This window comes from Camelus ferus, chromosome 15 (assembly GCF_009834535.1).
Source record: "Camelus ferus isolate YT-003-E chromosome 15, BCGSAC_Cfer_1.0, whole genome shotgun sequence".
Lineage (NCBI taxonomy): Eukaryota > Metazoa > Chordata > Mammalia > Artiodactyla > Camelidae > Camelus > Camelus ferus.
In genome coordinates, this window is record NC_045710.1 from 32,031,121 (window position 1) to 32,173,229 (window position 142,109).

Sequence of the window (142,109 nt, forward strand, 5' to 3'; positions counted from 1 at the left end):
GTAAGGGTTGCCCAGTAAGGAAACAAAACACCTCTCTGCTTAGGAAATCTTATATCTCTGGTCCTCTCTACATAAGTGTGTAACTGCTGTCTGCCTCGGAGTGGAATCCACTAGTGGATGGGAACCATCCTGATATGAATCACAAAGTCTGGTGGCCAGAATTGATAGAGATTCTGTTTGTCTAACACCCACCCCCTGGGTATCTCAGTCTTGCATCTGACATTGATTGGTTGTGTGATCTTGAAACAAACTGTGGCACTTCCCTGAGATTCCCAAGTCTCAGGCCAGCTTATGTTGTGACTATAATTGAGCTGGAAATGTGCGTTGGCGAGAAGGTGTTATAAAATACAAGATGTTGATTGTCACCAAAGTCTGGCCTCCTTTAGGGGCCTGGGAGAAAGCCCCAGTAGTCTATGGGCAGCCTGCAGACATTCTTTCCTATCAGAGCCAACAGTCTGATCCAACAATTAAGGAAAATTTAAATCTGGGTGACCTTCACCTCTCTCTGAGTCTCTGAGTTGTTGTCACTGCTTTGCAGATTTGTTTGTTTTTTAGATTTTCATTGCATAACTGCTTGTTTTTATTTTTCCCTACAAAATAAAGGGTTTGATTAGAGGAATGATTCTTAACCTTGACTTTATTTAGAGTCCCCTGGAGAGGCATCAAAACACTGACGTCTGGGGCCCTCCAAGTCTGCTTGAATCAGACTCTCTGGGAGTGGGGTCCTGGCTCCAGCCTTCTGTGGAAGCTCCCTGAGGGGCCCTGAGACACAGTGAGGGCTTGAATCCTCAGCCTGGAAGGTGGCTGTGGTCCTTGCCAGCTCTCTGATTCTGTGACCCGTGCATCCATACAGCTGCAGCCTGTAGCCCCCTGGGATGCAGCCCAGATGAGCTGCTGAGTCACACCACAATCCTCTGAACACAGTCCTTGACCTTGCTCAATGCCCTGAGGGTCATTACCTCAGACTCATCCAATCTCTACAAAACTGCCTGCTGGTACCCTAAATGGGAACCAGAATCCTGGTTCCAGTACATGAAGGCCCAGGAAACCCAGACCTATACTCATAACAAAACAACTACAACACACCAGGCGGATAGAACTAATTGCTAATCCTCACAGCCACCTTTCAGTACAGGATGCATTCTTTCCATTTTAGAAGGGAAACAAGAGGCTCAGGAAGTGAAGAGACTTTCCTAAAGCATCTAAAGTGATAGCTGGTGAGTTGGTGGGGCTGGGGTTCAGGCTTGAATTCATTTGGATCCAAACCCCATGTTCCTACTGTTGCACCTACTTGGCAAAAGATGAGGCCATTCCCCAGGCCAGGAGAGGACGGGGTTACCTAAGGCAGAAGCGCTGGGATCCTCTGGGTCATTGGCTGTTAGTGGTCCCAGGAGGAGACCCTCCATCAGCTGGGAGCCGAGTCCCGTGGTCCCCTGCTCCAGGCTCCCCATGTGGGGAAATGGTGCCCTTGACTAACACACATCAGGCTGCCAGCCTCAGTTTGTATTTTTACAGTCCACTAATTAGGCCATTTTAACTAATTTGTTTGCATTTTGTATGAGCAAGTTGGGCTTTTGGATTGACTAATGTAATTGCAGCTGGTTTCTGCCAAATACAAATTACTCAGTCTAGTGTGGTCTAGAGAGAAAAGCAAATATTTAATAGACATCAATACCCTTGTAGCTTTTTAGTGGAGCCTTTTTTCCCCCAGTGGAAAGTTGAAATAATTTCTCTAGCATCTGATTGAACTTTCATGTTAGGAAATTACTTTTTAATCATTTTTTTGAAAAAATAATGAGGCAAATGCTTTAGTGGCTCTGTTGAGGTTTATCTCTGATCCATTTACCCCTAAGCTTAGGGAACTTATGGGACTTTTCCATTTCCAGGCTGACTTTGCACAATCCCTTTCTGCTTAGGCCACTCCAGCGACCACCAAACCATCCACATCACCGACTGTCACAGCTGGAAGGGGCCTGAGAGCTCATGTAGCCTGGTGGTTCTCAAAGTGCGGCCCCGGCCCACAGCATCAGCAACACCTGGGAACTTGTTAGAAAGATACATTCTCAAACCCAGAGGATCAGAGATTCTGGGGGTAAAGCCAAGCAAACCGTGTTTTAACAAGTCCTCTGGGTGATTGGAGTGCATGCTAAAATTTGAGAATCTAGTCCAACTGTCTCATTTTACAGATGAGAAAACTGAGGCCCAGGAAGAGCCTGTTCTGGTCTCAGCAAGGACTGGATCTGTTTCACTCATGGCACATTCCCCAAGTTGAGCCCAGTGCTTGGGGTGAGCACTCAGGGATTATCTGCTGAATAACCGAATGAACGAGCTGGAACTAGAAACAAAGTCTCTTCGTTGTACTTCACTCCATCTGTGCTTTCTCTTGCTCTGAGAAAGGAGGGAGAATGAGAGGAAGGACTACTTCTTGGCTCTTGCTTTGTGAGACAGGCAACAATTGGGACTTGAAAGGTATCCTGTGGCCTGGCCCTTAGAGGGACGGTGGCCCTACTCCCACAGACTTGCTCCCAAGTCATGGGACAATCTGGGTCGCCCATCCCTAGCCCAGGGGATGGAGCAGGCCCCAACCCCACCAGGAATTGTTTCTGTTGCTTTCAGAGACCCTAACATTGTGTGAGGCAGGGCCCGGCCCCCTGGCTGGGTGTTGATTTCTTGACCAATAACCTCAGTTAGTGCCTGGGGAGAATGAAGCCAAGATCTGATTCATGGAAAAGGGGTTTCTAAGGAGAGGATGTTAGGAAGGTGAGTCCTTCAGAGTAAGTTACTGGATCCTGTGAAGCCAGAGGAGTCCTGGTCCTCCAAGCTTCTGATTGCAGATCTGTGGAACCCTGACACCTAGATCTGAATGAAGTACCCTCTGTTCCTTTGATCCCCCAGGACTGGCCTGCTGACCTTCTAGGAAATGGGAAGAAAGGGAAGGCAAACAGTGCCCATAAGTCAAACAATCATGGAAATCTCCCAGGGCCATGAAGAACAGGATCCTAGAGAACATGCCTGGGTCCTCAATCCTCTTAAATTCTTCTGTGAACTCCGCGAGCAACTATAAGTACCCAGCCACGTGGATTCAGTCACTCAAGGAGCTTATGTGCTTCTAAACTCAAGTTCAAATGGCTCTCACGACATACACCTGCCCAAGTCCCTCACCTCTCCTCGTCTACGTGCCTCACGGAGCCCTCAGAAGAATAGTGCAGACCTTTCAACCCTCATAGCATCATCCTTACCCTCCCTTGGGCATCCCATGCCTTCACAGTTATTTCCAAACCTCCCTGAGACCTGTCCTCAGGAAAGAACTTGATAAACTCATTCATTTAACTCGTGGTAGCAACGTGTAAGAGCTGCCTCTTCTGCCCCATAGAAGATTAATCGAAGATTCCAGTGTGCTAGCTGTTAGTTCCTAATTTGTTGAAGACTGTTTAACCCATGACCTTCTCTCCTGAGAACAGGTCCCCATTCACATATGGGATCAGCCCTCTGGATCAACTTCTGACCCATTAGGTCAGGCATTTTGGAGTTGGCCGATAAAAAAGTGAGTATGGTCTGCTGATCTCCCGAAGTGAGGAGATGCAAGTCCTAGAGCTGAGGGGGCCTTGGTCCACCATGCACACAAAGAAGCAGAGATGTCAGTCAGCAGAGAGGCATGAACGAAGCGGAGGCAAGAGTGAGTGAGGGTGAGAGTGGCCACCTCCCTCCTGTGCCTCTTCACAGACTGGTCCAGACTGTCCTGAGGCAGCTACTCCTGCTGCTTGGCTGCCTGAGATACTCTTGTATCTTTAACCAAAAGTCCTGCATCATTTTAATGATGCTGGTTTGACCAGGATTCTCTTACTTCTAACCTGGGACATTCTTTGAGACCCTCGCAGAGCTGGGTACCACAGAGGTGTCCAATGATTTTTTGTGGAAACAAAGGAGTGACACTCATTTCCCTGGTTCCCAGACACCAGCCCTCTCACCACACCTGCTGACTACAAATGAATTGCCTGGGGTGCTGGTGCAGTGTACAGAGTCCAGACCCACCCATGGACATTCTAATTTCATCTGTGGTTGGGCCCTGTGGATTTGTAACTTTATGATGCTCCCTAGGGTGTCCTGGCAGAGGCCTGAAGGGGTTCTTAGTTATCCCTGTAGACAAATCTTACCTTATGTGTTCTCGAGTTAAAGAGTTCTATTGTAAACGCTAATTTTATTAACAAATAACTATTGGCACCTACTAGGAGCAAGTCAATGTTTTAGATGCTGAGGATATAGCAGTGAAGGAGACAGAGGAGGTCCCTGCTTCCATGGGCTTACATTCTAGACCGAGGAAATGGAAAATAAAGAAATCAACAATTAAATGAAGATCATTTCTTTAAAAATTTTGTTTAGGTGGGAGGTAATTAGGTTTATTTATTTACTTATTTATTTTAGTTGAGGTGCTGGGGACTGAACCCAGGACCTCATGCATGCTAAACACACACTCTGCCACTGAGCTATAGCCTTCCCCCACCCCCAGGAAGATCATTTCTGAGGGTGAGATGTGCCATGAAGACAGTAAAATGGGATGATGAGACTGAGTGACCACAGGAGCCAAGTTAAGTGTCCCTCAGGGGAAGTCTCTCAGAAGGAGCACTGGAACTGATTCAACAGGCACAGCCAACAATGAAAAGGTGAGGGGAACGCACTCCAGGCAGAGAGGAGGTGATACAAAGAAAGGTGTTAGGTGGGAGGATCGGGTGGGGGACTTGGCATGTTCAAAAACACTCAGAAGGCCTGCGTGGCTGCCACATGCATGTCCTTGAGAAAAGCTGTCTTAGTGGAGGGGTGGGAGCAGGAGGCTGACCTGACAACATCCTTAGCTCTTTGGGATTGTTTCATGTTGAAGAGAAGCAGGTAAATGGGGCGGTAATGAGGGGTCATTAGATTCGAGGGAGGAACCTGTGATGGTGGTGTCTGGTGGGGTGTCTTTACTGAAACATGTGGATGGGGATGATCAGCACTCCTGTGGGAGCGCCCTGTCCCCCCTCCTCCCTCTGCTACACCAGGGTCAGGCAATCATGGTGTTTACTGCTCTCGGTGCTGTGGCCCCCCAGCCCCCTCCCCCTGCATGTTGCCTAAGATGACAGAGCCTCAGGGAGACCCCCGCCACCCTCACACTGCACACCACCTTGAGCTGCAGTAGATACTGAGATAATCCGGAGCCCCAGTCCTTCCCACCCACCCTCCTCAGGGAGACTTTCATAACTGAATCCTGTTATGTCTACCCATCCTTGCCAATTTGGTCCTTCCCAGAAGTTCAAGTCTGCCAGTTCACCTCCCAGACCTCACTCGGTACGGCTCTGTCCACCCTAATCTGACCCAGGCTCCCTGCCTCCTATCCCCACCTCCGTCCCAAGTCCTTCCATCGAGGGCGCTCTGGAAACCCTGCACAGCTCCTATCTCTTCAGTAACTTTCCGGACTGTTTTTCTGTTTGGTGTTACTGCATCTCATCCTCCCTGGGGCCTTAATTGGCAGCCCTCTTAGGTAGAAGTTGTTTTCACCTCCCACATGCCGTACACCACTGAGTCAGAGGTGAGATGGAATCTGTCCTGTTCCCATTGCTACTTCCAGATCACTCCCCACTCTCCTTCCAAAGCCCCTGCCACTATGACAATGTGGCCATTACCCTTTATCTTCCGTTTCTCCCCCCTTATTGCTGTTCTCTTAGTCACCTCCCTGCCCCAACTCCACTGAAGATTCTGGCCCTCACTCACTCACTTCCTCTCCACATCATTGCCTGTCCCCAGTTCAGCTAAGTGTGGGTGGCCACTCAGTGTTCTGACCTCCCTGACTCCTTCACTTACCTCAGCCTCCCACTCCCATGGCCACGCTCTAGATGAAACGGCTCCACCTCTGGAATCTGCCCATCAAGCTCCCCATTCTTTGACCTCTTATCCTTCCAGCTCTCATATTCTCCAAAAATGCTTTAACCTCATCATGACCTCCAATCTATTGATTGACACCCCCCCCCCCGGCTATTCTACTGCCTTCACCTTTCTCACTCCTTACCCCCTCCTCGCCAATTTAGATTCCCGAACTGCCATTATCATCGGTTGTTCCCATTGCACTGAAGTCTATTGCCCCTTTCTATGTCCATTGCACTTGCCTGGCAAATCCCCAACCCTGATTAAAGCCAGCCACCCCTGCTTGCACTGGAGCCGACAAGCGCTGATGGAGAGTACCACACCGCTGTGCTCACTGCCTTCATTTAAACTTGGGGCCACAACACTGAGCAGGTATCCGAGTAAAATGTCCTCATAGGCTCATGTCCCCACTTTCTACAATTTCTCCTTTGTCCCTCAACCTCCATCACTGCCCACCCCTCAGACTTCCAGCTCAGGACCTCGCTTCACACTTCATTAAGACAGAGCTAATAGAAGCAATTGGTGGGAGCGCCCTCATCGTCCCACCTGCCTGCATCTGCATACTGCCTTCCTGCCTGTGCCAATGGATGACGTGTCTTCGTTCCTATCAAAACCCCATCCTTAACTTGGGCTCTGGAACCTGTTTCCTGTTTCCTTCTCAAGGATTTTGCCCCTAGGATCCCTCCACCCCTTTGCTCTAGTAGCCTCAGTTCCTCATCTTTACTGCAGCCTTCTCATCCACATACAAACACCCTCCAGAATCTAGAACAGGGATCAGCACACTCTTTCTGTAAAGGGCCAGGCAGTAAATATTTTAGGCTCTGGGGCCATGTGGTCTCTGTCACGACCCCTGAGCTTGGCTGTTGCGGCAGGAAAGCAGCCGAAGACAACGTGGAAACGAACAGGTAGGCTGGGACTCTGATAAGGCTTTATTTACAAAAACAGGTGTACACGGATCTGGCTGGTTGCTACAGTTTGCCTGATCAGGAGCAGTGCGTAGCCTCTTACGGGTAAGCAGCAGTCTGCTCTCTCTCAACAAACTGTGATGGGACTTCAGATACAAGGCAGGAGGCAGAAAAGAGAGTGTAAAGGATGAACCAAAGAGGATGATAGTCAGAGTAAAGAAGAGTCTAGAGGATGGAGCCATGGGAGAGAGACACAGCTGAAGAATGTGCAAGATGCTCTGTGACCTGAATCAGACATGGGACCAGGTTGCTGACCAGGAGCATGTGTCCCCTGGGTGGTGGCAGAAGAAGGGTGGTATGGGGGAAATGCAGGAAAACCACAGTTTTCCTGGAAAGCTCAGGAGAAAAGGACCTGGCCAGAAAGGGCCTGGGATTAGGACAAATAGATCCAGACTAAACTCACGTCTGTGTACTGAACACACCCGGGCTCTGCCTGCCCTCTCTGTCCCTGTCATTTCCAAACAAGCCCTCTGCACCTTTGCCTGTCCTTCTGCTCAGGAGGTGTGGCGGATTTGCTCAGTAAGTGCTGGTGAGCCTACTGCACGACCACAGCTACGATGTGGCCCGGGCCACAAGGAGCTTGCCACCTGGTGACACAGAAGTTGCAGAACATTGACTAAGTACTTGATAGAGGAGGTGCTGCAGGTGTGGGGATAAGGAAGGAATTCCTGCAGGAGTCAATGCCTGAGGGAGCTTAAAGGACAAGGGGCCAGAAGGGTGGGGTCAGAGGCAAAAGTATAGAAAGTCTCTGGCACAGAGAACAGCACAAGCGAAGGCCAGGAGGTGTGCAGATGTCCAGAGAAGGTATTTGACAGCCCACTCCACATGACAGTGCAACGGAGGACCGAGAGAGAGGTCCCGGATGGAGGATGCAGACCCCAGCCTTAGCCTAGGACATACCATGGGAGGTGACAAGAGGCAGGAAAGCAGCTCCATTCACAGTGGACATGGTTTCGCCTGCAGAGAACGTACCCAACCAAAGGGACTTCAGTGCAGCTCTTCCTAACCTGTGCTCTGAAATGGTTAAGTAAAAGGAAGAATATCTAGAATTTATGAGATTGTCTAGAAAAGCAACCTTGTGTTAATTATTACATGCAGACTGTAATTATGGATTGAAATGAAGGTTATTTTATTTGTCAGGCATCCTTACAGTTTCTTGCACTCTGAAAGGTGCCCCCCTCACCTCCACTCCCCAACCCTTCCAGAGCCCAGCTCCACACGTGTACGCACATACACACAGACACTTATCCCCAGGTACCCGGTAGTCACAGATATCCTCCAAGGTCCAACACCCAAGCCAGGTATTGTTTCAATCATCAAATGAGAGACAATGGAATCTCCACTGATTTTGGAAAGAACTATTCAAGCATTTCTTTTCTCTTTCTTTCTTTTTGGGGAAAATAATGGAACAATTGAATAGCCAATACCAACAATGAAAACAGGAGTGGCTATCTCCTATCTTTTGCCTTCTGGATCCAAAATAACTTACAGAAACGCACAAGACAGCCATACAAATAAAGATCTAACCACTGGGTTACCAAAGGGGAAAGGGCAGGGAGGGTGAAATTAGGGGTTGGGGATAAAGAGACACACGTTACTGTATATAAAATAGATAAACAACAAGGACCTACTATATAGCTCAGGGAACTATATTCAATTTCTTGTAATAACATATAATGGAAAAGAATCTGAAAAGAAAATATATGTATGTATGTATATATATAACTGAATCACTTTGCTGTACACCTGAAACTAATATTGTAAATCAAGTACACTTCAATAATTTTTTTTAAAGATATAACTATTGCCTTCAAAACCCCCAACCCTGTACTTGATTTTTTTAATGGGCTCCAAAACTGAGACACACTTTCCCTCTCCGATTTCTGGTTTGATTGTGAGCTCTGCTCAAATTACTTGGACAAATGACACATCTTCTCTTCTCCTGGGATATGTCTTGGCCTGCTAAGCATGAGCGGTCCAGTCGTACCAGGGCCTGACTCAGTCCGGTATCCATGCCAGCCCCAGGCAGTTGCCTGGGATCCTCTGCCCGCCCATCCCCGCCCCGCCTTCACCGGGCAGGCTTTTAGGTGTCTATACTCTTTCTGCCCTACCACGCCTGGCCGCTGGGGGCACAACTGATTTCTCTTCCTTATCCTAAGATGTGAGAAATGGGAAATTCTTAGCCCAGTTCTGGCATAACTCGATTTCAAAACGAACTGAAAATGGAGACACACTAAACACCAAAATGGAGACATGGAGGTGTTTACAGATTTTAGATGGTTAGACTAGTAGATGCTTGAAGCTGTATATGACCAAAGACCTGTACTTATTGGAGGGGTCCCTGAGGTCTAGGAGCCAGAAGGGATAGTTACTCACCCAAGAGACAGGAAGCCACGTCTAAGGGAGGTGAAAAGCTAAGAATGATGGTAGGGAAAGAACAGGAGCGCCCAGGAGGTGCCCAGACCAAGGGGTCTAAGAAGCAGATACCAAGATTAGAGCTTGGGTGGGAATTAAAGAGCCAGGAATAAAAGGGAAATCTTTAGCATCTGGCCAAAGATGAACTTGCTGGCACAGTTTTGAGCAGCACTGATTCTTCCCCTTAGCTTTAGGTCAGCTGCACTGACCTTCAAACATTGACTGTAAAATCAATATTAATTGATAATGGTTCTCTCGTTGGAACACATCTCAAACACAGGCACATCAGCAAAGTGTCCCCTGACTACGGTGGGCAAGGGCTGATTCCACGCTGGAGCACACTCCAGGGAAGAGAGACCACTTGAGAAGGTGGAACCCGAGTGAGCAAGCCATGTGCAGAGGTGAGTGAGTCCTGCAGGCTGCTCCCCTGAGCACAGCATGGTGGTGGTGGCGGACAGGCATGCAGACAGGGCGGGGAGAGGAAAAGAACAGGCCTTTGGGGTGGTGATGTGAAATTCTCAACTGTCTCGAAGGATGGCCTGAAGGAGATGCCTAGGGAGACAGGAGAAAGGACTTTTCTAGGCAGACATCTTAGATGCCTCTGAACTACTCCATTACGGCCAACATTTGATGGCCAGGACTTATGATTCAGAATCAGGGTTATTTGGGAGGGGAGAGGTCCTAGTGATTTGGAGTCTTGGATGAGAAGAGTGAAGCTATTACGGAGAGGGCTGAGTGCACAACTGGGTAACAGGCCTGCATGGGGTGGGGGTGGCTGGGGGCTGTCACCCACTTAATTAGAGTAACAGATTACTCATACCTGGCATATTCTCTGAGTAGGAAGGGAAGTAGCAAAAATGGAATGAGAATAACAATAAAAACGAATTCAGATATCAGATGTTTTCTCCTTGGTTTCTGCTTGCCCAGGTCTGACAGGTGTAGCTTATAATTAGTCTCTGCTTGCTGATGTGTGGTTCCAAAGACTTGTGGATTAAGGAGAAACTCTAGAATTTCTCAGTACCTGACAAGTTGTAACGTGAAGAGCTACACTTAGTCCATTAAAGATTTTTCACAGTGACATTTGAGTGCAGCTTGAGAAATATGCCACCTTGCCATTTATCATTTGCAGGGCACGGGTTTCGGAAAGGAGGTTGCTATGAAGAACAAAACAAAATGGACTGCATGTGTAGAGGTGAGCTGGCGAATACTGATAAATGTACTTCATTGAATGTCAGCAAATGTCACTTGAGAAGCCATTTGCAGCTACCATAACAGCCTCCCAACCCCAACAAAGAGTAGCAAAAACAGGCAAAATGAACTGGGCGTCTTGCTTCCGCATGAATAAGCAATCAGCCCTCTCAGAAGTTACACCAGAAAGTTGTTAAACTTGATAGAAAAAGCTTTTTCACCCATCCTGACGTATTCTATAGATTACCACAGAGGGTTGGAGATCTTCTGGGGACATAAGTGCTGTGACTCAAGGAAGGACTTAATAACCCCCTCTGTCCCAGGTGGGTGCCTTCCTTTTGTGGGTGGAGGGACTTGCTGTCTCCAAGGTGTGCTTTCTGGGTTCTTCCTGCCCCTTCCTCTAGCTGCTTTTGCTGATGCTGCAGACCCCTCTCCTGCTCTGAGTCTACCCTCCCTCACGGTGTGATAGGCAGTGGTTGAAGATGTGACCTGAGTACCAGGACTGGAGGGTGCAGCCCTCGCTTCCCATATCAAGAGAAGACCCAGTGGACCACCCTTAAGGCAGGATTTCCAGTCTCTCACTCAAGAAAAGGCTTTTCAAAAAAAGGCTTTTTTTCCTGGTGTCCTCTGGTTACTGGGAAAATTTGAGTCATGGATTCAGCTTCCATTTTATTCTTGGTGACCGGGTCAAGACTTTGCCTTCATGTATCATAGGTTTTCTGGAAGCCAGGGCCAAGTTTTCTTCAGAATTAATTCGGCTTGGGTCAGAATGGTCCAGTCTTCCTCCAGCTTGATGAGTCTCTTTGCTTTGCTGCAGACAAGTAAATGGGAAAGATCACATTCTCAGAAAAGCTCTCTGGGGAAATGTGAGACTAATTAAAATAAAATTCCAGCCCCTCTTCCTTTTCTAATCTCTGAGGGCTCCTGCTTCTCGACACATACGCACAAGGTCATCCAATACTGTTTTCCTCCTTGATACCAAGAGACTTTGAGAGTAATGTGAGTTCATCTGGCCTTGTAAATATAACACACACACACACACACACACATACACACAAGCATGTGGCCCACACAAACTGAGGTCAGTTCAGCTTTCATTGGCGAGATGCTGTGGTACAGGGCTCCCATACAAGAAGCCCTTTATTGTACATACATCCCCCAGTCTGCCCCTAAATGTGCTAATGGACAGACGTCCCTCTTCACACCATTCTACTATGTCTAGCCTGCGCACGGTGGAGCTGAACACATTTTATGACCAGGAAAGGTTGGGCTCTTGGGAAAGCAAGCTTCTCTTGGATGAACTCAGAGGGACCGTACATGGACGCCAGGGGGTCGGGGGCAGGGGAGGCTGGCTTCTCTTCAACTACCCTTATTGCCAAATCCTTCAGCATCCTTGGTGTTTCCTCCTTTTGAATGAGGTGCTTCCCGGGGAAGGACCTTTACTTGGGTTTCAGGAATGCAAAAGACATCTGTTTATTATTGAAATTGAATTGCCTTAAACTTGTTGACTTTCATGCTTAGTTTAGGAAGAAACAGTGGCTTGTTTAGGGGAAAAAAAAGAAGCAAAAGAAAGCCAGATTTCTGGAGCAGAGGTGGAGGGGAGGGCAGAGGAGAGGAGATCTGGCTGGGAGAATGGAGATGTGAGATCCGGAGCCGGACCCACAGTACAGCCTGGCACTGCTTTCCTTGGCTAAGGCACTTTCTTAAGAGCGAATCTCTGCTGTGTCCTGATGTGTGTTGCGTGTCCTGGGCACAAAGACCTACCAAAGCATAGAAACGCATTCGGAAGAAAAGACTATATGGGTGTAGATTTCTCAACTGGCCAAGATTGTTAATTTTTCTGGTTGTTATAATTTTAAAATTTGTATCTTAAAGCTCAAACTTATAAGTGTCTGTTTCCAGGAGAGAGAGAGAGAAAAAAAAAAAAAAACGGTTCATAATTGATTAATATCACCCAAATCCTGCAACTGCTGGAGGCCAGAGCTATGTAAAAACCTATCTTCCTATTGTTTCATCTTTAAAGAACCAAAACAAAGTCTTGCCTGGTAGACAAAGGTAGCCAATATTGGCTCTGTCTCTCAGGGAGAAAAAGTGAAGCTGGGTTGAGTGAACCACATTATTTGCCCACTAATTAGTGGCACCCACTAATTAGTTTCTTCATTTCTAATCCAGAGGCCATTTTCAGTGGACTCTGCTCTGTGTATAAAAATCTGAAAAGCCCCCTTTCACCATTTTGCATTCCAGAATGTTTCAAACAAAACATTAAATTGGTACCATAAGAGGAAGGTGTGTTTAAAAAAAAAAATCCTTAGAATTGCAAGAATCCCCTCATTCTTGCAAAAATGTAAACAGAACATCAATACAGGGAACCTGTGCCTGTGGAGAAGTCTCCTCTGAGTAAGAACCTTCACTCACTTCCTGGCGCTAACGGGCATCATTCTGTCAGCCCTAAACATCATCAGTAACCCCAAACTGAGCTCCCTCAGCCTGAAGGAAGGAAAAATACAACGTTAAGTGGGGAGAGAAGAGAGCTTCAGGTTAACGTAGCAGGCAGGCCACTCTAAGGAGAAATGTTTAGAGGAATTTATCACCAGGCTTCTAAATAATTTCATTCATTCATTTAAATAAGCACTTTAAAATGCCTACATATGTCAACCTCTCACTTTATCTTAACTGAATACCAGTTTTGCTTATATGTCATCCTCCTCACTATCTCAAATCGTACTCAAACTTCAAGGCTTAGCTCAAACCCCACCTCTTCCAGGAAGCCTTCTAAGATTTTTCCCATGCTTCCCTCCTGTGTGCTCCCAGCCAGGACACCCATGAGAACAGCATGGTTTTTGCTGTCCTGACCTGTCTACATTGTTCTCCCCCAATGCGTATCAGCTCCCTGAGAAAGCGGTCTCCATCTTACTTATCTCTGCATCACTGAGATAGTCTCTGCTAATATGCTCTTTGGAATGGGATTAAAGGCAACTGGAAGCAGGGTTATCTTTCACCCACGTTGAGATTTAAACCACTTTGGTTTAAATAGATGGGAAACAGCCTTCTCTTCCTTGGCTATCTGTGGTACTCAGCATTCAATGAAAGGGAAAGATGCAGATGAGAGAGAGGCAAGTGGGTGGCCCATCCAGGTAATAATATAGGCACTCTCAGCAGTCCAGGCAAAATCAGGCTGGTTCATCTGGGGTGAGTAAGAGGAGCTAAATCATCCAAATAATTTTGTGGATCTGGCCTTTGTGGCAAGTGTCACCATTTTTGATACACTTAGGTATTTAAAGCAATTTCCCCCACCTCTGTATCAAATACGCTTTAGAAAACTTTGGAGTTGGCATTTTGTCCAGGTATAATGGAACAGAAATGGAGAGAGATCACTTCTTTCCCCGGGAACTGCCAGTACTGAGGCACCTGAGTTTCCTTCTTAACATACTGACATTTGTTATTTCCCCACAAGAAAAGTTTGCCTTGTAGGAATCATTACATTTTCCCTCCTTTACCTCTGCCCAAATAATGATGAGAGAAAATACTTCCCCGTCACCAACATAATACAGAGAATTTTACTGTTGAAAATTAAGACTTTTCGTGGGGTTTGCAAATGTTAATGACTTTTGGCGGATTTTCTTTCATAAATCAGGAATGCAGGAATTCCCTCCCTTCTGATACCTGTTGTTTTCATACAGGCCTTTCAGAGAAGCACCTTTCTTACAATTTCACAATCTTTTTAATGCAAAAAGTCCACCAAAGCAGGCAGAACCCATCGTGTCTGAGTCCAATGTCAGGCCAGAAGAAACTATGCTTGGAGACACTTGGTTTAACAAATTCATGTACCTTTTTTTTTCCTGTTGTGCACTTAAAAGAATCTCACCTAACATAATTCAAAATATCCCTTATCATCCCAAATGCTTCATTTCAGTTCCTGTATTATTTACTTCCTTCCCTGTCCAGTTAAGGGGAAAAAAATCTGCCTCGATTTTAAGAAGAAATATCTTTACAGTTTCTAAATATAAGAATGATTGAAAAGGTCCCCCCCCCACTGTCGGCATTCAGAAAAAAAATGTATTTTCTATATTCACTTACTTCCGGTGTGAGAGCAGAATTGCCCCTTTTGCTCAAAGGAAAAGGTTTTTGAAATGACAAATCTACACGTGCTCATTTCTAGAATTAATATGCTTGTATTCACTGAGGTGGTGGGCTTTCCAACTAGGGGAATCGCATTGGGAGAAGTACCCTACCCAGGGAGCATTTAAGGAAATTTTAATATCCAAACAAAAGCAGTATTACCATTGCTATGCACTCCCTCCCCCAGAGGAAAAACAATTAATAATTTGCATATGCTCCTGATACAAATTAAAGACAAAGGGCCCCTTACAGACTGTGGTTACTACGCAGCCCTCAGCAAGCTGCACAGCCCGGCCCTGCACCGTTGCTGCTTCCAAATGAATAGCATTAAGCTCGGTAACTAAAAATAGTGGTTTTGGGTCCTCTGGCCCATCCCCACAGTAGAACAGTGTTTCCCCAATGAAAAACATCTTCCAATCTCTCCGGAGCTTCTAGGCAAAAAGAACATATAGTTCCAAGGGGAAAAAATACGTATATACTTTGCCCTTTTTATTTTAATGGCCAAACATTGTAATGCTAGCTAAATAGAAATTCTTGTCTGTTAATAGGTTTCTTTAGTTTGTAATAAATAGGAATGCTAATGACTAAAATTTGGTATTTGGTATGCATTAGCTTTTGTGAGCTTTTCTTTACAGTCCTCATTGACATGCAATATGGCAAGCTTCCTTTGAAACATATTTATAAAATAACTACAGTATAATTAAACCAACAAAGCCATCTTTTAAGTAAGCTTAATAGCTCAGTTTTTTTTTTCCACCTGGGTAAAAATTTATTTTAAAAAGAAAAATAGTTATGCCTCAATCCCACTGTATATTTTATTCTGTGCATCTAATATTTCCTTTGCATCTACAATCTGTGCATATCTAATTCTTTTTGACAACTATGATTATTAATAAAGTGTTCATGAAAGATATGCTTCATAGCTTCTTCAGCAAGAATAATGTTTTTTTGTTAATGGAAATTGTAACATATCTTGACAGATACAATATATAAGATGTGCTTTTTTTCTTAATTGTTAATATTTCTGGGCTGACTACTCAAAAAGCGGATCAACAGATATGGCAGGTAATAATCAGAGTGGATGCTATTTGATACAATGTACCTAAAAATATTTTAATGATATAAAAGCAATAGATAAATAAAAGCAATTATGTTTAATTTTGCTTTCGGTGTGTGAACAGTTTTCGGTTGTTGTTGCTGAAATTGCTGGTGTGTTTATTAGAGGAGGAAGCTCGGAGCGCAGAGCGATCGGTACAGACGCGGCTCTGCCTTCCCGCAGCCGAAGGGTCCTGCAAGCCGCCCTTTCTCTGCTCTCAGCAGCTTCGGCGTCCCTCTCAGGGGCGCAGGGCCGGGCTGAATGCTAATTCGCAATACTCAGTGGTTCAAGTTCACCAAGTTTTCCTCAATTTTGCCAACCGTTCCTGTCTCTCCGAGCCTCGCGGTTTAAGATCACGCGATTTCCCAAAGGGAGAAACTCAAAAGATACCAGGCGCCGGACGGGAGCAACTGGAGCAGGTCTGATGCTCTTCGGCCTCCCGGACCCCTGCCCGTTCGCCTCAGCCGCACGCGCCTGACTCCCTTCTCTCCCAGACTCCGTCCTCTCCACCCAGGGCCTGCCGGGCCCCCAGCCTACCCCCCGCGCCAGGAATAAACACAGTTGACATCACTGTTATAATTTTTATTTCAAACTGTTTCCAAGGTTACAAATTACCGGGCCTCCTATGCAACAGGTTCCTCCGAAGCGGTATCATTACAGATTAACTGTAATGTGTGGGATTAGAATAAAAGCATAAGGGATTAGGTAAAAGGAGGGACGCTCGAGAAATAACGCCCGAGCGCATCTCGATTGCTAGGCAGCCGGTGGAAGCCGCGTAGACGCTCGCTGTCCCGGCGCTACGGCTCCTCGGTGAGCTGGACCAGGCTCCTCTGCTCTCGGCCCCGGCGTGGCCAGGAGCCCCCGGCACCCGAGGCTGCGAGCTGGGGAGGGCGAGGGCCCGGGAGGCCGCAGAGGCAGAGGCCTATGGCCCGGCCGGGGGCCGCGAGTAGCGCCGCGCCCGGGTCTCGGTTCCACCGCTGTGAGCGGCGCCCGGAACGCGGCGAAGAGGACACACGGGGGTCACCGGGTCTAGCGGTGTGGCTGACACCAAATTCAAGGTCCAGGCCTAAGTGGGGGCTGGTCCTCGTGAAGTACCCGCGCCGCAGCCACTCTGCCAGGCGGGGGCCGGGGGACCAGGGCCGGCGGCAGTGGGGTGGAAGGCGGCACAGGCCGCCCACCCACTTCGGAGCCCGGGACTTGGGACTTGGCCACCCGCCGAGGCCATGCGCCCCATTTGGCCACCTCCTCGGCCCGGTTGACCCCTGCCCCAGAAATCCAGAAAAGCCCAGCACTCTTTCTTCCCGCATTTCACTTCCTGCGGGGCCAGAGCTCACCGCTCCGGGCCCAGCGGGCCTCGGACTTGCCTCGGGCCACGGTCTCGGGCAAGCTGACACTGCCCCGATGGCCGTTTGCGTGTCCATCTGGAGGGCGGGGGGGGGGCTGGTAAAACAAACAGGGCCGGCGCACAGGCCTGGGGTGGGGACCCGCCCTGGGCTGGAAGGAAGTGCTCAGTGTGGCCTCAGAGCAGAACAAAGCCCCCTCGGGAGCTCTGTCACCCCACGGTGACCCCGGGCCCTCTACTCAGAGCAGGCCGCTCCACTGGGGGGGGGGGTGGCGCACGCCAGGGAGCCAGGGCCTCCGCCGCCGCCCGAGCCCGTGCTTTCCTTGGGCTGCACAGGCCAAGCCCGGGGCCCGGCCCGAAGGCGCGAAGGCCAGCTCCGCCGGTGGTGCAGTCTCACCCACCACCAAAGCCAGAAGAGCGAGGCGGAGGCGTGACTCCACGATGATGTCCTCCGCCAGGAAATGGGGGTGACCCCGGGGCGCTCTAGAACCACAGCTCTGCCAGCAGCCCCGGAGGGGCCAAGCGGGCTCCCAAGTGGACAGAAGCGGCCGACCAACTTCGCCGAATCCTGCTTCCAAGAGAAGGACCCGGCTGAGGAGGCGGCGGGAGGGGACTGTTGCAAACAGCTGTTCCTCATACATATTTCATTACACAATCAGATAATGCGTCCCACCACCTTCTCAATTATTCACAGATAAACATTTTCAAGACGTTTTGACATCTGTCTTACTGCCTGCTATTAATTTAGTAATCACTGTAGTTAAAAATGTATGGGATTTTTGCCGTCGGAACACCTCCTCTCGGGCGCGCGGGCCCAGTGGTGTTGGGCTGTGGCTGGAAGCCTGGGCCCTCCGGGGGTGAAGACGCCTTTGGAGGTGAGACGGCCTCTCTAGTGCATTGACACTGTTAATGGAAGGGATTAGAGGGGTATCTGGTTATTTTAAGTTTACTGTTGAAAGCTATGCTTGCCCTCTCCCCCACCCGCATAGCCCCCTCACTTTCCCACCCTAGCCCTGGGCCCGACATCAAAGTTCAGCCCTTTGCCCTGGGCAGTGGAAATGGATAGCTTCTATCTGGGCGGCCGGTTTCTGGGGGGGAAGACTCAGGCAACTCTAGAAAGCTCATTTGGGGTGGAAAAAGAGCGAGAACTCACAATCACTAAGAATTCATTACAACAGAAAGCTACCACCACAGAGCACCCCATTCTAGAGGTCACAAACCTCCGTAGTAGTTCTACCCCGAGCCTAGTGGCTCGGGCAGAGGTGACAAGGGCGTTTAGGAGACAGAAAAATAAACTCTCTCTAGTGACTGTACATGGGGCATTTGGGGCCAAGAGAAAACGAGCTGCTTTTCTGCTTGAGTGATAAATATTGCAATGAGCTTAGCTATGTACTTGCAGTTTTATAAATCAGACCAGCAGAATTTGAAGAATCTTGTAGAATTCAGTGGTAATAGCCAACATTTCCACCTCTAAAATGCCGATTGCTATTTATTAGAAATTCTGTAACTGCCAAAAGAGGGGAGAAATGCCCCAAGGGAAATGAGTTTGCCTCCATGCATCCTGAATCTCAGCTACAGGGAATGGAAGTTACACTTCAGCTTGGGGAGTAATGGTCTCCTTATTTGTCTCTCTCTCTCTTTTCTGAGGTGTGACGGCAGGTGGACTCTTATTAGAGAATTTAAAAAAAAAAAAAAAACAGACCTGAGGAAAGAGAAACGTCTTGGAAGAAACTGTCCTACTGAGGAACATTAATTGACTCTAAAGTGATTTCCACTCTTTATTGTTCAAAACATCTATGAGAACAACTTGTTAAAATTTCCAGAACTTAAAAGTAGGGAAGGGGAGGAAAAGCAGTGTTTGTCCCCAAAAGGGAAGAAATTCTTCTATACTCATACCCTAAACCCCATGCCCTACATTTCTAGGGCAACTCCATCTGCCTCAACGTGTCCTCTTGCCGTGTTTTCTGGGTGGTTCATCTCTTCTTCACAGGGAGGGACCTTCCTCTGACCCTTGGAGGGTGGCCATCCACTTGCTAGCCCAGAAAGTCATCCCCTTCGCCCCCCCCATCTAAAAGAATCTTTCCAAACTTACCCTCTACTTTTAGAGAGTGGGGAGGGAAGTGAAGAGGAAGGAGAGCATCATTGCATCCAGGGTGCCTGCCTCTTCTGCAAGAAGACCATGGTGGTGACTTTCTGGAAGGTCTGCTGGGATTGGGCAGGCAAAAGGAGCTGAAACTGGAATCAAGCCTGCCTACTTGCGCGAGCCTTTGGGGAGAGCCACTCTAGGAATCCCTCTTCCAAACCCTGTAGCTCGACCAGGACCAGGACAGTGGGCTCTGTTTGGAACTGAGCAGAAGAGTGAGAACATCCCAATATCTCTCTCACACACACAAATAGTTTAATAAACCAAATAATTCAGTCTGCTTTGGAGTGTTCTTTTGTGGACTTACTTGATGTAAAGGAGATTGGGGTGGAAGTGAGAGCAGGAAGGTGTGGAGCTGAGCTGTTTCTTTTTAACTACTAAACTTAGCATAAAAGGGAAAGAAAGGGGCAAAATAAGGGCTCTCCAACTTCATTCAGGCCCTAATTAGAGCTGACCAGCCCCATTAAGAATTAGGAATCTCCCAGCATTGAGTGAGGGCATCTATGCTCTCCACCCTATCTTTCTTCAGAACACAATCTCCTAAACCAAGAATGATAAGTAATCTGAGTCAAAATGAATCTTTCCTGGACTGCCCTCCTCTGTGTGTCTCCAGCCCAGCTTAGCGGAAGGCCGAGAGTCCGCTTTGGGGTGGATGTGGTGCGCTTTCTAGTCTTCACGACCTGACCTGAAACCTTTCACCAAGTCGGCTCAACAAAGTTCCTTGGGAGCCAAGGTCCCTCTACCTGGAAGCCCTTGGCCTCGAGTTCTGCATCCTCGCTGGGGCCACTCTCCTTGTGTGTGGCTTCCTGCAAATCTGCCTGTGGCTGGGGTCACTCCGCGCGGGCACTGTGGCTTTTGTCTGCATCTGCACAACTAGATGTGCACCCATGCATTCGAATAATTGTCTGGGGACAATTCTTTTTCCCTCAAATTCTGCTGTTGGCTTTCCTCTAATTCTCCCGTGTGCACTAGGGTACAACTGCATGTATGTTCCGTGTACAGTCAGGTGACTCAGTTTAAGCCTGAGCTTGGATGTATACAACCTCCTGAGTCTGTATGGGGAGGAAGAAGTGTGCGAGTGTAAACTCAGGAATTTAGGTGGGGCGCAAGGTTAATAAGGCTTTCAGACCTCTCTCCCATCTTCATCTTTCATCTTCATCCTTCATCTCCCCATCTTCCTAACTTTCCAGGAATAGGGAGATCCTCCGAAGATCCTGCGCCTCGCTCCCTTCCAGAAGGGTCGAAGCAGCTTTTAGCATCTCTGCTGGTGGATTTTGGCCAGGCCGGGGCAAATGGGAGGGGGGATCCACGAGGTCGCCTTGAGTCTCACGACCGTACTCTCCACGCAGGCCACCAACTGGCGCAGGGCGCCCTGGGATCCGGGAGAAGTTGCAGGACCCAACAGTGGAAGTCAAGGTGCCTCGGGGTGAGTGAACTACGTGTTTGGGGGCGAAACTCTCCTCTGTGGCCTCCCGGGAGCTGCTGTATTTGTAACTGGGAACTGTCCTGGGCCCGCCCCCTCAGCCCCTCCTACCGCCCCCACCTCGGCGCGCCGAGCTCAGCCCGCTGCCGGAGCGTGCGCCCCGGCCACCCTAAGCACCTTGGGGCCACGCCATCCCTTAGAGCCCTTGGAGAGGCCTAGGGGCCTCGAGCGGGAAGGAAGGGTACCAAGGAGAGTGGTCGGGGTCGTGCTGCGGCCATCTTGCGATGTATCCCTCCGCCGGGAGCCGCCTTGCGAGCCCGCCCGTCTTCTAGTCTCCGAAGCCGGCGGCGGGAGTGCTGGCCTCCGGCATGCGGGGATGGGGATGGGGTGGCTCGCCTGCAACTGGAAGCGGTTCTCGCATGGATCGTGAGGGAACCGGTGCTTTCCTGGAACTCTGTAGATGTGTTTCCTCGTGAGTGAGAGAGAGAAAGACGCGTACTCGCGGCTAACTTCAGGTCAGTTCGTATAAGGCGGTTGTCAGTCCGTCGGTCTGTCCTGCGCATTCGCACAAAGTGAGGCCACTTCTCCCCCGCCCTCTATGCAACCTCCCAGGCCCGGCCAAAGGGCCAAGGCCCGGGGGCCCTGAGGCCTTGCGAGGTGAGGCCCTTGATATGAGCCTCTGGTGTTCTGACCGTAAGGTCCAAGCTGCCCAGGTGCCCACTCAGGGTCAGCCTAGAAAACCTACGTGGGAAAGGCGGACTCGGAGAGCTACCCCCACACCGAGTGCAGGGTGAAGTCCAAACCTCGGCTCCCTGGACCTGCAGACCTGACATCTCACTGCGGACCCAGCCGGGGATCCGGATTGACGGCGGGGGAGGGAGGGATGGTGGAGTTGTGCTGGTACAGGATGGAAGTGGGGATGGAAAGAGGGGAGAATAGAAACTAGACTGGGGATGTGGAGGTGGAGATGGAGTTGGGGCAGCTTCTGATAGCGCCAGCTTTTAGCTCTGCTTTGGGGAGATGCTTTAACGGCTGCGCCGTTACCACACCCCCCCTCCACCGGAAAATAAAGCTAATGATGTAGTAATTTAGGAGGGGGTAAGGGGCTGGGCGAAAGGAGGGAGGAAGGATGGGGAACGCGCTCCCCAAGAGCGAAGGCAAACAGCTGTGGAGGCGCTGCCCGAGGCTCAGGCTTCCCAACAGGTTAGCTAGACAGGGATCCACCCGGCATTTCGCAGGAAAGGGTGGGGGGTGGGGGGAGACTGAGCGAGAGGGGGAGAGAGCCTCACAAGAGGACAGAGGGAGGGAGAGAGAGCTAGGAGCCAGAGCGCGCACCGCGCGGTTTAAAAGGAGACACTTACACTTCCTAATGAATATTTATCCGCCGCTGCTTCCTGCTCCCGGCTTCCCTTACCTTTCCGCAGGTAAGATCCTCCCAGCGCCCCAGCCCTGGAGGGTCCTCCCAGCCCCTCCAGTCATTCTCGGGGCAACGGTGGCAGGGTGGAAGGGCTTTTGGCAGCAGGGGAGGGAGAGTAGGAGGGAGACTTTGTCCCGACTGGGATTGGGCGTCGGGGCTGAAGACCCCGCACTGGCAAGGCCGCGTGTGTGGAGTGGGTGTGAGTGCTGTGGAAGAGTGTGTGTGTGAGAGGGAGAGGATGTGCGCCCGTGAGAGCGCGCGCCTCTGTTTCCCGCGCGCTCTGAGGACATTTTCCGACTTTTCACTCGGACGCCCGGGATTTCTTGCCTTTGCCTTTCTCTGCTTCCCCCTCCTCCCTCTTCTGCTCTATCTACCTCTCCCACCTCCCCAACCCAACAACTGAGCCGCTCTTCTGCGAGCTATAGTACAGCTGGCGCGGGCTCCCCGGGCCGGATCCCAGTCTCTCATAAAAGAGGGTGTGTAGTTGAGTCTCTGTCACAAGCCCCCACAAAAAAGCCTCGCGGCCACCGGTTCCCCCGACCCCCTTCCTGACCGCTTTGCTCTTGAGGTGCTGCGGCGCGGTCCCCACCCGCAGCAGACATACCTTGGGGCACCAGGGCCCACAACGGAGCTAAGGGTGATCGGGCCACGGGGGTATTGGGTGGAGCTGTCCTGGGCTGCAGCTGGGAGCCCGAGGACCCCCAGGGAGAGAGCGCCGCCACCCCTTTCCCCTACTTCCTCCTCTCGCCTTCGCCCACGGGAAAGCACGGGGAACTCGGAGCGGCCAGGGGGGCAGCTGGGAAGGGAAGGGGAAGGAGGCCGGGAAGGGGCTGATGATATAACCAGAATTCTTAAATGGACTTACTTGGCCACCTGTTGAGAGTCCACTGGGGTCGGTCGGCTCCGCAGCTGCGCAAGGTGAACACGCAAAACCAAACGCCGAAGTTGGAGAAAGAAAATTTTTCTTTGGCCATGCCCAGCGTGGCCTGTCAGGCTCGCAGTCCTGCGCTAGGGTCTGGCGGCTGCAGAGCCAAAAGCAACTTTGCCAGGTCCCACGCCGCCCCTTGTGCCCCCCTTATCCCGAGGCCAGGAGCTCCTAGTCCTGGGACTAGGCGCTCAGGGCCCAGTACCGGCAGTTCGGCTTAAGCCGGGACAGGCTTTCTAAGCTGTGCTAAGAAGTCAAGAGCGGCAGCGCCGCTGCCTCAGCGCAGGCCTTTCAAGATGCAGTCGCTCCTTATTCTTGTGCCTCGGCCTCTCTGGTCGCCCCCGCACAAAGCCCCCGAAGCCCGGCCGCTCCCTTCCCGCTAAATCCCCTTCGGGGTCAATGCGCTACCAGCACCGGGCCGCGCGCTTCTGCCAGCCGTGTGGCTCTTAAAGAGCGCACCCCCCTCCTCCACCCTGCGCGCTCCCCCGACCCCCGCCTCCCCGCCCCTCTCCTCTGGATCTAGCCCCCCACGCCATCGCCTTAGGTCCCTCCTGCCCCGACCGATGCCCGCGGACTCTTAGCCCCCTCCTCTTGCCTCCTCCCCCGAGCAGTTGGTGGGCCTGGCCTCGGGGCCACAGAGCTGAGTTGTACCCTCCGCCTCAGGTCCCCTTTCTCTCCAACAGCGTCCACTCCTCACTTCCCGGCTCCTACCTTTGTCCTTTGCATGGATCAAGGCCTGGGCACTGCCTTGCCCAGAGCAGAGATGATTCCTAAAAATGATCAGTCTGGGGTTGAGTTCCGGGGTTGTGGGATGAAAATGGGGTGGGGCATGCAGTTGAATTGGGGGAGAGAAAGAGAAGAGGAGCAGACCAGTTGAACTTATCAGGCTCTGCTACCCCAGGGCCTACATAGCCTTTTGGCAAAGGATGAGGGTTGGCTAGGTGCCATTCATTCCTAGAGGTGGCCACCCTGGAATGGGGTTTGGAGGTTGCCAACCTGGCCAGCCTAGGTGTGTCTGAGGGATTGTGGGCCCTGTGGGGGGGGGGCACCTCCAGAAGGCCCAGAGTATAGATTTGAGAGCATCCTACTTCCCAAGCTCACTGTATTAACCCCCCCACCAAGTAACCCTTAAAAACCCAAAGGCTGGGTGAGCAATGAGGGACCTTGAGTGACAACTGTCCAGGGAAAAGGGCATCAGAGGAGAGGGAGGAGAAGTCTACTCTTTCAGAGGACTGAAGTGCAACTGCTAATGGGATTTCTGACATTTGCTGGTCAACAATGTCACCTGTCCAGCCAAGAGGAAGTAGATGGTGGTTTTGGATCCCCTTCCTTCCAGAGCAAGCCCTCTCTTTCTCTCCTTCAGGCCTGTTTTAGTCTCAGTCTCATCCTCGCAGCCAGTTTTTGCTATACGAAGTGGCCCCTTGCCTAGAGCACTTTCTTCTGGCCTCCTGAAGACTGGATGAGTGATTAAAGAGAGATTAAAGAGAGACCAAGAGGGCATGACTGGGGGTGGGAGCAGGCACAGGGTAGGCTGTGATACCTTGGTACCTTGCCTTCTCTAGTGCCAACTGTCATAACATTGGACTGTGCTTGAGGTCTGTGGATGGTGGGGCCAGTGATAGTTTGAGAGACCGAGTGTGCCTGCTCCTCAAATCCCAGCCCTAACACACCAGTTCTGGATATCATAAGGGGATCCATAAAAAAGCAGGCAGCCTCCTGGGCAGTGGAGACCAAAGGAAATCGGAGACGCGGGAAGATGAAAAGCTGACCCTCCCCTGGGCGTCTGCCCTCTGCCACCCCAACATGAGTCCAGGTGCAGTTCTTTAAGGAACTGGGGTGACTGATTTGAAATTGGCCTTCATGGGAAAGGTTGACAGTGTGCTTCCTGGGCTACAACCTGAGGCCACCCCCCCCCCCCACAGCCCATATGGCTCACATCCCCTAAGTCTGCCACTGCTCTCTCTTAGGGCTGGGTCACCACAGCCAGCTAGGCCGGATTTGTGCCCACTCTCCTGGGTCTGGCAGTGGGAGGTGCGGTGGCCTAAGACAGAGCCAAGCTTCTCTTGTTTGAGGATGTGGGAGGCAGAGGGGCCTTCGGCGGGCGGTGGGGCTCATTAGGCAGAGCGGGGTGCCGAGAGGTGCGCGCTGCCGGCTCGGAGGCCGCCTTTGAGCGGTCGGGGAGGCTTCATTAAGCGGCGCTAACAAGGCATACAAATGCCGGGCCCAGCAGCTTTTTTTTTTGCAATGCCGAGGCCTTAGCAGGGCGCCAGGCTAATGAGGGTCACTCAAAGGGGCTGATCAAATATTCAAATTTCCCCGCACGCCGGGAACTTTTATGTGCGGAGAAAGTTGAGGCAACTGAGCTGTGTTTACTGTCCCGGTCGACAATTGCTCAGAGCGCGGGTCCCCGGAGGCTAAGGGGGGCGGGGGCGCGGGAAGGGAGCAGTTGTTGTTGTTGTTGTTGTTTTTCATTCAAAGGAAAGTAATCGGGGTCCTTGAAGGGCTTCGCGGCCTCCCCCGCCTGCGTACTGCGCTCCCCTGCGCCCTCCTTGGCCGCCGGCGCCAAGCGCCTCGCTTTGTAGCTTGCGGGGAGGCCCAGACCGCGGGCCACCGCGCCAGCTCCCGCCTCCCGATGTCTTGGGGACCGGAAGGGCGTTGCCCCCCAGGACAAACTGGCCTTATGGAGTTGAGCAAGGCCGAGTGGGTGCATGTGCCCCAGCCCTCGGGTCTTCCTCTCTTGGAGGCTTGCAGACCTCTTGGATTTCCTGGAACCCCAGACAAGGAGTAGGACTCTCTTAGGTACCTCTCCTGGTGGAGCTGAGACTGCTGGGGTTCGGGCTGGCATTTGTAAACAAATGTCTAGCAGGTCCTGGTAAGAGGACATCTTCCAGCCCAAATGCCCTTTCTCCCCCCATCACCTGTACTGCTGTCCTTCCTGTCGCCTGGGCCAGAATTAAAGCAGGGACGATGGTAGCAATTTTGTGACCTTGGCCTGTATGAGCGCCAAATCCCAGATCCCAGAGTCTGAGCGGCCAGAGGGCAGGAGAGATTTAGATGCCCCTCGGGCTGATCTATCCATCCAGATCTCCCTTCTCTGAGAGACCCAGGGTGCAGGACCCCCCTGAGCGCCACCCATTCCAGACTCACCTCCGGGCCCTCGGCCCTCTTGCTGCCCAACAGTTCGGGTCCCCAGAGCAGTAGGGAAGGCGGCCTGGGCCCCAGAACCCAAGGTTCTGCTGCTCCCAAACCTTCTCCCCAACTCCCAGCGCCTGGGAATTTAAGAGGGGAATCTCTGGTGCCCCATAGCCCCCTCGCCCCCCATCAGCACCGCTAGACCGACACCCTGAGGAGTCTGCTCTCCCAGCTCGGCCCAGAGCCAGTCCAGCCATCCGCGCCGCGGACAGGCCGCCCCGCCTCCCTCTCCAGCCCTCTGGACTCTCAACTTACCGGCTCCGGGAGGCGGGCGTGGTGCTTCGGGCCGAAGCGGAGAGGCGCTAGCAGCTGCGGGGCTGCGAGGTGGGCTCGGTGGGCGGCGCGGAGCTCAGCTCTGCGGGGAGGCTCTGACAGCCCGGGACTGGGCGCCCGCCCCGCTATGCCCGTCCCCGGCCCCGGCCCTGGCCCGGCGCACAAAGCTGCGCGCCTTGCCGCCGCCGCCCTCCGCCCGGCCGTGCACCCCCAAGCCACCGCCGCCGCCCAAGCTGGAGGGGTGCGGCGGGTCGGCAGGAGCCCGGGCCGCGCCGGGGGCAGGAGGGTGTCGCCGAATTGAGCCTCAGTCCCACTTGCCTCAATTCTCCATGAGTGGCGACGGTTTTCTATTTCAGCGCTCTCGGCAGAGCCCGCAGCACCTGTCCAGCCTCCCTCCGGGGCTGGCCCCGTAGCGGCGGGGAGAGGCTGGGTCGCCCCAACCCGGAGGCGGGGGTTGCGGGGACTGGGAGGGGACTGGCTGGGTTCACCCGCCCGCCCGGCGCCTTGGGTCCTCGGCTCCAAGGGATGCAGTTTCGGGGTCACGAGCTGTTTTCAAAAAGTTGAACACAATATTCGGAAACCCACCCGTAGGAATTCTCCCCCCACACGCGGCACAATACCCACTCCCCTCCCCTTTTTCATTCCTTCCTCCCCCGCTTCCTCCTCCTGCCCCTTCCCCCTCCCACCCTTCAGCCTATAATCCTTCCTCTACGAGAGAAAGGGATCGGGAAGAAAAGATGAAGTGTCTGTTTTTGTGTCCCAATCTTAGGGCTCTTTCTGGTCCCGCAGTAAACGACCGCCCAGAGCTTCGCAGATGAGCAGAAAAGGCCCACGGCCGGGAGGAAGATACACCGAGGGGAGAGAGATACGGATCCCTACGAAGTGGGTCTTGGCCAGTCTTCCCTTTGGGCAAATATTTTTCTGCCTCAGTCAGCGGGTTTAGGACCAGCAACCCTGGCTCCCTGGGGCTGAGTGGGCCGGTGTCACAGCCTCTTCGCTGCAGTGGAACTTCTGAAACAGCTTCATTTCTCTGCCCAGGAGATCTGGCTTTGGGGGAGTCAAGGCCTAAGGAGGGCCAGAACTTGAGGTTTAGTGGATGGGACACTTGCAGCCCCAGTCGTGTTAGCTTTCCCACTTAAATTCTCTCACATCTCTTTCTCGCCTCCCTCTTTGAGATCTCCACAGTGGTGTGGACTGGGCGCCTCACCCCCAGATCTGCATCGGAATGTAGAAAAGATCTTTTTTGAAAAAAAAAAAGTTTTGAATTCCTCAATGATTTTTCTTCTGGAAAGGCAGCTTAGGATAATTATTTCAGCTTTATTGAGGGCAGATTAGTTGAAGTCTGGACGCTGCGTTTCAATACACGTTGTACATGGGCCGACAATGTGGGCATTGTTGGCTACTGTGTGTGAACTCATTCAAAATATACACTTTTTAACACCAAACCGAATCCTGTCTAAATATACACAGTGCTCAGGGGGAAGACGTCTCTGACCCTGACAAATCTGCGCAAATCACACTTCCATAGTTACAGAAGCCTCACAAAGGGAGGCCTGGCTCAAGATGCTGATTACATCTTCTTAAAAGCAACATACCTTAGAAATAAATACCCATGCCTGACCTGGGGGCTGCAGTGGCTGGAGGGAGGGAGGGCTCTCTCCATGCTATGGGCCTTTTTGGGGTTTGTTTTAGGTTTGTGATATTACTTTCCTTAGAGGAGTAAGTTTTATTATTTTTTTCTTTACAATATGAGCGAACAAGCAATATTCAGGCCTATCCACTTCTTTAGGGCAGCCTCCGAAGTTTGAGTGCCCTTCCAGGGCTAGTAGGCAGACCCAAGCTCCTTGGAGGGTGACAGGGTAGCCGGCATCTTGGGAGAGGGGCAGGGGGCTTCCAGGCTTCCCAGCTGAACCTTCTCCACAGCTCCTAGGTAGGCAGGTGAAATCTGGGTGGAAACAAAGAGGCGGATTGCTTTTTAAGTTGGAAAATGTACTGTATTTCTACTGCTATTTAAAAATAGAAGGCTATAAGGGAAATCAAGGCTCCTTGACTGGGGGCAGAGTTAAAGAGAAGCTGGATCCAATGCAGAGGATGTTAGGGTAAATGTGGTGGAGGATTGTAGACCAGGGAGGCCATAGAGACTTCCAGCACCCTGGGTCCTGGACTCTGGCTCCCAGGCTCCAGCTGCCCCCCAAATCCGAGATCTGGGGCGCAGCGGCCTGCCAGGCCAGGGTCGGCGCCTGGTGGGCCCCATGATCTCACTCTCCTTTCTTCCTCGCCACTATTAGTGCTCACATAGGCAGAAAGAGACGGCCCGACGTGCACACCATGTGCAAACCTTGCCGGCTTCTCCGGCCCTAGGCCTCTCCTAGGGGGCTGGCCCTCGGCCTTCATGCAGCGTGGGGAGCCTCTCACTTCCCAACAAAATCCCCCCTTTAATTGCTCATCCCATTCAACAACTTATGCCCATGGCTTTTTGAATTTCTGGATCAACTTCTTTGGAGAAGAGAGAGCTCAGAGACAGCGAGGAAAAAAGAAGGGTGGGGGGAGAAAGGAGAGACAGAGAGAAACTAGTGAGATTAAGAGTTGCAAAGATTTTTTAAAAATTCTTTTTCTCCCCCTTCTCCCTCTTTCCCTCCTCTCCCCCTCCCCCCTCCCACTCTGGCTAAGTGGTAAAACCGTCCTTACGTTCTCGGTATTGATTGGCAGGGCTGACAGTGATTGGCAGTGGTTGCCGTGGCAACGCCACAACGACACTCCGCAGACCAATAGAAAAGCGAAACAAAATGTTTCAATGCTGCACTCACTGTGGATTTAGGGGAGATATTATGAGGCTGTTGTCATTAGGGCGATTGCTGTGGAATCGCTGAATCTTGACTCGGCGGTGGTTGGCTCTCGCTCGCTCGCTCTCCCTCTCGCTCTCTCTGTCTCGGGTTCTCTCTCTGCGCGCGCGCACCGGGCCGCTCTCCTTCCTCCCTCTCTATGTGGCTGCGCGGGTGTGTGTGTGTGTGGATGTGTGTGGGGTGTGGGTGTCCCTTACGCCCTTCCTCCTCCCCCTCCTCCTCCTCCTGCTCCCCCCTCCTTTCCTTCTCCTCCTCCCCCCTCTCCTCTCCCTCCTCCTGGTCCTCATCGCCCCTCTCCTCCTCTTCCTCCCCTCTCTCTTCCTCTCCCTGAATTTTCTCCTCTCCTCTCAGGTCAGTCCATGGTATTCCGCTCCCCCCTAGACCTCTATTCCTCCCACTTCTTGTTGCCAAACTTCGCCGATTCTCACCACCGCTCCCTACTTCTGGCGAGTAGCGGCAGCGGGAACGGTGCGGGAGGCGGCGGCGGCGCGGGAGGAGGCGGCGGCGGCGGGAACTGTGCGGGAGGCGGCGGTGCTGGCGGAGCAGGCGGCGGCGGCAGCGGCGGCGGCTCCAGGGCCCCCCCGGAAGAGTTGTCCATGTTCCAGCTGCCCACCCTCAACTTCTCGCCGGAGCAGGTGGCCAGCGTCTGCGAGACGCTGGAGGAGACGGGCGACATCGAGCGGCTGGGCCGCTTCCTCTGGTCGCTGCCCGTGGCCCCCGGGGCGTGCGAGGCCATCAACAAGCACGAGTCGATCCTGCGCGCGCGCGCCGTGGTCGCCTTCCACACGGGCAACTTCCGCGACCTCTACCACATCCTGGAGAACCACAAGTTCACCAAGGAGTCTCACGGCAAGCTGCAGGCCATGTGGCTGGAGGCTCACTACCAGGAGGCCGAGAAGCTGCGCGGCCGCCCACTCGGCCCTGTGGACAAGTACCGCGTGCGCAAGAAGTTCCCGCTGCCGCGCACCATCTGGGACGGCGAGCAGAAGACGCATTGCTTCAAGGAGCGGACTCGGAGCCTGCTGCGGGAGTGGTACCTGCAGGACCCCTATCCCAACCCCAGCAAGAAACGCGAACTGGCGCAGGCCACCGGCCTCACTCCCACACAAGTAGGCAACTGGTTTAAGAACCGGAGGCAGCGCGACCGCGCCGCGGCGGCCAAGAACAGGTCAGTGGCGGGACCCGCGGCCTGGGCTACGGTCTCCGTGGCCGAGGAGGGAAAGAGGGGTTGAAAAGAGGGCGAGCGGACAGGAGGCGAGTGGCTGCTCTCGAGAAGCCAAGACCTCCTGGTCAGTTGGAGAAAGTTTCCGCTTGCCCAGGCGCGGGGAAGAGGGGCGGGTGGTGGGTGTATTGATTACTTTGCCTGAAAGGGGCTTTCGTCAGGTGGAGAGAGTGTGTGAGGCACTGAGGGCCCATAGTCCCCGGGCCAGGGCCCTGGGAGCCTTAGCTCTGCACTGCACTGGCGCCCGCCTCCTCATTCCAGGATGCAGTGTCGGGCTCCTCTGGAGTCTATAGACAGGAAAGGAAGGAAAGTGCTCCTTGCCACCTGGTTCTTATTTCCATGTATTGCAAAAATCCAGGGAGGAATCCACGAACTTCTGGGAGAGGAAACTGAACCGGGTCCCTGCCACAAAGGGGAGCGGCCAGTGGCTATCATGCAGCGGGCCTCCTCCCCAAAGCATTGCAAGTTGTCTGACCAGGAGCAGATGAGCAGGGCTGGGAGTGGAGAGGCTGTGTGTGTGTGTGTGTGTGTGTGCGCGCGCGCTCTCGCAAGATCCCGATAGCTCTCCTGATCCAACCAAGGAGCATCTCTTTGGTCCACTAAATCGGGAAGTGGGCAGGAGTAGAAGCTACCTTGCTGCCGGAAGTTGGCCAAAAAGTCACAAAATTGTACTGGGCTTGACCTGTCAGCAGAGCTAGGCCTGGGGGAAGTAGGGAGGAAAATAACTAGAGGGGAATCAGGGAAAGAAGAAAGAAGAGGGGAGGGAAAGGGGAAGAGAGGAAGTTGGGTGAAAGCCCCGATGGGCAGCCTGTGTCCCAGCCCTGCTTGGAAAGGCACTGGGCCTGGTGTCAGGGCCCCAGCTACTGACAGCTGCCCGGGCTGGGGGCTGGGTGTGAGTTCCTGGAGGGAGTGAGTGTGTTAAGGTGTAGGTGGCCCAGGCCTGAGCATTTGACCCTCTCACTCTTGCCTGTGGGGCCAACTTTTCGCCCAATGGGGGGAGCGCTGAGGTCCAGGAGAAAGCCTCCTTGTGGGGAGAACTCAAGACACTAGGTTCAGGCAGCCTCTGCCAGGCATGGGAAACCGGCAGCGGGAGACTGCTTTGCGCTCCCTTCCTGTCTTTTCCATATCCCCCTTGTCTCTCCCTCCTCTTCCCTCACTTTTCTGCTCCCATCTTCCCCATTTTCTCTTCCCCCATCCAGCCCTCTGCTCAGGGATCCAGAGAGCAAAGCCAAACGGTCCTATCCGGGAGAAGCAGCGGGTGAACAACCCGCAGCTCTGGATTTGTGTTTGGGGGAGCTGAGGCAGGAGGCCTTGAGGGGACCGGTCTGCTTCAGGAGCAGCTGGCAGAGTCTGAAGAGTCCCAGGGGCAGGGGAAGAAGAAATACTCTGCCTCTCCCAGACTTCTGCTCCTTCGGGGCTCGGCGTCCTTCGCAGCATGCACCCGGACCTCCCCAGCCGGCCGGCCTTGGGTTCTACCTCTCCCCTGAGGCCCGCCCCGACCTGGGAAGCTTTAGGAGGCTCCAGAGAGCCCCGGGGAGGCGGGGATGAGAGCCAAGACCGCGCTGGGGAGGCTCTGCGGCGCTCAGAGAGCCCCCGGGTGCCTGGAGGAGGGAGATGAGTGTAGAGAGTAGAGTCGGGGTTGACGGTGAAGGGCGCGGGGTTCGAGAGGCCGAGGAGCACGGGCGGCGGCAGACCCGACTCCCGGAGGCGCGGGCTCAGGGAGGAGGCTTGGCGGAGCCGGGTAGCGGGGCTGCTGTGTCACGGCGGGCGCTGCTCTCTGTCTCCCGCAGGCTCCAGCACCAGGCCATCGGACCGAGCGGCATGCGCTCGCTGGCCGAGCCCGGATGCCCCACGCACGGCTCGGCAGAGTCGCCGTCCACGGCGGCCAGCCCCACCACCAGCGTGTCCAGCCTGACGGAGCGCGCGGACACCGGCACCTCCATCCTCTCGGTAACCTCCAGCGACTCGGAATGTGATGTATGATACCCAAGGCCGCCCTCCTGCCCCTCCTCTCCCTCTTTCTTCCCCTCCTCCTCCTCGCCCTCCTCCTCTTCCTCTTCCATCCCCAGAATAAACCGAAATCAGGATACACAATCATCCACACACCCAAGTACACACACACATCCACTCCAGCCAAAAAATATAAAAAAGAAAAGTAACAAATGAAACGCAAACCAACAACTCCCAACCACCATCTACCACCACGGCCACCCCAAAGGACTGCAACGCCAACAGACAGTCACAGACGCTGATGCTGTGGGCAGAAAACATAAAACAGGTGACAATTGTATACTTTCTAGGACAAGCACGGCTTCTCCTTTCAGTTCCCATGGACCCGGCACCCCACCTGCATGACGATTTATTTGTATCTGGGAAAATATTCTCTCTAGTTTAAAATGGTTAAAAAAGAGTCGACTATACAAAAACCGACCACCACCACGATGACAAGATAACAAAAGCAAAACAGACAAAAAGGAAAAAAAAAAAAAAACCCGCCATCTCCGTTCAGAATTTGTTAAAAAAAAAAAAAAAAAAGAACTCTTTGGGAGGGAAATAGCAAATGTTTCTCGCCTTTTGTTGCTCTTTCTCTCTTTTTTTCTCTCTCACTCTCTTTCTCTCTGTTTTTAAGTCCAAGTATTGGTCAAACAAGATGCAATCTTCTGTTTTTTGTTCAGCAGACAATCATTTTCTTGTTAAGCACCTTTTTCTCTCCACTCTGTCACTGCCTGTGTGGGTACTGGTTATAAATGTGGAAAAAGAATAGTTATGACTGTAACAGATTTTTATTTTTATTTCAAAATTTTATATGAATTATGTATATCTTAATGATCGGTCATTTTCCCAGTTTGTAATATATGTGTAGAAATTGCTTGTATATGATATTGCTTTTTCTCGTCTCCCTTTCTCTTTCTTTCTCTCCCATCTTATTCCTCCCTCCCCGCTCACCTCTCTGTTTCCTTTTCGGGGTTCCCGTCCCACTCGGTGTTCCAGGCGTCGACTTGGCAGTCAAGGCGCAGCGTGGCGGGCTGGGTTAGGAAGAGGGACCCCCGTCGCTAGCGAGAGCGGAGAGTGAGACCGTAGTATTCTTATGCAAAAGCTATTTCAAGTATTTCTTAGCTGCTTTGGAGATATCTCTCACTCCCCGTAGGGCGCTTTTACTGTTATCTTAACTGCGTGTTTATCTATATGTAAAAACTTTCTAAAGCAAATACAGTATTCTCCATTTTCTTATCACTCCCAGAGACTGGTGTTTTTGTCCGTCCCTGTGCCGCAGCCCCGGGGTGCAGTGGCCCGCCCTTCGTTTCCTCTCCAGCTGCGCCACCCAAGCTGGGGCAGAATTTTCAGGCTGGGTCTGAGCTTTTTCCAGGAGAAGGGGGAATGGTGGTGGTGGTGGTGGTTGGGAACAGGCCCTTCAGAAAAGAACCAAAGCCGAATCCCCTGCAAAAAGGCAGAGAGGGTGCAGAGAGAGGGGACTGCGGCCAGTTTCTTCAGCGGGAGAGGCCAGGCCCAGATCTCCAGGAACTGTAGCTGGTTCGGCTCTGGTGGGTCTTTGGCGTCTTTCGGTTGTTACTGCCTTTTTTTTTTTTTTAAAGGGGAAACACACGGGGGTCGCCAAATGCAAGCATAAATCTAGAGCGGAGCGGACAGGTTTTGTCTTCTTTGGGTGGAGTTGGTTGGAGGGGGACAACTGTAGGCCGGGTGGGGAGGATAGAGAGAGAGGGAGGAGGTAGTTTGAGGAGTTTAGGGCCTAGAATCAGGATAGACCCCCTCCTCACCACCTGCATGTGTGCTTCTGTGTGATTATGACTTGCCTTATGGCTCTCGATCTGTCTCCTTGAAATTTCTTTCCATCTTTTGATATCAACTGGGGTCTCTCGAGCCCCTAAGACATTTTACAGTTAGGTTATACTTTAAAACGAAACCCCTCAAATCACTGCCTTTTGCCAATCGGGATCCCGCTGGCCCTAGGCTTCCCTGCCCCGCGCGGGGGTTGGGGGGGCACTGTTCCCTGTGCTGGAGTGACTGGCGGTGCCTCCGCCGCTCTAGGCCAGGCCGGCCTGTGCCCGAGGACGAGCCAGAGAGGTAATTTCAGAAAACTTGCCTTCACTTGAAAGTCCAATTTCCAAAGCGAGGAGGATTAAGGAGAAACGTGCTTGGAATTTCGCGCCCGCTTCCAAACTAATTTTGATTTCCGATTATTTCCTTTTGTCCGCATCTCCAGCAGCACCATGAGGTTTACGCAGGCCAGGCTGGGCAGAAAGGACGCCACGACGGGGAGGCGCCCTGGGCGCGTGTGTGGCCTGGCGCGCCCAGGGCACGCACTTGCGTGGAGGGGAAGGTTCCCGCGCGGGTGCTTACTTAGAATCAGGGCATTCAGACCATCTCCAGAGCTCCCAAGTTCTGTGGCCCGGCACGCAGTGTCAGAATCTCTGGGTGTGTTCACTGCTGGGGAAACGATCCTCAGGGAGCCACATTTCAGGCAATAGTGGGGAAGGGGCCTTCTGGGTTCCACTCAGCTTGGGCCTCTGTTCTGGTGCACAGAATGATGTCTGGGGTGAGGGGCTGTCTCCTATCCTTGTTTTCAAATGGCCTGTCACATATTTGACCCAGACCTTGGGCCTGGAAACCCAAGAAGTGGCTGCCTCAGACAGCGTGGAGGGTCTGGATAGACCCTACCCAACTGACTGACCAGAACTGATAGGTGGAAGAAAAGGCATGGCACTGCTGGAGGGTGACCCCTGGAAGGGCCTTGACTGGTGACAGACACTAGGCAGCAGATGCCTTTTTGTCTAGGGACAGGGGACAAACCAGTGGAATTAAAATGCTTCCTTCTCTCAACATAACCAACAGAGAAAGCGTGTCTGGGGCATCCGGTGCCCATTCCTCCTTCTCCACTTTGGCTTCAGGGGCCTAGGCCCTGTTGGATGTCACCAGTCAGCTGTCTTTCCATCCTCCTATCTTTCATCTGCCACTCTCATCTCCTATAGTTCTACCCAGGTCTGTGCAAATACCAGTGATCCACTTTCTGACTTACCTACAGATCACCTGCAGGAGAGGCATGAGTCCAGATTACAAGTGGTGTGGATGTGTGCAATTCTGAATGCTGACTTCCACCATGCATTCAGGGTCTGCATATAAAGGGGTGTGTGTGTTTGTGTGTGTGTGTGTGTGTGTGTGTGTGTGTGTATTTGACATAAAAGTGTGTACATTGTGTCAGCGTGTGCCCAGTGTGTGTTTTCATGTCTGTCACCTATAGTGTAGGTATTTGTGGGTGGCATGGGCAGTTTTTGTGTACCCAATTCTGCAAGGAGTAACTTCAGTACACCCACAGGGTGCTGTCTGTGCAGGATTTTCTGTGCAGTGGACATGTGTCTTGTGGGTCTGGAATTTCGTGTAGACATGTGTAGGTTCCCTTTTTCTAGTTAGTCCACAGAGACATGTCCGCCAGGCTACCAACCCCTAACCCACCTTCGTCCACCTTTAAGGAATGCTCAGTCACAATGAGTCTTCTTTGACCAGAGGGCAGAGAGGAGCTGGGCTCTTTGGCTTCTTCCCTAGTCCACCCTTTACCTTGATACACTGCGCATGTTACACTGGATTTGGCCCCTGCCCCTTTAAACATCAGAGCAAGGGGAAAGAGGCCCCTTTCTGGCCAGATCTCTCCTTTAATAGGCTGCCTGCCCATTCTCTTTTTGGATCCCTCAAAGCCACGGCCAAGGCAGTCAATGTCCCAGGAGCCACCAGGGCAGAGCTCTAGGGCAAGGCCTGACTGAAGCCCTGCGGCGGGGGGGGGGGGGGGGGAGCCATTGCTGTCGCTGTACTCAGCCCCACCACCTGGCACTGTTGCTGATTGTGCCTCAGAGAGGGGAAGTGTGTGCACTGATGTGTGCTCTTGAGTGGGCCTTGTCAGACTGGGTACGCAGACCTCAACGTTCATTCGCCCCCTCCGTCGGGCCCCGCGACAATCCATGGGCCAGCCCCTCTCCTGGCGTGTTAGAGCTGTGGCGCATCCCTGCCTGTGCGCTGCGCACTTCTGCCTGGCACCCCAGCTGGCGCCCTCGGGCTCAGAACCTTCCCTGTGTGCGTAGACCTCTCTGTACCTGTACCTGGGTCGCCAACTCTAGGGTGTAAGGGGCTTGAAGAGGAACAGCCAATTTAGGAATATTTTCTTCATTCCTGCCTCCCTCAACGAAAAACAATGGCGATCCGGGATTTGCACCGGAAACCTGAACTGACAGAATGGGATGCAAAACCGGGAAAATCTGTATCAAAGTCATTGACCCCTAGAAGCCGCCTGCCCGAGGGAAGATATGTCAATCTACCCCTTTTCCGGCCTGCTCACCTATGCCTCCTTAGCCCCCACCCCAGCTCCGGTCCGAGCCCCGACCAGGCCTCTCTTCTGGCCCTGCCCGAATCCTGCAGAATCCACTGCCCAGCGCCAGCACAGTTGATTACCCCTGGCAAGACGTACAGCTGATTAAAATGAAATGGCCTGGAAGCTGCCACAGCGCAGGGTGGGGATGCTGATCAATAGTGGGACTGGAGGCACAGGAGCCTGGCCTGTCTGGGACTGGGGTTGCAGGCACCAGGACTTCGGACCCTGAGACCAACAAGGGATGGTTGGGTTTTGGATGCAGAGAGGGCTCCAGTGAGGGGCTGGGAGGGCCAGGCCCCTTGCCTAGGCTGGCGGAGTAGGGGTGGAATTGAAACCCTAGTGTGGGCTGTTGCAGTGGAGTGGCTCCCTCAGCTTCTTCTGAAAGGAGAACAGGCCAGCTCGTCACAGGTCGCTGGAGCCTCAGCCTAGTCCCAGGCCTGGGGCGCGCTGGGTGTGCTTGGCCTCTTCCCCTGCTCCCTGTCTTTCTTTGCCTCTGTGGCCATCTCTGTCCCCGCCTAGGTCTTTGTGTGGCTGTCACCTGAAGCATGGGCTGCCACCTCAGGGACTTTCCTGCGTCCTCCCTTACCCTCCACCCCTAAGGGCTGGGGCTGAGATGCCCAGCCTAACAGGATGCACGGCCCCCGAGTCCTTGGGCTAGGCCCACTCAACTTCCCACCACCGGGCCCCTTCCGGCCCCAGCTGAGTTGAGCCTCCTTTGCCCCAGTGCGTGGGCTGGAGCAGGCGTCTGGCCTGAGGGAGGGCAGGAGGGAGCCAGGGAGGAGGGGAGCAGTGCTAGCTGGGCTCCGATTTCTCCGGTCAGCTGAGCACAACTTTCCATTCGAGTGTATTCATGCAGTGGCTGATTGAACTCTGCTGTGTCGGGTGGGGCTCCATAGGAGCGGGCAGGCACAGCCAGGCTGACAGAGGCTACACCACACACACACACACACACACACACTCAATTATCGACATAAATATACTCCCCATGTTATGCACACACCTCAACCCCAAGCCATGTCATCACAAACCCAGTAGAGCCCTTTCCCGCAGACACCCACCTGCCCCTAGAGCAGTTTCCCAGCATCTGTAGATGTCCGTCCCAACACAACATAGGGCCTGCCTTTCTGATTTCCTCTTTACAGATTCCACAACAGTCCTCAGATACAAACACAAGAATCTTTCCTTCTCATTCTCCCCTGCAGGCACACTCTCCAGGGCGCACACACTCCAAACCGCACAGATGCACACACAAACATGCCCAATCTCACAGCCTCACCCTCCTATTGTGCTATCCAGAGCTATTTGCACTGCAAAAGAAACACACATCTGTATACAGCAGCTTTAGCACCACAAATGTTTTGTGCATCGCCTGATATACAGGGAGCCGGGGCTCACCAAAAGTTCCCACACAGGAGAAGGAGCAGATGAGCAATAAAGACAGTCAGGGAACAACACAGACACCACACATCCACCAAAACAAGCGCGCAGAAGAAGCCTTCAGTCACACAACATACATATGAGCCAAACCAAAGACATAATAGAAATGCCACCCAGAGGCACTTCAACCCCCAATCACATAGCCCAGCTCCAGGCACTCATACATCACCCATTTACCAAACCTCAACCGCTCCCAGCACACACACATGTGCATACACACACGTACCAGGCTAGGCAGAGAACTAGATAAGCACATGCAGAGAAATATGCCTAATCTTGGGAGTGGTCAAGTGAACAGGGGTCTCCATTTTAGTCCAGAGCAAGAAGGGAAGGGAGAATAAAGAAGAGGGAGATAATTCTAGGGAGGGAGTAAAAGCAAAAGGGGGAGGAAGGGAGAGAAAGGAGGGGGGAATTGAGACTAAAGTTGGGGTGGGACAGGAACAGGCAGACCCGAGGGAAGCGGGGAGTGGATATTTCCCGGGCTCGGGTGGGGCAGGTCAAGCCCTAGGGGAGAGTGTGCCACTGTCAGCCCCGGAACAATTCCAACTCTGATCAAGCGCCTGGAGGTGCACACTGACGTGTGGCTGGTTGGGCCTGGGAAGTGAACTGAGTGCTGCAAGTGTGCAAGGCGGCCTGGGGCCCTGGAGTGCCCATTCCCCTGTGGGCTGGGAGTTCAGGAAGCTTCGTCAGCTCAGGAGAGGCCCGCCCACGAAAGCGCTCTCCTCACATGCCACTCCTCCCCTCACTCAGCAGCAGCCTCCGCCCTCACACCGCAGTCTCAGAGACCCCCACCTATGACTTCATTCCAGCGGCACTCATAGCCATCCGCACCCCCTGCCCGCATGAGAGCACACACACATCCATACACTGCCTCCTGCCCAGAACAGAAGCACATCTCCACTCCCAGCACTAACTCCTCACTTTTTACAAAGAAGCCCCTGACTCTCCCAGATTTATATGCACACCATTTTCGGAAAAGGGAAGGGCCTTAACCTGCAAGAGTCTAACCCTTCAGACGCTGGGGACTTTACAGAATGTGCTGGCAAAAAAGGAAGGCACAGGAAAAGTCACATACACGTGGCTGTATCTCCTCAGGCTGCTGACTGCCGGGCCCAGCGGGGAGAACTTCTCTGCGGAAGAATGCAAATGGCCCAGGAAAGCGCAGGGGTTTCCCTCCCCTTGGAATGGGTGGGGCTTGGGGCCTGGGATGAATTCTTGGACCCCAGGAGGTGACGGCAGGAGAGTGTGTTCGGCCCAGGAACCTACGCAGAAGGTCTAGGGGACGAGGCAAGGCACAGAGGTGAGGGGGAGTCCGGCCGTGCGCTGGGGAGACAGTTCCCCGGGGTCTGGGAGGACGCCGCCTGGGCTCCACGGGTGTGCGCTCCGCTCCCCTCGGCCCGCTCCGCCTCCGGGCCTCCGCGGCGCTCTCTGGCGCTCGGCTTTTGTCCCCGCTTCTCTGGCTGGGACTCCGTCTTTCTCCTTTCAGGCCGCTGAGAGGCGCTGTGGCCGAAGCCCCAGCCTCTTGGGGCCAGACTACCTGCTCCTCCCGCCACGCCGCCTCTCCCACTGACCCTGGGATCCCCGCGGCGCTGGGCCGCCCTGAGCGATGGTCGGGCCCGTGACTGGGGGCGGCCTGGAGTCCTGCCAGGCCGGCAATGGCTTTAGTTTGTTGGATTTTGAGATGACTATTTACCATCATAACTAATTCGCCACCTTTATTAAACAGAAATTCTTCTCAGGGCCCCTTAATGACTGAACGCGCTGCTAATTACGGGCGGGGCGTGCGCGCCTCTGGCTCCGCAACACGGGACCGCCGCCGCCGCCGCCTCCTGCCTGCCTGCCTTCCTTGGTCTGGGACCTGCCCGACCGGGGGTAAGAGTGGACCAACATACACCTGCGGGCGTTTGAAATCCAGGCCCCGGCCACCACGGCCTTTTCCTGACGTCTCTGAGCTGGAAGTGGCTCTGATTACACGGGAAGAGGAAACTGAAACTCAGGGAGGGTCTTGACTTGGCTACTGTCACACAGCCACCCTGTACCTTCATACCCCCCACATCTGTGCATCGGGTGCCCTGCCCTAGTCTCTTCTTCCTTGTCCGTGCCCTCCCTTAGTTGAAGAAATACTTTCCTAAGAGCCTTATTTGAGCACAAAAGATTTGGAAAATGGGAGAGAAGGAAGTGGGAAAGTGCTGCGAGCAGCAACCCCAAACTGCTGGTCTAGAGGCACCTTCTCTCATACTCCTGAACTTGGCCCTTGCAGGGAGGTAGCCCCAACCAAAACGTGCCTCCTACAGGGACGGGATGGAAGACAGGTGTGGGGCAAAGGGCTACCGCATCCCTATGAAGCTTAGATGAGTGGGGGTTTCAGCCGGCCCCTCTCCCAGATTGGACTGGGCTCACTAGAACCACCAGCGCTGTCAGTGGCATAGGAGTCCATGGTGTGTGTCTAAGTGTGAAGTGTGTATGTGCATGTGAGCCTTGTTGAGTGTGCAGTGAGACTATGCACATTCCCATGAGACGCAAGACAAATATTCATCTCATGCCCTTGTGACGTTTCTTCCTCCCTGAGGGGGAGGGGACAGTGTCGAGAGTGATGTATGCTTGTGGTACTAATGCAACCAACTTAGTCCAAAAATAACTGAGTGGGGAGGGACAAGCACAGTTAAGCCTTGCCTTCACGTTACTCACAGTTCAGTGGACAGTTGAGGTCATCACTACAAAACAAGCAAGTGAACCCCAGGAAGTTGTGGACAGAGTGTTTTGGGGAGTGGCAACTTGGAGGTTAATTACAACTTTCGGGGTGGAAAAAGGAGAGGAACAGAAGAGATGGCTTTGACTAGAAAGATGAACTGGATTTTATGGAGGAGATTCCAGGTAGGAATGGCAGAAGCAAAGGCATGGAGGAGATTGGGTTCCCCCACAGAGCTGTGTGGTGTGGCTGGTGCCCCAGTGCTTAAGGAAGCTGGTAATTGAATCTGAGAGAAGAGGGAGTCTGGGTCCAGCTATAAGTTCAGGTAAGTTGTGCGGCCTTGACCCATGGGCACTGGGGAGCTACATAATGTTTTATGGAGAGCTTTGGTGACCATACCTATAGCTCTGCTTCAAGACTCTGAGGAAGTGAGGCTGTAGACAGGAAGGTGGGTTAGGAGGTTATTCCCATAGGCAGGCAGGAAGTGAAGGGGACATAAGCTAAGGCTGCAGGGCTGGTTAAAGACCTTCCTGAGGAGGAATGAGGACCAGTTGGAGACCTATGGGATCCCTGATGTCGTGATTTCAATCTTTGTCCCCTTTTCATGGATCTGTGATTTGGTCTCAGATCTCACCCTCTGACCTCGGTTCCTCCAGAAGCATCATGCCCTTCAGCCTCTCAAGGGGCTCACACGTGCTCCTTCGAGGGCTCTGTCGGTGGATCCCGCGAGCCAATCAGACCGGGGCACCTTTTTCGGAAGCCCTTCCCCTACCCAAGATGTTAGTGGCCATGTCTCCTCCCATGTCCACCACTGTCCACTTTAGTTCCACGTGCAGCAATATTCTCTCCGAGGGCACTTGGGTGAGGGAGGATAGCCAAAGTTTGAGCCTCAGGCCTGAGGCCTGGCAGGTTCACGAGGAGTAGCTGGAGTGACCCGAGGAGGTCAGCACACTAGGTGAATGGGAGTGTGGCCTGCGCCAAGGGTCCCAAGGATCAGAAATGGAGCAGGGGACCGAAGACACGCGCCCCTGGAGAGTCTTCGTCTTAGCGCGCCAGGCTCCGCGCAACTTCTGGGCGCTCCCGTCTTATGAAAACCGTTTCCGCGCATCGTCCGGGTCGTGGGCTCCGGAGACCCAGACGGCCCAGGGCAGGAATCTGCCGTCTGAGTCATTGGGACACTAAAGAAGGCTTCCCAGGCTGCAGCAAGCACTTCGACGCGAAGGTGTCAGCTTCTGAGCCGCCAGGCAGCTTGGCCATCTCGTTATTGGAGGAACGGGGGTTTAGCGACCAGAGAAAAGGAGTGAGTCATAGTCAAACTCAAGTGTCTTGGCCCTGAGTCCTGCGATCCTCGCAGCCTCTCGCATCTGCCTCGTGCCAGCCGGCGTGTATGGGTGACCCTGGCGATCCTGCGCGAGTGGGTATCTGGTGTGTGGCCTTTGTGTGACTATGCGCTCGCATATGTCTACGGAGTGTGCGTGGGTGTGACAGGTCCCAGGGAGCAGGACAGGGACGTTGCAGTCTCCAGACTCTCTCTCGGGTCCTAACCTTAGCTGTGAGTGGGAAAGCGAAAGGATGAATGCGGACCACAACTCTGATCCGCAGAAGAGTCCAGGACGTGAGTCTGCCTGCGGAGCGATCGGGGAGGAAGGAGAAGGAATCCATTCCACCGGGGTGGGGGGCGGTTACAGAAGAGAGGAGCGGGACAGGGTATCTAGTTTCCATGAGTCCCTCGAGCAGCATCAAGACACCAGTTTAGGACCTTTAATGAGCTGGACACCCGAGGAAGACTCCTCTTCCGCCTCCGGGGACCCGGAGAATCTGGCCGGGGTGATCAGCCTCGTCCCCGCGTTAACGTGGCGGGATGCCCTTCCTTTCTGGCTGAGAGCGCCCAGGCCAAAAGCAAAACAGGTCCGAGGTAGCAAGGCGGCGCGCTTTCTGGGCTATTGACGGGTTTTTGCTGCCACCTCGCGGCGGCGGCGCGCAGCGCCCCAGTTCTCGGTGCAGCGGGCTTTGGCTGTGCAGGTGGGTCGCAGAGGGCCTGGCCCTTCGGTCTTTCCTTTTCCGCTTGGTGTTTCCCAGGATCTCTTCCTCAGGTTCGCCTCTTTCTATTCTTAAAGGGGTCTGCGTTGGGCCATATTCCGTCTTATATCAAAGTCCACAGTGTTGCGTCTGCAGGACACTCCACCTTGGCCTGTAGGATGTGGGACCACCTTTCCAGCTCCTTCTCCTTCTTTACTCTTTGATCCTGGAACTGCCTACCTGGACTTGGATATACCTGTCTCATGGCAAGTCTTCCTTTCTTCTGTATATTCACTTCCTATCCCGCAGATGCCTCCTCCTCTCCTCCTCTCATTCAGATGGAGCCTAGCCTCTGCATCCACCATGCTGGTCCATCTGGCTAGAAGCCACAGGGACCTGACACCCACTCATCCCCTCCACAACCGCTTGCTGAGCGCTTGCCCTGTGCCAGGCGCTACGTTACACGTCGGGAACAGCGATGACCATGCAGACCCTGGCTGCAAAGTCAGTTTACCAGAAGCAGAGAAATGCCACACAAATTATAATTTAAACGCCCATTTGGAACTGTGAATGAAGAGGGATCCCAGAGGAGGGCATCTGAAGATCTTATCCTTAAGTACAAGTTTTCCAGGCTGATGAGGAGAAAAGAACCATCCAGGGACTGGGAAGCACATCCAGAGGCACATCCAAAGACACATCGTCTGGGAAGGGGCATTGAGTGCAGAGACGGACAGATGTTTTCTTGGGGTGCTCCTCCATCTCATAGTGAAGACGCTGCATCCTCTGACCTGTGCAGCCAGCTTTGGCTAATGTATGAAGTAAGATCATAAAAAGTCAGTGGTCAAGGGAGTCTGTGGAATGACTTCCTTCCTTGTTTAAAGAGATCAGGAGACAGGATGGCTCAGTCTTTGGCCCTAAGCACACAGTAAGGTGACCCATAACTCTGTAGAGTCCCAAACCGTGCTTTGGAGGGCTGGGCTCCAGTGCTGGGATCTCGGAGGGGAGGCTGCTGGTAGGGAGGAGGCTGGAGGAGCCATCATAGGCTCTTCTCCTTTTACAAGGGTGGTTTTGTTTGCCTGGTTCTCTATTAAGCAGCAGAAATAACGAAAAAGAATATGAAAAAGAAGGGGGTGGATATCGCTCAGTGGTAGAGTACTTGCTTAGCACACATAAAGTCCTGGGTTCAATACCCAGTTTGCCTCCATCAAAAAAATTTTTTTAAAAAGAATATGAAAAGGAATACATATATGTATAAATGAATATGCTGTACATCAGAAATTAACACAACATTGTAAATTGACTAAACTTCAATTAAAAAATAAAAAATAAATTAAAAAAAAGGACATACTGACCCTCAATCTCTTCTCTACAAAATCTCTAACTCAGAAGGCTTTGTTTCTGCTTTGTTTGTTTGGTATGTTTGCTGCCAAAATATTTGGCAGCAAAATTTGACCTAAATTGATGAGAAGTTATTTAATAGTCTTTATTTATCCCACTTGACACGGATATCAGATGTTTCACTGTGGGAATATTAATGTGTCTGGGTACAGGTACTAGCTCTGTACCCTCTATGGACTCTGTAATACAGACACCATTATATGTACCTTCCTGAAATCTTCTAATGTCTGGATTCCCAAACACACCGTTACCCCACAGGTTGGAGACTTGTAGATACTAACTACTATATATAAAATAGGTAAACAACAAGGTCCTACTGTGTAGCACAAGGAACTATATTCAATATCTTGTAGTAACCTATAATGAGAAAGAATATGAAAACGAATGTATGTATGTATGTATGACTGAAACATTATGCTGTACAACAGAAATTGACCCAACATTGTAAACTGACTATATGTCAATAATAAAAGAAAGTCATCCATTTAGACACAAATCTTCATGCCAATTTATCTTACTGTAAAAATAGGAAACGCCTGTATGCTCGAATGGACATCCCCGTCTTTTCCATGTGGATGTGTGAGCTGAGCTGCCTTTGCACGGTAATTTCTAGTCAATGAGTGTGCCCAAATACCAGGTGGGGGCCTGGGCTTCATGAAAACAAGAAAAAGAAGAACTAGCTGTGTTTGGTATGCATTAGGGCAAAACCACTACATGCCCACACGCTCAGCAAGCCCATTCTCAACAAAGGAAACTAGAATTGGCACCAGTAGTTTTTGTAGGTCAATATCTCTCTGCAAAAGGTCCCCACAGATGTGCCAAAGCCCACATCTCCACTCTAATAGGCATTTAATTTGATTTGAGGGGTAGGATTAGGATACCCCCGGCTCCCTGAGCTCATGTGCAAACCCCCTTTTCAGAAAGATGATGAACTGCAGAAGTCAGAAATGTTAGAGCCAGAGGCCTGGCTTTGAACCTCAGTGCTTCCATGTAATAACTCTGCAAACTTGAGCATTCTGTCTGCCTTCTTCATCTGTAAAATGGGTACAATAGCAGAGTGGATGGAATATTAATGAGATAATGTACATTTCCAGCAACTGGTATACAGTGAGTGCTCAGGATCTGCCTACAGAGAGGACCCAGATGTGGTGGTGGCAGCTCTGGAAGGGTGTGATGGTGCCTGGGACTGGGGTTGAGCCACTGAGTGGGAAGCTGGGAGGGTCTGTGTCCAGCCCATGGGCTTCTCCTGATTCTGGGCCAATTCTGCTCTCTTCTCCTCCACCCCCATCCCAATGCCCCCTAGCTCTGTTTTCTCTGCTCCTCTGTGATGTGGAGGACCAAAGTGATAGGCTTTGCAACCTCGTGCTGGAACATGGTCCAGGTCTCCAAAATCCCCTCATCCCTGCTTTTTTAAGTCTCTTTGGTCTTTCGGCTCCATGTTTGCTAACGCCACGGGTTGAGGCAGGGGGTGGTGCCTCCCCACGCCCACCGCACCACCTTTGCTCTTTGGCACCCCAGCACGATCATGGCTTTCTCTCCTTCCCTGCTTTTTGCTGCCTTTCCTCTTCCTCCTGCCTGCAGGATGGACTCTGACTCATCACTGGCTGCTTCTCCAGCACCCTTTCTCTAGAGCCACACTCCATTGTGTCCTCTGCATGCCCTGGGGTTTGGCTGTTAGTTCCCATATTACAGATGAGAAAGGGGAGGGACAAATGTGAGAGGATGGCTGCCCAAGGCTGAACACCAAAGAAATGTCAGGGCTGAGGCCTGCATTCTCCTGCTGGAGGAAAGGGCGCCTGGTAAACCCAGGAGACCAATGAAGGAGGACCAGCCTCTGGGTCCCTGCTGCAGCCTCCCAGCTGCGGCCACATCCCCCCCCCCTTGGGCAGGATTGGGCAGGATTTCCCCAATTTCCCTGGGGGCACTTGCAGCTCTTGTCAAACAATCACAATCCTGAGTCCTTATTGAATTGGAATCTCCAGGTGCTCCAGGTGACTTGTGAACAAGGAGATGCAAGACACTGCTGTAGCTCCTTCACAGTCAGTGTGTGTGTGTGTGTGTGTGTGTGTGTGTGTGTGTGTGTGTGTGAAGGGGCGGTCCCAGCAGCATTGACATCACCTTGGGATGCCTTGGCATGCAGACTCTTAGGTCCCACCCTGATAAGCATTTAACAAGACCCCCCAGGTGATTTCCATGTACAGGGGCCTCCCTGGGTTTGCAGTTCCTGCAGGAGGTGACATTGTGTAGGGGGAAAAATCAGGCCAATTAGTCACGTCATTTCACCAGCCTGAGCTCTTGCCTTTCTCCTTTAGAAATCGGTGGTAATAATGCCTGCCAGGGCTGAGATGATTAGATTGGATGCCAAGCTGGAAATATTTCACAAACTTTAGAAACAATGACAGTTCCTGCCATCTGGCCCCGGCCCTTGCTGTTGCTCCTTTCACCCTGGCCCCCACTGGACTCCCCATCATCTGTTTTCTCCCAGGGGCTGGGCTTCCCCCCAGTGCTGCAGTGCCCAGGCTGACCCCCTGAAGGCTGTGCTCCTCACCTCCTGCACATAAACTGCTAGAGGAGGTGGTCAGCATCAGGTGGGTCATCACCTGGGCCACACCCACCATCCCCTCCCTCCCCCTCCCACATCTGGCCATGGAAACCAGATGTCCCCATCACTCAATGGACAGACTCCTTAACAGGAGAACTGGGAGAATGACCACAGACAGAGCCCCATTGCCAGAGGGACAGACCCACTGCCAGGGCCTCAGCCCAAAATGACCGGGCTGGTCTCAGCAACAGTCCACATAGAAACTGGTTTGGGTGACGGGCAGGAGTTTTGAGGATGCTTGGGGCTGGAGGGTGGCTGGACTGGGGCCAGCAGCTGGAACAACACAGGAGTGAGGAAAGGTGCCTGGAACAGAAGATGGAATAGAAGATGTGTGTGACGAGAAGTATGGTTGTGCCACCAGGCAAGGTCTTCCTTACTCAGCTGGACAGACTTTTGATGGAGAAGACGAGGCTGCTGCCAGCCTCCCCAGGGCCCACAGCATTCGTTGCCTCCAGAGAATTCCTCCTCTGTTAAGATTTTTCCAACATAGTTGCCCCAGGTGGGTCCTGGGGCCCCTTGGTCTGCCCCCTCTATTCATGATAGCTATGTGTCTTAGATTTTCCTGTCTCCTCACTTTTAATTTTATAGTCCATCTGTTTTTGTCCCACAAATGTCCTCCTGTGTGTCAGCTCACGTGTCCCCCTGTAAACTGTTTTTGTCTCAGAAAATAAGATGACTTCATTGAGTTTGATTTTATAGAAGGCATAGGAAGGCCATAATTATCAGACCCTGTATCCCAACTCTCTGTAGATTTCCTATTCTGTCTCTCCAACTGCAAATGTTATTCGGGAGACAATCATTAGCTCTGTAAGTCTTCAGCCAGTGGCATCAAGTTATACTGTTTTAAGTCACATCCAACCCACCAGTTCAGAATTCCTTCCTGGGGGACACTCTCAGCTTTCTGGGACACAGACTTGCTTTCTCCCATGTGGGTTTTTGAACAGGGTCACTCCTGGAAAAGGCAGACATCTTCTCCGGGGATCTGATTCAAGAAGGCCTCTTGGAGAACATTCTTCTGAACAACTCCACAAAGATCTATTAGGAGTTTTAAAAAGTCTTGAATCTGAAGCCCAGAATCTTGAAGTGTGAGAACGTTAACATGGCAGGGACCTCCCCAGTTCAACCAGCCGATCTCCACGTGGGGATACTGAGCTCCAGAGAGATCCCTCCCTCAGCAACCTGTACTGTTCCAAGCCTTGGGGTGACATCCCAGGTGCATTTGTGGCTGTCCTTTACGCCCTAGTCCAGGGTCCTTTGTCATGGCTGGAATTTGAAGAGGGGTGTCCTGCGATTGAGGCACCACTGGCTGAGGCCCAGGGTCCTCAGCTTCCTCATAAGGGGCTTTCTCATTTCCTAGAGGCCATCCTAGTTGGATACTCCATTCGGGCCTGGCAAGCTCGTCCCAGGGGATTTGCTGATCCTGGCAAAATCCTCTTTTCCTTTGCTTCTTCCTCTTTCCTCTCCCAAATCCCCACCCTCTCCCACTTCCTCTCCCTTCTTTTCTGGCCCTCCCCTCCCCTGCCCAGGGCCCCCTCTTTCTGGGGCCCGAGTTCCCAGTGCCAGGCCCCTGCAGGCAGGAGAACCGGCGCCCCGCGCCCTCCGCCCCCTGAGCGCGTTTGCCTCCGCCCCCTGAGCGCGTTTGCCTCCCTGCCCGCGCAGCGCAGATGCGGGCACCTCCTGCTTTGTTTCCCATCCTGAAGACGAGCAGCTGCCGCACTAATTGCCACCAGCAGGGGGTCCGGGGCCGCTCTCACACTCCTCCTGCCGCTTAGGAGGCGGCCCGGAGGGGGGGGGGGGGGGTTCAGGAGCCGAATGAGCTAAGCCAGCAATGAGCATTATTCCAGGAATTTTAAACACTCGTTAAAGGCTTTGCCGTGTCTCACTTCAGTACACATCATGCTCCAGTTACTGCTCGGAACCGCAGGGGCGTCCGCCTGGCCAGCACTTATCAATATTTTAGCACGAGAAAGGCAAATGATGTTGAAACATTGAACTATATTTCCATCTGTTCAAGCTGAAAGGGGACAAGCACAGCTCAGGAAATGGAATACCTCCTCCCCAGCTGCCTGGGAAGCACTGATACCCACTGGCCCGGCCTCTGCCCCTCCTCAGTTTCTCCTTCACCTCCCTTCTCACTTGGTCCCCAGCGTTCATACCTTTGGGACAAAGTTTAAGGAGCTTGATGTTGGGTTTGTTGGAAGAACAGGGATGGTGTCACTGCAAAGAATCCGAGAGCGATCCCCCTCTTGTTAAAATGTGCCTCACCCATCCAGCAACAGGGAAAAGTGGGGTCCAATGTAATCTGCCCCCTCTGGGATCAGGGGACACCATCTCCACCCATTGCACTGGCCTGGTTCTGTGCCTGCAGAGTGTCCATCTTGTCCCAAGGATGGGTAGTTAGATATGAAAAGGAATGCACTGGGGGGAGGGTATAGCTCAGTGGTAGAGCACATGCTTAGCACGCACAGGATCCTGGGTTCAGTCCTCAGTACCTCCATCAAAAAAAAATGAAAAGAAAAGGAATGTGCAGACCATAAGCAGGTGCATAACCTTGCATAAACACTGGACACAAATAAAGCCTTTTTATTTTACTCCCATTTTCCCTGGAATAAAATGAAATTTACTGGCAGGAAAGAACCTTGAGAAATATCGATGTTCAATTGTCTTGAAGGATCTGAGAAGCTCCTAGGGTGTGGAAAGCAGGGGTGGCTGTCATGGGCCCTGAGACCGGGACATCTCAGATGACTTAATGTTCCCTCTAGAGAGAACCTCTGGGGTAGCTCCAACCAGCTGGGCCCCCAAGAGGCCTGAGATTCACAGGATTCAATGAATACAGAACCCTCTCTCTTTTTGTCCCCAGTGCTAAAGCAGAATGAGGGACTGCTTCCTCCTTTTTTCCCTCTGACAATCTCTTTAAAGCATCTTCCCTTTCAGGCTGTTCTGTTTAGTTGTATTCATTTACAGAGAAGTAGGAATGGGCTGGGGAAGGACATGTGGCAAGAGGTGGGTCCAGAGCCTGCAGCCCCCAGGACTCACTCTGCTAATGATGGGCTGTGGGCTGGTCTCACAACTTAGGGCTTGTGGTATATACTTTTGTCTCAGTATTTAATTCTCCCTGGCTCCCATGCTGGTAGCCAGGCTGGTGGCAACTTGCCTGGTGGGAAAGGGGCTTCCACTGTGGCAGCAGCAGCCGAGAATGAAGGCCCATGTCTGTCATAGGAGATTATGGGCTGCAAAAGCCAGACTCTCACTGGTTTCATTCATTCCTCTGCTTGCAGAGAAGGCCGCCCACGTCCCCAGCTAGCTGGAGAAAGGGTGGCTTCCAACATCTTCAGAAATCGGTCCTCTTCCTCGGTCAGGATGGGGGGCAGAGGAGGAGAGATAGCTGATAGCATCTGCCCACATACGCAAGTGCTACGTGCCACCATACACGGTCATCTCTGTGGTCTGACACCCAGTAAATCACAGGTCAAGGCCGCTGCTGATGCTCCTGGAGGAGAAAGCTCTTTGCAGGCATTTGTGCTGGGGTGAGGCTGGCGAGGAAGCAACAGGGTGCCCAGCCCCACAGGAATCTAGAGAGGTTGCCCAAGTGATGTAAAAATGAGGACCTATTTGTAAATTCAAAAATGTAATGTGGTTACTTCTAACAAGGAAGAGTGCTTTTTAACCTCACTGTCTCTTAAGAGTCAGGATTAATGTCAAAATGTTGGAGAAGGGTAGCTGAACAGAGGGGAGAAAGCTAGCTTCTTTGTGAAGCCTCCCTACTACCTGGATGCATTTTTCACAGGAGAGAAGAGAGAAGCAACAATTTGTTTAAAGCACTGTTTTATGGGCTCTGTTCCTCATGGTTAAATGCAGTTCCTCATGTGAGTAATCGTCAAAGTATTTTCTCTGTTAAATTCAGCTTCTTTTTAATTGCCGTGTAATACTAGGCTGAGAAGGGGAACGGGGATGGGAGAGGGGCCTTTATGGAATACAAGAATTCTTCTGTCTTAATCTCAGTTGCAGTTACATAGATACGAGATACAAATTTATACACACGCAGTGTCATATATGGACACATAAATCATGGATGTAAAAATTACTGAGCTGTGCTTTAAGTAGCACACTGAATATGTTTTATTGTGTGTATGTTATCTCAATTAAAGAAAGCTGTTTTAATATTAAAAAATGTTGGAAAGACACAGCCTCTAAACCTCTCCTTCCCTTGATCATAGATGTGGCCAGTAAGGGGGAGCGAAAAGAAGGCACTTTGGAAGACTTGTGAAACAAGCCCAAAACAGGGCCACAGTGAGCCCTGGTCTAGGAGGGGCCAACCCAGCATCCCCATACACATTGTCCCACTAAGGAACTAGGCAGAACTCCAAGAAGGACTAGTAAAAGAGAAAGCAGAGGGAATCGGCGCACTGGTTGCAGATGACATATATGAGCCTCAGTTGGAAAATAGCATGAAATAAGATTGACGCCAAGTCCTCGATTCGGCAGCACACATTCTAAAATTGGAACGATACAGGGAAGTTTAGCCCCCCCCCCCAAAAAAGTTGAAGCTAATACCCACCCTCTCAAAAACAGCACTTGCAAATATTAGACTGAGTACGGAAAGGACAGGCCAGGGAGAGTGCTTAAGTGAGCACTTACTTTGCTCTGGGCACTGTTTAAGGTACTTTTACCTTTGAATTATTTCTCACAGAGTCTTAGAGATATACATATGATTAAATCTCTTTCACTAACAAAAAAAAAAAAACCCCCAAAGGTCAGAGAGATTAAGTGACATGCCAAATGACACATTCAAGGTCACTGAGACAGCAAGTGGCACATTTGGAATTGGAATCCAAATTTGTACACCTGCAAGGCTCATGTTCTTTTTATACTACATGTTGCATGTGGCTCCAGTGTCAAGGGCTAGGGGTGGGGAAAGGGAGCAGACAGAAGGCAAGATGGGGCTCCCCAGAGGCCAGAAGGAAGGGGGCATCGTGGTGGAGGAAAAGTGTGCTTGCAGGGTTACTGAGATGTAGTTAGTCCACAGTCTTGTGAGTCTGGATGTGCAGAAGAAATGGCCAGAAAACAGGGCATTCCCAAGAGGGTGAGGACAACTACAGAGTGGGTGCAGGTCATTCTGACATTAGAGGTGCAAGCTCAGAGCCCAAACCAAAAGACCACCATACAGAACCCAGATGGGGGACAAGCAGGCAGCTGGCACTGCTGGAGTTCAGCGTGAATGTGTGTAGGCGGCACTGACGGGATGAGAACACGTGATGAGGGCGGGGGAAGCTGTTTCCTTACTTCAGGAGACAGGCTAAGGCTGTTAGGTGCCAAGCTGTTTACTGCCAGGAGACTGAACAAGCACAAAGATTCTTTAACCTGTGACTTTGCGGAGCCTCGGAACGGCTGTAGGAGAACCCATTTTTGTGCTCTCTGCCCATCCTGTGTCTGTCCTAGGACTGAAGGATCGCAGGTCCCCCGAAGTTAAGAAGGAAGATCAGTGTTCACCCAGCAACCCTGGCTGCAGAAATGACAGAGAAAATAGGAACTGGGATTTGGAGAAAGGGTTGGTGGGGGTTCTTGGGCTTAGAGTAGGGAGCGCTCATCAGAAACCAGCATTCACAGTGGCAGAGTGCGTGCTTAGTGTGCACGAGGTCCTCGGTTCAATCCCCAGTATCTCCATTAAAATAAATAAATGAGTAAATAAATAAATAAATAAATAAATAAATAAATAAACCCAATTACCTCCCCTTCCAAAAACAAACAAACAAACAAACAAACAAACAAACAAACAAAGAAACCAGCATTCCCAGTATAGACGCATGTGGAAATAAATGTGAGAAGAGGCTTGATTATGAGGCTGGACTTCTGAGAACCTGGGGAAAGCTGCCTGGAGGGCCTCCTGGAGGCTTGAGAGTGAGTTATTCAGAAATCAGAAGGCTCCTCAGGATGGCAGGCATCTCACCAATCAGTTATATGACTGCCACCTCAGCAGCAGGACTGGTCCACTCTTCAGCTCCATCACCATCACCAGACCATTTTTTTCTGTAGGCACCAGGGTTGCACAGTCTGGCACCTGTGACAGTGTTTCAGATCTTAGGAAAAACCTGCTGGCTTCGAAATATGAAAAGAAAACTGCAAAAGTCACAAACAGAGATTTTATTAATAGATTCAAAGTTCATTCATTTAATAGTCATAAAAGCTTGAAACCACATTTAGAGTCTCCCACATCCCCAGATTTCCCAAGCATGCTCCAGGACTGAGACATGACCCCCAAGCCAATCATTAATTAAATGTGTAAAGATTCTTCAGACCTAAAATCTTAAGCAGGACTTTAATGTGGGTACAGTAACATTTTCATTTGTTTGATATGCAGCTTATGAAGTTCTTCACATTGGCCTGAAGGAGATTCAGCTTGTGTTGGCTCTTCAACAGTGCTCACTGCGCGTCTCCTGCGCACCAGGCATTGTTCCAGGAGCTTGGGCTGTATCTGTGCACAAAAGAGTCAAGGATCTATGTCCTCAGGTCGGGGGAGATGGACAATAAAAAGGAAATATAACAAATAAGAAAAACATATAGTGTGTTTGAAGGTAACAAAGGCTATCGGAACAACAAAATGTAGGAGAAAGGAAGGAAACCAGAAAGGGTGGGGTGGGGGCAAGTTGTGGCCAAAAAGCAGGGTTGTCAGCTTAAGCCTCAGTGATAAAGTGAGGTGTGAGCCAACTTGAAGGAGGGGAGCCAAGTCATCATGGGGAAGAAATGAGTTCCAAGAAGAGAGCACAGCTATGTTGAGGCTGAAAGGCCTGCCTGCTGTGTTGAAGGGACAGCCAGGAGGCCAGTGGGACTCGAGGGGGGAGCATGTGGAGAGAAGTGATGCTGGGTGAGGCCGTACAGCCACTGTGAAGACTTGGCTTGTGCTCGAGGGAAATGGGAACCCTAGGAAGTTCCCGAATACCTGGAGGGTGAGAGGTGCCATTCACAGGGACTGGGAAGGCTGCAGGTGGAGCCTGTTTGGGGTGGAGAGGGGGGCAATCAGGAGTTCAGTTTGGACACGCTGAGTTGGAGGGTCTATGAACCTTCCAGGTAAAGAAGTGGAGCAGGCAGTTGGATATATGAGTAGTTCAAGGGAAGCTGGGGTGGGGGTGGGGTTGGAGTTGTTGGCATATTATATATAGATGGTGTTTAAAGCTATAGGGTGGGACGACCTCATCAAGGAAAAGAGTCGATGGAAGGAAAGAAAGGAGTAAGATGTCCTGAACACTCCAATTCTTATGGGTCAGGGAGAAGAGAGAACCAGCAAAAGAAAGAAAGAAAGAAAGAGAGAGAAAGAGAGAAAGAGAGAAAGAAAGAAGAGAGAAGAGAGAAAGAGAGAAGAAGAAAGAAAGAAAGAAAGAAAGAAGAAAGAAAGAAAGAAAGAAAGAAAGAAAGGGAGAGAGAAAGAAAGAAAGAAAGAAAGAAAGAAAGAAAGAAAGAAAGAAAGACAGACAGACAGACAGACTGAGAAGGAGTGACTGGAGACATCGGAAAGCAAAACCAAGAGAGGCTTGTCCTGGAAATCAAAGAAGTGCACCAAAGAAGGAGACTGCTGTGATGAACACCAAGCATTGTGGGTGCAGGGTTTTGCAGAGCTTGGCACATGTGAAGAACTCAGCAAATGGTAGCTATCTGGATCGTGGTATGAGCGGCATTAGGTCAGCATTCCGGGAGAGGAGGGAGGTGGAAGACCACGTTGGGAAATGGGCTCTTGGTGAATCAAATCACCATTAATAAGAATCTGTAATCAATCAGAATTTGATGGAGACAGATCTTTGATTTGCAACCACCAGATTCAAGCAATGCTGCCCTTCTCATCAGCCCCAAGAAATGGGCCCAAGTTTAGGGACGGGGGCCCTTTGATCCTTTCTAACTCCCTGCCCTTCCCTACTGTGGGGAACATGCAGTCAGGACGCAACCCTAGTCATGCTAAGGCTCTCAAAATGGGCCACCTTTGACCTTCACCTCTGACCTGGGGAGCAAGTCCTCTGGCATGCCCACCAGAGTTATGAATGAGGCAGACCTGTGTATCCTCGATGTCTTTCTGCTACTTGGAGAAAACAGCTCCTTCTGAGTTCTCTAAACACTCATTAGTTTGGAAGGTGACCCAACCACAGAGGCTCAGACTGTTGCAGACCCAGAGGAGCTGCTGAAAGAACGCAGGGCGAAGTTTCTGGGGGAGGATGGAGGAGGGTCGCTGAAGAGTCACTGATTCCCCACTGAGACTGCCCTGGAGCTTGGCTGGTGTGTGGTTGTATGCTGGGCCCAGGAGTGGTGGCTCAATTGGGTAAGTCATCAGACAGTTCGCTGGCTGCCCCATGAAGCCGTGTGCTCTGTCTCTCCCATCTCCACACCCTCAGGAGCTGGCACAGCGCACGTAACTGTCAGTGTGGGATGCTCGAGAGCCCAGGCACTCTCAGGTCCTCTGAGGACCACCTGATCCTTAACCCTGCAGAGCAAAATCTCCAGCAGGGAAGGTGATCAGCCTTCCCAGCTCTGGTTCCTAGGTCTACCCATTCGCTGTGGAACGCTGTGTTTTTACTAGAGGTGAGCCTCAGAGACAAGGGATCTCGACAGACAAGAGTCAGTATTTTGAACCCACCTCGGAGTTGATGCACAGCTCAATTTGGGACCCTCAAGTGTACACACACCTTCCTCCCTGGGAAGTGCTGGCTGGCAGTCCAGTGTCTGTTCTATAGGCCAAATGGGCTCCCAGGTGGGACAGGCAGAGGGAAGAGGTGGAAAAGTGCCAGAAACTTCCCTCTGACCCAAAGGCTTCCCTTGCCGAACCAGCCAGCTCCACCACGGAGTAGCATCTAAGTCTTTGGACAACATGTTTTCACCAAAAACTCCTAAAAATGCGGCTCTTTCTGTAGAGTCCAAATGTTGGAAGCTGCTGAAAGCAAAACCATTTAATTTCATTTGGTTCAAGACCCATACTGCCCGTGAAATAGGCTGCACCCCCGTCCCAGCCACATCCCGGGAGCCGGGTCCTCTCCTCCCCCACAGGCCAGCCTGGGGCCACTGGCTCTTACGTTCTGAGGCGGTCCTTCGAGAGGGCCAGGGTGACATTTCCTCTCTTTCTCTCCGCCATCCTCCTGCCAGTCTCTCCCGACCCAGGATTTAGGGCAAAGGCCCAGGGAGCCAGACTGTCTGCCCCCGCCCAGCACTGTTGCCAGGAAGTGTCAGGAACAGCTCTGCCGCCCTGCCCCTTGCGCCAGTCACTGGGATGAAAGGAAACCCCAGGATGGCAGTTGGGATTATCTAGTGCCCTGGGCCAGAAAGGCTCCCTGTGAGGATTAGTGGCTTCCTCTGAAAAAGCCGCAGTCACTCTCTTAGACAATACCTCCTCTTTTGGGGATCTCTGGCCCCCTCCCCTAACCAAGCAGCCCAGTGTACAAGGAATTCGGGCCTCAGCCTGCAGAGGACAGCTTATCTGAGAACAGCCCTGGTGACGGGGAACTCACCACCTCACAAGGTAGCCGAATCAATCTCTAGTTGTCCTAGACAGCGCTTCCTTGCACTGGCTCAGAAGTGGTCTCCCTGCTGTCTCCTCCGTGGGTCATGGGCCAAAGCCTGCGGCCCCGTCCAGTGACAGCAGGGCACTGAATAATGCTACTATCAAGGTACCAAAAGAGCGCTTGCTCCAAGCCCCTCCTCCACAGGAACTCTGGAACTCCTGCTGTCCACAGGATACCACCCTCCCTAACGAGAGATTCAGGACTGTTGTCCTCAGTGAGCTTCCTGCCCCTCCTCCAGCGGGCCCTGCTGCTCCCTCAGGCACCTGTCAACTCCATGTTGCATTCAGCCACACTCCGGCCAGGTTGATATCACCCCAGGCCTTGTGCACAGAGCTGAGTGAGGCTTCCAGGGGTCTCCTCCCAGCCCCTGGCACTCGGAACCTCTCACCCACCAAGTGCTTGTCCTGGAACTCCTTGCTGGGTTCCCCTAAGCCCTATTACCTCTTTTCTCATCAATGCAAGTCCTGGGTCCCAGCCCCCAGCCCAGCCATTGTGCGGGCAGTGGACAGGTGTCCATGGCAAAGGGTTAGGAGGCTGTGTCTTGGAAACAGAACCCACAGCTTTCCTCACTGAGCCTGTCTGAACCCCAAACTGCAGAGTGCGTATTTTTTATTGTGGTAAAATATGCATAACATAAACTTCACCATTTTAATCATTTTTAGGTGTACAGTTCAGGGACAGTAAGTACACTCACAATGTTGTGTTAGCCATCACTGCCATCCATCTCCAGAGCTTTGTCATCTTCCCCAACTGAATCTCTGTATCCATTAAACAATAACTCCCCATTCCTCCTTCAGTGCATTCCCTGGCAACCACGATTCTACTTTGTGTCTCTGTGAATTTGAATACTGTAGGTCCTTCCTATAAGTGGGATCATACAGTATTTGTGCTTTTGTGACTGGCTTATTTCGCTTAGCATCATGTCTCAAGGCCATCTATGTTGTAACAGTGTATCAGAATTTCATTCCTCCTTAAGTCTGGATTACAACATTCATTGTCTCCATTGCATGGATACATCACATTTTGTTGACCCATTCATCCATTGACCGACACCTGGGTTGTTTCCACCTTTTGGTTTTTATGAATAATGCTGCTACGAACATTCCTCGAACATGTATCTGTTCGAGTCCAGAGTGCGTATTTTACATGCTGTCCAAAGGGCTCTTCCCGCTTCCCCTATAATACACACTATGTTCCTCTCAAGTGGAGAATTCCCCCAGGGCAGGGCGGGAACCTCGTTCTTCACTGACACTATAACTTGCACTGTTTTGCATTATGTCAATTCTTTTTAGGGAATTAAAAAGCTCTACAGTGTTTTTAAAGAATATCAAGCACAAGCCCGGTGCCGGAGTGGATATACGTGCAACCTGTTGTCATATGAGGCAACTTTATGCATTGCGGTGGGTTATTGTCCTAGATGGGACTGTTACGTACTGTGTTTGAGACTGGGCTGTCACATTTAAAATCGTCTTGGTATTTTATCACCTGTATTCATTACTTTTGATATACGAGCTGAGCTGCGTGTCCTTCATAGAACAGTAAGAGGATATATTTGATGTGTCTTGTTTTTAACTGAGTGAGAACTGAAAGAACAAATCAATAAAAATGACTAAAATGGAAAAAAAAACCCCAAACATGCAATTTGTATATCCACTCCAGTACTGAGCGTATACTTGGCTTTCTTTAAAAACACATTAGGGCTTTTTCACTCCCTAGAAAGTGGTGACGTAATGCAAATGGCCCCATCCTCATCTTCCTACCTTCTGCCATCAGAACCTTCACAAGGGCTCTGATGACTCTGTGAAACACCAACTAGGGCATCCGGCATTTTGCAAGGGACAGTGCCTTAACCCAAAGCAACGACCCTGCAATGAAAGAATTTCAGGCACTAGCAATGGACAGGAGAGATTTGGGGTGACGTGTCTTTCTCAAATCATGTCTCTTATTTTGACACCCATTTGACAGAATCAGAAGCTCCAGATTAGAGGAGGTATAAGGTCATTTTCTCCATTCCCTCTTCCAGTCCCAAATCCTCTTGACCTTACCAGTCTCTGTCTGAACACCCCCGATGCCTGAGGAGCAACCACCACCAAAGCCAGCCCGCAGCGCCTCTGGACTCCCTCCTGAAGAGCTCTTCCTTCCCACCTTGTGGGTTTGTTACAAGGATTAAATAACAAAGCGAAATCCTGAGCAAGTTCTCAGAGCTTAGCAGATGCTCAATAAACGGTGATTATTATGATTCTTCCAGCTATTACCTTTGCCTTGTCTATAATTATCCTCAGGCACATTCTTCCCTCAGGAAGGCCTTGGGAGGCCCTGGGTTCCGGTGCACTTGTGTTACAGGCTTCTAGCTCTAACTTCCTACTCCTAATACCTGGCGCATCTACCTCCACGTGGATTTTTTCCCTCTTCTTTTGTTGCAAACCTGCTTCTCCTCCCAAATCTGCCAGTTTGGTAAGTGGCACATTATCCCCCAATATGTGGAGTCAGCCCCATGGTTTCCCTTTCTCTCCACCCACCATGTTCAGCCAGCGTGCGACCCACTTCTCAGCCCAGCTACCCCACTCCAGGGTTTTATTTAAAAAAATTTTTTTTGTGGGGGAGGGGGGCATAATTAAGTTTATTTATTTATTTATTTAATGGCGGTACTAGGGGTTGAACCCAGGACCTTGTGCATGCTAAGCATGTGCTCTACCACTGAGCTATACCCTCCCCCCAGCACCTGGAGTGTTTTGACATGAATCCTGGACAGGTAAGTCCTAGCACAACGTGCTGTAATTTCTGTTCATAAGTCTGTCTCTCCCGTACCAAGGACCTAAGGGTCACTGTCCTCCGTTTCTTTCTAGGGCAGGCGTCGAGTGTGGTTGGATGGATGGGAAAGAGGCTGTGGGAAAGCACTGTGACCCTTGAGTTTAGCAATGGAGCCTTCTTTCTCTCTAAACTTTAACTCAGCCCTCCATCACCCCTCTAGAGCACTCAGGGAAATGGAGCGGCCGTCTCTCGCCTCCATGGGATGGGTTGATTCCAGGCCCAGAAAGGACAGGGGACTTGCCTAAGGACAGAGAGCAAGTAAGAGGATTAAAACGTTGGAATGCAGGACATTGAGGGCTTGATGTTGCCAGTTCCTCCCAGTTCTTCAACAAAGCTTCAGTGTGTTTCTCTGGAGCCGACAAGAGTGGGTGGGTTGAGGAGGGGGTGACGTGGAGGTGGAGGGGCTGTACTCAAAGCCATGGGTTTGGAAAACTTGTCTCAACACACACAGAAGAGGGGAAAAAATGAAATCAAAGCAATTCCCAGGCCATTTTTGGCTAAGAAATATGCTGGAAAGAACTATTCTGGGGAAGACGGTATGAAACCTTCTCTTTCCTCTGACGAGGCACTGACTCCTCTGCTCAGGCAACCGTAGCAACCACTCTGCCCCTCATGAGCTTCAAAGGAGGCACAGCCAGGCCCTCTTTTGCAAAGCTGCTCACAAATGCACAGAACTGGGCTTTGCACGGAAGGAGACTGAGCAGGCTGGGGTGAAGAGGAAGAGGAGGGAAGAGGCGTGACCAGGCAGAAATGACAAGGATTGACAGGGGAGCCGTGGGAGGGGGATGGTGTGTGGCCACTGGAGCAGGGGTAGGTGTAAATAGCGATGAAGGCTGGTGTTTTTTAAGCACCTAGTGTGTGCCAACAGCCATGCGAAGTAGATATACTCATTTCACAGATGAAGAGACTGAGGATCAGAGAGGCCAAGTGAATCACCCACTGAAGTTCACAGTGACATAATCAGCATGGAACTCAAGTCTATGTGACTCAAGATCCCAGGTTCCTTCCTTGATGCCACATACAGAGAAACTTTGGGTCTGGATCTGGGGACCACAGTGACAGGAGGGATAAAGAAGTTATTTCACAATGAGGATAAATTCCCCAACTGCCACCTCTGTAAACACACACACTTAGGCCTGTTCCTGCAACTGGCTACAAAGTGCAGGACTGGAGTCGGACACCAGCTTCATCTCCTCCAGTTACTGAGTGGATGGCCTCCCCATCTGTGCACTTCATCAGATTATGACCACTGTCATATCTCCCAGAGAAAGCACATATATCACACATTTAAATCCTTAAGAAACCATATGGCTCCTGATAGATGATGATTTACATCATTACTGCTACTGCCACTGCTTGTTCCACCCTGAGCTGGTGATGTGCTAAGAGGCCCGATCTAACCGGAGTGTGAACAGCATAGCACAAATGGACTTTTCCAGCTCTGCCCTCAGTACCGTGGTGCAAACAACCTGGCCATCCTGTCTGAACGCTGCCTCCCGGTCCGCCTGCCTCCTTGCCCTTCCAAGCGCTGACCTCACTCCTCTCAGACTTTCCCCTGGAAGGAAGCTCTGAATTCTTGAGAATGAATTTCGCCCCCTAAGAACAAGGTTTTCACTGTGTGTGTGTGTGTGTGTGTGTGTGTGTGCGCGCGTGCGCGCACGCTATACATCTCACCTCCCTTCCCCCCTCCTCCCTCAGCAGCCGGAACAACGTTTCAAATGCCCAAAAGAAAATACAGAGGACTGCAAAGGAAACCAATCATCTTGAAATACAGTTATCAAAATATTTTTTAAAAAGTAGCAATGTAGTAATATATGTATGTCTCCATTAATGGATTAAATAATAAGATCTACTGGCAGGACTAACAACTACTGGCGTTTGAGGCAGGGATGTGCACGGATGATACTTGCTCCGCCTGTGATGGGGTTGAAGGTATCAGCTATCATTGCTGGCTCTCCTGCGGTTGGGTGCCTATTTTCCTAAGTGAAGAAAAAGCTAAATTTCAGTTAGAAGTTAGTGAAGATAAAGATGTCAATTTTTTCCCCCCAAAGTCAAAGACCCCTTAATCTCTTGGTGGGGAAGGAGGGAGGGAGTGTGGGTATCTGTGGATTCCAAGCTTGAAACGCTCATTTTAGATCAGTGCTTTTCATCTGGGGACCTATTGGAGAGGTAAGTCCCCCCACCCTGCCCCCCTGAACATTTAGTGAATCAGAAACTCCGGGGTGGCGTCCATCGGTCTGAGTTGGAGCCAGCCTTCAGGTGGTTCTTCTGTGTGCTCAAGTTTGAGAACTCCTGTCTTTGAGCAAGGTGAGACACAATTTCTGAAGTGGACTGCAGGGCCAGTGGCCCCTAAGCCATGATCAGTCACCCTCTGTGTTCTCTCTCTGCTTCCTCCAGACCAACCCTTAACCTGAGGGGGACTGGTGGTGTGGAGTTTAAACCCCCAGGATTCTTGTGAATGCATAATGCAGTGCTACAAAGCAGCTTCTGTCACAAGTGCAGGATAAAATACAGCTGCAGGGACAGCGCCTAAGGTGTCACTTCTTTATGCGTGTAAAAAATAATCGGCCTTCTAATTACCTCCGTAAAAGTGAGAACACTTGCTTGGCTTCTTAGCACTTTTATTAGCACTAGGAAATAATCAGACACCCTCAATAGCTTTCTCATCATCCCTGGAGGAGGGAGCCGTTTTCAAGGCATCTCCTGTCCATTAGTGGGTCATTATGAAGCCTTTTAGACTCGGTCCACACAGAACGGGGCACTTGCGAATTTGTCAGTGTTGGTAACACTGGTTTTGGATCCTGTGCTGGTAAAGGCATTTCATCTCTCACCAGCTGGTGTCTCTTCCCTCAGAGCCACGGTGGCACCCTTCCTGCAAACTCTGGGAAGAGGGCCCTTGCTGTGGTGGGCTGGCAGGGAGGGCTGCCGATCTGCGGCTGGGGCAACCTCAGGGGACCCATCTCTCCTCCAGCCCTACCTTTTTAAGGGATGTGGGCATGTCCATCCCTCCCCATCTCCTTAGGGAAGGAGTGGATCCCAATTCTCCAGCCCCATGAGCATACGCTTTGAAAAGCTGAAGGCGTACTGATAAGCAGAACAGTAGCTTTTCACCTGGCTGGGATGTGGCTCCCTTGGAGGTCTTGGGTCTCTGTAGGGCTGAGCTTTAAGGGTGAAATACAGGGAGGAACAGAACCTGCAAGCAAAGGGAATTAAGCCTACATTTCTCCAGCAGGTGGCACCATAACTTAATCTTCGGCGCCTCCACCGCCAGGGAAGTTTGCTTAGAGTTTGCAGACCAGGAATGAAAGTCTCCACCTGGGACTCCCCTTCTCAGTATTTGGGGCTTTGATATCCCTTAGGATAGCAAACTACCTCCAACTAACCCTCTCCATATCACTCTCCTCCCAGTTCCCGCAGCATTTCTGATTCTTTATCTGAGCTCCATAAACAAACGTGTCAATAATAGCTATTGTCTTAGACCTCCTGGAGCCCTCAGGAGGAATTTGGGCAAGTCATCCCTATGTGCTCCAACACCCTCAAATTCTGGGGCTTTTCCCCAGACACACCCTTGTCTTGTCTACAGGTCTCATTGTAGAGAGATCTGCCATCCAGATGTAGAGCTTCCAAAATCTACTTGTATTTTTAACCCAATAATGAGACCACTTGCCTGGCTGACACCCTCACGTCTCAGAGGCTGGGGGAGCAGCAAGGAGAACACGCCCTGGGTTGAACTCTGAGCAGTCTTTGGAAAGATGCAACCCTGACCAAGAAGTCCTACACGGGAGCACACATTTTTACACACGTTTATGCCTTACTTTGAAGTCAGACTCCTCTCCCTTCATAGATTCTCAGAGTTAATTCACCTAAGTCAGCTGCTCACCCAACGCATGGTTGCACTTTGACAACCGGATGGAAGCTGAGTCCCTTTCCAGGTTGCAGATGGTATTCACAGCTCTTTCAAAGCTGACTAAACCTCATGAGAGATGTAGGTGCAGGGACTTGCCCAAGGATGTACAGATCCTCAGCGGCCGAACCTACTAGTGCCATCTGACTTTAGGCTCAGCACTTTTCCCTGACAACACAGCTTCTCCCGTTCACCCTTGGCCACGTTTGTCCGGCTTGTACCCCTTACCGAGTACTGCCCACAACCGCTCCCTCCCAAGGCAGTCTGTTCCACTGTTTGGGAGCTCTGATTTGTGGGAAATCCTTTCCTCATTGTCTGGTTATCCTCTGCTGCGTAACAACTACCCCCAAATTTAGTGACTTCAAACAACAACTGTCTCCTTCTGTTTCACCAGCTTGTATGTCAGGAACTCAGCGGTCACTTGCCTGGTTGATTCTTCTGCTCCATGTGGCATTGACAGAGGTCCTGTGGGGGCTTTTAGCTGGCTGACGGGCAGGTCTGGGGGGTCCAGGGCAGCTGCTCTTGCATGTCTGACTCCTTGGCAGGATGGCTGGACGGCTGCGTCAGGTCTGTCCACTAGAACCTCCCTGTGTGCTCCAGCACGTGGCCTCACGGAAACTGGGCTTCTTGCACGAAAGCTCAGCGCTCCAGAAATGAGTATTCCGGGGATGAAGGTGAAAGCCGCATGGCCTTTTATGACCCCCTGGAAGTCACATAATGCCCCTGCCATGGTATCCTATTTGTGGAGGTCATCTGAGGCCCACCCAGGTTCCAGGGGACGGGAGGTAAATTCTGCCCCTCAGTGGAAGAGGTGTAAAAAAGTTTGCCCCCCTGTTTTGAAACTACCATGCTTATTGAATGGAAATTAGCTTTCCCATACCTGCCGCTAGCGCTGCACTTACTACATCTAGTCCTTCTTCTCCATTCAAACTAGTCTCTATTCAGTTCGCAAAAAAATCCTTTGGGGTGAGACAAGAAAATAACAAAACTTTCATTCATATTTTAACTTAATTTATACAATTTAAAATGTAGCTTTACTAGTATTTCAGGTATAGCTCGAGGCTGGTACCCAACTTCGGGTCATGTCTCAGGTGGACATATGTCACCTGCTGTGCACAAGATACTCCAAGGGAAGAGGAGGTGTTTGCAAAGGGACTGTCAGCAGGGCCCTCAATATTTGTCTTCCTGTGCTACCGAGGTGCTTGAGTGCCAGGAAGACCGTGTCTAGTTTTAAGGAAGCTCTGTGCCCAAATGGTTAAGAAGCTCAAGAGAGTTTTGTGAATGATGTTGAGGTTGAAAAACTAAACAATTAATACAAGCAGAACAATGTGGAGGGGGGGGTGGGGAAATAGGAAACAACGAGGTACCACTACACACCGACTAGAATAGCCAAAATCCAGAACCCAGACAACACCAAATACTGATGAGGATGTGGAGCAATGGGGACTCTGATTTGTTACTTTTGGGAATGCAAGATGGTACAGCCACTTTGGAAGACAGTTTGGCGGTTTCTTACAAAACTAAACATAGTCTTACCATTTAATTCAACGATCACACTCTTTGGTATTTACCCAAAGGAGTTGAAAACGTATGTCCACAGAAAAACCTGCAGACAGATGTTTATAGCAGCTTTATTCATAATTGCCAAAACTTGGAAGCAACTGAGATGTCCTTCAAGAGGGGACTGTGTAAATGAACTGTGAGTACAGCCAGATAATGCAATATTATTTAGCCCTAAAAAGAAATGTGCTAGCAAGCCACGAAAAGACATAGGGTAAACTTAACTGCGTACTGCTAAGTGAAAGAAGCACATCTGAAACGGCTGCATACTGTATGATTCCATCTATGTGACATTCTGGAACAGGCAGAACTATAGCAACGGTGAAAAGATCAGTGATTGCCAGGGACTGGAGGAAGCGGGAAGGATGAACGGGTGGAGCACAGAGGATTTTGGGGGCCGTGAAACTACCCTGTATAATAAGATCATGGTGGACACATATCATTATACATTTGTCCAAACTCATATGAAGTAAAGGCACCAAAAGTGAACTCTAAACAATGGACTCTGGGCGATAATGATGTGTCAGTGAGGGAGGTTGTGCCTGTGTGGGGGCAGAGAGTATACACGGGAAATGTCTGTACCTCCTGCTCAGTTTTATTGTGAACCTAAAACTGCTCTAAAAAAATAGTCTAGTAAAATATATAGTTTTTAATGGCAAAGTAGGAACTTGTTCAGTGACGCTTCATCTGGTGACACTTCAATCTGCCATGTTATGAAGTAAAAGCAATGACATCCTAATCAGGTCAAGCAAGGTCAGACAAAAAAAAAAAAATAAAACCAGTCAGAATGTTCAAGGCTACCTGAAATATGAATTTGCATCCACTATTGTAATGATGCCCTGTTAAAAAATAAGGTCCTATATGAGAGTGCCTGTCACACTGTCCCACTGTCGTCAGACTAGTCTCATGAAAGAAAAACACCTGTGTTAATTTGTCAGGCAAAATCCAAGAGCCAGTCTTCTTAATTTGCATTTGTTTGTTTACCTGTGAAGATGACTATCTTTCATGCTTATTTAGTCTTATCTAGTTTTCCTTTATGCTCTGCCTGCTCATACCCTCATGCTCGCTTAACCAACGATGCTCGTGTTGATTCCTCTTACTGATTTTTAAGGGGGAACTGACTTTTTAAAAATGTTCACCATGTGTAAGAGGTGGAGGTGGGTAGGGAGCTTAGGAAAATGTGTAATCTCTGTGTTTCCACAACCTCCTTGATTCCCAGAGAGAAACCTTTTCTGTTTTTATTTTTACTTATTTTTTAAGTGGCGGTACTGGGGATTGAATACAGGACCTCATGCATGCTAAGCATGCGCTCTAATACTGAGCTATTTCCCTCCCCGCTTTTTCTGTTTTTAAACTGTTGGATTACAATAAAACTCAATTACTAAAAAAGGGAAAAAAAATTAGTAAAGATGTTATAGCTAATTTTATACCTCATTCAGTTCAAATTATTTTTATATGTTTTATAATGTACAGAATATAGTATACAATATATTTAAGACACACATAAGGAACATGCTGAAATGTTTTTATCTGATGCAGCATATGAACAATAAACGTTAGAGACCAATGAAATATATTTCCATCTTTCTATTAATTTTGCAAGCATTTATTGAACATGTACTATATGCACATACTCTACTAAGTACTAAAGATACAAAAAAAGTAAGTCTTTGCCTTCATACATTTTGGAAGGGAAGATAAGATATGTTAAAAAAAAATTGTTGAATCATCACAGAATTGTTTACAAAGTACTGTGAGGCACTCGAGTAAGAGTGGGTCGGTTCTACCTGGGGGACACAATCAGGTGGGCCTTCAGAGAGGAGGTGATGTATGATCTGAGGTCAGAGCGAAACCCTCACTTCTATAACCAGGGCATGATGACAGACACTTGCCCTCTTGCTCCACTCTTCATCGAACCTTCTCCAGTTCTGTTTTGGCTTCTGAGCACAGTGATCAAATTTGCACACAATGTTCCAGAGAGCAAGGAAGGACATTTCCAACCCCCTTCATGGTGACACTTGGAGCTAGAGCACGCACTCGAGAAAGGCAGGGCCTATATCTTGGATGGATTTACATTTACACTATTTATGGCCCTGGGTATGATGCTGGGCACATCAGAGACTCTTGATTAATGTTATGCCACTGAATTGCATTGACCTTCTCGACTAGACCAGCTTATTGGTTCATATCTTTGGAGAGTAGTTAACAATAATCCCAGTGCCTTCACCTTCAGCTCCCCAGCCCACAAACTGAGGTTACTATCCACTCCTCCCCTGTCTGTTATTTGCTTGCCTCAGTTTAGCTGTCACTAGGCTGCCCACTCATGTGCCTTTATGAGATCTTCCTGACTTTATTCTCAACCGCTCAGTCCCTCACTCCCTAGGAGAGCACAGTGTCATCTGCAGATCTGGAGACTTCACCATGATCCTCCAGATCATTTATACAAATGAGGTAAGATAGTTTTGTTATTACTCCTACAGTTTGAGAAGGAATAAAGTCAACATCCTCTGTCTTCCAGTAGCTCATCACACCCCACCCACACTTATGGCTATTAAGGAACATCTATGGATTTTTAAAATCTCTATCTGCTTCTGGACTCTTCCAGAGGCTGCCAGCCTGGGAAAAGCCTGAAATGAAAGTGAGAACATGTTCCATGGCCTCCTGAGCCCAGACAAATTCATCTAGGGATAGGAGGAGCTGGGAAGTTTCTTCATTTGGGTGCCTGGGCTATGCTGGGCTTTTCACAATACCCTCTGGTGGGGACAGCATGTACTAGGGAACTAGGAGTTACAGCTTCTCAGTGAAGCCACTTCATTGCCTTAGGCAATACTTTGAATGGAGTCATTCAGGTTTTCTGTATTTGAAACAGGCATGATCAAACTATACTACACCTCAGAGAAATATCGAAAGAATAAAAGCAAATTACATATATAAAAGGGCCACAGGGTTCCAGGAAGGAAGATTGTAGTCTTTGAATTTGGAAAGGTAGTATTTAGTTAGAATTAGATACAACTACATGTGTCAGAAACCCAAGGAATTAGTAGCTTAAATAAAATAAGGGTTTATTTCTCTTTTATATTAATGAAGTCTGGAGTAGGAGGTCTAGGGATAGAATATCTACTCCAAAGTCATATTAGATTCAGGCTCCTTTCTGTCTGGCTGCTCCACCAACTTTAGCATGTTGCCTCATGGTCCAAGGTGGCTGTGCTAGCTCCAGCCATCACATCTATATTCCTGTCAGCAAGAAAGGGGAAGGGAGAAGAAAGGGATCCTCTTCCTGGGAAAACACTTCCAGAAATTTGTATATAATGCTTCCAATAATATTCATTAGCCAAAACTTAGTTATGTGCTATATCTAACTGCAAGGGAGGCTGGAAAATGTCATCTTTATTCTGGGCAGCCATGTGGCCAGCAACAAATTGCAGGTTATATTACTAAGACAGATGTGGAGACTGAATAAAGAGAGCCAAGAGCAGTCTGTGCTGAGGTGGGAGGGTACAGTCCATTAATAGAAAGAAAATGATACTAACAGTCTATCAAGCATACACACAAAGTACTAAAGAGTGTGAAAAATAACTTTTCTTTATCAGTCTATGTAAGCCTCACCTTAGAGAAGTCATTCAGGAGGTGTATTTGTGCGGGTTCTCCAGAGAAACAAAACCAAGGGAGGACTTATCATAAATAAGAAGATTTATTCCCCTCTGGTAATCACTACTCTGTTTTTTGTATCTATGTGCTTGTTTTTATTTGCTTTGCTTTGCTCATTTATTTTATTTTTTGTTTGTTTGTTTTTATATTCCACATATGAGTGAAATCATATGGTATTTGTCTTCTCCACATGACTTATTTCACTTAGTATAATGCCCTCAAGATCTATCCATGTTGTTGCAGATGGCAAGATTTCATCTTTTTTATGGCTGAGTAGTATTCCATTGTGTATATATACCACATCTTCTTTATCCATTCATCCATTGATTGGAACTTAGGTTGCTTCCATATCTTGACTATTGTAAATAATGCTGTGATAAACATAGAGGTGTGTATATATTTTCAAATTAGTGTTTTCATATTTTTAAAATACTCAAAAGTGGGATAGCTGGATCACATGATAGTTCTTATTTTTTGAGGAATCTCTATACTGTTTTCCCTAGTGGTTGTACCAATGTACATTCCCATCAACAGCATATAAGGGTTCCCTTTTCCCACAACCTCATCAACACTTGTTATTTCCTGCCTTTTTGATAATAGCCATTCTAAAAGGCATGAGATGATAACTCATGGTTTTTATTTGCACCAGAAATAATATTTAATCAGACATCTGGGTGGCCCAGTCAAGCACCACATAAAATTAACCATCAGATGTCCACCCCTTGTAGGAGAGGGTAATAGCTTAGTGATGGAGTGCATTCTTTGTATGCATGGGGTCTTGGGTCCAATCCCCAGTACCTCCATTTGAAAAAAAAAAGACATCTACCCCTTGTCAACTTGGCATATACATCTCCTTAAACCATACTTGTACAAATAAAGACAATAACCAGGTCATAATTCCAAATATGATACCACTGTCCTGAGTGCAATTGAAAACTCACTAACCCCATCCCCAGAAGAGGCAGTAAAGTCCTTGAGTGATATTTACTCTTCTCCTCGATATCCTGTAACTTAAATACTATGATGTAAAATTAACACTACGTACATGCTATAATACAAAATCAATACATCTTATGTTACATGATAAAGGAATAAAAGAGGAAAACACCCAAAGATACTTGCTTAATATATATGCATATATACGCACAAATACATTTGTAACAAAATAAGGGGGAAATACTCTTAACAATTGCAGTCCTCATTTCTGTAACTGGGCACATAGTTGTACCTGGGATTTATTTTTTAAACTTATTCATTAAAATAAATTTTTTAGGTGGGGAGGTGTTTGGCTTATTTATTTATTTTTAGAGGAGGCACTGGGGATTGAACCCAGGACTTTGTGCATGCTAAGCATGCATTCTACTACTTGAGCTATACCCTCCCCCAAAATGTACTCATTTTTATTAATTTTCTTCCCCTTAACAGAGGCCCTGGGTTCAATCCCCAGTACCTTGTGCGTGCCAAACACGAGCTCTACCACTGTGCTATCCACCCCCACTCCCTGTAGCTGGTATTTATAATTATTTTCTTCGACTATCTATTCTTTTTTTAAAAAAAGTGTTTGTTTTGGGGGAGGTGGGGGATGTAATTAGGTTTATTTATTTACATATATTTTAATGGTGGTCCTGGGGATTGAACCCAGGACCTGTGCGTGCTAATTATGCACGCTACCACTGAGCTGTACTCTCAGCCCCCGTTCCACTACCCATTCTGCAGTCCCCTTGCCTTCAGCAAGCACCTCAGCCGGTCATAGTGCTTCACCTGGTGGGGTGATTCCTGAAGGCTCTGAGCTATTAGTAGTCCTGCCTGGTGTGGGTGGTTGTAGTCTTCCACTGACCTTAATTACAGGGCGTGGTAATACTAAGAGACACCCTGAGGGATCTCGTGTATCCCAGACAGGCTCTTCCTGACCTCCACGGTGCAGTAGCAGTCCAACTTCCCCTTGGTCATGAGGACTAATCACTGGAGCCAGCACAGTAACTTCCTTCTTTGCCTCTTGATTCAGAGGCAGTGAGGAGCCCAAAGTGGGCAGGGGGCTGTTTAAACTTCCAGTTCAATGAAATCATTGTTGTGTCTCCTTGGGGAAGCTTTTCTCCTGGAACTAAGACCTCTAGGCCAGCAGAACATACTGTTGTGAGAACAGAAAGCATACATTTTCCAAGCGGGTCACTAGAGGTAATAGTGAGTCGTGCCACTCCCATTTCTAGCTCTCCATTCCTGGACCTGTGACTCCTGGCTATGGGAGACAGCACCATACACTGGGCGCTGATTCAGAGCATATACAGCTTTCTGGGGAACCTTATCCCTGTCTTGCAAGGTTTTGCCATCTAGCTGGTGCTGCAACTATGTCTTCAAAAGACCATTCCACTTTTCTATCAAGCCAACCGCTTCAGGATGGTGGGGGACATGAATCTTATGAGTGTGGATTTATTGCTGCATTTCTTTTGCTGTGGAGTGAGTTTCCTGATCAGAAGCAATGCTGTGTGGAATACTATGATGGTGAATAAGGCATTCTAAAAGTCCATGGATGGTGGTTTTGGCAGGGAGGGTAAATCCATATCCCAAGTGTCTGTTTCAATAACACTGTTGGTGGAAATGTAAACTGGTGCAGCCACTGTGGAAAACAGTATAGAAACAGTTTCTCAAAAAACTAAAAATAGAACCACCATATATACCAGCAATTACACTCCTGGATTTATATCCTCCTCCCAACCCCATTAATTTGAAAAGATACATGCACCCTAATGTTCATAGCAGCATTATTTACAGTTGGCAAGACATGGAATCAACCTAAGTGTCCATTAACAAATGAATGGCTAAAGAAGATGTCGTGTATATATATATACACACACACACATACACAATGGAATGCTACTCAGCCATAAAAAGGAATGAAATTTTGCCATTTGCAGCAACATAGATAGACTTTGAGAGCATTATGCTAAGTGAAGTAAGCCAGACAGAGAAAGACAAATGCTGTATGGCATCACTTATACGTGGAATCTGAAAAATACAGCAAAATAGTGACTATAACCAAAAAAAAAAAAGCAGACTCACAGATACAGAGAACAAACTATTCGGTATAAAATAAGCTACAAGGATATATTGTACAACACGGGGAATATAGCCAATATTTATAATAACTATAAATGGAGTATAACATTTAAAAATTGTGACTCACTATATTGTACACTTATAACATGTAAATATTGTAAAGCAACCATACGTCAATAAAAAATTCTCTTTATCTTTTGACAGTTTGATTATAATGTGTCTCAGAGTGGATCTCTTTGAATTTATCCTGCATGAAGTTTATTAGGCTTCTTTGCTGTGTAAATTAATGTTTTTCATCAAATTTGGGAAGCTTTTAGCCATTGTTTCTTCAAATATTCTTTCTGCCCTTTTCTCTCTCTCTTCTTCTGGGACTCCCAGTATGCATATGTTGGTGTCCTGGATGGTGTCCCACAGGTCTCATGGATTTGTTCATTTTTCTTCATTCTTTTTCTTTCTGTTCCTCAGACTGGATAATTTCATTGTCTGATTCTTCCTTCTCTCAGCTCAAAAGTGTTGTCGAATCCCTCTAGTGAATTTTTCATTTCAGTTATTATAATTTTCAGCTTTGGAATTTCTATTTGATTAGTTTTTATAGTTCTGATTTCTTTATTGGTATTCTCTATTTGGTGAGACATTACTCTCATGCTTTCTTTTAGTTATTTGGACATGGCTTTCTTTAGTTCTTTGAGCATACTTAAAATAGATGTTTTAAAGTCTTTGTCAAGTAAGTCAATGTCTAGGTTTCTTCAGGGATGTTTGCTAGTGATTGCTTTTTTTTTTTTTTTTGTCCGTGTATGGGTTATCATTTCTTGCTTCTTTGTATGCCTTGTAATTTTTTTTCTATTTTTTCTTTTATATTTTTATTGTGGTAAAATATACATAACATATACACACATACATACATATACAATATACCACATCCTCTTTTATCCAGTCATCTATCAATGGGCACTTAGGTTGCTTTTATGTCTTGGCTACTGTAAATTGGAGTGCATGTAAATTTTCAAATTAGAGTTTTTTCTAGATATATGTCCAGGAGTGGGATTGCTGGATCATATGGTAAGTCTATTTTTAGTTTTTCAAGGAATCTCCATACTGTTCTCCATAGTGGCTGCACCAATTTACATTCCCATCAACAGTGTAGGAGGGTTCTCTTTTCTCCAATCCTCTCCAGCATTTATTATTTGTAGATTTTTGAATAATGGCCATTCTGACCCGCATGAGGTGATGCTTTATTGTAGTTTTGATTTACATTTCTCTATGATTAGCAATGTGGAACATCTGTTCTTGTGCCTGTTGGCTATTTGTATGTCTTCTTTGGAGAAATGTCTTTTTAGGTCTTCTGCCCATTTTTTGATTGGCTTGTTTGTCTTTTTTTTGATATTGAGTTATTTGAGCTGTTTGTATATTTTGGAAATTAAGCCCTTGCCAGTCGCATCGTTTGCAAATATTTACTCCCATTTTGTAGATTGTCTTTGTTTTGTTTATGGTTTCCTTTGCTGTGCAAATGGTTATAAATTTGATTAGGTTCCATTTGTTTATTTTTTATTTTATTTCTTTTTCCTTGGGAGGTTGACTGAAGAAAACATTGCTACAATTTATGTCAGAGGATGTTTTGCCTATGTTCTTTTCTAGGAGTTTAATGGTGTCATGTCTTATATTTAAGTCTTAAAATTGAGCCATTTTTAGTTTACTTTTGTGTATAGTGTGAGGGAGTGTTCTAACTTCATTGATTTACTGTCCAGCTTTCCCAAAATCACTTGCTGAAGAGACAGTCTTTTCTCCATTGTATATTCTTGCTTCCTTTGTCAAAGATTAATTGACTGTATATGTGTGAGTTTATTTCTGGGCTCTCTATTCTGTTCCATTGGTCCACATGTCTGTTTTTGTGCCAATAGCATACTGCTTTGATTGCTGTAGCTCTGTAGTATTGTCTAAAGGCTGGGAGGGCTTATGCCTCCAGCTTTGTTCTTTTTCTTCAGGATTGCTTTGGCAATTCTGGGTCTTTCGTGATTCCATATAAATTTTAGGATTATTTTTTCTAGTTCGTTGAAAGAAGTCATGAGTAATTTGATAGAGATTGCATTAAATCTGTAGACTGCTTTGTGTACTATGGCCATTTTAACAATATTAATCCTTCCAATCCAAGAGCATGGGATAGCTTTCCATTTCTTTGAATCATCTTGAATTTCCTTTTTCAATGTTTTATAGTTCACAGCATAAGTCTTTCACCAACTTGTAAAACTCCCAAGCATTTTATTTTATTTTTTGATGTGATTTTAAAAAGGATTTTTTTTAAACTTTCTCTTTCTAACATTTCATTGTTAGTGTAAGGAAATGCAACAGTGGAAATCAGATTTTAGCTCTTTCCCTGGATTTGATGTTGTTGCTATTTGTTCTAGTTGTTTGTTTGTTAACTTTTCTGAAGTAATTTAGTTAATAAGTCTGTATTCTTTGTCATGTACAGCCACTGAAGTCACTGTCTCATTAGTTTAGTGGTCAATGCTAATTATTGGACAGGGATTTTCTTAAAAACCTACACACACAAAAACAAACAAACAAACAAACAAACAAAAACCTCCCAGTCTTTGTAGGGAGATTCCATGTGCATGTTGTGCATGCCTTCACCACTCAGCCAGGAAACTTACAACTCTGCCTTAGTCTTCACTTCTACTTGTGCAGAGCCTCAGGACAGCCAGAGGTAAAAGCTCAGGGCCTTCTTAGATCTTTCTTGAGCATGCACACAGCACTCAGCATGGATGTGCCTTTCTAGAACCCCAGGAACATATTGGAGCTTTTCAAAGTACTTATTCCCCCAAACACATTGCTCCCCAGCCTTTCCGATGAAGCTTTTGGATTAGTCTGTTTTTTGCCCCACTGTTATCTGCTGCCTCAGGCAGCAGAGACTAATCCATTTGCCTAAAAATGTTTTTGAAAAATGTTCCCTGGTTAGTGGCTTTAGCAGAAGGCAGGCAGGCAAGATAAAAAACAAAGCTTGGAGCAGGCCTTTGAGGGAGCCACCAAATGGATTAACTAAGGATAGTCTGTGAGTGGAGTCCATTCTGCTCCCTCCTGTACTGATACTAGGAACGCAGGCCATTATTTTCAAAGTTACTGAAGAGCTGAAGACTGGGGGATGGGACTAGGGTAAGTTAAAATGCCACAAAGTGTGCTGTTCTTACTGAGATTCAGCCATGATCTTGAATAAGCACTCCCTGGGTTGCTTCAAGCTTTTATTTAGTTTCCAGAGTTCTGAAAAATTTGCTGCTAACCATTTCTGTCAATTATTTTTGTTGCTTTTATGGAGGGGTGGGCTTTTGGAGTTCCTTACTCTGACAATTTCTCTGGAGATTTCCCTCCTCTCCCCAAAACTCACTTTAAAATCCCAGTACAGCAGCTCAAAGACAGTAGGTTCAAATAAGTGTCCTCCAACCCTGTGTTTAGTGGAATAGTGTGAGTATTGCCAAAATTCATTTGCTTCTAAAGGAATAATGCCACACCATTCTTCTCAAGGTCTTTCTTCCAAAGATGTTGGGCTGCTTTCCACACTGATCAGATTTCCTCTGCCACATCTATAGAATGAAAGGTTATGGATAGTCCTCTCTGCCTTCTTGTCAGGGAACTGAAGTTCAGAGAGTCTTGCTGACTTGATTAAGGTCACACAGAAGGTGGGGATAGAGGTAAAACCCCAGTCTCCTGACTCCCCACCTAGTGATCTCAAGCTAGGGAAAGATGTGCAGGTTGCTCTGTGGGAGAAGAGTGTACATTTCATAGCTTTCCTGGCAGTGCAGTGTGATCATGTGACTAGGTTCTGCCCAATGGGATGTTGTATGGCAGCTTCTAGGAAACTTTCTCAAGAGACAGTGAGCATACAGCTTCTACCTTCAACATTCCTTTCTCCATCCTGCCAACCATCTTAAGCCATGAGGTTGAGGTCATGTAAGGTGGAACAACAAAGTAGGAGGAGCTTGGCTTTGCATCAATCCTAGATTGCCTACTTAGATGCAAATGTGTGAGAGAAATAATATTCTATTATGCTTAAGTCACTCTTATTTGAGTTTTTTTCATCCCTCGAGATGAACCTTACCCTAATTAATATAGTATGCAATGGACGAGGAAACCAAGGCCCAGAGAAGTGAAGTGACTTGTGGTCTGTAATATATGAGTGGTATCTCCACATGTATTTCTCACTACAGAAAAACCAAGATAAGATAAAAAAAAAAAAACCCCACAAAATCCTAACTCAAAATAGTAAAAAGCAAAACAAAACAAAACAAAACAAAACCACAAATCAGCAATAATATGTACAGATGCATGAAAAAGGAAAACTTACAGAATACAGATTTCTCTGTTTTTAAGTCATGGAGGATTGACTAACCCTTCATACAGACTCTGTAAATCCTTTTCCTGGGACTTTTTTTCCTGGTCACACAGGTAGCTCCATTTCTGGGTTTTCCTTGCAGTTGGGTTGGTCAAATGACTAAGTTTCATCCAACAGAATATGAGTGGAAGGGATGTGCCCCGCTCCAAACCTGCCTCGCCCCCGCCCAACTCCCATACCTGTCCTCCACGATCCTCACCCAGCCAGCAACTGAATGCAAAGGACTCTAAGGGTGGAGTCACCTGGTAAGGGAGACTTGGTCCCTGAATCACCCCATGGGAAGCCACCTGCTGCCCAGAACCACCCCATTGGATTGCTATGAGGATGAGAAATAAGGTCATGTTTTGGAATTTATTTGTTTGCAACCATAATTAAAATACTGTCTCTTTTCCAGCTCTTTGCCTCAGCTCCATCTGGGTTGGAAGCTAGCCTGAGTTGGGTAGACTTTGAGCCTGAGGCAGACTTTTGTTGACACAGCTACCAGGTATGGTGACATTTTCATTCTTTCCTTGTCTCAAGTTTGGTGCCTAACACATCTAGCTGCCTCTGTGTGAGATGGCACTACCTGTCTGTGCCTCCCTAGCCCCTCCTGGTTCCTGGTCTCCAGGCAGGAAGACACTGTCTCAACCCCTGAGATTGTGTCTTGGCTCCAGCAATTCTGGAGATCCATAGTTCCTCTGAAGTCTTGTCTGTTTAATATTCCTACTTAATATTTATCTGCCTTTAGGGTGATTGCTTAACATAGTTCTTCAAAAAATAATAAGTAAATGATGAAGCGACTCTTAATTGCATCTACAGCTCTGAACTGACACCAGGGACTAGTCTTTCAGGGTAAACCGAACTGTTGAGTCTCTTCCCATTTTCTCCAGTTAAAAAACCTACAGCTCTTTGGGGACCACCTACAAAATTCAGGAAATCTCTGGGTCACAACTCACTTGCTGGTAGCCTTAACAGGCAGGTCTTGAGCCCAATGAAAGAGCAAAACTCTAGTTCTCAGTTCTGCTCATGTCCCTTGGGGAAGGTATGGAAGTGGCTTGTCAGAAGAGACCTGTTTCTTTTAGTGATTAGGCATTTCTGTAGTGATTTTCAGGGGTAGGCTGTTCTGCTTTTAAGGTACATTTCCTTGAAGTCTCTGTAGCAGCATCCAGCTCTCCATGATGGCTACCATCTTTCTATGCCCTCCCCCTGCCCCCAGGGGAACAATCTTTACTTTTTGGTCTGGCTAGGTATCTGCTATTTCCCTCAAACTCAAGAAGTCACCTCAACAACAGAGCATAGAGGAAAGAGCCTTCACTAACTCTGGGGCCTCAGGAAAGTCACACATGCCACCTTCCTTAGTCTCCCATCCTCACTTGTCAACTGGGGAGAAGAATGACTTTCCTGCCTACCCTAAACAATGGTGAATATTAAATGACAGGTTTGTGAAACTGACAGCCTGCAGAGCACCCGAGTACAGGAGGAATACCTATATCACTCTGCTTTAGAAATTATTCAGCTTTACCCTTTCTGTTTCTAATCCCTAGCTCCCTACCCCGAATCCATCAGGGCCTGGCTCTTCCCTCAGGAGTGACAGGGAGGAGTGACTCACAATTCCTGGTTGGCCTCCTTATTAAGCTTCACTCTCCTTAGGCCTGGACTGGTGACCTCCCTCATCAGTTCAGGTGTCTCAGGGCAGCTTTCCAGGGTCACCAATGGCTCTGCCTCAGGACAATAGGGTATTTCATATACCCTGTCTTGAAACTGACAGAATCACCTAGCTCAGGTGGAATCTGAGTGCTTGTATCACCTGCAGCTCTGCAGGTGGAGAAGGGGATGGGGCCTTCCAGTGGGGCCTAAGTGTGTGTATGTCGGTGGGGGAGTGAGCCAGGGATGGGCCTGGTCTGTTCGGGTCTTTGAAGAGCAGGGTCTAGGCTCCCCCTCTTTTCTGACCTCCTAGCGCCCCAGAGGTAAACCTGTGTTAACTGAATGATGCTTTATTTACTGCCCACCAGACAGCCCTGTCCGCAGCACAGGATAAAGGGGGAGGGGAGGACGGACAAAGAGGAGGGGATCCCACCAAGGACTCGTGTCTCAGCTCTCACGGTCCGGAATCCGCCTAATCTTCCCCAGCAGACTGGCGGAGACGAGGACAGTGTCGCAGGAGGGCAAAGAGGGAGGCGGGGACAGGCTGACCCTAGAGTCCCAAAGCTCTCTTTACTGCGGAGTAACCCGCGCTGGTCGAAACCTCCTCCCTGGTATTTGACGGTGAGTCAGGACTACACAGTAGAGGACAAGTGAGGAAACCGGGTAAACTATCCCGATTGTTGTGGAGATACTCGCTTTCGCCGACTTAAGAGGGTCACTGAGGCTGCTAGCTCCGCTGCGCCGCTCGCTCAAGAGCCAGTCTTGGTTCCGCGTTTCGCATCGTCCTCGCACTGCTGGGGGCTGCTTCCGATCCCCGCGGGAGTCATCCTCGTCCCTGCCACCCAGGGCCCCGGGGCTAGGCGCCCTCCAACCCTGAAGGGCACCTGTAGGGCACCGCGCTCGCCTACAGCCGGTACTCTGGGAAGAGTGTGCGCTGCAGACTCGCAGGGACCAGCTTCAAACGCTGGTCCTGCCGCTGTAAACGTATCCGACTCTGGGCAAGTTCCCGAACCTGGCGTCTCAGTTTCATGTGCCAGTAATAATAGCTTCTTTGTGTGGCCGCTGTGAGAATTAAACGGATACCAGGTGTGTAAATTGCCCGATGCCGAGTAAGTGTTCAAGAAATGCCAAGTATGACCTGTTACTCTGGGGTCCACCAAGTCACCATTGAGCTGCTTCTCCAAGGCCCAGGTCAAGTTACCAGGCTGAATCTGCCAGCAATGAGCTTTTGAACTCGTGAGAGGTCCTGGCTGGGCAGCCAGCACAAGCCCTTGGAAAGATCTTAAGGAAGGGAGCAGGGAGTCGGCAGCTCTGGAAGGCCCGCCCCCGCGGCTGCTCTTGCCTTCCTATCTGATCCGTCATTTTCTTTGTAGGACCCCAGGCGGCAGGTCTGACTCCCGAACCGGGGCAACCGAGGCATCACTCCGCCTGGGGACTGCAGAGCCCAAGCGTGGACCACTTGAGCCTGAGAGCCCTGGAAAGGCAGAGGTGAAGTGCCCTGAGCCGGGATGGCTACCAAGGATGAAAGAACTGCAGATGTTTTTGTCGCCCACGGCGCGTCCCAGTCGTCTCGGCTCCAGGCTTCTGCCTTACGCCCAGCCGCTAGCTCAAAGGGCTGCGGGCTCCCGCGGTCTCTGGCTCCCTTACCCGCAGGACCTGGAGCTTCGTGTTATCCCCAGCAGCGCACGGGCTACTCGCCCCAGAAAACCGGTCGCGCCGGGCTTGACACCAAGCGTGCGGTTTGGTTTGCGGGGGCCTTGGCCGCAGGGAGCAGGCAGAGCCGCAGAATTTCTCCCTGCAACCTGCCAGGGTCGGAGCGGGTACATGCTACTCTGAGAGAGGACGCGTCCGATACTCCGGGTGGACCCGGCCGCTGAGAGTTCTCGATTTAGCCCTAACAACGGCCAGGGCTGCTAGCATACTAAAGAAGGCGTACTCCTACGTGTCTGCCCTTGTGCCAGCCTGTCAGGTTTGTGGATCTTCCAATAAAGGGAGAGTTTGGGGCAACTGGGGAGCCTGTCGGGCCTCACGAGGGGGGCTTTCTTGGGGCGCATCCACACGATATTATTTAGCCCTCTTGTTGAGATTGCGGAAAAACAATGGGAAACTCACCCCCTTGGAAGGCACACATTCTGACCCTCAGCCCTCCGATTCCACCCCGCAACCCAGGAGAAATTATTTCCAAGCTGCAGCCACACCAGGGACCCACGGAGTTTAGAGATGAGACTCCAGCGAGGCGGCGGGCAAGGCCTTGACCCTGACACGGGGCTCGAGATCTTTCCGGGCTCCACTGCGTGGCTCCCAGCAGCAGCGATCCAGAGATCCTTCCTTTCCTCCCCGCTCACCCTGCGGGTGGCCAGCAGTGGCTCCAGGAATCTAGACTAATTCGCGCCTGGTTGGGTTCCTGCGGCGCGAGAGGAGAAGCTGGTCCTCCTCTAGCCCCAGGCGCCTCCGCTTACCAGCTGCATTCCGGGCTCCCCGAGTGCCCTGGGCCTCTCAACGGTTCACCTGCACACCTATGTACTCAGAAAGAGCCACGCTTTCAAGGCGCACGCCCGCCCCATCTACGCACACCAGCGCGTTTTCCCACCCTATCGAGCGCACACGTTGTCTCGTACCTTCTCACGTCTCCCAGTACATCCTCACGCACTGAGTCGCTTTCCTCCTCAATATCCCTGGGCAGCTTGAGAGACCAGGATACCCAAGACGTCGTGTTAGGGCTGGGAACCCGAAAAAAGAAAGAGGCCCAGGCTGGAGCCCAAACCGTCCTCTGTCCTTCTCCATCTGCCTCTCAACCAAAAACACTTACGTATTTCCCTTTCCCAGAGCCGGCAACATCCCCGAAAGAAGTGGGCCGCTGGTGGAGTTTTGGAGTCGGATTCTCTGCTTCCTGACTCCCGCGCCCCTGCTCGGCTTGTCCCTGCTTTTATAAAGGGCCGAGGTGATGTTTCCTACAGGGACTGGGGAAAACTGAGGACTGAGTAGACCAGCGTTCTCTGCCCAGATCTCCCTGGCTCTCTTTAACCTTTGCTTGTGTGGCGTGCGTGCCATTGCAACCAGCTCCTCAGGTAGATACGCCACTCCCTCAAGATGCTCTTCGGGTTAGGACACGAGAGTGTGTGACCCGAGTCCTGGTGAAGCTTGCTGAGTGCCAGGCGGGGAAGGAGACTGGGGTGGGGAAGCACAGCCAGCCCTCATGCTCCCCTCTGCCTTCAGTGGCCCTCGGCTTTTATGCCCTCCAGAAGCAGAAGAGTCAGCCAGCTGCCTTCCAGGTCTGGGTTCTACCTTCTTCATTAGGTTTTTACCTTCGAGGATGTATATGGGACCTGACTGGGAATAAATGTAAGGCAACTCAGTCAAGGGAGCAGAAAGGGAGATTCCGTACTTCCAATCATCGTGTCCCTTCAGGTGACCAGAGCAAAATTCTTAGCTTGCAGGGCCACTGCGGAGGGGAGGGGCGACAAGTCACTGTGAACCCTGTTTGGTGAATGCTGACAGGGAATGGCTGTATTCACCTGGCAACATCTGTACAGAAGTTACTTGGCATGGTCCGTCTAGTGGAGTGTGGAATGGAGGACTGGCTGGTATAGATTTATGCAGTAGGCGAGTAGCTGCTAGGGTTTATTTTCAAAACTTCTGCATAGTTTCCCCTTTTAAATAAATATTTTCAGGGTTAGCTTTCCAAGGGGGAGGGAGAGAGGGGACTTGCAACAAGTAGCTCCACTAAGCCAGAAGAAAGCTCTGGGGCAGGCACCCTGCCCCCTACCGGCGAGTCAGAGCTCCGGGCAAACTCCAGGAGCCCACCTGGGCTGCAGGAGAGAGTTCCACAGGTGGGATCCCTGACTGACTGCCGCCTCGGGCTAGGACCATCTCCTTCTCTGGGCTACAGCCACCGGCGCCGAGGTCTTCTGGGCCAGTTGGACTTTAAGGCTGGGCCCTGGCCCCAGAAGGTTGATGGGCTGGAACTGGCTGCTGGCAGGGGCATCAGTGTGAGTATGTGGATTTTCAAGCTTCTGGGGAGAATCATGAGGTTATGTTTGTGTGTGTGAGCACACAGACAAGGGAGAGGCTCATTTGTGTAGGTACATCACGTGTACGGGTGCAGGGAAGTGTTTCACCTGAGGACACGTGTTTGTGTGTCTGTGAAAATGGGTTGGGGGCCTATGCATGTTTGTGTGCATGTGAACATATGTGTGACATAGTATGTATTTCCCACCAAGTGTGAGGGCGTGAGTGTTTTTGTGTTACTCGCGGTGCACGGCACATAACAGGCTTTTAGTGCTAGTGAATCAAATTATAAATGGGTACGTGTCCTTATGAAAGCTGGTATAGAGCCTATTTGTCTATGCCTGTGAGTGTGGCAACAGGAGGCAGGTGGGGGTAATGCAGGCCACAGGGGCTACTGTGTTTCCTCCCTTCCGAAGTAAGCACAGGCCTGTGGGCTCAACTCGGCTGACTCAGGGCAGCTTCTGCGTCACTTGAATCTCTCTGGATCCTCAGACAGTAGCCAGCTTTTCACCTTTCCAGTCAGCGAAGGGCCCTATGAGCAAAGGCCAGATCTCAGGAAGAACTGCATTGTCCCCTGAGAGCACAGCCTCCAGGAGAGGCCACAGAAGCTACTGGGGCTGCATTTCCTCTTGGGGTGCAGGGTCCGTGGGGCGCTTGGTGCCGTCTTAGCCTGCGGAGGGTTCCCTTGACTTCCACGCCTGTACAGAGGAAGGCCAAGGCATAGCCTCTCACATCAAGTTAGCCTGCCCAGCTGCCAGAGTCCCGGAGGGCCTCACTGGCAAGGAATCTTTGATATAGAGAAAGTCCGCGCAAAAGGGTCTTAGGTGAGCGCTGATTCCATCCTGGAGTAAAGCGCAGGAGAGCTCCCCTGAGCTCCAGGATCAAGGGGTCGGTAGAGTGCCTCATTCCCTTTATCCCTTCCCATTGGGATGGAATACAGTACCTACAACTACCACGACCTGAGATGGAAAAGCCACAAATTCCGCCTGCTTCGGATCTACCTGGACCAGACTGGAGGTGTAGCTTAAAGGGAGGGCTGCATCCCCTAGAGGGGAGGTGGTGCTGCAGATTATTTTACAGCCACAGAGGCACCCACAGTGCACCTACGCACCGAAGTGCCCCCCCACCCCACCCGCTGGACCATAGAAGCCCCTGCTCCCGCTTGCTTCCCGATTAGAACACGTGCCTGAGTGCCCTGCTCCCCAGGTCTCCTGGACTTTCCTCCTTCCCAAGCCCCTTCATTCCAAACCAATAGATTTCTGAGCGTGGAGGCCTCTGCTCCATGGCCACACGCACGACCCGGGATTCACAGTGGGATCAGTGGCTGTCCTTGGGGCCCGTGAAATCTGCCTAGTGCATCACGCCTGGTTCTGGGGATTGCAACAATGGCTAAGGAGTCCGCCCTTCAGGAAACTTCCGATTTGTTCCCCAGCCTTGGCATCTCCAAATACATGCACCCACGTTCTGTACACAGCCTCTCATTTCCTACCCTCATCCCCAGGTTAAGGAAGAGGTGGTGAGGGCACTGCTCTGCTTGTGGGGGGAGAAGAGTCCCCAAGAGGAGGAAGCCCCCTCCCTGCTTCTACAGGGAGCTTCCAGGACAAGAAAAGAGACAAGGGAGTTTGGGGGCAGGAGGTTTTGGAGTATTCAGTCCCTTCACCTTGGGATTGATACACGTTGCGTATGTGGGAAGGCGTCTCCCGCTTTCCGGGACTCATGGGGCATCGCTGCCCAGAACAGTCCACCCGGGGTGTCAAGTCCCTGTAGGGAAATCAGACACAGCTGCACTCCCGGCTCGCGGGCCTCATGGTATATAACCATGTATATGTATTTATGATTTCTAATTTTATTATAAAATAAAAGCAGAAATATTTTCCGAAGAACATTCACATGAGGGCATAACAGGGAGACGGCAAGTCCGCGGCTCCGAGGCACGCTCTACGGGGAGCACGGTGGCCACAGTCCCGGGAGGAAGAGGAGAGCCGGTGGCAGGGCCTCACGGAGGGAGAGGGGTCAACGGCAAGGGGGCGGTCGGGGGCTTCCGCGCTGCCGCTCCTTCTCTTTCACTGATGTTACTAGGCACAAAGCTGACATCTGCCGCCCCCGCAGACCCCCGGGAGAGGGCCTAAGGGGAACGCTTGGGTTCAAAGTCCCTGTCTTTCCTTTGCTCTTCCCCCTCCCCCTCCCACCCCAGGATAGCGAGGAGGAATGGGGGAGGGCAAATAGACGGCCAGGACCGGGGAGAAAAACGGAGGGGTACAGGCAGAAAGGTGAAGGAGGCTGGAGGGGAGGAGAAATAGAAAAACTAAGAGTAATAGAAGCCTACCGAGAGGTGGCAAGCCATAAGCATAGAGGGAAACAGACGGTGAAAAGGGGGAAAGGAGAAGAGAGAAGAGGAAGAGAGCGCCAGGAAGGCAAGGGAAGAGAGAGAAGACAGAAGAGAAGGCTGGGAGAGAGAGTAGGAGGATGGTGTATAATTTATTCCCTTCCCTGGTTCAAGACCCTGGCCCGGACCTCCAAAGGATCTCCAAAGCAAGTTGTTGAAAATAAATCCTGAACAAAGACCAAACCAGAGAGCCATCTGCCCTGCCCGGGCCGGCTGTTCCGCCCGCTTAGCGCGCGGCTTTTTCAGTACCTGGTGGGGCCGCCGGCGCGGGGCGCCCTCCGGACACGGTCTCTCTCTCGGGTCCCCAAGCGCCAAGCCCGGAAGGCGAGCACGTCGAAGCAGGCGGGGCTCTAGGAGCCCAGGTCCACGAGGTTGGCCGACATGGGGTTGAGGATGGAGTCCTGCAGGCCGTGGTGGTGCTGCAGTGGGTCCACGCCGCCTCCGCCCGGCACGGGCACCGGCACGGCGCTGGGGCACGGAGGGTGGCCCAGGCTGTGCAGGGACGGCAGCCCGGGTGGTGGCGGCGGGCTGAGCAGCAGCGCGGGGCTGGACGACGAGTGGTCTGGCGTCCCCGACGGCGTCTTCTCGTCCTCCGAGCTGCCTAGCACCGACTTGCCGCTGCCGTTCAGCGATGCAGCCAGCGGATTGTGGCTGTTGGAGTTGGAGTTCTCGCTATTCTCCCTGCAAGTTCAGGAGCAAAGCAGCCGGGTCAGCCGGGAAACTGAGGCCGCTGGGTGCCACGTCGCCTGGAGCCAGAGCTGCCGCGCGCAGCCTGCGGGTGTTTTCGGTTTCTATCATTTTCTCGGCCAGACCTGGGCTCTGGTGCTTTCGGTTCTCTATCTCTCCAGATTCGATTTCTTTCACGCATCCTTCTCCCTATGCCGTTTCTATCTCCCCACTTGCTCTGCTCTTAATCTCACGAATACCTTTCCTGCTCTCCGAGGGTTCTGCTCCCCACCCCAAGTGGCTAACCTTCTTTTCCAAAGTAAAGGGGCAGGGGCGCAGGGCTCAGTGGAGTTGTAGGGGAGAGGGACAGGGAGGAAGAGAAGATGACCTGATTTTCAAGTCACTCTTGGCTCCTCAAACCAGGGTGTGCTGCAGAGAAGTAGGGCCAGGAGAGTCAGGGACCCTAGATTCTAGGCTCGGGGTCCCACTTGAAGTGGAGGAGCTCACAGGCTTTCATTTCCCTTTACTTTCCTCTGCTTGAGGAAATCCCTGTCTGGGGAAAGGTTCCTGGAGCTAAGGGTCCTTTCCCTTTAGTTTCAAACTTCCAGGCCTTGTTGGAGTTTTCCCTGATGGCCCTAAAGATGCAGGACTCCCTTTCACTGGCAGCACAGTAGAAACTGCAACTGGGGGCTGGAAGCTGGGGGCCTGTAGCTGGGGGCTTCTGGGAGAAGGGAGAAGGAAGAACCAAGGGAATCGCCAATCCTGGCCTAGACTTTCTCACATACCAGAAACTGAGGGACTCTTCAGCTCTCACTTGAGGCCTGGCCTGAGAGCATAGTTCTTTAGGATTCTAGATACATGCCAGACTGGGCAGAGGGGGACCTCAGCAGGGAGAACCCACCTCCTACCCTGCCTTTGAGTGACAGCCCTGGCCCAGATTTGGAGATTTGAATTCTTGAGTAGGTTCTCTCTTTACTGGCTTCCTAGGGCCTTTTCTTTCTGTCTTCCTGGAGGGGAACTTCCTACAGGGCTGGCAGATGAGATTTTACAACTGTGGATACCCCAAACTCATGGTCTTCGAAACCAAGGTCAGTTTGAAGCTCCCCCCACCCCCTCTCCTGATTCCACTGCTCAGCGCCCCCCACTCTGAGCCTGACAATTCACTGTGGGCTGCACACACCTCATACCACGCACCCCAGGTGTCTTGTTTTGCTGTTACACTCAGGCTGGATTCTGTTCCCATAATCAGTTTCTTTCCCATTTCCCCTCCAGATTTGGGGTTTTGAGGGGGCCACAGAGCTGGCAGCCACAAGGGCCTAACAGTTAACTGCAAGGCTAGTTCAGGAAGTCCTGGTTTCCCCAAGGACAAGCAACTCTCAGCTTTTTTAGCTTCTCTCGGCTCACCCCAGACCTGCAGACCTACCTGCCAAAGAGGGTAGAGCCTGAGGAGAGAGAGAGGCTAATGGCTTGGTGGGCCAGGGAAGGGCTGATGGGTCCAACAAGGCAGAAAAAAGGACATGTGTTTCTCTTCTCTCCCTGAGCTGACACTTCCTCCCCAAGCCGTTTGCCTCTTGGTCCTTTCTATGTGGGATAAAAGACTTTCCTTGTCAACTCCCATATCCAGACAAGGAAAATTCTTGCCCAGGCCCCTCCACATCCGGGTCCTATTGAGAAAGTTCCAATTCCAGTCCTGACCCCTAATCACACTATGGCCTGGAGCTGAGTGAGGAAGACGGGAAGTTCTGGGAAGTACTGGTGAATTCTCACAGGCAGTCTAAAACCCGCAACCCCTATAGTTCTCTCCAAAGGCCTACCTTGCTGGGAGGACTATCAGGTCCTACCTGTTGGGTCCCCCTGGCCTGGGGTCCAGACCCACTGTCTTGCCATTGCCCTAAAGCTTGCTGCTTCTCCACTTTTGCTCACAAGCGACCAGGGAGTTAGTGGACAACTTCTCGATTGCTTTGCCCGCTTCAGACAAATTTCTTATCTCCCAGGGTCCCGCAAGCGCCGTCTGGGTCAGACCTGGCAGCAGCAGGGTCCTGGCTAGGACTAGGGGCCGAGCTCAGGCCTCTCCCGGGGATGAGGGGACACCCTGGGCCCCCCTCCCTCGAGCCCAGGGTAACTGGCGCAGGAGCTCTACTTACTCGTACCTTTCCTTGGCCTCGGCTGCCCGGTCGCGCTGCCGCCGATTCTTGAACCAGTTGCTGACCTGCGTGGTGGTGAGGCCCGTGGCCTCCGCCAGCTCGCGCTTCTCGCGGGGTGAGGGGTAGGGGTTGTGCGCATACCACTCGCGCAGCACGCTGCGGCTTTTTTCCTTGAAGCAGTAGCTGGTCTCCTCGCCGTCCCAGATGGAGCGCGGCAGCGGAAACTTGCGGCGCACGCGGTACTTGCCCACCGCGCCCAGGGGCCGGCCGCGCAGCTTCTCCGCCTCGATGTAGTGCGCTTTGAGCCACAGCTGCTGCAGTTTGGCGTGGTTGTGCGGCGAGAACTGATGGCTCTCCAGGATCTTGTAGAGCTCGCGGAAGTTGCCGCGGTGGAAAGCCACCACCGCCTTGGCTTTGAGCACGCTTTCATTCTTGTGGAGGTGCTCGCAGGCGGGCAGCGACCACAGGAAGCGGCCCAGCCGCTCGATGTTGCCGCCCTGCTGCAGCACCTCACACACGCAAGCCACTTGCTCCTGCGTGAAGCCGAAGGTAGGCAGCATGGACATGGTGCCGGCTGAGCCCCCGCCCGCCCGCGCGCGCCCTCACCGCGCCGCGCGGTCCGGCATGGACGCCTCCCCGCCGGGCCGTCCGGGCCGAGAAGCGGGCGGGGGGGGGGGGGTCCCTGGCCTGGCGCTGGCTCCCGGCGAACCCCGAGTCACAGTAATACCTCGCCGAGCCCGCCGCGGGTCCCGCGCGGCTCCGCGCCCCCGCTGCCCGCGCGCCTCGCCTGCGCCCTCGTGCAAGCCCGGGGGTCGCCCGGGGCGCCGCTCCGCATGCTCCGCGCCCTCCTGCCCGCCCGCCGCTTGCTTGCTTGCTTCTCGTTTGCTCTCCCTCCCGTCTAGCTCGCTCACTGCTTTTTTAATAATATTATTCTAAGCGGGCATGAGGCGCGGCGGCCCGCGCCCTGATTGGTCTGGTTATCTGACCCGGGGCCTGGCCGCGCCAGACAATAGTCAGAGTCAAATTATTTGCCATGGAGACGCTGTCAGTCACTGGTAACCCGAGCCCCGGCGGGCCGGGCGTCTCCCCCCGGCCGGCTCCGCTGACAGATCGCTGGGCTCCGCGCAAAGCGGAGGGCGGCCCGAGACAGGAGCCGGAGGCGCTCCAAGAGCCTCGGAGGCGGAGAAGGCCGGGCAGGGGCAGGAGGCGGAGGTGATTGACGGGGCGGACGCCCAAAGAGCACGGGAGGAGACGGACATGGGAAGGGGGGTGGAGGGGGTGGAGTGGAGACGCACGGAGAAGAAAAGGGGAGGATCGAGGTGGGGAGGGAAGAGGGGAGAAGAGAGGGCGGAGGACTGTTTAAGGGGGTGCCGGGAAGAAGGGGAGGGAGACTGGTGGAGGGAGCCTCAAGGGGGAAGAAACTTTAGGCAGCTTTTCGCAAGGCCCCGCCGGATGTCCCTCGGGTCATCACGCCGCTCCCGGGGCTGCGGTTTGCCGGGTAGATTCTGCCCAGGAGCCGACGAGTGGGATGGGAGAGTTTGGACGCGCTCGGACGCCCCTCAAAGATTTGGCTTTTCCCGCTGACAGTGCCCCACCCCCATCCTAGGAACTCGGGATCCAAGCGGACCGCGAGGGAAAGGGGGAGGGAGCAAGAGAGAAGTGGGGAAAATTTGGCAGTGGCCGAAGGCGAACGCCTGAAAATCTACTTCTTGGAGGATCCCGCCTTTCCTCCTTCTCCTAAGCGGGCCGGCTGCCCCGCGGCCGGTACATCCCGGCTCAGCGCTCTCTGCTCCTCGCTGGGCGGGGACTCAGACTTAACCCCACGGGTCCCAAGGCCCGAGAATCTCACGGCGTTTCCGTGTGGCCTCCATGGAAGTTGACTCCGGTGGGCAGTGCCGGTGGTCTGCCCACGGGGAGGCGAGGACAGGGAACCTAGGATGGTCGTGGTGTTTCCCCCGTGGGTGGTCAGGGAAGACAGAGTTGGAAGCGAGACCACTTCCTCCTCCATCCTCTGGCCTCTCAGCTCGGACTCGGCTGCAGTTCCAGCAGGAGAACCAGATCGCTGAGCTTCGGACTGAGGGGCTTAAAAAAGAGTTTTTTGCTTCTTTGTCAGGGCTCTTGTGTAAACACGTGTGGCTGGTTCTCTAGAAGAGCAGGCGAGTAGGTGGGAGAGGAGAGCTGGAGTGGAAGGGGTGAGGGATGTTGCGGCTGTTTCTACGTTTTTGAAAAGCCCTGGGGTTAGCTCCTTCCAGGACTGGTCCTTCCACCTCCGTTTCCCCTCTTCGCTCTGAGCTGTTGCAGGCTGGAACCTCGTTGGCTCCCAGTGCCAGAATCCAAGCCAAAACAGAGACCCTGCTCTGTCTTCAGCTTAGAACTGTGCAGCCTGTGTCTAGGCCACACTTCTTCATTCCTACCCCTTTAAATTTACTCGGAAGTTTGTGCTAGGAGCACTGGAATGGGAGTCCAGAGCCCTGAGATCAGGTTTTGATTTTGCTTGGTGTTGATGAGCAAGGCCCCTATTTGTTCCTCTTATCCTTAGCAACATTTCTCAAAGTTTCCCCTCCCCCTGCATTAGTGTTCTAGAAGTCCTCTGGGGGAGTTTCAGGCATGAAAGAGTGGAACCCTGGGACTCTCCCTAAAACTTTTGCCTCTGGGGGACTGTCCACATGTATTGAGACCACAGGGCTATCGAAGTATGTTCCAAGCCAAGCCAACTCCCTGCATAAAATCAGGTGGCATGCTCAGCCTACATCTGTCTGCTGGGAGGAGCTCTTTTGTGTCCAGGCCACTTTATCCACTATCCTGTGTTGTAGCCCCAGAGTCAGGCTTAGAGGACCCTGGAGGACATGAGGAAATAATTACCCCCTGCTGCACTGAGGTTCAGAGCCCACCTTGCTGTTCCCAATAAAGGGAACCTATTCTTTCCAAGACCTCTTCCTCAGCCACATGGCTAACGATTGGCAGACAGGTCCCAGCTCTGGCCATAGCCATCTTCCATGTTGACAAGATAAGGCCATTGCTGTGGGACAGCACCCTGGTCTGTTTCAGGGGAATGGGACTGGGCAGTAACTTCCTGGTGAGACTTTGGGTCAGTTTATGCTCTGCTGCAGCTCATTCTCTCTCCTATTAGATGAGGCCTGCATGATCTTTCAGATCCCTGTTGGGTCTAGGCTGGGGTGGGTCTAAGAATACTAACCTTGAAAAAGTGGGTAAACTTTGCAACCTCAGCCGCAGCTTCTGTGGGGAATATGCCCCTCCCTGAACCCTTGGAGCTTCCAGATTGAACTTCCCTCAGGAACGAGTCCTGCCTGTGCTCGGCTAAGGCAGATTTTCTGGAGCTTCAGACTCATCGTCCCTTCTAGTGTTGCCCTCTTTGTGGCCTCTGGGTGCTGAGCCCAGGAGTTGGACCTGCCAAGAGAACGCACGTGGCGCCTGCCATCTTCGATAATAAAGTGTGCGCCATATGAAGTCATTACAGAGCAAGCACAGAAAACCTCTAACACGATTACCCAACACATGGGTGTGTGTCCATATGCCACTAGATCTCCCCTTCCCCCATATTTGTAGGAAACCAGTTCTAGCAGGTCTGGGCTAGAACCTCATGCCCGCAGAGGCAGCTGAGCGCCTGCCCTAACAAAAGCTACAGCTCAGCTAGGGTCTTTTTACACTCTGCAGCCCCCTCCCTGCCTAGTCCCCTTCTTGACAGCCTTTGCCACAGGACAGAGAACCTGGGGTGCTCTGGGTACTTTGGGTCCCCGAGGATTTGATAGATTCCAGCCTGACCCTAAGGCAATCTCAGCCCCAGGTTCCAGTGCTCAGAGCAGCTGCTGGAGGGGCCAGAAGGTGCCAGACACCTTGGGTCTACCCTACTCCAATCTATGGAATCTATGGACTCTGACATCTGTTCCTTTCCTGAGACATTGGTGAGAGGCCTGCACAAACAGGAGAACCTCCATGGCAGGGAGGAGGAAACTTTTGTAGACCTGTGGAAATTTGGGCCTTACTGAAATGTCTCCTTTCACCTCCAAGGTGGGCTGAGATAGACTTTCTGGAAGGCAGCACTAGGGATGGATGGGTGTGCTCTGATGAGCCCACACTGACCGAATGCCTTTTCCCCTGACTCTTGTTCAGGGACATTCTGGGGCCTTTGTGTCTGGGGCTGGCAGGGAGCTTCCCAGAGCAAGGCTCAGGGCTGCCCACTGCCCATCCCAGGGTTGGCACATCGCCCAGTCCCGGGACTTTTGGAGAAAGGGAGAAAGCAGCCCAACCAACCTCCAAAGGGCTTCCCTGACTTTGGGTTGAGACCATCTCGGAAAGAAAAGGGTGCTACAGAGAAGGAGCTGGATGCCGACTATTTCCAAAGCCAGCAGAGAAGGGGGCTCCTGCTCGGTGCCAAACCAGAGGACCAGAGCATTTTTCTTTTCCCTTTAAAAAATTTTTTAAAGAAGTTTTTTTCCAGCCTATAAAGGCGGCAGAAATCCCCTGGGCAGACTTCGGCCCCTGGCACCGCCCGCCAGAGGCCCTCCCCGCCACTCTGCATCCCGAGATCGGGGTTCTGGGGCGTCCCGGGTGGGGAAGTTGGGGCATCCACCCGGAGCCCAGGGTGAGCCAGCCGCGGCCGCAGAGTCCTGTTGCCGCCGCACACTCGCCCCGACCCGGCCTCCTGCTTGGGCCTCGCGCGCGTTTCGTTGAAAGCGGGCTCCCGCCTCCTCCCCGCCGCCCGGCCGCTCCCCGCCTCACCCCGCCCCACGGCACTCGCGATTCAGCCGCGGCCGGGAGGACGCAGAGAGGGTATTTGCAACCCCCTACACCCCACGATTTTCTGTTGGCCAACGTTTGGGGCAGGTCAGGGGGCGAGAATTCCGCTCTCCTGAATTCTCCGTTTCTGAAGACGGTCCCCGCAGCGCCCCGAACCCGGGCGGGGATGCAGGGCACTGGACTCCGAGTGGCCGCCCTGGTGAAACGGCGCGAAACGGGGAGTCGCTTGTGCCGCACGTGGCTGTCACGGTCGCGGCCCCTAAGGGCCAGAGCAGCAGGGTCCCGCGGGAGTCGCCGCTGCGCCGCCTTCCTGCGGGCCTTTTGCCCCCGACCCACGCGGCCGCCTGGAGGGCCCTCACAAGCAAACGGTTTGGAGGCAGTGGGCTCACCGAGGATCTTGTTCAAACGAAAAGAGCGAGAATTAGAGCTTAGGGCCCAACTGGAGGCCGGCAACCCGGGGTATCAGCCCGGGGCGGCGCCAGGACCCAGCGGGACTTGAGACAGGTTACCCAGGCCGCAGGCGCTGCCCGCCTGCCTACGACGCCCGGCCCGGCTTGCAGCCTTCCGTCCCCGCCCGCGGTCACGGCTCGGTCCTGGAGCCTTTCCTACCCGTGCCGTGCCGAGCAGGCAGGGAACAACGGGCCCTTTCCCCTGGAAAGGGGTCGGGGGTTGCGGGGCGCGAGCTCAAGGGGCCGGGCATCGGGGTGAGGGGCCAGACTCTCGGTTTTGAGGTCAGGAAGCCGCCGAAGTCCGTCTCCGGGTTTTTTCCGCGGGGCAGCGGAGGACCTGTGCGCCTCGGCCGTGCCTTCGGCCGGGTCTGACCGCGAGCGCCCCCACGCGGCAGGTTCCAGAGTCCGGGTCGGAGGGTTGGTGCGTTGTTTCCCGCAGGTCTCCAGCGGAGCAGCGAGAGCGCGCGGGGAGGGCCCGCTGTTTCCTCCCTGCTCACCACCCCCCAGCACTAACCGGCCGGTCGCGCTGGCACAGAGGGCACGAGAAGTGGGGCGCGTCGGTGCGGCGCGCGCTCTCGGAGACACACACCCGCCCTGAGGCATACTAGGTTGCCAGGGTCTGATCCCACGATCTTTGGGGGACAGTCATCAGCCTTTCACCGTCGCATGTCCCTCCTGGAGACTCTGGATCTGCCTGGCACACAGTGGGCCGCCAGGAAATGTTTGAATGGATGCCTGAATGACCAATGGGATTTGACCGACAGCAACAACTGCGAAGTACCAGGCCAATAGGAGGGTGGCCCTCTTCCTCCTCTTTCCTCCTGGGCTTCGCTCCCAGCCAGCCCCCTTCTTGCCCTCCTTTCCTTGCATAGGAAGTCTCAGAGAGCTGTGCGGGCTTTCTCCAGCCAGAAGTACTGGGTGCCGGAGTTTCTATACAGCTACATAGAAGTTACAGGCAGGAACGCGTGCCTCTTAGAAATTACAGGTCTAATGCCTATAGCATTACCCGGTTCCCTTGGGCTGCAGGAAAGAGAAGTTTTCCAAGTAGAGTTATTCTGATTTTTGTGGGGCTGCTGTCTTTAGTTGCATGTCCTTAGTTACTTTACAAAAATCCTCTGTAGGCAACAGGTAGATCAGGTTTCCTGTAAGAAGTGACTTTTTTTTTTCTTCTTCTTTCCATTACCTGTGAGAAATTCTATCTGGGAGTAGGGATTCCTGGCTTGGCATTTCTCTCTTCAGCAGTATCTATTTTTATTACCATTAATTACAATGCATCAGTCCCACTCATCAGTGATACCCCCTCCCCCTGGCTGGCGACTGCTCTTGGCTCTCCTGATCTGGGCAGCACCTGGGCAGGGGGGCACTCCCACTGGGCCATTGAAGGCAACCACCCAGGGGTTTCCACCCAGTTCTGCATCTTAAAATGGAATCTGGAAAAAGCCAACATTGTTCTGAATTTGGAAATCTGATACTTTATTTTGTTGTCTCTGTGAATTAAGGCTAAAATCCAGGGGCTGTTTCTTATAGAAGAATGTGTGCTAATTAATTTATGTACAGTGCTCTGAGAATGCTTTAATAAAGTAGGTAGAAACAAGATACGGCCCTGCGGGTGAAGGCACAGAGCTCAGGGAAAACTGCATGAGGTGGCTGCTGAGGGACCAGGTCAACGTCAACCTCAAATAGATGTCTCCTGGTAGCACTATGGTATTCTGGTTTGTGATGAAAGTGTGGTTGGTTCTCTGGCATTACCATCTTTGTTCCAACCATTCTAATATAGTTGCACTGTTAATGAATGCTTACATGTGGGGAAAGTAGGCTGGACAGAGCAGAAGACATAGACTTTGGCAGCAGACCCGCCTGGGTCCTTGGTCCTGACCCACCACTTGAGTAACTCACTCAATCTTGGAGCCTTATTTTACTCATCTGTAAAATGAGGATAATAACCCAGCACTTGGCACACAATAAGCATTTGACAATTACTTGTTGAATACAGTTGCACTGGGGATTAGAGATAAAGGTTATGAAACATCTGGTTGCCAATAGGTGCTCAATAATTGAGGCTGTTGCTGTCTTCAGGATGTGATAGAATAGCGTGTCCACACAATTGCATACGATACGTGTTATTCAGAAAGCACCTGACTGAAATGTCTAAAGGCACATTTAACTTCCAGATAACAAATATTATCAAGCCCCCATCATTTCCCAGACCTGGGCTAGGCCCTGTGGGAGATGCTTAGGTGTGTGACTGGAGGTTCTAGAGGAGTTTGAAAGACAGGAACCTGTACATGTGAGTCTCCCTTGGCCTCTGCAGTTCACCACCCAGAACAGTCTTGGAGAGCGTGTGGGCTTTGGTGCTAAATCCTGCCTCTGCCACTTAGTAACAGTGTGATCAAGGCCAAGCTACTTAATCTTATGGAGTCAGTTTCCCAGTCTAGGGAGAATAAAAAGTAGGCATAACAAACACCTTTGCTCCCAGGGGTTGGGGAAGAGGAAGTGAGCTGAGGGTGTGAAAAAGCTGAGTCCCTGCTTGGAGAGAACAGGAGAATTTTAGCTGCCGTCCTGTTTTGCATTATCTTATGGTGTTTCCAGGATTTTGATCTCATTAAGACAATTCTCAAAGCAAAAGACAGCTGCATGCGTGCATGACATTGCATGCTCCTTGGGGGTTAAGACTAAGGTTTCTCCTTCAGTTGTGTCTGCTCTCAGGGTTGCGGACAAAACAAAACTCACACTGAAAACTCCATAGGTGGGTGTGGATTGTGTGTGTTGTCACCTGGAGTAAATAAAACAACTCCCCTTTCCTCTCTAACTCCTTTCTTGTCAGCCCCCTGCGCCTTGAGATGGAGCCAGGAGCATCTGTTCACATTTCTTCCAACTCACAGAGTGTCTTCCATATGCAAAGCAGTATACGAGTGTGTAGTGGGCACCATAGTCCTATAAAGTGGGGATTATTAGCATTTACAGTGGAGGAGCTAGGGTCAGAGGTTAAGCAAATTGTGCCAAGGTCATACAGCTGGTAAGGAGCCTCTGAAATTTCAGTTCTTAATGCCAAAACCTATACTTTAAACCATGAGCCTTGCTGCCTTTAGTTCCTTTGTAATAGCAGAAGTAATAGCACGAAGACCTGACTGAAAGCCTTATGGGCTGGCATCGTACTATCTCACACGATCCCAAAACACGTCCGTGATCTGGGCAGGTGGTGCCACTGAGGCTCAGAGAGGCTGACTACCAGTCCAGGAACTATGACAGAGCAGAGTTCTTGAATCCAGGGTCTATGATCTGACCCACTTCACTGAGAGCTTTTCCACCAAAATCTCCTCTCTCACCCTCAAGCCTTTCTCCTCTCTGACCTCAGGTTCCTTGGGCACTGCCAGCTCCCAGTGGTTAGGGTTCCCTGCATGTATCAGGAAGATGGGTCTAGGCTTGAGGAAAAGCCATCTCTGCCCTCCTGCCTTCCTCAGGTTTCAGCCACCAAGCCCTGGGCTCTGTGGTCTTCACTCCCTGTCAGCCCCTGCAAGGCAGGAGTCCACTGTGACCAGGGCAGTCTGTACAGCAGTAGCCTCAAACCCATGCTGGTGAAGTCTGGATGTACTCATGGCCCCATCATGCCTGGAATGACCTTGAGGAACTCAGAGAATTAAAGTGCTTTAGGCAAGGTACTTTGAGGTACAAGCTCAGAAATCCACTCAGACTTACAGGAGAAACAAAAGAATGAATTTATTATAAGGGTTCAGGGCTAGCACATGGGTTCAAGGGCAGGGACCACTGTTGTCCTTAACAGGGGTGGAACCAGAAACTGGAAAAGATATCAAGGCAGCCACTTTTCCTCCCCTTGGGTGGCAGAACAGTCTCCTTTCTCTGCTCCCCTCTCTGAATCTTTGTTCTCTCTCAGAAGAGCAGCTTTCCCTGTTTCTACTCCTTTTAATACTTTCTTAGCCTTTAGTGTGTCCACCTGTTCCAGGCACACAGGAGGTACTCTAAAATCTCTGCCCCTGTTCCAAGTTCTTGAGAGAGAACCTTATAGGCTTATCTTGGGTCAGGTGATTTCCACCCCATTCGGTGATGTTGGATGGGGGATTGGGAGGGTCTATATGGTGCCCTGCCCAACCTGCAGGGACAGTGAGACCAGCCAAGGGAGAATGAGGTGATTGGAAGGTGCTGTTCTATGGACTATTCCATATTCTTGGATGGTGGAATGCCCAAGTCTTGTGCCTGGTACATAAGAGGCATTAAACAAATTAGTTCCTTTGCTTCCCCTTTCTCCCCACTCTGCATTGTGGTACCTTTGCTAATCTACCCATCACATATCAGCCAGCACCACCAAGTTAGAGCACAGATAGTCTTGTCCCTCTCTGTGTTTAAATCCTTCTTATGGAATCTGTTAACCTCAGGATGAAATTTAGACTCCTTAGCATGACTTACGAGCCCTTTGTCATTGGACTTTGCACATATATCTCGCTTATTTCTCTATGCTGCCCACTTCTTACTCCAGACTTCAGCCATCCGGAGTGACTTCCACAGACTCTTCCCCTCCTGTGGTAGATACCCATCCCCACTGCCTTATGCCTCGTCCATCCTGGGCTCGGCCATGTGACAGGCTTGGAACATTGAAATGTGAGTGGATGAGCAGATGCTTCTAGAGACATTGCAAGTTGCCATGGGGACTCTTTCTTCTTTTGCCTTCATATCCTAGAGAGGTGCTGCTCCAGCCTACTTCACGGGATGAAAAAGCAGGTGGAGCAGAGCCCAGCCTTAATCCGAGTGAGAAATAACATATGTGGTTGTCAATCTCTGAGATTTGGGGGATGTTTGTTATTGCAATAAAGTTGAGTAACATGTTTCCCTCTCTCAAATCTCTGTATGTGATATTTCCTCTCCACTGACACCTTTCCTTCCTTTCCCAGCCCCCCTCATCTTTCAGGACTTGGGGTAGATGTTACTTTCTCTGGAAAAGTCTCCTGACCCTCTTCCTCCCCCAGGTTGGGTCTGTGGTCCTGCTCCAGTCCTGATGTCATCTTCCTGTTCTCATCTCTGGCATCACATCATCTCACAGTTACTATAACACCTCCATTTCTTACCTGACTCCACTATCAGACTGTGAGCTCCTTGAAGGCAGGGACTGTCTCCACTGGCTCACCTAGCATGGGGTATGTCCTCAAAAACTACTTGTTGAAAAACGGATGGAGTTAATATGAGTCATCTTCTGCCTTTTTGTGTGGCAGATTCTAGTTTTTAAAGATGGTTCCAACAATATCTCCATCCCAAATGCTCTTCTCTTAATGTGACTTTGATCTTTGTCTCATTGAGAGGTGTGTGTGTGTCTGCTGGGTGGGGGTGTGGTGGTCCGTGTTTCTGCCCCTTAAATCCCCTGACGTCTGAGCAGGCTTGTCCTGTGGCAGAAGTGAGACAATGTGATTTCTGAGGCTAGGTCATGAAAGACGATACAGCTTTTGTAGGCTGTATCCTCTTGGGATACTTGCTCTTGGAACCAGCCACAAAGCTCAAGGAAGCCCTGTTGAGAGGCGCCGTGTGGAAAAGAACTGAGCACATCCCCTCCCCTACCCCAGGTCTGCAGTAAGCACAAAGCAGCAACCAGCACAAACTTCCTGGCCATGCCAGTGGGCCACCTTGAAAGTGGACTCTCCAGCTCCGGTCAAGTGGTCCCATCTGATACCACAAGGAGCAGAGATGAGCCATCCCTGTCAAACCCCATCCCAGTTGCAGATTCATGAATAAAATCAATGATTGTTGTTGTTTCAAGCCACTAAGTATTGGAGTGATTGCTACACAGCAGTAGGTCGTAAGAACATTGGCTTTCATCTTAGCAATCCCATTTTCTCTTGGATCTAATACCTATCCTGAAGCCCATCCTATTGCCTTAGGCCTTAATACCAGCCATCTCACCTGCGGGCCCAGTACCTTGCCACATGCCCAGTGAGTAGCTGGAGTAACTCTTTGATGGAGCTTAGCTTCCAGAACGCTGAGGCTGCCCTCTGTCTGGCTTGGGTAGCACTTTCCCCAATGCCTATTCCCTAGACTAGAGCTCTGGGCACACACACCAGTGGGGGATCAATCTTGAGGGCCTCACTCCCCACTGGACCCCAGACTTGGCCTCTGTGTTGCTCATTGTGGGCCAAGATCCCACGAGGGTGATTCCCCACCCCTGGGGGAGCTCCATTCTTTGCTCTGGTTCATGCTGCTGTGGCTTAAGCCTTCCTTGGGGCTGTGTAGATTAGAACAATATCTCAGGTTCTTCAACTACAAATGAGTTCATATGAATGGCAACCTGATGATGTTATTGTGAAAACTAAATGTATTTCAATCCTTGAACCACCTTTGATATATTTTCAATATTGTTACACATTTATTCGGCCAGAATTAACACTGTCCAGGAAGAGCTTGCAGAATGGACATAGGGCTACAGCTACACCTCCCACCCTTCATTCCTACCCTACCCCTTCTTTTTGAAATGTCTAGTCTATCCTGTACAGCATCCTAAACACCCTTCACCCTGTCCCAGCAGATGGATGGAGAGTGAAACCTTTACAAATAAACAGTGGATCCCCCATTAGAACTGGCATGATCTGGGTCCTTGAAGGTGCTCTTTTGAACATCTTACTACACAGGACTCACTATTTCAGATTCTGTAAGCTGAGTTTGCTCCATAGCCAATCCATGCTGGCCAAAGTCAACAGCTAGCCTCTGGGTGTGTTTCAAAACTCATCATGGGGTGTTACCCATCACACTCACACACACCCATACACACACACACACATGCACGCACATTCATATCCGTGGAGGTGTATAGGGACTGGAAATCACATACCGTTGAGCACATGTTCCCAGCCATTCTGGGCACAGTCCTCCAGCATTGACCCAGAAGTTCAGGTCCTTTTGTGGGTGGGTCTGTGATGAGCTATGTACCTACCTTCACCTGTGGCTGTGAAACTCAAGCCTCCTCCTCCCCCATGCTTTTAGCATCTGCTTAATACTTACAGGGGCCCCTTGGAGCTCTTGATTCTCAGTAGATTGCACTACAGCCAACACATTTCCTCCTAAAGAACATGCACTGTAACTTTCTACATAGAATCTACTAAGAAAATATGTAATTAAAACAATAAGTTAATGCTGAAGAGTCAACAAAAATAGTCTAATGTGGATGCATGGGGGAGGAAGAAGAGGATGAGGGGTCCTTGTAGTCAACTGAGGCTGTAAGAAAAGGAGGAGGGCTGGAACCAGGGCTAGGACTAGGGCAGACCCGAGAGAGAAGCACTGTGTGTGGGACAGGCATGGTCAGAGAACAGGTTCAAACTGTGAAATCCTTGAACATTTCATAAAATGAGATCTCCTCGTGGGAGAGACTTTAATTAAGTCCACAAAGATTATTAAGCAATATATTTTGTAGCCTCAGCAAGACTTTAATTTAGGGTCTTTGTTCAAGGGTATATGGAAGAATTCACACACACACACACATACACACACACATGACACACACAGAATCAAACAGGCATACACAAGCACACACATAAGTATATGTGTATACAGGCAAACACCTGTCCCTGTAGGTACACGTATGGACACACACAAGTGCACAGATACTTACATTCACAGGGATGATGAATACACACATTCACACTCACGTGAGGAAATAATTCCTGAAGTCGAGGACCCTTTCACTCCCAACGCACTTGGTATGTCTGGGTCACCCCCCCAAACCGGCTCTCAATGACAGTTGACTCATGAGTTGGGGTTTTGGGGGAAGGAGACTTAGGTGGTAAGAGGGGTGGAAGTAGAAACTAGCAAATGTAATCACATTCAGTTACTGAACCTTCTGCCTTCTGAACAGCAAACATTCTTAATTGGAAAAATTTGTACACTCAATGCATTATAAACTTTGTGGCTACTTAGCATGTGGCTGGGCCTGGGGCCAGTCTTAAGGAATCTGTAGTTTCTAGTGCCTTTTTTTTCTAGCTCACATTTAATCAGAGACGTTTCTGGAAGGTCAAATGTCACCTACATCAAGACTGACAATGCTCAGTGCCCACCAGCAATTCAATTCAATTCAATCTCATTCCATTCCAGTCGATGAAACAAATAAACTTATTTTCCTCAAGTATCAGATCTCAGGAGTATTTAAAGTGCTCCTGTCAGAGGCAGAAAACAGAAAGACACCATTCCACCCTGTAGAAGTTGGGCAACACAACCAATCTGTGTGAAGCAGAAGCTAACAAGACCACACACTTCTACTTAGCATCCTGACTGGGGCACGGAGGTCAAGAGTGAGGAAATCTTGTGTGCCTGGGTGGGCAAGGAAGGCTTCTTTGAAAAGGCAGCCTTGATCTGGGCTTTGAACAATTGGGAGAATGAGGATAGAGGGAGAGGTGTGAGTGGAACAAACTCCAAGTCTCACTGGATGAGTGCGGGGCTAGATGAATGCTGCCTTCCTGACCTACCTTGGCTACCCCGGGAAGGCCTCCCAGGGTTTATGTTTGCCACCTATCTCCCTTCATCTCTCCAAATTGAGAGACTGAGGTTTCTGGGAATAGTGAAAATGTGTAGAACTATATAGAATCCATCAATGCACAGTGGCCCTATCAGGTGACAGCCGTGGGTGACAAATGCTGTCTTGTTGCAGAGAGAGGATCAGTGCTCACAATGCAGTCTGAGAACCACACAACATGGGATGAAGCTAATCTGAAGAGCAGCAGTTCTTAATTTGGGGGGGTGGGTCAGGGACCCCATTGGAAGTGTGAGGAAAGTCCTCGCTCCAAGAAAATGCTCACAGGCACATACCCACAGAAGGCGGCATTCTGGTGCAGGAATTCAGAGCCCTGAGCTCGTGCCTGGGTCTGTGGTGTGCCCAGGCTGGAAGGGCTGCTGGGCACAGCCCAGCGCTGGAGGCCTCGTGCTTCCTTGGAATTCCTAGCACCCCTTTGGGGTTAAGGACAAAGCTCTTGTCTCCCTTCATAGCCACTAACCTATGAGCAACTCACCCAACGCATCCCATAGCACATGAGAAGGGGTTTCCTTTCTCATCAAGGGCAGATGCCATTTTCAGCCTTTAGTGAATATGAGTAAGTGTGGGCAGTTTCCTCAGACACCAGCCCCCTCCTCCCCATAGCTGTTCAAAATTAACTGAATTGAATAATTACTCCCTTGCAGCCCTTGCCCATCCCGGCCATGGCAATAATCCAGCACACGGTATGGTGCCTTGTCCCAGAAGAAGCTTAAAAAAAAGTTTTTTTTGTTAATTTAGAAATAATAGCTATCTTTTATTGAATGCTACTACTTGCAGACACTAAGTAAGGGGCTTTAGAAGCAGGATTTCAGTGAATCCCCGACAACTCTGAGATGGATATTATTAATAGGCCCATTTTACAGATGATAAAGTATGCACTTGTGGTGTAGAGAAGGTTATATTTGTAAAATGGTGGAGAAGGGAGTTGAACCAAGGTCTGCCTGTAGAGTCTGGGCATGTAACCACTATCCTACATTGCTACTTGGAGCAATATACCTGTTCAGTTAATGTTGAATACACTGGCCACGATTTGAGGGGAAGGGGAGGAAGGAGACTCGGATACCGGCCCAGATGCCAGGCGGGCTAATCGATGCCCACACAACTGAGCGCCGTGCAAGTCCAGGGACCCCCCCACCCCTCCACCAGGCAGGTCTTGGTGGCAGCCTGAGCTGGGATACAAGGACGAGCCACTGCGGCAACACCCTACAGGTATTTTATTTTAGCCATGGCCTGGGCAGGAGGGAAAGCACCTTATTGAAATAATTGGCTCATTCTGGAATGGAGATTCATTTCCGATTGCCCTGTCTGGCGTTTCCCGAGCTGGCTAGTGTCAGAGGGAGGATATTTTCATAAGGATGAGCTGTTCCTGAACGTTTCCTGCTGCCACACAGGTCTCCCTCTCAGCAGTCTCAGGGCCTGTTAATCTAACACCTCCCTCTGCTTCCAAACAGATCAAATGAGCATAGAGCCCCTAGCTGAAGAGTGTGCTAGCCAGTCCCGCCCAAGGTGGGAGGGCTAAGAGTTTGATTCAGTTCAGCACACGTTTTCTTGAGTATCTGGAAGTGGTCTGGGCACTAAGTTTGGGGTAGGAGGACATCAGGCTTTTGCCTAAAATCTCACCACTAAGTTAGTCACTTTGTGAAAACAGTAACTAATGGGGTCCAGAGGACAGCATTCCAGCCATTGATGAACTTGGATGGAAAAAAATTACATCTTCATTTTCACTGATCTCTAATGGAAATTTAGCAGCTCCTCCAAGAATACAGGCATTAACCACAGCAGTTTTAGGCAATACCTGTGACTTCCTCGCCAGCAGAAACCACAGATCTCTTCATGTCACATTAGAGTTGGCGCAGACATCGTGACACGTGCTCATCACTGCTTGGAATTACGGTGCCGATTAGACCTGCTGCTAGAGCTTGTGATTTAAAAGGTTAATGAAGATGCACAGACTTTACTCTATCACTTTCAAAAATGATTTTTGTCACTTAACTTCAATACAATTGGTTTTCTTTGCCATCATGAGTATTTATTTTATGCATTAGGACGTATTATTCCGAGAAGGGGTGTGTAGGACCCATTAAACGCCAAAGACACAAAAATTGGATGGACCCCTATGGGATCGATGTGCATTTAGGGGTTCTTCCTTCAGTACAAGGTTGCTGCTGTTTTGAAGAAGAGTTAATTCTTCATCTTTCACCTGTTCAGAGAGGCTGTCACTAGATATCAGGGAGAAAGAGGAACAAGCTGGGGGAATGTTAAGAGTTTTGGGTATGTTTGGGCCTCAACTTTCTGTCTGTAAAATGGGGTGGCCCAGCCCATCAACAGGAGGTGCTCTTTCCTGATTCCTGACTGGTTAGGAGGTTGGCAGAACAGTTCACGCTTCCGGTGCCTGGATTTGATGCAGCTGGACGCTGAGCCTGGCATGGTGGCTTCACAGAGTCCACTGGACCCTCGGCATTTCCTGCATACTGGGACGAAAATGGCTTTTATTTTTCATTTGGGATCCAAGATGCTGAGTCACTGGCCAGCCCTGAAGAGCAGTTTTTGCTGTAAAATAGGCCCCTCCTCTAATCCCCACCCAGCAAGCTGGGCCCCAACCCAGTTCTGATTCTGAGAGGTTGCCTCCAAGTGAATGCTGCGGTGGGTAGAGGGACTGGGGCTGGATGGTGCAGGTTCCAGGTGGAGAGCCCAGGTTTCTGAGTTTCCTAGGGATGCGCCCAAGCCAGGTGCTCCTCCTAGGGCCCCCTCCCGTTTCCTTTGTCCAGAGTCTATGTTATTCCTCAAGTCTCTGATGACCGGCTCTTGTGTGCCCAGCCGCATGCTCCAGTCTCTGATGCCTTGACAACTTCACTGGGGGGTGCTGGGGGACACAAGTTCTGGCTCAGCAGGCACAGCACCCCTCCCTGAAGAGCTTAGGCGTTTGCCCAGGCAGGCCAGGACCAGGGGCCTGGGGTGAGCAGGCTCTGCTAAGTGGAGTGGCAGAGGCTTGAGGGCTCAGGGGAAGGCCTTCCAGGAAGGGGTGTCAGGCTGAGCACAGGAGCAGGGGGGGTTTTGACTGGTGCTGGCTGAGGGGGGCGCTGTGATGGACTGAAGTGAAAGACAAACACTAGAGAAGTGTAGGCTACGGGAGGCAGGGTGAGGATTACGAGGACTGGGTATGTGTCGAAGTTGTCTTGAGCAGGAGCGTTGATTCTGGCTGTGTCGCAGGCTTGCAAGGAGGGGCAGGACTTTAGGCTTCTTACTTATTCCTGAGTTACTGCTCTCCTAGCTTTCTAAATGTAGCAACTTTCCATCCATCCGTTCACTTATCCATCTCACCATCCATCCAATAATTACCCATCTATCTATTTATCCTGCCACTCATTCCCTATCCTCTGCCTTCCTCCCACCCCCACCAAAGTAAGCTCTCTCACCAGGCCAGGTACTGTGTTCTCTGCGGTCTTCTTGGTTTCTAGCATAGCTCCTGGCACATAGTGGGCCTTCAATAACTATTTTTGAACACATTCTCTTCCCGAGCATTCACTTAGCCATTCGAACTTTGCACAGGAAGCTGCTCCTGGAATATTGAGTTGTGGCTGGAGCCATGCCTGGATGGCCCAACAGAGACTCAGAGAGTCATCCTTCAGTTTAGTCAAGCGCCTGGAATGGCAAGAAAAAAGCCGTGGGTGCTGGTCCACCAGGTGCGTGGCCTTGAGCTCTACCATTCCGTCTTGTTTCCTTGGCGGAGGGAGGACAAGCTTGTGCTTGGAGATCTTCAAGATTCCCTAGAATTTAGGCTCTAGACTCTAATGGGCTATGATTCTATAACCTTAACTCATCCCACCGTATGGCAAATGAAACCCTGTTAAAAACTGCTTGAATTCAAAGGGAAGTTTCCCCAGAGTCAGTGATTTCAGGGACATTTCTCAGCAACACAGAGTTGCCCTAGCTGAACAGTCAACCAGCCCCAGGAAATAATCCTCCTCTGATAGTCCCATTAGGAATGCATTACCCCCTTCATAATCGGGAGGATCCAGGAGTGCCCAGAAAGGGACTTAATTGCTCTGAGATTGTGTTACTTTTCTGATTAAGTCACTTAATAAATGACCACCTCAAGTAGCCTGAAGCGAGGCATTTCCTAAGAGGACCCGAATCACTTTTAATTTTCAGGGCTGTGTGTTTTCCTTTTGCAGCCTGGAGCTGCTGTGCCCAGCTTGCCAGCTGAGAAACACTTCTTCAAGGTGTCAAAAGGACGTGTCATGCATTTGGAATGAGGGCTAAATTAAAAGGCCGTACAACACAGAGTTATGTAAATAGTGGGGCTCTTTCCAGTATAAACTACCCACTTGGCAGTCTCTCCTTGAGCAGAAACAACGTGTGGTGGGACACTTGCCTGACATTTACGCCCCCACAAGCACATACATGAACAGGTAGACACACGTACATATACGCACAAGCACACACGCGTGCAGTCAGGAAGGGACGTGTAGAGTCCCTGGAATTAGCCACATGGGTTTTGTTGCTGCGGAAAGCTGGGAAGATGGGTGACTGGTAACTTGGCACCTCTGGTTTTCATGCCTGTTCTGACAATGGCCCTGGGTCTCTGGTCTCCTTGCCCCTAAAGAGAGGGACTTGAGCTCTGTGATGGACTCATGTAACATGTTCTATTCCTTAACTCAGAGGGGAGAAGACACTTTGAGTGATTTCATCCAACTGTCTCAATTTTAAGATGAGGAAACCAGTGCCCAGAGAGGTCTGGGGACTTGCTCAATGACACATAGCCAGAGAGAGCTAGGGCCAGTATAAGGACCCAGGTTTCTTGGTTCTTGGTTCTGTACAGTCCTACCCTCCAAGTTTCAGAGGGTATCATTTATACCGGTGAGCACAGTGGCTGTTCTTGGCACGCTGCTTCTGCTCTGCCTAGAAGCTGGGCTGATGGGCAGCCCCTCCACCCCCCACCCCCAGCTAGTGTTGTCCCACCCCAGGCCCAGCCACACAGCAAGAATACTCTGGTAGCTAGTTCTCCCAAAATGCACCCCCAACGCCCTCCCAGAATTCACACCCCGGTGTAGTCTTTCCAGGACTGAATCTAGGAAGCCTTGCAGCTTTTGTCTTGACTCTAGAAACACGTGATCTGGAGAAAGCTGCTGCGGTGTAAAGGGCCCACTGCTGTGAGACCGCCCAAGCCGCCCCATAGCAGGGGCGTGTGGCGGTGACCCCAGATGCTCCTGCCGTCTAGGCCTGGGTGCCAGACACACACATGGGGAAATGCTTTTGGATGCTCAGACTGGTCGCCTGAAGGCCACTGTGGGAGAGACCCAGAGAGAGTGCTGCCCAGCTGAGCCCTGTCAACCCGCAGAAACCATGAGAAATGAAAATAAATTGTTGTTTGAAGCCCACTTCCCCGCCCCACCCCACTGCATTTTGGGGGGCTGTTTGTTACACTGCAGTAGATAACAGAAGTTGGCACAGACACATGTCGTGGCTTCTCCCAGCTCTGCCTGCTGCTAGTCAGGGCCTCTTCACCCCTCCCTCTCTGCCTAGTCTCCATCTCCTCACCCTGAAGTCATCCCACCTCAGGTAAGCCACAAGGCAGACGACTGAGAGCAAGCTGCCTGGGCTATTGATTTACCCCAGGGAAAAAACTGGAGTTAAATGGAGAAGCTGAGAGGTCCCAGCTGCTCCCAGCATATTCTGAAGCTTCAGGCCCTGGAGAAGCTGTTGGCTTTGCTTCTATCTCATGCCATTAAGAGACCATTTCCAGTACCTGACAGGAGATTTCAGGTATTTTGCCTTTCGGATTTCTGCTCTTCGAGAGGTTTTTGTTTCTGTTTTTGTTTTTTTCCTTTTCATTGAAAAGTGCCAGTCTTTTCTTTTTTTTCCAGTTAAACTCTCACTGGGTGGTATAGCCCATGGCCAGCCCTTCCAAGACAAATGAGGGTGAAAGAACTCAGCTCTCAACCCAGGAATGAGCAAACTTCTGGGAAGAGAGAAAACCACCAAGCACTCCTGGGCCTTTTTCCCAGACTCAGTAATATGCTCCATCAATCTCTTCCTGGCCCTGTGGGGCTGAGGGACCATCTAGGATAAATGGACCAGAAGTTGACTTTCAGAAAGCCTGGGGGGCGCTGAGAGAGCAAGGTGGTTTTCCAGAAAATTAGACCCAAACAAAACAAACAATTTCTGGGCACCCACCATTGCCAGGTGCTGGGCTGGGTGCTTTCTCATTGGGTAATTTACTGAAACCTCTCTGAGATCCAGGAGCTCCTGGCCCGGGATTGACCTCAGGCTAAGCTCTGGAGGGTGACAATGACTTTCTTCCCATGGGGCTCCATCACTGTCGCTAGTGACCTAGAGATCTGTCTCCTGTCCACAGAGAAACTGAGGCTCAGAGAGGCCACTCGGTCGTAGATGTCAGAGCTCTGAGAAGTACTTCCCTTCTTCCTATGTGACCTGTAGGGCTGCCCGATTTAGCAAATAAAAAGGCCACCGAGGCCACCCAGTTACATTTGATTTTCAGATAAACAACAAATACTCTTTAGTATAAGTATGTGCCATGCAGTATTTGGGATATAATTCTGTTCAAAAATGATTCAGTTTTACTGGAAATTCAACTAACTGAGTATCCTATCTTTTACCTGGAAATCCTAATTTATGGGGCTCTGGGTAATTCTTCCTTTGACTAAAGGGATCTGCTGCAGAGGAAACTATGTTTACAAGTTATTGATTTAGAGTCACCCACTGATTGGATTCTTAGAAGGAAAGTGACTTTTCCAGCTCCCCCAGGGAGCCAGTTGTGGTGTCAGGCCTGGGAGCTCTCCTGTGTCAGGTCCTTGGTCCAATGTTACCTTCTCAATAAGATGGTCCCTGATCACCCATTTAAAATTGTAACCCCCACCCCTGGTGATCTTCCCCATTGTCTTTCCCCCTATATTGTCTGCTTTATTTACTTCTGTCTGTTACTAAGTCTCTCTGCCTACTAGAATGTAAGCTTCACAATGGCAGGGATCTCACTGGTGTCATTTACGCCTGTATTTCCGAGTCCTTATCCCCAAGTGCCTGGCACTTGGTCCGTTCACAGTCAGTAAACATTTGTTGAATGGATGAATGAAAGAATCTGGAACTCACGGCTCACTGTCAGAAGCTCTTCTCTCTGAAGCCCTCTGCTTTCCCTGTCATCTCTTTGCTGCCCTGCAGCCTCCTTGGAGCCAGGGAGTTTATGCAACAGCTGCCTTTGGGGGTTCATGTGGGGATGCATGTTAGAGGTGGGCTTGGGGAGGGCAGCCCCTGGAGCTTTGCCCTTAAATCCCAGCCCCTCCTGCCGTCCTGCTGGGTGTCAGCAGCTGCTGGTGTTGGGCAGGAGAGTGAGTGCAAGGATTCCCAGGATGGGAGAAGGGTGTGACTAGTGCACGGAGTGGGACTCTCCTTGCAACAATGAGAATTCAGCTGAGCACAGTTGCTTTTTCCCAATAGTGCTGCCTTCTGCTCAGAGTAGAGAGGCAGAGGTGTCCTGGGAAGAGGTGTGGACTAGAGTAACCCGGTGTGGCAGAGCATCTCCCTCCTCTCTGTCAGTCACCATCTACTGAGGTGGAGGGTGATGGGGAACTGTCTTTTCCGTCTCACGCTTGAAAATCACTGCCCTCACAAGCACGGATTCCAGCCCCTCCACCTCCTCGGCTGGATCCTGAGCTCCGCCCCGTCATCTATGCCATGGAACCTCAGTGGGTGGTGAACCTGGATGAGTGATCATCTCACAGAGAGATCCCACAGCCATGTGGGGAGGATGGGTCAGGGAAAGAAGCTCCCCTCTGCAACCTCCCTCACTGAAGACATACATCAAAGCCCCAGTCCGACTGGGACAAGTGCCTTTTTTCAGAAAAAGAATGTCAAACTCTCTGTCTTTGACTTTGTAAAAATAATAAAATAAAAGATTCTAGAAGAGATAAGAAAATTAAGTATGACTGGAGCACAAGGGACCTTCGAGGTCCTGCAATCAGCCCCCATTTACTGATAAGGAAATCAAGGCTGGAGAGGCTGGGAGGGGCCCAGCTCCTCTAGTGACTTGAAAGAGGTTGGGGTGGGGGTACTGACCTAGAACCAGGCTCCCTTGCCACCCATACATGTCTGGAAGTTAATGCTGTTGGGCGACTCTGAAAATGGGTCTCAAGGGGTCAGGTCTGTTTGGGGGCTTAGGGTCTGCAAAACAGGGACTCTCTAGGGTTTATGTTGATGGTTTCTCCAAGCAGGGAATGGAGGCAAAGCTTTGTCGCAAAGGTGGCTCTGGGCTGCTGGCTTTACCTGCTTTTTTTTTTTTCCCCCTAATTTTATTGACGTATAGTTGATTTACAATGTTATGTTAATTTCAGGCGTGTAGTGTAGTGATTCAGTTATATATGTACATATATGTGTGTGTGTGTATATATATATATACACACACATATATTCTTTTCCAAATTTTTTTCTTTTAAAAGTTATTACAAGATACTGAACATAGTTCCCTGTGCTGTACAGTAGGCCCTTGCTGATTATCTATTTTATATATGTTAATCCCAAACTCCTAATTTATCCCTCCCCCTAGTTTCCCCTTTGGTTACCTTAAGTTTGTTTTCTATGTCTGTGAGTCTCCATCTGTTTTGTAAATAAGTTCATTTGGATCATTTCTTTTTAGATTCCACATATAAGTGATATCGTATGATATTTATCTTTCTCTGTCTGACTTCACTTAATATGATAGTCTCTAGGTCCATCCTTGTCACCGCAAATGGTATGATTTCATTCTTTTTCATGGCTCAATAATATTCCATTGTGTATATATTGTCACCTGAAATAAATGCACAGCCTAAAAGTTGAGAGTTATGTTTTATTTGGCAGGAGAACTCAAGCCAGGATGACAGCCTCTCAGATCACTCTGAGGGACTGCTCCGAAGAGGTAGGGGAGGAGCTAGGATATATAGGAGTTTTACAACAAAGACCAGGTAGTTGGAACAATAAAAGATTGCTTGTTATTTAAAGAAAACCAGGCATCTCAAGTTAAGGAATTTAGGCTTTTCTATGTATGAGAGGAAGTAAGCATTTGAGCTCATTGAATTCATTCCTTTGACAAGCATCTAGGGCCAGTATCTTTTCCTTTATTATTCTGAGCCCCCTCAGAGTGCACCACTGTGAGTGGCTGCAGAGGCCGGGCTGCAGGCTTGTCTGCACTGGGGGGTGGCTGCAGCAGCTGATGACTTGGTGGCTTCAGCATTCTTTGTTTACTGATGTGGTTTGCAGTATTTTTCGTTCACAGTATACCACAGCTTTTTGTGTGTGTGTGGATGTGTGTGTGTGTGTGATATAAATAAGATTTTTATTAGTAAAGTAAAAAAGTAGTAAAAGATAGTACACTCCTGAGGACTGGGAGCGGGCCAATCCAAGAGAGGAAAAATGGCGCCCTTCCTTTGTTTTTCCTGTTTTTATATCCTGGCTTAGGGGCGTTTTCATGATTGATTGATTGATTTGCAGCTCAGGTTCTTTGAGTGATCAGGCTGATTGACAGCTCAGGTTCCTTGCGCTCTGGCATGCCCTTCCCCTTTTGGGCAGGTTCATTGGGTCAAATCACGCCGGGGGCCTTCTCTTACGCGCAGCTGCAGCGTTTTGATTTTAGCTGGCTTCTTTTGCTGGCCCTCACTTAGAGAAAGTAAGTTTCTGGAGTCCCTTTTCTGAGTGCAGATGTACTGTTATTTTCTTGTTTGTTCCTTTCCCCTTCCTCTCCCCCTGCCCGGTGTTCATTTCTATCTAACTGCCTAACATTTCCCCCTCTAGTCATAGGACCCCAAATCTTTGGGAAGTAGAGGGTGACGACCACTGTAGCTACTTCCTGCTGATCTGGGGTGATGATGGGACTCCAAGACTAGCTACCGCAGCTTCTTTATCCAGCATCTGTCAATGGACATTTAGGTTGCTTCCATGTCTTGGCAAATAGTAAGTAGTGCTGCTATGAACATTGGGGTACATGTATCTTTTCAAATTAGAGTTTTCTCTGGGTATCTGCCCAGGAGTGGGATTGCTGGGTCATATGGCAACTCTATTTTTAGTTTTTAAAATAACTTCCATACTGTTCTCCATGAATTACTTGCTTTTTTGCTATGACCTTGGGCAGACCTTGTTAAAGGACAAGATCCTTGGCTTCCAGGAGCCTCCATCCCTCATCCTGATGGGCGTGAGGTCGTGGGTGAGCTCCCCGCACGTGTGACGGAGGGTGGGGGAGTTGGCGTCTCACCCCATCACAGTGGGGGAGAGCTCAGGGAGGGCCACCAGGAAGAAGAGGACCCAGGAGGCTTCTTCCACAGATGAGGCCGGAGGCTGGAGAGGGGAAAGGGCTTGCCCAAGGTGCCATAGCTAGAGATTCCACACCTCCCTCCCCTGGCCTCTCCTCCTGGGCTCAGTGGACACAACAACCGTATCTTCCTTTTCTTGCAGGTACCAGCTCGTGTACGATTCCAACAGTGATATGAGGTTGGTATAACTTACTCCTACTTAATAAATGAGAGAACAAAGACTTGGAGAGATCAAGTCTCTCGTGCAGTCACGCGGCTAGGAAGCTGCAGAGGATGAAAGATAAATCCTCGCACCTCACTCGGCTTTTGTGGTGAGGTGAGCGTGGAGGCTGCAGAACTCCACATTCTTCCCCTCTGCTGCTAAAGGACCCAGCTGTGCCTTTGTGTGATCTTTCCCAAATTCTTGCCTTATTGGTTTAACATGAAAACAGATGCCGCGTCAGCTTTGCAGCCGGGGGCCCTGATTTATTTTGTTAATGATTCTGTTTATTGGTAGCGTCACGAACCTGTTCTCCGAGTGTCCAGATTACAAAGTTTTTAAAGAATTATTTTCTTAATTGAAACGTGTCAGGAGATTACAGGTGAGGGGCAGTTGATTATCTTTCCTTTCCAAATGGAAATTGACCTTAATTGTGAAATCTTAGTCCACATGTTTTACACATTACACGAAACCCCCATTTTTGACAGGGAGAGTGAGGAAGGCAGGTCTGAGGTTACATAATTGTTTTTAATGTAAGTGCATCAGTTAATTAATACTTGCAAAAAACCCAAGGTTTTTCAGGAAACTTACAATTACAATCAGTTTAAATGTACAGCCACATTAATATGGTGACAAGTCCAATAATAAAACTTAAGTGATTGCAGGCAAGTGCTGAACAGATGTGTGAATAGGCCTGCAGGCTCTGGGTTGAGCATCAGATCGTATTGGCAAGTCGAGCAGTCAAAGACCCCCTACTCCTGGGCCTCAGCCTTAGCCTCCAGCCCTCAGCCTTCAGCCCAGACGTCAGCCCCAGCCCCTTCTGCTGATTTGCTGATTGTAGAGCTGCCCCCGGAAATGGGCCACAGACAGATCGACTCTCTATATTTTGATCAGTACACGACATGCACATCTGGCACTGATGTCCTCATTGTACTTCTTTCCTTAGCTATCAAAAGGCATTATTTCTCAGCACAGAGAAAGTGGGCACCTCTCAAGCTGGCTGGCATCCAGAAGAGTCAGAGGGGCCCAAGGAACCCAAGGAGCAGAGAAGACCGCTGCACCTGCTCCTTCTCTCCCCGCTCCTTCTTGGTCCTGTAACCACCTTCCTGTAGACAATCTATCAATGTATCACCCATCAGGTCCAGGTAGGAGAATGATGCCTGCACAGGGAGCCAGGGGTGCCTTTGACTTTCCTGTTTCCTGGGCAGCTGCCCGACCTGGGCAAGGCCACTTAACCCTTTCTAAGCCTCCATTTCTGTATCTGTCCAATGGGGAATGGCGGCAATTTTAAAACGTTGGCAAACTCTTTGACACTCCTGCCCTTGAAAGGTAGAGGTCTGTGCCCCTTGCCTTTGAATCTGAGCCAATCATACTGACTTGCTTGTAACCAGTAGCATGTGGTGGAAAGCGACACTGCACAACTTCAGAGACTAGATCAGAAAAGGCCATGTAGCTTTTGCCTGGTTCTTTGTGGACACTCATCTTTGCAGCCCTGAGCTACTGTGCAAGAAATTCAACTACCCCGAGGCAGTCATACCATGAGGAAGTGCAAGCCACGTGGAGAGGGTCTGTGTCATTGCCCCGGCTGGCAGCCCGGCTGAGTCTCAGCTGACAGCTGGCACCAACCTCCAGATGATTCCAGCCTCCAACTGAGGCCCCAGACATCAGATGGCAAAGTCAGGAGCAAATTACCTTCATTTCCTAGTTTGCAGATTTGTAGTAAGGAGCAAGTTTAATAACACACAGAAAAAAAAGCCTTTTGAAAAGAAATAAAAGATCAATATATACGTATGTATATGTATATATTGACCTTTAACTAAGATACTACTTTGTGGTAGTTTTTATTATAAAGATAGTTATTATTTTGTGATGCTTTTTATTACTTTGTTTGGTTCTATGCCAGGTTATTTCATGAGAATACAAAAAATGAGAAAGTAAGGTCTCTGCTCTCCAAGGGCCTATCCTAGGCGGCAGAGAGAAGACCAAGAAACAGAAAAGGACAGCAAATAGAGAATGGGGCGAAAACAGTAAGGTGTCAATAAGATTACGTGCTGTAGATGTTTATAGGCAGGACAGTAGGGCCAAGAAAGGCTTATTGGGGCATGTGGGACATACCTTGGAGAATGGGGAAGATTTAGGCTGCCAGAGAAGAGGTGGAGAGGGTGAGCTCAGTGTGGAAGAACCAGCTGAGCAAAGGCACGACAAGGTGGCCTTGTCAAGGTGAGGGGCGAGCTGGAGGCAGAGGACTCTGCTGGGTAAGACTGGATGGGCTCAGACAGGGGTCACTCGTGAGGACCGCTGTGCCAGCCGGGAGTCAGGTGAGAGGTTCCTGTGCACAGAATCCCCCTCAGGAGGAAGAGCTCCTGGCCCCTCTCGGTCACCCCTTCTGTTGTCCTCATTGACCTTCTTGGAGGCAGGGAAGCAGCTTCCTGGCTCACAACAACCCTCCTTCTATGGGAATTTCTTGCCCTGCCCCTACCGGCTCCTGCCCTGCCCTGCTGGCCAAAGCTAATTGGTCCAGGATGTAACCTGACCAAGCTGGGAGAGTCTTGACTTTTTTTCCTAGGAGTTTTGTAACTTTGAACCACCAAAAATGAGAGCCAGCACAAGTGCCCTGGAAAGAGGGGCCTCAAACCCTGCCGCTCAGGCCCCCAGCTGCCCTGCTTCCTTCTGGCCTGAGGGTGCCGCTTTCCATTGGATTCTGAGGGCTTCTAGAAATCTCCCAGTAAATGCTAAGCCCGCTCCTTACTCCCTTATTTATTTACGTATTTATTTAGCCAGCTGCTGTTGGTGTTTGGTACCAGTGACCACAAGAAAATTAGCGAAAACCAGCCACTGTTACAGTGTGGCTTCGTGGCGAGGAGGCCAAGCCTGCACTGGTGTCTGGCCTTCCCCGCTCCCCAGCTGTGTGACTCTGGGCAGATCCTTTTCTGCGAATCCCCGTTTTCCAATTAAAATGAGGAAAATAAGAGTAGATGCAAAGATTTATTGTAAGAATTTTCTGAGATAATCTATGTCTGGCATACATTATGTTCTGAAAAAACAGACAAACAAACCTGTTAGCTGCTGTGATTATTACAGTTTGAGCTTAAAGAGTTGGAAGCAGGCCGCTGGAGCTCTGAGTTCCCGTGTGCCGTGCTTGGCGGGGCTCACCGATGTCAAACACAGATGATAAGGGGGTTGCGCTGATCTGTAAGTGGCCTTTTGACATTCAGTGGAAGGCACTTGACCCCTGACAGCAAATTAATTTCTAGAACAGGGTCCCGAGCTTGGTGTCCGTTCATGGTTATTCAGCATTTTACATCACAAAGGGGAGTCACGTGGGCAGACTCACTCTGTTGCTTGGAGCTAAGTCTGAGATGATGAGGTCAACGTTTGAGCACAGAAGCCAGGAAAATCCTCTTCCAGACCACACGCTGCACCTTGCTATAGCCAGCCAGCATGTGCCGTGGGGCATCTGGTGGCCTGGGAGAGTGTGGAGGGCGCCATGTAAGCCTTCACCATGGCTGAAAACAGTTCAGAGTGACCCTTGCTGAGCAGGAGGCAGTGCTGTTAGCCAACTGAGGTATCAAGGCCTGGGGTACCTGGGGTGTGAGACTTGGAAAGAAGGTGAGAAAATTCTGCCTCTTGGAATAAAATAAGTCTCTGAATGGATGGAGTTCTGGAAGGAGATTCTCTAGGTGGGATGAACAGCTGGGACCAAGAGGCCCTGGTCTCCCAGCGTAGTCATCCCTGGGGCTCTCCCGTCCTGACTCCACTCTTCCTGCCTTGCTAGGGCTGTTTTTTTAGTGCCCTAGCCCAACTGGGCACACGCCCTTTCTCTTAACTCCCCCTGGACCAGCTGTGACAGCTGGGATTTCTCAGAAGGCTTCTTAAGGGAGGTTAAAAGGAAAATAAACCCAGAAAACAAGAGTGAAAACCTGGTTAGCTTTGAGACGTCAGGTACCTTCAGCCCCGTCTTATCCCCAGGAGGGTCCCAAGGGTCACTCCTTCATCTCCATCCCAAGGGTTGGGACACTTCTGCAGGTCTCTGCTGGCTTTCCTTCTTAGCACCAGGTCCCCATCGCCATCCAGGAGGGCCCTCCTACACATCTTAGCTCCCTTGGTTCTGGCTAGAACTCTTTGGGCTCTCCCCTCATCTGCAAGACCTGAGGGACCCAGGGAGAACCTTGGCTCCTCAGAGGGGCTGCATCTTGCACAAACAGGAAGCAGTCTGGCCCTGTGCATGTCCACTGTTGAGGAAGCATCTACACAACTGTTACTCACCATGTCTGGAGAGGGTGGTTTCTCATAAAGGTTTTTGGTGCACACTTATTTCACAGGTGAGAAAACTAAAATTCAGACGAGGCTAAATGACATGCCCGGAGTCACTGATTGATGCTCAGGTCAGGATTCAATTCGTGTCCCCTGATGTCAAGCTGCCTTCTCTTTATTTCAACCACACAGCCTGCTATTTTATTATTTCATGCCTTCCTTCCCCACTCCTCTCCTCTCTGCCCCAGAATTCACTGCCGTGTGACCAGTGTCACCGACATCGCTTTGATTTACAGATGGAGGAAATGTTTACAGAAAGTCAGTGGACACTCAGTAAGTCTTGGTTGAATTGCACTGACAGAAAGAGTTGTTGATAATCGTAGTGATAATAACGAAACTAAATGATCCATTTTAAAGGGGGAAGGAACTTTCGCTGAAAGGGGATAAACAGAGAGCAGTGACTTAAAATCCAATGACTTTGCAGGGCCGGAAGAATTTTTTCTGGGATAACGTTTCAGCTCCATGTGGGCTTTGGTTGGGGGTGGGGGGGTGTACCTGTTTCACAGGAGTGTAGGGGAAAACGTAATTACCATTAAACGTTTTCCTTCAAAGATTTTGCAATCGAATAACTAGGAACAGCAAAGATTTATTGTGAGAGACCAGGAAAACGTGGCCATGGGAATAACGTTCATATTTAATTGATTTAAATGACAGCCTCAAATACAATGCAATTAAAAACATACAATAAACATGTGGTGAGCTTTTCAGCATCTGGGTCTATTTAAATTGCTCTTGTTTTTCAAGATCAAGGGTATTATTGATAAAAACAAAAATCTTTGTAATCACTAAATTTAATCCAACTACCGATGATGAGAAGACCGTTGTAAACATGAAACATAACTTGAGAACTAAAGCTTACATATTTTCCTTGTTGGGGAGGCATGTTTTCAGTCATTTGCATTGGAGAAAGCTGTGGAACCATCGAGGCAGGCTTTGTGGACTAACGGGCTGCCAGAGAGTGTCCCCAACCAGCTGGCGCTTCAGAAGGATGCAACTGTTGGCCACAGCAACCCTGAGCAGCAGTTGGTAATACCTTTGGTCTCATCCAGGCATTGGGAGAGGAGGAAATTGAAAATTAGTAGAAGGAAAACAATGTCCCTTGGGGAGAGATGTTGCCTGAGAATAAAATATAAACGAACCTGTTTATGCTTGGCTTTAGCAATTCAAGTTTTAGATTTTTATTGATTCCTTCTTGATTCCGTGGGGGAACTTCCGCCATCAAAATCTCAACTTAAAAATATTTCTTGAGTGTGTGGTCTTGGGCACCATGGGGGTTAGTATATGATTCCTCTTCCTGCTGGTGTAGATGGTTGTGCACTCACATGGGTATGGGCACTGCTCTGGAACCATCCAAGGTGTCTTTTCTGGGAACATGGTGGCAACAGCTATTGGTTGGTTTTCTCTATGCAAAGTAAAACAACGGCAAATTTAGAATTTTCCTGTCAGAGTAAGAAAGATGACAAACACTGCTAATACCCAGTCTGGAAAAAAGGTGGGGAAAATAGGCACTTCTATGCTGTGGATAGAAGAGTAAATTGGCACAACATTTTTTTGGAGAGCAATTTGGCATTGTCTATAAAAATTAAAATGTATGTACCCTTTGAACCAGGAATTCTACATACAGGAATTTATCCCATGGAAATACTCACACAATTATGGAAAAAAAATAGATATATTCATTACATTATTTATAATAGCATAAAGTTGGAAGCCCCCTAACTCTTCATTAGGGAATTAGTTAAACTACGGTAATTCCATAATCAACACGATGGAACACTGTGATTATTGAAAAAAGATGAAGTGGATCTATATGTGCCCATCTGGGAAAAAGTTCACAATATGCTTAAAAAAAAAAACAAGTTGCCCATCAGTGTGTGTGTGTGTGTGTGTGTGTGTGCGCGCGCGTGCGTGCGTGCACGCGTGCTTTTATTTATTTATTTATTTCTGGAAAGAGTGAATTTTGTTTTCATGTGCATAGACTGTTCTGGAAAAAATATATGGTGTTCATCTTTAGGGAAGGACGATTTATGGCATACTTTCACTTGTTACTTTATAGACTTTTGCCTTATTTGAATCCTTTTTTTTGTTAAAACAAGGAACCTGAAATATAAACAGAAACAGACTTATAGAGAACACACCAGTGCCTGCCAGAGGGGGTGAGGGAGGGGCAAGATAAGGGAAGAGGATTAAGAGGTACAAACGACTAAGTATAAAATAAATAAGATACAAGGGTGTAACATACAGCACAGGGAATATAGCCAATATTTCATAATAACTTTAAGTGGAGTGTAATCTATAAAAATATCAAATCACTAAATTATGCACCTGAAATTAATATAACATTGTAAATCAACTATAGTCCAATTAAAAAAATAAAAACAAAAATGGAAACTGTTTCATTTATAAAATTAGAAAATCCACAAATAATACTTTTTAAATATAAGTCTATGGGGGCTTCTATGAGATGGGTTTGGAGAAGGTTAAATCTTCGTGGGAAACAAAGGTTTTCAGCCTATGACATTATACTCCCTCCCTGTTCAGGAGCTTTGTCTCTGGGTCTCATCCTCTCCTCCCCATCACCTACACTCTGCTCCAAACCCCATGATGTGTGTGGGATGAGGTTAGTAGATGCCTGCTTGCTGTCCCCTGGGGTTCAGCTGTTTGACATCCACTCTACCATTTCCCCTCCTTCTTCTTTCCTAGTTCCCTCTAACGCCATTGTTCAAGACTCTCAAATGACTGCCCTTTCCCTCCTTCCCTTTCTCCCCTGCCCACTGGTCCAACAGCCAGCTCAGCTGGTACCCAATTCACCTTTCTTATTGAGATGCTCTCCTCTCCTCTATGTTCCTCTTTGCTCCACTCAGCTCATTTCACTTGCCCATGCTCCTCCCTCCTGCCAGCTCCATGCGCCATCCCTGCTTAGTTTTCCCCTCCTCCCTTCTCCCTGCTTAGTTGCCCAGTTTTACTTCTCTGCAGATGACTCCTTCCTCCAGATTCCTAATCTGCCCTTTCTCTTAAATCCCAGACTCACACTTCCAGTTGTTCAGTGGCTGTCTCCTCTGTGATGTCCTCTGCTGGCCAGCATCCCAAATTCAGCACACCAAATCTGGACCCCATCCATTCCTTCCCACTTCCCAAAGTAGGGGAGTAAAAGTTTTCCTCCACCTCCTAGGGTCCCTGGCTGGGTCTGACGAAAATTGACAAAGACAGATTAACAGGAAAAAAGCATACAAATTCTATTGAATTTTAAATAGAGTACAGACTCAAAGAGCAGGAATCTTTTACACCTTTTAGACAAAGAAATGATAAATTTGCAAAGAATTAACAAGACAGAGGGGTTTGGGCCGGGGTAGAAAAATGGTGGAGAAGAAACTTGGAACATAAGGGTGAGTTTAACAAGGTTTGTTTGTACAGATTCCTTGGCCCCAAATTCCCTGTCTCTGGTGATAAGAATGTCTTCCTTCCTCCTGGTGCAGAGAGTATGTATCACATGGGAGTTTTATGACCTATATCAGGGAAGAAGCATGAGTAGGGGAGGTCAGAGTGATCTTCCCACTTCTGCTGGCTTTTTAAAAAATTCCTTCAGTTTAAGATATGCTGAGGTGCCATATTTTGGGGTAGCGTGTCCTAAATCCAACATCTCTCCTCTTACGTTGACAATGTCACTTGCAATCTCAGGATCATCCTCTGTCTTCCCCACCCCTCACACCCAACCAGTCATCAAACTCTGCAGAAGCAGCCTGCACAATACTCCTCCATCTCTTCTTTGCATCCCCAGCAAAGTTGAGCAGCCTTTCCTGAACCCCACATCCTAATGTGACCACAACATAAAGCACTGTGCTTCCTTCTCTGCCACATGTATCTGTTCTAGTTTGCATTGACGTAATTATGTGTGTGTCTTCAGCCCTTCCACCCTATTTGGATCATGAGCTCCTTGAAGTCAAGGACCTTCTTATTGACCTTTACCTCTGCAAAACTTACACAGGGCTTCATGGTGGTAGGTGCTCCAATTACATGCTTGCTGGATTAACTTGAATCCCAGACTCCGAGTGCACAGCACTGACTTGAGTTGAAAGTGTCCCTGTTACTGCCTGTGGTCTGAGGACCCCATTAGACCTGGCTCCCACTCTCCAGAGAGGCCTGAGGAACAGGTGCTACTTAGGCTCCTGGTGGTTGTAAGAAACAATGGCTTATTCAGGTTACCTCAGTAGAAAAGAAGATCTATCTTAAGGATACTGATGGCCTGGACCAGAATGTGGTCTAGAGCTGAGGGAGCTAGCACAGGCTTCTCGCCCTTACAGTATTTCTTCATCTTTTGGTGTATCGGCTCCATTCTCCTCTTGATAACTCTTTGAGTCTGGCTTCTGTTACTTATTACTTCCGTTCGCATGTAATTCTGGCTTATACTAGATTATCATGGCTTCTCTGGTTTCTTCTTACATTACAAACCTTCTGTTTTAGCTTTATAGCTAATTATATCCTTTGCTTGGTATTCCTTGGTTCAAATGCCATAGAAAGGGAATCTAATGGGCACAGCTTACTTTTTGGATTGGCTGCCCTTGATTCAGGTTTCTGCCTCTGGTCCAATCAGCTCTTGCAGTGGTGGAACCGAAGGAAGGATGGGAACGTTAAGGACCAAATATGGCTACGTAAAGACTTCCCATAACCCAGATGTCTTCTGTCAGAATAGCATTAAGGGTATAACAGGCTTCTGAGGTTCTGCCCCATTTAGGGATGTCATCCAGTGCTGTCTCTAGCTGCTGCACTGGGAACCAGGAACTCAGGTAAATGTAGGAAGGGTCAAGAAAAAGAACCTCCTGGTTGTCTGGAATCTCAGTCCTCTCATAACATCGCCTCCCCCTGTCCCCAACACACCTTCTCTCCAGACACTGAGAGCATTTTCCAACATGAGGTACATGAGGGTGGACAAGCTTAAAGGGAAATCAGCAAACAAAGCAGTCCTAACACTAATGTGAGGAAATGCTGTGCACTTTATAAGCGAGAACATCGATCTTCACTAGGGAGATCACAAGGAGAGGAAAAGGAGATAAACCCAACTGCGAACTTGATACCCAGCCAATGCAGAGGATGAAATAAGCCAGGCCCTTAGGATGCTGAAAGGAGAATCTAATAAAATGGCGATTGATGTAATCAAGAGTAACTGCAGGTTTAGATATGAGAGTGCATTGAAAAGGATTGAGTATTGATCTTCCAATGCTAACCACAAAGAAGACCCACCCTAGCCTTTCTGTTTGCAACTTCAAGCGAATTTCATAATTTGCCAATGGATTTGTCTTTTCTGCCCTGCAGAAATCTTCTCTTGGTGTGTGCATGAAGATATTTTGAAAGCAAAAAGAAAACCTAGCTGCAGATCCATCTTTGTTCTGTATTTAGAAGCTACTGTAAATCCCTCACTTCCTCTCTTCCTTCCACCCTTTTTCTTTTCCTTCCTTCACTCCTTCTTTCCTTCCTTCCTTCCTCCAGTATTTATGAACATCTCTTTTATCCAAGACTTAATATTCACAAATAGAGTTTTTTTTTTAACACAGCAGCAGGAGAAATACAAATACATATAACACAAAACGAGTCTATCATTTATCAAATGCTTACTATGGTATTGTTCTAAGCTCTTTACATGAATCAATTATCAGCCTTAAAAGGTAGGTACCAATATTATCCTCACTTGTAAAATGAAGAAACTGAGGCACAAGTGGTTCAATAACTTTCTCAAGATCATAGCCAGAAAGTTGGAGAAAAAAGCATGTGCCCTCAGTGTTAGCAGGACTGTTAGCAATGTTCGTGGACCACTGGGGCAATTGCAGGATGTAGAAAGAGGGAAGCTCAGGGAGGTGGGGTTGGGGTGGCGGAGAAAGAAAAGGAAGAGGCTGCCGGTCAGTACTGCAGGGGTCGTCTAGACCACCCAAAGTGCCATCAGAGTCGTTAAGAAACACGGAAGCAGCGGACAGGGAAGGCCCTGGAACACAAGTCCTGAATTTGAACCCTGCCTTTACTGCCTCCTACCTCCAGGACCTTGGGCAAGTCTTTCACCCTTTCTTTCCATAGTTACAATCAACTGAGGAGGCATTTTTATACTCTGAAGGGTTGTTCAAATGTTTTATATGAAATGGCCATGGCCATGATTGAGCAGAGCTACTTTCTGTGCCAGTAGCCAGCCCTCGCTCTGTAGTGTAAGCCCAGGGTTGGATCCTCAGCCCTCAAGCGAAACAGGTTTACACTCAGTTGACCTGTCCCTTCAGTAGAGTCCCAGCAAGGCTGTGGGGTCTGGAGGAATCACCCCGAGGAACACTCAGGAAGAGAAAGGCCAATGGCTTTTCTTAGGAGAATTTCCTCCAGGACTATTATCATCTTTCTCAGACTGGCAACTTCTAGACCTTCATAAGAAATTACTGAGGGCAAGATAAAAGGGAAGAGAGGCCAGACACAAATGGCCACATATTGTATAATTCCATTGACATAAAAAGTCCTGAAGAGGCAAATCCACAGATACAGAAAACAGTAGCAGTTGCCAGGGGCTGGGCGGGGGGAAGGGGAGAGATGGCTAACGGGCATGGGTTTCTTTTTTGGGGTGTTGGAAATGTTCTGGAATTAGGTAGTGGTGATTACACAATCTTGGGGCTATACTTAAAATCACTGAATAGTACACTTTAAAAGGGTGGATTTTGTGGTATGTGAATTAAATATCAATTTTAAAAAGATGAAATTAAGAGAGGAGGCTCCCAGCAAGGTTCCCATTGCTGCAGAAGATTTCCTCACTGTGGTGGTCTCTCTGAGGGGAGGGGAACCACAGGGCCCGGTGCTTCAAAGAATGCAGCCCATTGGGGGGCCCAGCCGAGGAGCAGACTCACAGGCAGCCCCCCGCCTTGCTGCTCCCAGATGGCCTGCGAAGAGAGGCAGATAGACACCCCCTAGGCCCGTTCCTCGCTGGGCAACCGTCCCCAGAAGACCAAAGCAAGTCAGCTAGGGCAGAAGGGCCCCAGGTGGAACTTCTGCCTTTGAAAGCGCTTCAAGATGGTCACTGGGAGAGGAAGCTCTGACCCAGAGTCGGCACACACTTTGTGGTTTGGTTTGGTGGTGGGCTTGAGGGGGGCTCCACGTCAATCTCTCCTTCCTCTGGAGGAGGCCATGGGAGGAGATTTTTTTTTTAAAGGAAATATAGCAAGTATTCATCTTGGTCTATAAACTCAGGCACACACACACACCACTTTGTATGTTCTTTAAATCAACTTAATTCCAACTCTCAGCCCTCATCCTGTGGGCTAGTGGGAAGTTTACTCATTGTTGGCTCCACCTCCCACCTGGACCCAGGCGGTACCAGGATCTGGTTTATGTAGTGCCTGGAGATGCGGAAGAGCCTTCAACCCTTAGTGACTCCAGGCCTGAGTGTTCCCTTGAAGTCTGGAGGCATGGGGCGGGGGTCTTGGATGGGGTGGGATCCCACTCATCTTTCCTGCTGAGGTCTTGCTACCTCCCCAGGAAGCTGCCCTGAATTATGTGGGGGTCCTCACTCCTGCAGAACCCATCACAGCCTGTTTTATCCATTAGATTCTAAAGCCCAAGAGCTTTTCAAGAGCTCAAAACATGTCTGATCATCAGAAGAAACTCCGTGGGCTCCAAAACACGAAAAAGAGCACAGCATGATGAAAATGAAGAAACATTTAATTGTGTTCAAAAATCTAATACTGTTATCTTCATCAACTGTTAAACGGTATTCATGAACACTTCACTCTGTGTGAAAACAGTCTGTTAGTTAGTGTCTCTCCCTTTGCAAGAATGTCTGAGTAAATAACGTTTGCTAAGTCACCCTTGGTCAGGGAAAAGTTAGCATCACTAGGGAACAACTCTAGAACAACCAAGAAGCGGCATTCACACTTCGCCAGTTTTCTTACAGCAGAGCTTCTCCAACATCGATGTGTCTGGTGAGGCGCTTGGGGATCTAGCTACAATGTAGTTTTGTTTCAGCAGGCCTTGGGTGGGACTGAGATGGGGCTTTTCCAGAAAAGCTCCCAAGTCGGGTGCTGGTCGTCCCCAGACCACATTTTGCATAGCAAAGCTCTAAAGCATGCTTTCATTTATTGCTTCTTGTTCAAGAACTTCCAGTTCCCACAGTTGACCTCAGGGTTAAGTCCAGAGTCCTCTGCTGTATCAAGTTTTGATACTGACCCCCTCTTTGCCACTGGAGTCCCAATGAACTTCTGTGTGCAGGCAATGCTTACCCCCGCCCTCAGGCTTATTATTTGGCTCAGGCTGTTTCTTTACCCACAATGCCTTCCCTTCTGATCTCTGCCAAGCAAGATCCCATCTCCCCTTCAGCATCCAACTCAACTGCTGCTTCCTCCGTGAGATCTGTCCCAAACTTGCCTGCCAATATTGCTTCCTTCCTTCCTCAAATTCAGTTTTTGTCATTCTCAGTTTGGCCCTGATCATGTATTCTCTCCTGTTATTAGCTAACTCTTTTGAAGATGTCTGTCTTCTCTGATGAGGCTGTAAGGCCCTGGCGGACGTTGCTAAGGTTTCCCACTTTTTCAGCAGTCTCTAGACTTGGCTCTGTCATTAATTAGCCACATGAGTTTGGAAAAAATCACTTTATTTCTCTGGGTCTTGGGTCCCTCGTTTGTAAGATGAGGAGTTGAACTAACTCGGAGACCACTGAAAGCCTGTCTGCTTCTGAAATTCCTTGGTTCCATATGGTTCTGACTGCCCCATGTTGCCTAGGACGTGGTTGACATCCAAGAACATACCTCGTGGATTTAATTAAATTGAAATTTTAAGCAAGGAAAGGCTATATGTCCCTAGAGAGGTCATGAATAAATGGCCTTGGGGCAATGCAACAAATCATGACTGCAGGAGAGATTCATTCTTCCTGTGCCTCCCCCACTTCTTGGAGGCCTCTCCTCTGCGTCTGGAATTTGCCATTGTTTCTCAGTGCTAGGTGCTTCCCTCCTTCTGTTCTTTACCAGGAGCACAGAGAAAATAAAATGCAATGCGGGAAATGCCTGGGGATGTGAGACAGAAACAAGAAAGAAAAAGAGGTGGGAGAGAGGGAATGGGGGAGGGAAAAGTAGGGGGAGAAGGAGGGGAAGGGCGGAACATGAGGTCATAATCTGGAGGGACCAGACTTTTCAGAAATCATCTGTCACAGCAACCTAGCCACCAGAAGATGTAAATAAACGAAGATGGTAATTCCATCTCAGACTCGTGGCTCTGTGAACAGCCTGTCCAAGCTCTGCTCTCCCAGTGTGTGATGTCACCCGCATGCCTTGAAGGAATTAGAGCCCTAATTTATTTATGGTTGGGGATATGCTATTCCTTATGGCATTGCAATTGTCTTTATTTTATAGGCTGCTTGAAGCAGATTAATATGATTGGATCATGCAGAGGATACATACCAACAAAAGTCAACAAGTAAGCTCTGGCTAGAGGGACACGGCGCTCCCTCCTCACGGACAGCCGGCAGCCCAGAGCATGCGAGATCTGCCCCAAAATGGGGCTGCGGGATTTTCATCTTCCTTGTGGGAGTCTCCCTCAGGAAGCAGGGGCTCTCCAGTGGGCTAATCGGGAATAGTCTGAGCAGGAACATTCTTCTCAGAGACCTGGCCTCAGCAACCGTGGAAACAAACTGTCAGCAGAATCAAAGGGGGCCAGAATTCAAGAGGACAACTCCCCCATGCTTGGAGTGGAAGCAGGACTTGGTTCGAACCACTCCACATCTCATCTGGAGGGTCTGGACCATCAAACAGTGTGGACTAGCGTAAGGATTTGGAGTCAGAACTCCTGCATGCCCATCTTGGCTCTGCCACTGTCTGTGTTGTCCTGGGGAAATTCACTTATCTAAACCTCAGTCCTTACACATGAGGTGGAGATAATATCTTCTACCTCAGAAGGTTGTGGAGAGGACCAAATGCCAAGGCAGGTTAAGTGCTTGATAATCTCCGAGTGTTGCATAGATAGTGGCTGCAGCCCAGGGAGGAGGTGTGTGGATGACCTCACCTGCAGCACAGTCCCTCCACCGGAAGCTCCTGAACTCCCATGGGAACCAGGTCTCAGGACAACAAAGCCACTGACTGGTCTCCTACATCCCTCACCCTTTGACCAACCATCCTTCTGGGTACTGACTGAGTCCTCTCTGGCTGAAGTACCTAGACACTAGACTTCTCCAGGCTACAGCGCTAGCAGGCTTTAGATTCTCATGGGCCAGGGGTTCCTTCTCTCTCGTAACTCTCTCTCATCCCTCTTCTGCAGAAGTAATACACATGCTTTGTTCATTTGATGGTTTTATACATTAACTTGTCTTTCTTGAGACCATGGTAAGCATTCATTACTTTTCCCCTTCTAGATTCCAAGGTTCTAGAATATTCTGGGGTTTTACTTGAGGAAAAAAGAACATAGAAGGGAACTGTAGTTGATAACTATATAACTTACTATATCCTAATTCCTCTGGGACACAGCTATATGTATTTAAAGAAATTGCCAAATGATGAAAGAGAGAAAGAGAGGAAGAAAGAAAGAAAATAAAAGAAAGAAGGAAGGAAGGAAGAAAGAAAATTTACACAACTGTACATCTGGCATATACTGTAATGTCTTCACCTGTGAAATGAGGAGTTTTGACGGAACGTCTCTGGCAGCCACATCCAGTTAATAATATCCTATAGATCTATAGTTTATCCTACCATTGGCAAACACATTACATAGAGTTTCCTGCTCATAACAGACACCATTAGTTAATCACAGCACTATTACCTTGTGCTTCAAACAATACCTTTCCAAATCATGTTACCACTTAAGATGAAACCCATTTGTCTCCTGGGTTTACTCATTCAATCATCAAGCCATTATTGAATAACCCTCAGTTTTTCACTTAATTTATAAAAAATTTTCCCACCTTGCCTATTCTCTTAGCTTCCTCAGTGCAATTACCATGTGGAAACTTCTATAAGAAAAATGCAATTGGTATGATTTCAGATGAAGCACTGAGGAGCAGCATCATGGAAGAGGTGGTATTGGAAATATTATTAAAATGACAACACTGTTGGGGGAGGGTACAGCTCAGTGGTAGAGCACATGCTTAGCGTGCATGAGGTCCTGGGTTCAATTCCCAGTACCTCCATTAAAATAAATACATAAATAAATAAACCTAATTCCACCCCCCCAAATAAAAAAGACTGAAAACAAGCAAAAAAAAAAAGTAACAACCAAAAACCAACAACAACACTAATAACCACTACTATTTAGCAGAGGGTCTGTTCTATGACAGGCATTGATTGAGTCTACCCTTGATCTTACTAATCCTAACAATACTTCAAGTACTTGTTATTTTTACCATCTTACAGATGAGGAAACTGAGGCTCAAGAAGGGTTAAATCACTCGCCCAGGGACACACAGCATACAAGTCGCAGAACTGAGATTCACCTTTGTAGCCCGTGGTGGGTTGGATTTTCATAGATTGAAACAGAAGGAAGGAGACAGAGGAGGCCTCTAGTAGCATCAGCAAAAATGAAATATTTAGGCATAAATCTACCAAAGTACATATGTTTAAGATCTATAAGAGGAAAAAAACAAAGCTCTGATGAAGGATCTCAAAGTTGTTAAACCACGATGAAAGCTATCTCCTTCAAATAAATGGAGAGAGATTCCATATTCATGGATAAGAAGACGCAATACTGACAAGATGTCAGTTCTTCGCAACTTTATCTGTAGATTCAGTGCAATCCCAATCAAAATCCCAGCAAAGTTATTTTGTGGATATCGGCAAACTAATTCTAAAATTTATACGATAAGGCAAAAGACCCACAATAGCCAACACAATATTGAAAGAGAACAATGTTGGAAGACCGACACTGCCTGATGCCAAGACTTGCTATAAAGCTACAGTAATCAGGACAATGTGGTCTTGGTGAAAGAACAGACAAATAGATCAGTGGGCGAGAATAGAGAGCCCAGAAATAGACCCACATAAATTTAGTCACCTGAGATCTGACAAAAGAGCAAAGGCAATTCAGTGGAGCAAAGAGAGAAAAATGAATGGTGTGGGAACAACTGGACAACGTGCCAAAAAAAAAAATGAACTAGACACAACCTTACATCATTCATAGGTAGAAACTGAGTGGAGGGGACAGAAGAGGGACCAGGAAAAGAAAACTCGATACTTTTAAAAAAACATATTGCAGTTAATATTAAGATGGGATCAGTGTTAGATGAACACACAAGGAAAACTGGCCCATTTGAAGGCAGGCCCATATCTTCCAGAGCAGAGAGGGCCACCCAAGGTCACCAAGCACTCACCAGGCCAAGAGGAAGGAGCAACGAATTCACTAGAAAACTTCTGCAGACTGGGGGGCCTTGTGTTTCAGTCCCTACAATCTTGCTACAGAAGGGGGCAGGCCTCAGGGCTGGGCTCATGTGCCGTCTCCTCTGAAGAGCTTGGAGGCCGGGTCATGACTGGATGGACAGGTTCCAGGATGGGTAGAAGGGTCCCTCCGCTTCATGGTTCATTGTGAAGAACAGAGCACAGAGGGGTTGGTGGCGGTCCCGTCTTAGTGAGGTCATTCTCTGATCTCTCCAGATCGGTGGAGAGAAGGGTGTGTTATTCAATGGTCCCTGTAAAGTCTGGCTACTGAGAGGAGCAAGGGTGTGTTGGGGTGGGCAGGCCAGGCTGAGCCAAGTCAGTGCCAGGTTTGGGTTGTATTCTGCAAAATAATTTCTAAATATCGGGTGGGAAGGCGGCACAAATGGCCTCATGAGACTCTGAGTGGGAAATGACGGAGCAGGATCACCCCATAATGCCTTCTCCAACAGCCTAAGCAGGGAGTGGGTAGCATGACAAGGAAAGACTGGGGACCAATTCCAAACTTGATTTTAACAGAATTTCAGGGCTTTCAGAAGACAGGGTGAGTGAGGGGAAGGCCCAGAGATGGCCAGCCAGTTAAGGAGTGTTTGTTGGAAGTGATGGCTGGTGCCCTTCTCTGGGACGGGGATGAGGGCGAGAGAGTGCGAGAGAGGGCGAGAGGATGTTCAGTGAGTGAGAGGGTTTTCACAGTAACTTCCCAGCCCTGGCCTCTGTTCCTCATTTTGAAGTGAGACATTGGAGATGACTCCCCGCCGTGCCTTCCAACTGTCAATTCTGTCCTGAGAAGATACAGAAATCCCTTGTCTTCAGGGAACTTAGAGGCTAAATAAGGAGGCTCACCTGGAGCACAATGTGGAAATCAGCTGCATAGATGTGAATGTGGAGAGGAGGGTGAGCCGGTGATGCTTCGGGAACTTCAGAGTTGGGGGCTTGGGGCCAGGGCTGAGCAAAACTGCAACCCTCTGACTGGGACGCAGGTCGGACACTGGCTGTGGTTTGAGGCTATTTTCCAGACCCAAGGCTCCTCACAGTGGGGCAGGGGGCGGAGGGCGGGTGCTGTGGTCTCACAGACCCTGCTCCTTGTGAGCTCGGTGGCTCCCCTGCCTCTCTGGGCCACGGAGACGCTAACCTGCAGGCCCTGAGAGGCAGCTCGGCCCGCATCTTGAACTCATTTTCCAGCACGAGGGGGTCTGGTTTTATGTCACAGTCCAAGGCACGTGTTTACTCAGCTTCTCTGCTCTCCAGCCCAAGGAAAGATAACTGAACTTGATGGATAACCACTAATTGGATCATTACCTTCATTTCGAAATGATTGCCCCCAGCCACCGGGGGCATTAGTTCCAAGCTGGGGCCCCCCAATCTGGCCCAAGGCAGGCTGTGGAGCAGAGGACGGCTTCACCTCAGACCCCAGCAGGACCCTGACCCCACAAGGGCTCACAGCTGTGCTCCTGCCACATTAGCCCCTCCAAGCAGCCCCTCCTGCTCCTCCCGGACTCCGTGTGCCCAGCCAGTTCGGGTACACCCTGCTCCCTCCGATACCCCCTCTCCCCACCCCAGCAACCCCTTGTCCTTGTTTCCAGCGCACCAGGGAACACAGTTTCCACGAACCCATCCTTTCTGATTTTCTGAGCACCCCTTCCCTCAGCGCGCCGCCTCCCTGGTTCTTATTGTGTGTGGTTTACATACCCAGATAGAGAACCAGGTCATTGAAGGCAGGTCAAACCCTCTTCTTGCAGGCACCCTTGAGCTGCTGGCACTGGGCTGGGCACCTAGCAGTGGCTCCTTGGTTGATTGACGTTAGGGGGCGGGAGGGATGGGCTGGAAGGGAGGGCGATTGATTCCAGCTGAGGAAGGAGGGAGGCAGGCGCAGGCTGAGGGGAATGGATGCCAGGAGGGTTGGGGCAGGAGGGTCAGTAGCTCCGAAGGAGTCTTTCCCCCGCCCCCCGCCCTGGTGGTTCTGACCTAGGAGCCTGGATTAAAAAAAAATAGTTTACAGAAGTAATCCCTCTGAGCGTGGTTAAATAAATTACCATAATTCCTGAGATGAAATAGGACAGCCATTAAAAGTGCTTTGAAGAATATTTAATGACATAGGGGGAAAAGCCAAGCTATAGAAGATAATGTACGATAGATTCCATTAAAAATGTTGTTGGAAGAAAAAGAAAAAAGATGCAACATTGTAACCTGACTATATTTCAATTAAATTAAAAAAAAAAGAATTAAACTGAAATAAAGGCTTTGACACAGTAAAAAGAAAAAGTTGACACGTACATACAGAATGATGGTAGCTGACGTGTACCGGATCCTTACGGCCAGCCCTGCACTGTGCCCTGGGCTGCCTGTGTGTTATGTCACGCAGTCTTCATTCCAACCCTAGGAGCTAGGTTCTGCTCTTATCCCCATTATACATACATGGAAACCAAGGCACAGAGATGAAGAAACTTTCCCAACTTTCTCTCTTGATGCCTTTGGAACTCTGAATTTCTCCTGCTACGTGGAGGGCCCTCACACAGGGGAATCAGGTCAAAAGTGACAGGTGATGTTCTAGGGTGGGTGGCTGGGGGTCTGTTTTGTTGAAGGTGGATCAGCTGTGCTCCATGTGTCCCCAGAAGAGAAGGGAGATGGGGCAGGGCGGCAGCCCATGCCCCTGGCAGTGATCAAGAATGAGCTGAGGGTCTGGGAGGGTATAGCTCAGTGGCAGAGTGCGTGCTTAGTATGCATGAGGTCCTGGGTTCAATCCCCAGTACCTCCATTAAAAATAAATAAAGAAACTTAATTATCTCCCTCCCCCACAAAAAACTTAAAAAAAAAATCTTAAAAAAAAAAAAAAAGAATGAGTTGGGGACCAGGTTCCTTGGAATCTGGAGAGAGGATTACCTACTGGAATGATCTCGAAGACCCCTAATTTTTACAGCCTGTGAGGAGTGCCAGCCTCCGAGTAAAATCTAGGCTTTCCCTGGCTAGGTTCCTGGGCAGAGAATCCAGGGGCTTGTGAGCTGCTTTTTCACCCCTATTATGGACCAACTCTTTGTTGCCCCTTCACATTTGTATGTTGAAACCCTACCCCCTGCATTTACTATATTAGGAGACAGGGTCTTTGGGAGATGATTAGAATTAAATAAGGTCATGAGGGTGGGGACCCCATGGATGGGATTAGTGCCCTTATAAGGGTCATGAGAGAGCTTGCTTCTTCTCTCATCCTCTCTGCCTTGTGAGGATAGAAGAAAATGGCCATGTGCATCCCAGAAGGCACTTGCAAGAATCCCACATGGTGGCACCCTCATCTTGGACTTCCAGCCTCCAGAACTGTGAGAAATACATTTCTGTTATTTAAGCCCCCTGGTCTCTGGCACTTTGTTATAGCAGCCCACACTGACCAAGAGCTCCCTTTGGGAGATGGGTGCCCTGTCCTGGCACTCTCCAGCTTTCTGTAAGACAGCATAAACCATGGCCATTTCTCCTAGCCCTCTCTATCTCTCAAGCATGCATATGCTCCATGTGCTAAAGGCCCTGGAGCCCAAGATCAAGTTTCTCAACATTTCCTACATAGGGGTTCCCAGGCGAACTTGGGCAGTGAAAGTGAACATTCTGGAGAAAAGTCATGCTACCCCAATAACTGTGTTGTCCTGCAGAGAAAGGTTGAGGTAGGGGGACTGAATCTCTTCTGTGGCCTCCTGAGATGTTGTGTAAATCTGTCTGACCCGGGCCTGGGAGGTCTGAGAGGTATGTGGGTGGTAAGGTGGCGTGGGGATGTGTCCCCTGACAGATCTTCCGTGTCCACTTTCAGTTTTCTAGGCAACGTCCTGACCTTTGAAAAAGGACACCAGGATGAGAAATTCAAGCTGAGATCTGCCCGTTGTTTCACAGTGCCCACTGGTGTTGATCGGGGTGTTGGCTAATAAATCAATCAACTTCTCTTTATTGCCCAGTAAGCGTGTATCCAGCCTTGCATGTGCATGCGTGTGTATGTGTGTGTGGGCACACACCTCCATGACTGTGTGTGTGTTGAGGGGGTGAGGTGTGAAGAGGAGGCATGATCCTGCTCTGGGAGTAAGAGACCCAGGAGGAAACCGTTCACAGTAAACCCACTAGGCTGGACACTGCTCTCTTCTGAGTCGGGGAGACAAGAGTTGCTTGTCAGCCTGGAGGAGCTGAGCACGAAGCTGCGTGTGCCTGCTGTCTGCACAAGCACCCCGGTTATCCTACGACTTCTATATTTAGTGAAATATTGTTCACTCTGTCTTGCAAAAGGGATCACGAGTGCTCTCAGATGGGGAAGGATTTGATTATGAAAGTTCTGGGCAAACTGACCACCTCCTTCAGCCGAGCCTCTCCCTCTTCCCCCTTCCCTTCTTTTCTCTAGTCTCTCCCCCCATCCCCCTAAATTTAAACCTGTGGGGAAAACATCCCCTTGCTCTGCCCTGTCCACAGCACTGCTTTCCTTCCTGGGGGACAGTGGGGTGGCATTTACTGGTAGTGAGCCCCTAGGATGAGAGGCCTTGGTGCCGGGCACTGCTTGTTGGGGATGGAAGGTGACTGAGACCGGGTCTTTACCCGCCTGGACCTCCAGAGTGGCCCGGCAGAGCCGCGAGGAGCATGGGAGTCGAGGAGGGCACTGAGGCTCCGCGCCTGGGCGGCTGTGAGTTCTCTGAGCAGAGGTGGGGAGTACCTGTGACAGGGGAGGGGACAAGGGAGATTTGGGGGACGGCGGGTCAGTGTGTGCCCAGCCTGACTCTGAGGAGGAGCAAAGCACCAGCCGCGGTCGAGTGGAACAAGGCGGCAGCGCCGGGGATGCCGGGCCTTTCTCGCTGCCCCGGGCAGCGTCTGGTCAGGCGCGCGTGTAGCCTGCCGTCCGACTTCGTCTCTGCCCTTCCCAGAAACCGACCTCCTCCCTGGACTTCGCTGGTTATTCACCACTGGGCTCCAGGGGGAGCACCTAGAAGGCCAGTGTACTCAGGATGTCGACCCCGGGGGCCGTGCTGGAGTCACAGAGAGGCTCCAGGGCCTGACCGGCCCAGGTCCTCTCTCTCCATACTGAGAAGTTGGCCCCAGGTGTGAGGGGGACGCGTCTGCAAGGTGCCCACCTGACCGGGGCTGATTCTGACGGGCTCCTGTGACCTGTTGGATGTGCCCTGGTTCTGGGAAGCCCCAGCTTCCTCATCCCCTCCAGCAGGGCCTGTCCGTCTTGGAGCCCAGGTTTTCTCCCCTTGTGCTGACACGGCTCTCCTCTCCTCAGGAGCCTCGGGCTCAGGCCCTCGGTTGACACCTTGGTGGTCCTTGGGAAGTTTGCCGGTGCTGCCTCTGAATACACCGGCCTGTTTTAGCTGCAGGAAGCCAGTCAGTGCCAGAGTCTACACTCACCTTCAGGCAGCCCAGCGCCTGTCTTTTAAATGGTCCCTCTTGCATCACTCTGTGGGGCTGGTTCTAATTCTTGGCCAAAACTCTAACCTGCTGACCACGCTGGCAGCTGCCGTCTTGTGCCTTCCCTACCCCGTGACGTCTTTCCCTCTCTCTTCCTCTTTCTTACTTCCATCTGGAGAATGGAGGGAAAAAACCATGAGCTGAGTGTTTTAGATTTTTTTTTTTTCTTGTTTAAGCCTCTCGACATCTATCCTGTGGGGTGTAATGCTTTTTCACATAGAGAAGGAAATCTGAGGCTCAGGGTTATTTCAGTTGCCCAAGGTCTTACCAGCAATGAGGCTGAGCTGGGTTAGAAACCAGTCTCTCTGGATCCAGGGCCCTTGCTTGGTTTTGTATGGTATTGTGTCTCCCCTGAAGAAATATTGAAGTCCTAACCCCTGGCACCTCTGAATGCAACCTTATTTGGAAATAGGGTCTTTGCAGATGTAATCAAGTTAAGATGAGATCATGCTGGATTAGGGTGAGTCCTAATGCAATTGCTGGTGTGCTTATAAGAAGAGAAAATTTAGACAGAGACACAGGGAGAACGCTGTGTGAAGAAGGAGCAGAGACTGGTGTGATACTTCCACCAGCCAAGGATCCTGGGGGAGAGACACGGACAGACTGATCCTCAGAACACCCGCATGGAACCAACCCTGTTGATACCTTGACTTTGGACATCTAAACTCCTGAACTGTGAGAGAATAAATTTCTGTTGTTTCAAGCCACTCAGTTTGTGGTCATGTGTTACGGCCGCCCTAGGAACTATTAGTTTCTTATACCTCTCTCTGTGCCAGGAATGCCTCTCTTGCCTGGCCTAAAACCAGTGGACTTCTTCCAGATCTCATTCTCAGAATCTTTCTCTCTGGGATTGCCTCAGATCTGGCTAAGAGTCTACTGCGTGAGTCCACCTGGAAGCCACCCCAGGAGGTGATAGAGGAAAAGGGTAAGTAAGTGGCTTATTCTTGTGGCCACCAGAGAAGGCTTTGCTGATGCAGAGTGTGGTAGAGAACAGAAATTGGAGATGCAGGATGAAGAGCTAATTTGAATGGGAGTGTAGAGGAGAGGAGAGCGGTGCATGTAAAGGCACACACTGTGATAAGGCACAGGGTTTATTACCTAGTTGGTGCTCAGTTAATGTCAGTAAAAAGACACGAAAAAATGCAAGATGTCTCGAAAACAGTGGGAACCAGGTAGGCACTCCTGTACATTTGCTGGATACAAAGCAAGTTAGCATTGTTAACTAAATTTGAGTAAGTTGTCAAAAGTGTCCATCTGGTATAATGGGGGACACTCAGCTTCAGGCCTTCAAAAATTGTGGATTCTGGCTTTGACTCTGCTGCTTCCTAGTTTTTGTGACCTTGAGCAAGTCATTTCATCTCTCTCAGCCTCAATTCCCTCAACTGTAGAATGGAGATAATAAATGTCTCTTACTTTACAGAGTTGTAAAGATGAAGTGAAAGAATTCGTAAGTGCCTTGTAAACTGCAAAGCATAATTTGAATATAAAGCTTTATTATTAATATTATTAATAACTGGCCAATCTCTTTACTGTCCTGGGAATGCCCCCATTGAGTCTCTGAGTTTTTGCTTATGGTCTCTTTATCCACTTGGAAGTCCATTTGTGTTAGGCAGGATTAGATTTCAATACAAGTAATAGAATCCCAGGACAACAGTAATGTATTTCTTTCATGTAATAGTCTGGAGGCACCTCAGGGATGGTATGCGTGACTTAGACACTCTCCATTTTGTTGTTCTGCTGTGCCTGAGTTGCCATTCCCAATGTCACCTTATGGCCCAAGGTAGCTGCTGGAGCTCCAGCCATTACATCCATGTTTTAGCAAGGAGGAAGAAAAGACAGAGGGCAGGCTTTCTATCTTTAAGGACACTCTCTGGGAGTTGTACATGCCACCTTTTTATATATTCCATTGGCCAAAACTTAATCACAAGGACATATCTACCTTCTGAAGAAACTGGCAAATATTGCTTTCATTCTGGGTGGCTGTGTGTCCAGGTAAAAATCAAGGTTCTATTATTGCTGAAGAAGGAGAGAAGACTATCTAGGGGAGAACTAGTATCTCTGCCATTCCTTTTGTTTCATCTCTATAGATCCATATTTCATTTTTCAAGATTGAGTCAAGTTCATGTTCAAAACAAGGAGTTTTTGTTAGGGAGACACATAGCTAAACCATACGATATTTTATGCCAGGCAGTGAGCTAAATGCTTTACATGGTTAGCTCACTTAACCTGCACCACAGCCCTGTGGGCTCGGCACTATCATCGCCTCAGTTTTGCAGATGAGGAAGTGTGGCTCAGAGCTGTGAAATGTCACAGTCTAGGTTTCCTCGGAAATAAACTCTGAGATGGAGATTAGCAATTAGTGGGCAGGATGTGTATCAGAGAGTGCTTTGGGGGCTGCATGCCTGTAGCAGGGAGGGGATGGAAGCAAGATGGGGCAGAAGGAAAAGCTTATGAGGAGCGGGGATAGCCCTGTAGAGTTGTTCCAAGTTGGCGCAAGGACGGGCCTTTAGACCCCTATGCTGGTCACTCATTGGACACAGGCTGCCGCAGGAAGGGGGCCTGACCTTGGGCCAATTACTCTTCAGCGAAGGCAATCCCCAAGGACACTGGCAGCTGAGGGCTTTCTGCCGGCAGCATATGACATGGCTACAAGTCCTTCCTTCCTGAAGCAGGGTCCTGGAGGGATCAGAGGACCCCACATAAAGTCTCATGACTACGTTTGCACCAAGTAGCAAGTGACAGACATGGGACTAGTACCAGGACATCTGACTCCAGCAGTTAGGCTTTTCCTTTGTGCCGAGGCTTGGCTTGCTAAAAGTCATAGCTAGCAAGTAACGCCCACGGTCCAAGCATCGTCATCTGCATTCTAAATCAGTTTGCTATATTGCCTCCTTAGGGTCTCCAATGGTGGTTCCCTCCTGGGAACTTTACCTCTGTTTCCTATGTACTGTGTTCTTTCTTCTCTCTGCACAAACTCTGGCATTTATATGATTTTGGCTGAACTATTTCGAGTCACTCAATCAGACCAGTGTTTGTTAATGAAGGTCTCCTAGGGGCTCAGCCCTCTGCCAGGTGGAGTTGAATTCTGAAGACAGACTCCTGCCCCCACAGAGCTGCAGGCTGCTTGGAGAGTGATGCTGCCACCCTTGGAGGTGGTGGCGATTGAGGCAGGACAGAGTGGCACTGAGGGCTGCCCTGTGAGCCCTGCCTGTCGGTGCTGTGGGTTCAGAGGAAGGAAGGGGCTCCTGGGCTGGACTGAAAGACTGGTGCTCATGCCTCCTCTACTCTACCCGCCCATTGCAGGCCCTGGGAGGCAGGGGCCCAATTTTCACCTCTTTTGGAATCCATCCAGTACTGGCAAATGGCAAAGGATTTTAGAATCAGAGAACTAAAGGAAGATAGTCACCTTTCTCATCTCAGAGATGATAAAGCAGAGGCCCGGAAGGCAGCCTGACTCACCTCGGGTGACGCGGCCAGGTGGCGGTAGCACGGCTGGATTGAGAACCTGGGTTTCCCAACCCCCGGCCTCATCACCACCCTGAGCTGCCTCTGCTAAGTGAGGGCAGAAGGACCCGATGCAGACTTCAGGCTGGTCCCTGCCTTCTGTCATTCTCAGCCTCACACTCAGGACCATCCCTGTCACCACGAAGAGAGAAACAAAACATCAGGTTGGGAATAGCAGGCCTGTGGAAGCACCTCTCAGGACCCTAGATGTAGTAGATTTCCATTAGCCCAGCTGCCTCCTGGGTAGTCCAAGGCAGTTGTCCCAAGAAAGGAGGATGCGGAGAAGACAGTGCAAAAGTCCTTTCTATTCTGGGCTTAGCACGTGGGACTGCAGACAATGTCGAGTTGAAGGAGAAGATTTAGGAGTGATTCTATAGGAAGCCAGAGTGTAAGAGCTTTAGAGCAACAGTTCAACATGCAGAAAGCTTTTGCCCACTGCCCGGGAGAGGCTCCCTAATAATACACGGCAACCTGTATCTTCCCCCTGAAACATCTTAGCTCCACGAAGCAATAAAACAGTCTGGCCTAAGTTACTGAACTTCTTTGAAGTCCTGAAGAGGCCCATAAATAAGGTGGGTACTTTGGAAGGGGGCGTTCGTTCTTTAGGAGAGATCCCTACACAACTCTTTCAGAGTCACATTGATTTGTAGCCGCCTCTAAGTCAATTTCCTGAGGTTCATAAATCTTGATTTTGATTCAAGCAAAACTAAAATGTCATCCATATTTATTCGATGCGTCTCTTCCCATTCCGTAGGAAAGGGAGAAAAATAAAATGTCAGCATTCTCACCCACCACCCTGGAGCAGACACGGGACACGGCTGTCCCGTCTCCTCGAAGAATGTTTCATCGTGAACCATAAACCTCAGGTAACAAATGTACCATTTCATGGTCAGCAAGAGTGGTAACTGTCACTGGAGAAATAAAACTGAGTTATTGTTTCCAGTTTCAAAAGAACAGCAACAAGTATAAAAAAAAAAAAAACTGTATGTGATCCCTGTCCTCTTCCCCTCAGACACCTGCACCCATCTAATGTTTCACTGAATCCTGCCACATAAATGCATAGCTTCACTCACTAATCCATATGGCTCCAGAGACCACTGTTACATGAGAACTTAAACTGATGGGGCCAGGCAGCCCAGGGCAGCTTAATCTTTTTTAATTCAAATCAACTGAGTCCCATGTGGCCGGGAGATGATACCCTATATGCTGCAATCAGACTGACCTAGACTTCTCGTGCTCTAAATGATTAATGAAACTGCCTCGAGTTTGTTTCTATGGTGATTGGAAATCCGACCCGGATGGAGGAATCTGCCATTCATGGGAACGGAACCGAAAGGGGGGCGCTGGGGACCCTGGCCGCTGGTCAGTAGGCAAGGATGCACAAATGCTTTGAGTTCCTCTCCCAAACCTGCCGCTGGGCTTGGAAAGCAGTGACAGCATAGGAAAGAAAAGGACCCTTTTTAGGGAAATTTTAATGCAACTCAACTGCAGAATTATTCTCCCTGCAAAGAATCTAAAAACTAAAAACTTTAGTGTTCCTAAAGCAAATGACCCAAGAGTTGAGGGAAGATATCACTGAACTCACTTTTGATTTCCTAAAGTAAATACATAAATAAAGAAATGAAAATAAAACCATGAAATCTTTTGATTCTTTCCTTAGAATGAATGGTTTTGCCCATTATGAACATTACAAAGCCAGCTGAGTACCTCACATTACCTGTTTACTTTCTGGTCACGTGTGGTTTTGTTTTTCTTCCTCATTTGAAATAGGTCCTTTGGGCTTCACACAGCAACACGTCACTGTCCGAACTGACAGAGGCAAGCAGCGTGGGACTTAGGGTGCATTCAATGCTGCTAATAGAAGAGCAAGGGGTATGAGTAGTTAGTGCCAATGGTCACCTGCTGCCATCTGCCTGGCAGGACAGCTGGGTCCTGCTTCTGGATGGAGTCCATCCTAGCCTCCCCATCAGAGCCCCCAAATCCTGTCCGGGTGCCCCAGCTCCATGAAATCCTGAACCTTTAGAGAGGAAACACCAAAGGACAGATTTTGTTATTTTAAAATCCAAGGCTTAATCCCAGGTGGCTATTGACCAAGGGACAATGACTATAAAAGTCGGTAGGAGCATCATTCCCCTTCTTCATTCTCCCCCCACTGACCACCTACCTTTCTTCACAAGTCCCCGGCTACCTCCTTGAACACAGTCCCCCACCTGTAAACCTTTGATGCCCTATGTTCCCTAGAGAAGAAATTCCAAACTTTAATAAGACCCACAGGGTCCCATTCCAGCTGGATCTCCCACCCTTCTCCATGAACTGTTTCCTGAATGTCCTCCGTGATTCTCCTATTCTCTGTCTTTGCTTTGCTGTTCCCTCCACCTGGGATGTCTGGGTCTGTTCCCCGAAACCCTGCTCAAATGCCATCTCAGCACAAGGGCATCCCAGTTCTTCAGCCACAGGTCCTCCCTTCTCCTTCTTTCCAAATATGCCTTTTACATTAGGATGTCCCAGGCTCTAACTTGCGTGATGGGACTTCTTGGTCCCAGTCACAGGGCTCGGCACATCGTGTGTGCTCTATCCATGTTTGTTCAGTTGAATTTCTCCTTCCAACCCTACTCCTCGGTCTCTGGCTCCACTGACTAGCTAGGAAGTTCATCTGGCCAACATATCTGTTGTCCCCCTGACAATCCCTATTTGCTGTCCCCAAGTGAGCAAAGGCTTCAGGACTTTGTGGCTCAGCAAACACCAAGGAATGCTTCTGGGAAAGCAACCTGTAACTACTCTAGATCGGCTCTAAGCTGCCCTTCTGACCAACCAGGGCTCAGCTGGCCCAAATTTCTGCAGCCGTTTCTCCAAATTGAAACCTTCCCTGTTGCAGGCCTGCGCTGGGCACACCTGGCTGAGTGCTGCTTAGGACGTCTGTCTAGTCCAGCCCCCACCCTGGCCCCTTTATGGGGACTCAGCCATGCAGGGGTGCTCCTGTCAGCCAGCAGCCTCTCCCTGCCCTTGGCATAGGAAGAGGAACCTGAGTAAAAATGGGTCTCAGCCAGCCTCTTGCCCATCCGATTAGACGTGTCCAGAAACTACCTGCCGGTGAGCAATGCCTTGGCCTTACCTGACTCCCCCGTGGAGGGGGTATCATGTGTGCCTGCTGTGCTCTCTGAACACACAGGTGGCAAAACTTGGGCGTGAGGCTCTGGTGATGAGGGAGTGGTATCCGGACGCCCAGAAACAGACAGTGGGGTGAGCAGAGACAGGTGACTGTGTTGGTGATAAGCCTGAATGTGTTCTGTCCCCTCAGTCTCCATTTCACCAAATTACAGACCCCACTCCAAATCTCTCCACTGGAACATCCCACGCCCTAGCACCGAGCTCACAGAGTATGTCTCCGACACTTGTCCCGGCCTCTGCTTCATCTGTTAAACAGACAGGGTCTTAATCCTTGAGTCTGTCGTGCTTTGTAAGTGGTAAAGACGGTTTGACCTCCCCTTGTCCACCACCCTGTCCAACCAAACTGTTCCTTGTCGTGGCTGTACATTTTTTAAAATCACATTTTATTTTCAGGGGTTCAGAAAAGTCCCATCATTTCCATTCAGACAGTTCTTCCCTGGATGCCGTGAGAACTCTACCTGGGCCAGGTTGGGGGGCAGTGGGGGCTGGCGGGTGGAACTTGGGGGAGTCAGTGCTGAGGTGAGGAATGTGAGCCATGCAGGAGGACATGAGGCGAGAGGGAAGCCAAGCTATGAATATTTAGACGAAGGGGAGAGTGGAATTCAACCTGACACTGATACCCAGGAGGACTGGATTGATAGCAATAATCTAAAATTAGAAGCAGTCAGTCACAGGGGTTTAGAGCTCAGACTCTAGAGACAGACTAGGTTAAAAACTGAATTTGCCACTTACCAGCTGAATGACCTTGGACAAGTTACTTAACCTCTCTGTGCCCCAGCTGCTTCATCTGTAAAGTGGAGATAATAAAGTACTTCCTCTATGGCATTGTTGTGATGATTGAGTGAGTTTGTGCAATAATACTTGGACCTAGTATATGCTAGCTGCAGTTATAATTGAATAAAGACCAACATCATGTACTTCCTGGAGCCTGTCAGGATCTTTTTTCCTCCTAGAGTTCCCTTTGCTGCTTTCCAAAATCTACGGCCCCTCAACCCTGCTTTTTATTTGCTTTGGAGGAAGGGGGTTGTCTAGGCCACCGCTGTCCAACAGAAATATAATATAAGATACATAATATGAAATTTTAAAATTTCTAGAAGCCACACAAAAGAATAAAAACAAGTAAAATTAATGTTACTAATATATTTCATTTAACCCAATACATCTAAAATATTATCCTTTCCACATGTAATCAATACAAAAAGTTGTAGCAGATATTTTACTTTCCTTGTCTACTAATCTTTGAAATCTAGTGTGTTTTTACACTTACAGCACGTTTCAGTTCAGGGGCCAGATCGTCCATCATCTGAAATACTGGTTGGTATTTAGATTTCATCAAACCGTTGAAAAAGTAGCCCCACGTAAGCAGGTTGTTCCAAACCACTTGATTTAGCTTTCCAGTGACTGAATCCAGTATCCGTTTTTAAATTAAAATTAATTAAAATGAAATAAATATTTAAGATTTCAAATGCACTAGTCACATTTCAAGGGCTCCGTAGCCATCTGTGGCTATTGTATTAGTGCAGATCTAGAAGGTGCTGTGGGGGGCGGGGGGGCAATTTACCCCCCAGCCCCCCCACCTGGAGGACGTGGCACAGGAAGATGGTAACCAGGTTCCTACTGCAGGACCTTGTCCATACAGCACATGATGATTTTTAGGTGGAATAAATGAATGAAGGGAACACAGTGTCCACAGGGGCCCCAAGTTCTCTGCACAACAATCCTAAGCAGATCACTGAATTCTCTAACCGTCCAGGGGTTTCTGTAGCCAGGGACTCTCCACACATCCCGCTGGCCCAGCAGGGTCTCCAAGCTGGGCACAGCCACTGTCCCTTTGCTTTCAAGAAGTCTGGCTCCAATTTCCCCACTGACTTTTAGGTCTGGCTTCTTCCTGAGTTTGGACAACAAAGGCCTCCCTCAGTCTCTCTGACCTGGGAGATAATTTGAGAAGAGGCCACAGGGCCATGTGCTGGCTTGGTGAACACAGCAAGGCTTGGCGTGGGGAAACCAGGTGGGTCCCAAACAGGCTGTGTGACTCTAGGCAAATCTACTTGCCTTTCTGGGCCTCAGTTTATCTATCTGTCACATGGACATGAAATATTTGGACTAGCTACATGAGAGGGCTGCTGTGAGGATGAAATGAGGTGATATACAGGGAAATACCACGAAAAATGGGAAAACGTGTCACACAAGCACAGTGAGATATTGTCTTAATATTTTTCTAATAAACACCTATCTGCTCTGTCAGGTTGTTCCAAAGTGGGAAAATGTGTTATTTGAGCACAACACGGTATTAGTTTAATATTTTGTTGATACATTAGAGCATCTCTGTTATTTTGTTTGATGTGCTTGAGGGATCTTTTTTTTAATTAAGAAAAAAGAGGGGATAAAAAATTTCATACGAAACTCAAGGTGGAG

The 142,109-nt window shown here is 49.8% G+C and overlaps 2 protein-coding genes and 1 non-coding gene across 5 annotated transcripts; 2 read left to right on the forward strand and 1 right to left on the reverse strand.

Moving 5' to 3' along the window:
* The first annotated feature begins 29,555 nt into the window (after window positions 1-29,555).
* SIX3 (SIX homeobox 3) lies at window positions 29,556-76,466 on the forward strand. 2 transcript variants are annotated; one of them, XM_032497433.1, is made up of 3 exons: window positions 29,556-30,404; window positions 32,249-32,408; window positions 76,268-76,466. In XM_032497433.1, exons 1-3 carry the CDS (start codon window positions 29,596-29,598, stop codon window positions 76,343-76,345), a joined length of 1,047 nt encoding a protein of 348 aa, XP_032353324.1. In that variant the 5' UTR covers window positions 29,556-29,595; the 3' UTR covers window positions 76,346-76,466. The 2 variants fall into 2 exon arrangements, with proteins under 2 accessions (XP_032353324.1, XP_032353325.1); XM_032497434.1 differs by lacking the exon at window positions 76,268-76,466 and having other exon boundaries at window positions 32,249-33,692.
* Window positions 76,467-83,332: 6,866 nt separating this feature from the next.
* On the reverse strand, window positions 83,333-87,407 carry SIX2 (SIX homeobox 2). Of its 2 annotated transcripts, none has more exons than XM_032497436.1 (2): window positions 86,707-87,407; window positions 83,333-84,571 (listed from the first exon to the last, which is right to left on the reverse strand). In XM_032497436.1, exons 1-2 carry the CDS (start codon window positions 87,264-87,266, stop codon window positions 84,241-84,243), a joined length of 891 nt encoding a protein of 296 aa, XP_032353327.1. In that variant the 5' UTR covers window positions 87,267-87,407; the 3' UTR covers window positions 83,333-84,240. The 2 variants fall into 2 exon arrangements, with proteins under 2 accessions (XP_032353327.1, XP_032353326.1); XM_032497435.1 differs by having other exon boundaries at window positions 86,701-87,407.
* A 42,874-nt stretch (window positions 87,408-130,281) lies between these two features.
* On the forward strand, window positions 130,282-130,353 carry TRNAT-AGU. Its single transcript has one exon. It is a non-coding gene; the product is annotated as a tRNA-Thr (tRNA).
* Window positions 130,354-142,109: the final 11,756 nt, after the last annotated feature.

Bases quoted from the DNA above. Each gene is read 5' to 3' on its own strand.
- SIX2 (XM_032497435.1), bottom strand. From the start codon at position 87,266: ATGTCCATGCTGCCTACCTTCGGCTTCACGCAGGAGCAAGTGGCTTGC. The intron at 84,572-86,700 runs GTAAGTAGAGCT...CTGAACTTGCAG, and splicing joins GAGGCCAAGGAAAGGTACGA to GGAGAATAGCGAGAACTCCA.
- SIX3 (XM_032497433.1), top strand. From the start codon at position 29,596: ATGGTATTCCGCTCCCCCCTAGACCTCTATTCCTCCCACTTCTTGTTG. The intron at 30,405-32,248 runs GTCAGTGGCGGG...TGTCTCCCGCAG, and splicing joins GCCGCGGCGGCCAAGAACAG to GCTCCAGCACCAGGCCATCG. The intron at 32,409-76,267 runs GTAACCTCCAGC...TCTCTTTTCCAG, and splicing joins CCGGCACCTCCATCCTCTCG to CTCTTTGCCTCAGCTCCATC.